Source organism: Thunnus maccoyii, chromosome 7 (assembly GCF_910596095.1).
Source record: "Thunnus maccoyii chromosome 7, fThuMac1.1, whole genome shotgun sequence".
Classification (NCBI taxonomy): domain Eukaryota; kingdom Metazoa; phylum Chordata; class Actinopteri; order Scombriformes; family Scombridae; genus Thunnus; species Thunnus maccoyii.
In genome coordinates this window covers 16287541-16409078 of record NC_056539.1, presented here as the reverse complement: position 1 = coordinate 16409078, position 121538 = coordinate 16287541, and the positions used below count along the sequence as shown (strand labels likewise).

The following is a 121538-nucleotide window of genomic DNA, read 5'->3' as shown; positions in this document are numbered from 1 at the left end:
CGAAGGGAGTGGTCATGCCCGGTGCCATGTCTGTGAGTCAGTGTTTGTTTGCTGGGTGTGAAGGCTTAGTATGGGAAATTGATCAGTGACATTATTGTCAGGTTACATGAATGGTGTGAATATGTGACATGTTTTTGGCAAGCAGGCTAAATTACAGGGTGGCATATAGAGGATGAATGTGGTAATGATGAGAATAAAATGACCTTCAAACTAAATCATTATTGCTTATCCAAGAAAAACATATATACAAAAACAAAGTTGGTGAAATACTTGAAATGTACAGTAGATTCGATTTGTTTAATTAAACATTTTGCCTATAAAATGTCAGAGAATAATAAAATATGTCTATCATAATTTCCCAAAGCCCAATGTAACATATTCAAAGGTCTTATTATATGTGACTAACAGTCCAAAACCCAAAGATGTTCAGTTTACTAACATGTCTGAACAAAGAAAAGCAGAAAAAAAAAAAATTGAGATGCTGCAACCAGCAAATGTTCGGCCTATTTGCTCCAAAAATAACTGAAACAATTCCTTAGTAATCAAAATAGCTGCCTGTTAATTTTCTGTTGACCGACTAATCGACTTATCTTTTTAGCTTTACTTTAGATAAATAATCCACTGCAGAATGAAGAAGAATAATGTAATTTTTTTTTTTTTTTTCAAATCACATCTACAGCCTCAGGACAAGACTAATATTTTGCATTACTGGAAGTTAAGTGTTCAGTTGACATGATTTCCATATATCCATAGCAACTAAACTCCAGTGTTGTTATCATTTGCTTGTGGTTTGGGGAAAGCATATAGTCAGGTGTCCAGCTTGTGTGAGTCCAAATGGACGTAATTTACAGCCTGATGGAACTTGTGATTGTACATGAGGCCGAATGTGTGAACAAGTCACCACATTTAGAAAACGCAAGGTTTGCACTCTGAGCTCAACAAAATGACCTCATTCACGCAGCCTGGAGGAACTGCTTGTCGGGCAAAAGGCTGGAGAAGAGTCAGTGTGGATATAATATTGGATCTAAATTACTTTTAGCACCCTAAAAATGCAAAGAGGCAGCCACAAAATTCACTTGCACAGTATACTATATATAGTTGCAATGCCTCTCCCTGCATTTTCTTCTAGAGGTGACAATTACCACACACCATTTGTTGAAAAGCAGTTTCTCCTGTAACTCTACTCTTGGCAGTTGGCAGTGTTTACACAAGCGATGTTGTGATATATGTGCTGGTGACCGCAGGCATAAAGATTCACATCTGAACCCGGCCGTGTAGCGTTGACGTCACCCTGCATCTCACACGTCTGTGGCACTGTGATTTGTCACCCTGCTCTCACAAAACACAGACAAAGTGTTGAGAGGGAGAAGGAGAAACAAGAGATGGAAAGAAATGTTAGTATGTGAGAATGTGTGCGTGTGAGAAAAGGGAGAGCAATATCCAGCCTAATTGCATTAGGAAAGCGTTGGTTTATGGATGCCATGCTATCATGCTGTTCCGGTCTGTAAAGTGTGCAAAGCTCCTCTGAAATGTGAAGCTCTTTTTGATTCACAACCTTTTGAGGGAACAGTTTGAACACTCGGCAAAGCAGGCTCTAAGGGCGCCACTATGTTTCAATCGGAATGTTTGTTGGGTGATCAAACAACGTCTGCGTCCAATAATCTCTGTAACTTTCCAAAATTGACAATCTGACTTTCACGCCCACTTCACGCAGCAATTGGCCAGGTGTGCCTGGCGTGTCACTCTTTACTCAACTATTTCTGTCACGTCATGTACAAAACTATAAACATCCTACATAGGAGACTATCTAAAAGTGTGTGTAGTATCCCCATATTTAAACGATTATTGCATTTAACCCTTCAGAAAGTGTGTGTAGAATCCCCATATTTAAACGATTATCGCATTTAACCCTTCTAAAAGTGTGTGTAGTATCCCCATATTTAAACGATTATTGCCTTTAACCCTTCTCTACAACGGCCAGCATTTTACTCCACTGTCTGGAACAACTATAAACACTTTTGCTATCACATGTGGTCGGACCACACGAATTCGCCTTCAAGCAATCAGTATGCTTCAAACAAACTACTTGTCAGATCTTCCGGAGGCACCTTGCCGATATTGGAAACAAAAGGGGCTGCGGCCGACAATTTTTGTAACTTTCCGAAACCTACAATCTGACATTTTTGCCAACTTCATTCAGTGTTTGGAAGTGAGAAAGTTGGCAAGGTTTGAGCCTCCTCTCAAGCTCTCTTTTTTTTTATTTGTCACACAGCTGTGTCCACCCTTATTTCTGTGTACAAACGAGTGCAACTTCAGTGTGTGCTGTTTTCCACGTTTTTACTGCCTTTGACTGTGTGGTTGGACGACATATTGTACTGACGTATTCGTTTCAAGCACATCCCCACTATTACACTCAATGATAGTAGAAGAAGTAGCCCATATATATTATATATCCCTCTTTGGAATTTACATGAGACCGACCCTGATCTGAACCAATCACACCTCTGTAGGTAACTAAGGACCCCATGCACATTAAAAAGTCATTTCCAGTGCTTATTGGGCTTCATTATTTAGCTCATTAGATCACTCGGTCTCGATAACGCAGCCCTCACATGTGACTGATGAAGGGAGCAGGCATCAAGCAGCAGCTTTTTCACATATGCCATTAACAATAATCCACTTTGCATAGAGGTAATGCAATTTGGTGGGATTTAATTTCATGCAAAATCAATCATTACCAGCCTTTTCTTAGAAATGTACCAGAACAAGACATTTGAGACTAAACTGATTTGGTTGGTTCAGGAATTTTATATGAAAAAGTACTTGACGCTAAATTATTTGAATGTCCGGTCATCTTTCAGAGGCACTGACTCATCTCTTATAGGAACAATGGAGACATGAAAAAATGATATGGCCCGCTGCTCTGACAGGAACATGATCGATTATAATGTATGAGGGGAAATGGCACAACTGCATTAAAGCCTGGCATAGGCTATCTCTGAATCTGATAGTAGAAGCTATCTCAGCTATTAGCTAATAGCAGTGGCTACGCTGATAACATTCTGACTCTCAGAGAGAACCTGAGAAGAGCTGAGAAAAAGGGAGGTAGCACAGGGTGAATAAAGCTGAGAAAGTGACGCACAAAAGATGGTAAAAACAGGAAAGAGATAAAAAGAGATAAAAGAAACGTGTGAGGGTGTGCTCACATGACGTTGTCGTGAAGGAAATAAACTCAGACACAACAACATTAGACTGCCAGGTTCATCTGAGGACACTGGGATGTATCAGTGCTGCTAGAGCTAACTGCAATAAAGTCCCATACCAGACTCAACTAAACCAACCACTTCTTTATTTGTGGCACACCCAGTACATAGTGTTCCTGCAATTTTAGACACCACCTATAAGAACAAAAGCCTGTGAGGAGTTCTTCTATTATTCCAAAAGTCACATAAAAATTGTAAAGTAAAAGTCTAAATACAGCAGGTGAAATCTGCAGCAGAATCTGTAGATATACTTTTCCAGTTAATTCAGATTAAGGTAAGGAGGTTAATTTAAGGAGGGACAGAAGGAGGTTTGGGAGGGATTCCTGACTGACTATTGAGATACATCCGTCAGCATGGCGTGTGAGAAGGCCAAGAGAGTTGGCGTGTTCGGATTGTGACCTCTGTAACCGGCAGGCTCCCTCCCACTCCAAGCATGCAATCTCTCCACAAACTGAGGCCTGTTTTTCCACCACACATGGCTTCAATTGGAGGCTACTGCTGCTGTGTCTGCAGCTCTGAGAAAAAAAACAAAACAAAACAAAAAAAAACAAAAAAAAAAAAGGGCCAGGCATAGCTCGACAAACCTGATTATGAAATCAGTGACTGGCAAACAGATAGAGCTGGCAGTGTCACTTGTCTTGGATATTTCTGAGGTGTTAACTGGCAGAAGAAAAAATGGCGGTATATTTTTTCAGAATTTTTGGAAAGTCTGTCTATGTCTGCATGCATGTGCGTGTGTGTGGTGTGTTGGTGTGTTTGTATGTGTGTGAACAGGCCTGTATTTAAAGTCTCGCTCCAGCGCCAACAAGGCAAGCTGTTTACTACTTGGTTGGTTGTAAAAAGTAAATATGCATCAGTCGGGGCCTATCAAAGGCTCCTTCATTTGGTTCCTGGCTAAGATAGCCTTGGATGTGTGCTGTGCCTCGGCTCAGACAGAAATTCTCTGTGGTAGACGCATGGCTGGCCTGAAAGAGCTGAGGGAAACCATGCTGTCCTGTACACTTAAACCCTCTGCAGTTGATCTGAGGGGAACCAGCGAACACACAAAGTGCAGGCAAACCATGAGAGAGGGGAAGGCCATGTGGCTGCCACCGACACACACAACAACCTACTGTAGAGTCACACAGGTGCACTCGCAGGGGAACACACACACTCACAGGCATGCACTCATACAGAGACCTGTGCACTCACACTCACAGATGCACATAAACTCTATTGATGACAGCGACATCAGCAGCCGAACCCAAATAACAAACATCTGTTCACTGTTCTTGAGACAACGCCCTTGTCAGCATCTGCCACAGTTAGTGCGTTCACAGTGTTTGGCCTATTCTGAAGTAGACTTTAGATTTATAGCTGCATTCAGTGGTTTTTGACCAGTAGGGGGCAGAAACAGGGGCCAGAACAAACTAACAAAAATACGTTGCTAACATATGTATTAAAGGACCTGAGTGTAAGGTTTACTGGCATCTGGCAATGAGGTTGCACATTGTATCCAAATGAATACCCCTCCTCTCCCCCTCCCCTTTGAAGTGTGTAGGGGGACCTACGGTGGCTGCAAAACTCGCAAAAAATGCGAAAAGCCCTCTCCAGAGCCAATATTTGGTTTGTCTGTTCTGGGCTACTGTTGAAACATGGTGGTGCAACATGGTGGCATCCATGGATCCATGTCTTATGTAGATATGAAGGCCTCATTCTAAGGTAACAAAATCACAATGATTCTTTATTTTTATGGGATTATACGCTAAATAAAACATACTCATGAATATTATATTCCATTTCTGCTAGATGCCACTAAATTCTACGCACTGGTCCTTTAAGAGAGCTGGATATGGTGACGACATTCAGCCTTCCTGCCAATTTTTCCCAGTGACTACTAGCAGTATTGCAGTAAAAAAAAAGTCCTCTGCGGCCCAAAAAAGCATTTCCCCCTTATATAAAAGAAACGTCTGTAAAACTGTTGACACCTCAAACTGCAAATAAGTTTAATTATGACTCTTTGTGTTATGAATTTTTAATGTATGAAGGTTTTATATTTGTAAAACTTTCCTCGAGCCTAGAAAAGCAATTTTAAAATTTGTGACATCCTCCCAATGTAAAGTCAATGGACCGAGTGAGAGAAACATTACTGCACATATTCAGTGGGCCGCACAATGCAGAAGCAAACCTGGAAGCTAGAGGACTTTTTTGGCTTATGTGCCAAGCGAGCAATTTTCATTTGATTGAACAGGCGCCTATAATACATCCATGCATATCAAGTTGTTGTACCTAGCTGTAATGGGTGATAGCAAAAATTTCCCTCTTAACATATCCAGCAGACACAGAACAACATGAGTACCTTGAGTCTTATTGTAAGTCCAAATCTCACTTGGTGGTTATCTCTGGTTTGATTTACTAACCCCCTGAAAAAAAATATCTGGGAAGTTATTTTACTTGATGTTCTTTTTTCACCACTTATTTGTTTTGGCTCTCTGCCATTTCGTGTTTGGCATTTGGCATCATCTTGTCTGAGCTTGCTTGCTGTACAAAGCTGCCTGAGGTTGTATATTGGAGGGTTAGTGAGAGCTGTTAGACATAACCATATACTAAATGATTTGTAAACCAAAACAGTGAGCTAAAAAGGGCTAAAAGTGGCTAAAAGCTGTATAGCTGCACAGTTAGATGTTAATTCTTGGTCTGTTTGGCTAAACTCTTTCACACAACAAAGCTATTTGATTCAATGTTAACATTAAAAATACCATTTAAAGCATGTTCAAGTTGGTGTACAGAATCCTCCTTGTACTGCTTTTATTTTTTATCATTTGCAGCATTTGATATAAACACTGTACATTCAGAAGTATAAAACCTCTCTGAAATCGTTAGCCATGCCCTTGAGTAACATGGCTCGTACACATGGGAACAACTCACTGATTTAGCAGACCCAGATAAAGCCTTGGACCACGCTCAAATATTTGAACTATTTGTCCAAAAATGTTCTTTGCACTTGACTTTAGGGTTAGTTTATCAAATCAAGCTCCTTTTCCAAACACTGGTGAGATTATGGTGTTCTAAAAAAAAAACCCACCCACAGTCATGAGCTTGCTAAGAAAAAGTTTCCTGTTGCTGCAGCCAAAGAGAGACTGGGAACCATGCAGGTGTGCGTATGTGTGTGTGTGCGTGTGACATATCTGTTTTTCTCTTCACAGAGGTCAAAATCAAATATAGGTTTATCCGACTTTTATAAGGCCTTTATTGATTTTGCATTACAAAATACACTATGTTAAATTCTAGAGTGTGAATGAAGATCTAATTTTTCATCCGGCCCTCATAAACAACAGGATTAAACCACCCATGTGAAATATTTTTGATAAGCCAATGGTGGCTGTAAAATCAACTACTTGTTTGTTATACAAACAGATGCACTGTCTTCCCAAGTGCCATCATGAACAGATCAAAGCATGACTATGACAACTGCATAAACTCCATAACATCACACTGATGCTTTGATCAAATCTGTTGTCTTATGTCGTGTTTGTTACAAGTCAGCTGCCAAAAGGGGAGAAAAAAAAGATGAACACATAAGGAGAGGCACATCAGAGCAAAACTAATAAACTTTGGAAATGGAATGCTACACCCATCAGGAGAAAAAGAGTCAAAGGAAAAAAAAAATGTGTGTGAAAAAGCATGTGAGAGTTAGAGAGGGGTGTTTGCCACTCACCATGCCCACAGGTCCGCTTTTGCTACTCGGTGAGTCTGAGTCACCTCAGAGTTCAGATGAGGATATGCACAAAGTGGAAGAGTTGACCCTATGGGAAGGACCCCACTGACCAATTTACTGGCTGACTAACTAACCATCTGACTGGCTAATGACTGCCTGACTGACTAGACAACTGCACGGCTGTCTGACTGTCAGCCTGACTCGCTGACCGTGCCAACTGTGCCATTTCAGATCCAAGAGTGCGATCCTCAGAGCTGAGTTCTCCCACTGAGGTCTTGCTGCCAAAGCTGTCCTGTCCTGTCATGTCCTGCTCTGTCCAGGGCCGGTGCCCAGAGCTCGACAGCCCAACAAGAGCAGAGCCAGTGGAGGGGGGGGGGGGAATAAAAATCTGTCCCCTTGTTCCCACAGCCTGCCAGGAGGAGAGCAGAGGAGAGGAGAGGCTGCTCTGTTCCCATAGAGGTCAGATGTGGAGTTAACACACCCAGCCAGCTGGCTGGTGACTGCTGCCTGCCTGCTACCGGAGTTGTCTCCCCCTCTCTCCCTCTCTCCCCTGTCTCTCCTCCCTGCAAACCTGATAAATCACACTGGAGACACAGCAGAGCACTGACCCACTCAGCCACTCACACACAGCCAGGAGTAACAGTAGAGACAGAGAGAGACTTTCAACCAGTTGTCCCAAGAGATCCACTGTCCATATGAGAGTCTGGAGGCAGAGCTGCCAGTTCTCCTTCTTCCCTCCCTCCTCTCTCTCTCTATCCCTCCCTCCCACCCTCCCTCCTTCCCTGCCTCTCCTCTTTCATTCCCCTCTCTAGTTTTTTTTTACAGCCTCCGCTGAGACACTCTTATTGTGGCAATTGCATTAGCCTTTACCGAGTGAGGAATGGCTCTTAGTGCCTAATGCAATGTTGTGTCTCTCCGTCTTTGTCTCTCTTCCTCCTTATCTCTCTTTCCTCTGTCTGTCTCTCTCCCAAGTGTCTATCAGTTTGACATGTACACGTACACATACACACCTCCTCTCCTTCCTTCTTTGCAGCTTTTCTTCTTCCTCTGTGAGTTATCCCTTAAAGGGACACTGTCGCTCTTTTTTTTTTTGCTTTTTCACAGAGGTGCAGGACTACTTTGAAGGAGTCCAGGTGCGGGATCACATTTCTGAAGGCTGAGAGGCATCGATTGTGTTTCTCTGTTTGCCTTGTGATTGTCTCAAATGTTTACCCGCTATTACGCAACTAATGGTCTACTGTGCCGCTGCAGGAGATATGTAGAATCAATCAAACAACAAAAGGCAGAAAGCACATTTAAGCACTTAGTTTATGGCCATGATAAGATAGCAAGAAGTATATTATCACAATGAATCATGATAGAAATTTGAGTCTGCAACTGGAGCATGTTAGTTCTCAAACAAATATCAGGTTCCTTGGATTAGAGTGTATTCAACTTCACATTTTCATTGCGAAGTGAATTTGAATTGTAAGCCACAGTCCTTTATGCAAATCTCACTCTATGTAGAGTCAATTTAACTTCAGGAAAATATGTTTGATTGAACTCTGTTGATGCAGATGTTCATCTTTCTCATGCTTGATGTGATGTGACCTCATTATCTGCTGTAACTCACTTGAGGTTGGCCACACTGTGAGTTTCTATTGCTAGCCGACTGCTTAGAGCTGAATCTACCAGTACAACAATCTTATTGTAAATCAAATGTAAAACTTTGAATTTTCTGATTTCACTGTTAAGTAAAACTAGGTACTAGAACTTGAGTTTTTACAGCACAATATTGTCAGTATATCTTTTAATCAGCCAGCATAAAAAAGAATCTATTAACTCTCACTCAATCATATAAAATAATAACTTCCCAACTTTTTTTCTATTTATTAACCAAGGTTTCTTTAAAAAATACTGAGGCAAAAGAAATTTAGCTTTCTCCATTGCAACGGTGATAAGTCATTTTCTGTGAGAAAGACATGATATTGGCTCATGTTGACCATTTTTACTTTGTATTTCTTGGTTTCATTTTGCGATCAGAAAAATGACCACTTGCAAATTTACTCTAATAACCTTTTTATGAGTTTTTGTTAATGTGAAACAGTCATGTTAGAAAACTAATAAACATGAAATATAGAATTTTAATGTCTGTATGCCGCAACAAGTATCACTACATATTGTGAAATTATTCATGTACTGCATTTCTTCCTATAATATGTATTATCTTAAATAATAATAATAATATAAATAATATGTATTCTCTTTCTTCTAGTATGGTTTAGTCTACATTCACTGTTTATTGTATTAGATGTAATTTGTGAGTTAATTGTATGTAACTATATTTAAACCTTAAAGTGTTAATCTGGAGACAACAAAAATTACCCAAATAATTTTCTGTACACTTGTGTTGAAATGACCTCAGTTGCAGATTTTGCTGTGTAATCCGTCAGATGTCATTTACCTCACAACAGGGTTAAAAAAACATTTAGCAGCACTTAAAAATACATGGAAAAATAAATGCTAGATGTCAAAAGTCGCATCCATTCTTCACATCCACGTCAATATGTTCAAGCCAGTAAATCACTCTGTCAACAAAGCCAAGGCGGGTGACTGTGTTTCATCAGCAGGCACGATGCAGCAGTTTGGGACTTGGCCTTTAAGTCTGACATTGGAGAGTGACAGGAGGCCCAGTGGAGAAAGCGTCCTGTAAGTAGAAAGTCACGATTTTATCCCCAAAACAGTGTGTCCAAAACAGCTTTCTGTCCTGCTGAAGCATCCTTAAAAACTATGCTTAAACCTTCATCTGCTCATTGCACAAAAAGTCAGCTTGGATAAAAGTGTAATTAAATGTCATTAATGCACAGAAGAATATGTGAACAGCCAGTAAAAAAATACTCAGCAGGGATACCCTAATGATGTCCCTCTGAGGTAGAAACATGGCCGCTGGTGGCTCCGACTGTTCCCTGCTGTAAATCTAAAATGATTAGAGGGCAGCAGCAAAGATGAGACTGTATTTCAAAGAGTATTACATGTTCAGACATAACATTCATTAATTAAACTTTTGTGTTCTCTTTGAGGTTAGATAATATCTTACAAAAGCAGTTTGGAGGACTAGAACTGCAGCCCCTGCAATGTTCTTGGAGCCGTCTGTCCGTCTCATAACTCACAGCGACTTTATCAGTGCGACTGCGATCTATCATTTCACTGCACAAAATTAGACTTCAATGTCTTTTTCCAGGCTTGTTTTTCTCCATTTTTGAGCTAATAGCAAAGAAGGCATCATTCAGTTTCTCCTCAACAAATGACCTGGGTGTGAGTGGTGCACTTGAGGACAAACCAAATTATTTTTTAAAAAAAACAATGTATTTTCTTGGTTACTTGTAATGGAGATGGTTTAGGTTTTAATTGTCCATGTTTTGACATACACATCTCTGAGATTTATGCCACCACCACAATACAATGGAGTTGAGTGGAATATGGTGTGTGATTCTTAAAGCTGCACTAATCAATATTTTTGTACTAACATATGGATAAATAACTATATGCAATGTGACAGGGGGTTGTTCATAGTGACAAACTCACAGGTAATTATCACCCAACTCTGCAGTTTCCCTCAACTCTATGAAGCATTTTAGCTTCTTTCAGCTCATTGTTTTGGTTTTAGTTGGGTTTGGTTCATCCTGCTCTCATTAGAGTCATTTCCAGCAGTGTCAGTCAGCTGTTTTCAATGAAAAAGCTCTGAGACCAAAAGCAGAGCTAAAAGAAGACTGAATATTGTACTTATATTCTCCAAACTACCAGAAACAAAACTGCTAAAACTGCATTAGCAAAAATGCTAATGTTGTGAAAAATGAGAAACTGTTGCTAACACTTTCACCATAAGAACTTTATAAGTTGATTACATTTCAGTGTTGTGTTTACAACTTGTTGCACTGCCCTAAAGTGGCCAAAAACTAATTTATTCACTGGTTATTTCAGCAAGTAAACTTAAAACAACCTGTATAACTGTGGCGGTCTGTCACGCACTTGTCAACATTTTCCTGGCAACTTTTCTGTCACCACGTACTTAATCCCACACACAAAACTCTGAGTGGTTCGACCGTTTTTCCAACCAGGACAACAGCTGTCAGTTTGTGCAACACCAGATTTATTTGAAACATGAACAAAAAAAAAATTGCATCGTGGGCAGTTGCAGGATCTTGAATGAGGATAAAAGAGATGGTCCCTATGAAAACTGTGTGCAGCGTTTTCTGTGAATTTCCAGACTAAAACGGAACACGATTTCTGAAAAGAGATGTAATTTAAGGCTTTGAGCGCCACAATTCCTTTCACCTCCATTGTGTTTGGGTGAAAGCAGAAATCTCAAGGCCAATAAACCTGGCTGCAAAAAAATACAGCTCTCTCTGAAAATTGCTGAAAATTAATCAGTACTTATGAGAGAAACGCTTCATGGGATGAAAACAGACATGGCATGACAGCATTAACCATAGATCATGTAGGTGATGCCGTCTCAGCACAAAACCAGCCATCTTTTAAAGCAGCAATGGGTGCTCATTACTCAAGCCAAGGTGCTGATGTTTGTCTGTGTTTCTCATATTTTCCCTATGGGATTATTTGTTTGTTTAAGTTAGTCTGAAGCATTCAGACTTTCCAGCAGACTCAGCCAGGATAAATCAAAGAGGCAGGGTGACCGACTGCAATCATAACCTCATTTTCAGTGACTAAAACCAAACATCCACCAGAACACAAAGCAGAGTGGTTTCACTGCGTGCACTGAGTTGCACTTACTGTGTTACAGTATATACCAAATGTCACACACAGTTTGTATGATGTGGCCTTGTTTAAAGAATTAAAATGCTTGTATATTAATGTTTTCATCTAAATCAATATTACTGTATATCTAGACACAAACATTCTACCAAGTAGGTTTCTTGTTTCCACTGTGTCTTGAATTAAATGACACCATGAAATAGTGTGTCTACTTTTTAAGAAGGTTGATTTAGGAACATTTCTGAAATGAAAGTGATTTTTTTTTTTGTTCATAATAGCAAAACATGTTTTTGTTTAAAGAAATATGACATTTGCAAGACTCAGAGAATGATTTATTCACTTGTTGGGGTAAACATTATTGCTTCATGTTCCTCCCGTTCTGACCATCTTCGTGATTTGATATTGAAACACACACTGGCAGAGCGGAAAGATCGAGAGGTGATTCTGATGACAGACTGAGGCAGACAGACAGCCTGTCTTGACTTTTCCAGGGTGGGCTGAAGACGGTGCCAACGGGGATGCCATGCATGGTGCTGTGCCGGGAAAAGAGGCCTACGCAAGACATGGGGGAGGGAACACACACACACACACAGACATATTTATGAACTTGTTATGTACAAGTGTTTCACAAAACAGGGGCATGAACAAAAAAATGTGCAAGCGTTTGCATGCACAAACTACACAGACATACAAGCACACAAGGATTTCATTGGACACCCAGCTACAAATCAAACACTTGTACAAATACACACACACACACACATAACCTATGCAAATGAGGTCCAGAAGCTTCATGGCATGTGGCAGATGCCCAGTTCTCCTGCCCACATCCTGTTTCCAGACCAAACCAGAGCTCGCCTCTTCACACAGGGCAGCAGCACGGCCGCAGATGAAAAAGAGAGTTTTTGAATGTTTATCATTTCTGGATTTTTTTTCTCTCAAGACAAAATGTAGATCACTCCCAGTTTCTTGTACTTCATGTACGGGTCTTTACATCTGTGTGTCAGCCTCCTTGTTAATGCGATTGCATACCGACTTCTGGTAAAATATGTTTTTTAATGTTCTTTCTGCTTCTCCCTATCTAGCAGAGGTGAGATTCAGTTTGTTGCTCAAGGGCATCTCAAGCATGGCAGAGGCTTGCTGAGACAGGACTTAAAGTCAGATTATATAGCTGAAGGCTGGTTTCTGCAGCTGTTGAGTTATATCGTACAGTAGGTCCAGATTTTACAGTACTGCACCTCTTTGCAGCATCATAACTTCAGTGACCGTCAGAACACCCTCGGTGCAGCTGCCCTCAATTGTAAGTCAGATATAGTGAGAGAAAGTAACTCAAATACAAGCCAACACACAGAGAGGCGTGCTAGATCAGTTTTTTGAGTGAAAATAGACACATATGTTCCCTAAAGCTCAGGGACTTTTTGCTGTAAGCCGTTAAAGAGAGGGATTGTGTGTGATGCATGCTGCCTGCAGGGTGCTCTGTCAGAGTTCTCCCTCTATTCTTTCTCATACCACTCAAGTATAAGGTCATCTGTAGCTCAGCTTATAACTGTACACTATACAGCTACACACATGTTCATTTTCTACACGCTCACTTCTCCCCTCAGTCTAATGCGATGGATTACGCACCCATCTTTATTTTATGCGGTCATTTTCTGATTCATTCAATCAGTTTTTCCCTCCATGCACATTTTGATTTGTCATAGCAAGAAAGGCACAGGTGTAACTAATAATATTAACGATGGCTCAGTTCCATTTTAGTGTCTTAGTGAAGCCAGGGCTCGGGGCATTATGAATGTTATTAATTACACTTTTCCTGCTATTACATCAGAAAGGTCTAGACCAGCATCATCACAAAACAGTTACAAAACTTAACGTCAAATAAGAGAGCCAGAGGGAAAAATAACACACACACACACACACAACGTGAAGTAAGGCAAATGAACCACAGCTGAGAATCACAGAGATTTTGCTATCCTTAATGCAGTGCAGTAAATTTGTATGTAATAACTATATACAACTGAAGATGTTTGAAATTCAGCAACAGTTAATGATTCAAGTGGACAGAAGCCAAAGGGAGAAGCAGAAGCAGGACAAGCAAAGGGTGAAGGAGGAAGATGAAGGAAGGGGAAGTGAGAGGCACGGAAGAGAGAGTCATATTGCACAAGGAAGAGGAATAATGGACTGATGGAAGAGAAGAGAAGAGTGAGAATGGAGGAGAGGTAGGCAAGGACAGACACACATGCTGTATGTCAGCTGTATGGCTCTCCCCAGCGGCCCTGCCTGTGCGAGGGGCTCAGGGGGAAAATCCCCAGGGACTAACTGAACTCTTCGCTCCTCTGCTGCCACATCTGGATGACACACCACCGCCCAGCATCAAAGGAAGGGACGCATTGGACGGCCAGACAGGTGGCAGGGGAGGACAACTGGGACACACACATACTGTATATACATGTTAAACATACTGTATGTGCAGATGTACAGATAAACACATATATTTAACACCCTTTGCTCCATAGATAAAACTGGCACAAAACTGCTCTAAATGTACCAAAAAAATTATCTTTTTTCATCCTTGTCCCAAAAATTACAATAACTATCCTTAAAGCTATAATCAATATTTTTTATCATAATGTATTTAATGACACTGTGCAATGCGAGGTGCCGCAACTTTAGTGTTTTGGTTCACTCTCAGCACTCTCATAGCGTTATTTTGGCTGCAGCAGGCAGCTGTTTTCAGAGAAAAAGCTCTAAAAAACCCACAGTACACAACCTGCTCAGCAACAAACAGCAAACAGACACAGATAATGACTACCTAGTGAACACTGAGCAGCTAAAGTGCCAGATATTCCCCTCAGGAGTTGGTGGAGACCAAAAACAGAGCTAAAAGCGAGTGAGTACTGGACTTGCATTCATCACCTGCACAGAAACATGACTTCAAATCAATGATGAAGTGGCTTCATAATTGCTGGATGTGTAATTAGGCAACTGTTTTCTAACAAGTTCAACATGTCAACTTAAAAGATGATAATATGTAATAAAAAATTATTGAACATTGATTAAGCTGGCTACTAAATTTTTGCAATGATGTGCTACTACTCTGGACACTGTAGCACCCTTTAAATTGTCCAAAGCCTGTCCTGTTTCAACAAAACCACATCCATGGTTTAATGACCGTATCCGGAGCATTAGAAGGGCATGTAGGCGTACTGAATGGAAATGGAAAGCTTCCAAATTAAGATGTGATTTTAATGCCATGAAAGAGCTTTTAAAGGAGTTTAATAACACTGTAAAGAAAGAAAGATCAAAATACTTCTCTCATCTTATTGCTGCAAATCCTCACAACCCCAAGTTACTTTTCAGGACCATTAACTCCCCTATCCACCGCCCTCCCAGTTCCATAGAAGTCTCTTCAAATGAAATATGTGAGACTTTTTGTTCCTTTTTTGTTGATAAAGTTTCCAACATTAGAGCCCAAATCATGCCATCTGCACTTATTTTACCAGACTCTGAGGCGTATCAGTTTTTTAATTCTTTTTATCCAGTGTCCCAGTCAGATTTACTGAGGATAATTAATGGCATGAAATCTTCCACCTCTCCCTCAGATGTCTTACCCACTAGATTTTTAAAGGAGGTTTCTGCCTTTTTACCCTCAAATATTTTAGCAGTTTTAGCATACCTCCAATTTTTAAATCAGCCGTTGTTCATCCCCTTCTGAAAAAATCAAATCTCGATGCCTCCAATCTAAATAATTTTAGACCTATATCCAAAATACCCTTTCTCACCAAAGTACTGGAGAAAGTGGTTTATTCTCAGCTTATTTCTTTCATGAATGACCACTCTCATCATAGCACAGAAACTGCACTTTTAAAAGTTTAAAAAACAACATTAAAATCAATTCCAATGTCAGCTGCTGTACTGTTCTGGTACTTTTAGACCTCTGTGACAGAACTTTCTCTGTTTCAATTGGAAATGTCTCTTCCAGATACTCAGATATCACCTGCGGTGTTCCTCAAGGGTCTATTTTTGGCCCTTTACTGTTTTCCATTTACATGTTACCACTGGGTCAAGTTATCCGCAACTACAATATTTCCTTCCATGTTTATGCAGACGACACACAAATTTATCTATCCATTAATCCATCAGACCTCACCTCACTCACAGCCTGTCTTGCAGACATTAGATCCTGGATGTCCAATAATTTTTTAATGCTCAACAATGATAAAACTGAAGTGATGGTGTTTGGACCAAAGCACACAGGGACTCTGTAAGTAAGATCTTAGTTTCCCAGAGTTTGCAATGCACTCATGAGGCCAGGAAATGGGTGTAATCGTTCCCCATTTCCCCTATTCTCGCCTCATTGCACTGGTTACCAGTGGTTTTTAAAACTGATTTTAAAATTTTACTGCTTGTTTTTAAATCACTGAACGGCCTTGCCCCATCTTACATCACCAACCTTCTCATCCCTTACACCCCTGTTCGTTCTCTTAGATCTGCAGACCAGCTGTTGCTCCCAGTCCACAGGGCAGGGCTTGAAACAGAGGGTAGTAGGGCATTTGCTGTCAGGACTCCTCAATTTTAGAATAACCTTCCTCTGGAAATCAGAGTTACCTCAGTGTCCTCTTTTCAAATTCTTCTAAAAACTAATTTTTATATAATGGCATCTAATTAGAGGGTTTTTTGTTTGTTTGTTTTATGCTTTCGCTCATTTATTTATTCTTACGATTTTTCATTGTCTGTTACCTTTGTTTCCATTTCTTATTGCATTGTAACTTTTTAATGTTATTGCCTTGTATATTTTCTGTTTTTATGTCTATGAAGCACTTTGTAAACTTGTTTTTGAAAAGTGCTATATAAATAAAGTTTATTATTATTATTATATATTGGTAACCAAGCTGCTCTCCTGCCACTGATCTCTTTTAAAAAAGCCAGAACTCTCACTCCTTACCAGAAACCTCCTCCGACACTTCAAACATCTTTTCTTTTCATCTTGTTAGGTCCAAAGTAAAGTTAGACAAAACACCGACTAAAACTAAATCCTAATCCAGCGGATTGAGTCCTATAAAAAGTAACTCAATGATCCATTTCTTGCAGCCTGGATTCATATTGCACCAGACCTTTCTACTGATGTGATGACATTAATCAATATCCTGTAACTCCTGCCTATTTTCTGTTTTTCCCAGCCTATCACTTCAACACGTGGACATTGCACATGTTGAACTAATCACTGCAGTGCTCTACAGGAAGCTCTCTGAAGCACATGTTGGGCTGAGTACCCAGTGGGGCACTCGGAGCAGAATGCTCCCCAGACGCTTCTGGGCTCTCACCCAGCCCAGCACTGCTCCTCTGCCTGCCGCTGGTGATGGATGACCTGTGAGGAATGATGAATCGACTCCTGTCAGGTCCTCAACACATCCTCATCTGGGATTCAGCCATAAGGAGAGAGGAGCGTCACCATCGCCCTGCGTTGTACTTTAAAATACAACCCATATATCCCATAAGCCAAGATGATTATTAACTATCATGTCGTATTGTGTAGTAATAATGAAGCACAAAATGAATGTTGTGAGATTATCATTGTTGAATGATGTTAGTAGTTTCCGCTTTGATTTGAAACTGAAGGATTGAAAGGCTTTCCTCTTGAAAATATAAAAATGTGAGATCATTTCTAGAGCCATTGAAAACAGAAACACACGCACTAAAATTCACTACAACAAAGCTGAAAACATTTTTTCTTGGAATCTAAAAACTTTATTTAAAACAGAAGGGACTGAAAAAAAGACTCAAGACAAAGAAAACTTAACTGGATACATACATTAGGCTCACTGTGTGGTTTTAAGTGTATATTTTGATATAAGCATTTTGCCATAAGATGCATTTGAAGTAGGTACGACACTTTTAGTGGACAAAAATGTCTAACCTAGTTTACCAAAGTATCCAAATGTTTTAGTTCTGTCAGAACAGCAGGACAAAACCCAAAGACTTTCAGTTTACATCTTGAAACAACTTGAGAATTTTGGCATTTTTTAAATTGAAAATGTTGTTAATTGTTGCAACTTGCACAATATTCAATGCCATTTTATTACATCTAATATGTATCTCATTATTTCGATTTTCTGATATTTTGATTTCTCCTCAGTATTTTAGGATTTGTTGTATTCGTGGAGTTTCCGATACTTAAATTTACAGTACCTACGTGACAGTACAGGTTTGCTCTATTTGACGTCATTCAGTTTTGAGATGAAAAATTTGTCTGGATGAATGTCTAGTGACATTCATTCAATCATTAAATAATTGAACTGAACCTGTGCAGAGCTGTCTTTTCTCCATATTAAAGGATTTTGACCTTATTGCACATCAGCATTTTGTCATAAGAGATCTTCTTAAAAACAGAAGGCATTTACGTGAGAAGCTGTGTTTTTGAATTGATTTCAACAAAACTCATCTGTTACTGTTAGAGTACTGTTACAGTGTACGGCTGAAATAGAAACATTTTCAGTCCTGTCAAAGTACACGTTCATATATTGTAGATATATTGTGACACATGAGCAAACTTTCATCACTTAGAGTCATCAGTCTGCCAGGAACCCCATTCACACGCTGGATCAGCCCTAGTTTTTACTGTTTGAACTTCACACTCTGTGCTTTCCTCACTCATTTCATCACATTTTCTTCATTTCCTGTGTGCAGCAAGCAGATGGATCTGAGTTTGGGCTAAGGCCTGAGTGTTATCTGTGCTGAGCGAGAGAAGGGCTTCCTGCTAGCTTCAAAGCCTGCAGACTTTGAGTTGCTTTAAACCAAAGAGCCTCTCCACTATCTTGAATGCAGTTTCTCACTGAGGTGGTCAGTTGGCTTTATGAGAGTCAGCAGCACAGATGTTTTGTGTTTGTGTGGAGAGATCAGGTTAACGCCCCAACGTATTGTGTAAGCAGCTCGATCGATAAGCTGTGGGTCAGTACTGAGATATGTGCAGAGAGAGATGGAGAAAGAGTGTGAGCCATGTGGTGAGAAAGTCTCATTTCACACAAATCTCAGCGCGAGTGCAAACAGGAGCAGACAGAAACCATTCCCTCTCTCCTGCGTGCCCCAGTCCAGATTACTTCCTGAAGGTTCACTGGAATTTCAATCATGTCCCCCCTCCTCCTTCCTCCCTCACTCTCGTGCATCTGGCAAATGCCGGCCGATATTTATATTCATAACAAACAATGAATCCGCCATGAGGAAAAGAGAGAATGATATAGAATAAGTAAGGCAGTGTGGCTCAGGAGGCAGATACAACACTGTATCAAACATACTGCGATGGGCTGCTGGCAGATATTGGACTTGGGCTGGATGGAAGGCACAAAAGCCTCCAACAGACCACTCAGCCCACAGCATCATCCTTACAGCAGCATGGCCAATTACAAACCAGATGTGGCAAAAGCCCGAGGATCAGGCCTCCTTGATTGGAGCAGATCACCATCTCACGTTTGATTCTTGCTCTTGACTCGAGTTCAGCTGAATGGATCAGAGGCCTGTGGAAGAGAGTAACTCTACAAGTACCACCCTGTCCGAAACACTCATTCGCTTTCTTGACCAGAGATGTGAAGATCAATACCACTCTCATGTCTGTACATTCGATATGAAGCTACAGTCAGCAGCGAGTGAGCTTTGCTTAGCAATAAGCCTGGAAACAGGGGGAAAGAGCTAGCCTGGCTCTGTCAAAAGCTTAAAAATCCACCTACTTGCACCTCTAAAGTTCACAAATGAACATGTTATATCACATTTGTTTACAAACAGAATGTAATGTGCTAAGAAGTGATGTTCAGAATTGCCAGTAGGCAGATTTTGTTACCTTTGGACAAAGCAAGGTGAGCTGTTTTCTCCTATTTTCAGTGTTTATGTGAATGTAAGCTAAATGGCTGCTTGCTGTAGCTTCATATTGAATGTACAAACATGAGAGTGGTATTGATTGTCTCATCTCACTATCAGCAAGAAAGCAAATAAGTGATTTCCAAAAATATCAGACTAATCCTTTAAGTGGCATCGTTACAATGAAAAATATTGTGTAAATGTCAGTATAAGTAAGTTGGTTAAGTAAGTTTTCAGTGTGAAATGCTTTAATTTCTTGTCTAACCCTCTGCTTCCCCTTGAATACTCTCAGTAAGGTAATTCACTTTATTATTATTATTTTATTTGTTTTTTACATTTCTTTCAGCCTGCGTCATCTGGCCTTATTTACTACAGAGCATGATGCCATACATGTCCCAGAATGCCTTTGAAGAGCGTGAATTTCTTGCATTCAGCTGCAGGTTTTATGATCAAGTTGAGACATGGAGACATAGCAAAGTACTTTTTTTTTCCTTTCAGTTGGAGGGAAACTCTTTACTCAGAGAAGCAACAGCCTCCTCCAATAATAATGTTATGACGAGACATTGAGCTCTAAATATGTGAACACATGCGACGCTAAACCCTGTCTTGATTCCTGTTTCTCTCTCACCATCTGAACGACCCAAAACCTGGCTGGCAATCAGTCAGTAATCAGGCCAATCAGACTGGCAAACAACCAAAACAAACAGCAGGAGGGTGAGCGATGGTCGGACAGTGCTCCCGTAGGCCTGGCGTGACCTCAGGACGAGGCGGCCTCATGACTAATTGGTGTTTAAGCCCAATCACAGTCAGCACGCTTCCTACTCCTGTGGGCCTGCTAAATGGCTCTATTCTCTCTGTCAACCCCCCATTTGTGTGTGTCTCTCTCCCTTTCTCTCTCTCCCTCCAGGGTCCCCTAACACCCCCTCTTCAGTCTGTCTGTCTGGGCCAGAGGGAGGCACCGTGGGAGTTTAATTGCCTCGTATTTCCATGAAGCCAAGTTCATTACATTAACAGCTCCGGCCCACGCTGCATACTTCTAACCTGCCGCAATTTGTTTTTGTATTTATTAGGCTGGCAGAAAGGCAGCTTCCCGCTCAGCTGGGGGAGAGAGGGAGAGCTCGCCTGGGTGAGGGAGAAGGTCAGAGGGAGCTCAGCAGGCACAGGCGTCCATTGTGATGCACAAGCCGGGCGGAGCGAAACATGACAGGGAGGTACAGACGAGGAACCCAAGGCCTAATCTGTCCAGGAGAAGTCAGGGTCGCTCTGGAGGGGATGTAAAAGCATTAGGCGGCGAAGGAACGATGAGGGGAAGGTCAGAGGCAGTGTTGACTCAAACTGTAAACATCACATTTGGAGGGATGCAGGAAACTTTTAGAATAAATTGCCAGCAATATACACAAGAGAAAAAAAACTGCTTGTTTAGTATGATGATTATTTGTCCTTCATCATAAACAGTCAGCATGTTATGTTACATGCTATCAGCCACAAAGTCACTTCATTATTTGCTGCCTTTGCATGTTTTATCTAATTATTGGATGACATTGACTTAGAGAAGCAGCAGTTTTCCCAGCTCCAAAGCTGTGTCCATGTATTAATTGTTCAGTTATTTCTTAATATATGCCAAAAATACACACAAAAAACATTTAATCAAAAAACATGTAGTATTTAGACATTTCTACAAAATCCCTGCCTTTCCTTTTCCTATAAAACATTTTCATATGTTTGATATTTCATCTTGAACTTAGGAATGTATACAAAAATGCATCCAATGAAATGTGATTTTGGGCGGCTAGCTAACCACACCTCATATAAAACTGCACTGGACCGCTTGTGTGTTTGGATATCAGTGGGCAAAAACTTTGTTTTCATTTCCAAAAGAATGTTACTGAGGTCTAATTTATTCACTTCTCCCTTGTCATTGTTTCTTTTTTTTTTTTTTGAACAAAGAGTTTATTTATATTTCTGCACATTTGCATAGCTCACATCTGCCTTATCAGAAAATTAAAACCAAAACCAACAAGAAATACACTTTTTTTAAAAAGGGGAACTATTCACAGTTCGGCAAACATACATTAAAATTATAAATCATGACATCTTGTACATCCACATAGAGAGGAGTCACCCAATAAAGATAAAATAAATAAATGAAAGAAAAGTAAACTGCAAGAAACAAATGTTAATCTTTGCCAATTTCATATTTACGTCAGTACAGCTTCTTATCACATTGCTAATCTAAAATAAGCAATTTTTGGAGGCCATCGGTTTTAGAACAGGTCGGCCTTTACATGGAGTTTGGCTGTTATTTTTTCCATTGAGTAAACCATCATAAACCTGTCTTTCCATTGATGCAGGGTGGGTGGCAGTGGTTTGAGCCAAGATAAAGTAATCTTTTTTTTGCCACCAATAGAGGGATATTCAGCAAGTGTGCCTTTCTCTCATTCATAGCTCCATCGGGGATCGCTCCTATAACATAATACAATGGGTCTAATGGTAAATCAATGTTCAAAATGGCAAGTATCTCTGTATGAATCCCCTCCCAGTATGACTTCAATTTTGGGCACGTCATTGTTTCTTGGTCTAACAACACTGGGTTAGGGAGGTCTGTGTCGAGACAAGCAGTCTCTCTCGACAGTTCTGTATTTGCTAAGCCATGCCCGCCTTTTAGTGGTCCAATCAAATCAGAGGGATTTGATTTAAATCCATCTGGTAATTGTACATCGCCCACATATTCTGTTTCATTGGAAAATACGTCACAGGGGCTAAACACACATTTTAAAGCTGCACTCATCAATAGTTTTATGGATCAAATGACTTACCGTAATATAATGGAGTCACTCATAGTGACTCACAGAGGATTATTATGACCTGACTCTGCACTTCTCTTCAAAGCATTTTAGCTTCTTTCTGCTCATTGTTTTGGTTTTATGGCCCACCAACTTAGTGTTCTGATTCACTCCCACTGCTCTCATCAACCTTGTTTCCAGACAGCAGGCAGCCTGTTTTCAACAAAAAAAAGGCTCAGATAAACCTGCTGCACTCTACCTGCCCAACACCAAACAGACAGACAAAGTTAGTGTCTAGTGAGTGAACACAGTGCAGTATTAAGCAGCTCCTTCGTTTCCATCACGAGGTGCCAAAACAGCTAATAGGGGAGTAAATATGGGACTTACATTCATCAGATGACTAGAAAATCGACTGCAAATAAATGCTAATGTTGCTCTGTGCAGGCTGGGTGTGTGAATAGTCAACTGTTTGCTAGCACGTGTGCCATAACAACGTTATAAGTTGTTAATATGTAACGGTTGTGTTTGCAATAGAGTTCTGCACAAACCTAAAGACAATGTCATATGATTGCTTTAGCAAGGCTCACACATAAAAAGTAACTAATCTGACAACGGCAATAGACCAACACAGAATATGGCACAGTGGCCCACCAGCAAAGATATAGCGTTATATCTTCTACTGGTGGCATTAAACATACAGTTTCTACCAGCACACCAACACTATCACATCTCAAAATAATAACTTATCTGTCTAACCAGTTATAGCTTAACTTTGCTTGTTCCTGAATATTGTCCAAATTAATGTGGTTGGTAAACTCCAAATGCCTTTCCCAGCTGAATTTGACAACAGTCCAAACAATTATAATCCAAAGCAGCGATCACGACACTCTTTATAGGACCAGTGTGTAAGATTTAGTGGCATCTGGTGGTGAGGTTGCAACCAGCTGAATATCCCCTCACCTCCCCTTCCAAGCATGTACCTACGGTGGCCATGAAACTTGCCAAAATGTACAAGGCTCTCTCTAGAGCCAGTGTTTGGTTTGTCCATTTTGGGCTACTGTAGAAACATGGCAGTGCAACATGGAAACAACAAACAATATAGCTCAGTGGAAGGGGAGCTGCTCCCATGTAGATATAAAGGGCTCATTGTAACATAATGAAAACACAACAATTCTTATTTAAATGGGATTATACACTAATTAAAACATACTTATGAATATTATATTCCATTTCTGCCAAGTCCGTTCCACTAGATGCCACTAAATTCTACACACTGCACCTTTAAGAGTTGTGGAGGAAGGTTGGAGGTTTTAATCTGCTATCACAACGATTTCAAGTTTCCACAGTGCAACAGCCTTTCCTGAATCATTAGGGATTTTAAGAAGCTTCCCTTAATTTACATTTGAAAATACTACAACCCAAGACCAACCTGAGCCCTAAGCTTTGTGGAAAAAGAAAAAAAAGGGACTGAAAATGGCCCAAGCCCAACCTGACACTCAGCTCGTTGTCAGGACCCATCGGGTTCAGGTCGGACTGCTGAACTCTATATGCAGCTTGTTCTGCTGCCCCCAGGTGGTCAAAAAAGAATCAATTAATGCTGCTTTAATTTGCTGGATATCAAGGTAAAAAAATTAAGATGTGGTGGTAATGGTTCACTGTAAATCATGATCACACATGCCCCTGATGGCCTGGAGTCAAATCCTACCTGCGCACCTCCTCTCCCCTGCTTCATTTTTGTCTTCCTACTATATCACCACAACAGAAAAATACAGCACACATACATAGACATAATTCATAGTAACAAGACTGTGGAGATACTACATATATATTGTATATATATATATATGTCTGACTAAGCAGTGATTGAGCTAAGAAAGCATTAGACAACATCCTCTCCCATCATAGTGCTTTAATTCCCAGCATTGTGATTGCCACATACACCCATGTCTCCATTCATGAATTTCTCTCCCTTCTGCTCACTAAATGTACAGTTCACAGAGTACTGACACGTGCACCTCTTTCACAAGCCTGAAGTTCCCAATTTGCCACAAACGTTGCAGTGACAAACTTGAAAAGCATTTAAGAGAAGTACATAGACTTAAAAATAAGCTTCTAAGAATTCTGAGTTGCAAAAGTGTGAATCTACCGCAAATCCCACAGCATAATAATTCAGAGACAATATGTACCTTTTTGCTCTTGTGCAATGACTGTGATGATACTGCAGGAAAGCCACCAACTAATCTAAAACAGCAATACAAAATGGATGAATTCAAACCCTCCCAGGAAGCCAGAAAGAGCCAGAAAGAAAGAGAGAAGGATAGAGAACAGATGAGAAAAAGAGACACAGGGACATGCAGAGGAAGTCAACAGTAAAACAGGACAATGGAGAGAGTAAAAGAGAGAGAGAGAGAGATAGGCTGAAGCTACTGGCCATAATGAGTGAGCGTCTCTGAAAGTGGATATGAAGGCGGATGAGCCACGCCAACCTCCTCTGACCGCATTAACAAAACCTAATGGAACGGCTGGCTCCAAGAGGCCTCGTCATCTATTATCTGACTGTTGCCCTGCGCAACCAAATAGGCTCACGGTCTCAGTGGCTGCAGCTCAGCTGTCATACACTATGTTCTCCCTTTTTCTTTGTCTTATTTCCACTGGCCTTAATGAAAATGATTGGTAAATCAATTGCCTGGTACGTAACAAAGCCAGGGAAATATTGCCTCCATCGGGCCTGTGGCCACAAATCACTGTAAATCAAGAGGAGAGGAGAAGAAAGGATGACCATATTTTGTATTGAGAAGCAGCCATCATCTCACTACACACACCAGATCCATCATTACCAGTTCATGTCGAGCGAACAAACACAGTTCAAACCCTCAGACTGGATTTTACTGGTTCACTGTGATCAAAGAATTCAGGAAAACGTATTTTTCTTCTTGCATTTTTATTTTATATAATGACAACTCTGCTAAAATAGAAAGGTTTTGGGCTCCGGCATCCTCAGTGTGTGTTGACCAGGTGTGTAATATTAATGATTGTATTTCAGTGCTGAATAACTGAATACATTTGTTCAAGCACTCTACTTAACTTGTCCAGTTTTTAGGTACTTATACTTTACTTCAGTAGTTCCAATTAATGTTTTATCCTTTATACATAATTAAAGTCCACATTTCAGGGGGAAATGTTTTTACTGTTTTATTCCACAACATTTATTTTAAACCTGGAGTTACTAGTTACTTTACTTTTATATACAAAAAAATAAGATGAACATATAGATATGATGTATTACTTTCCATAAAACAACCCAACTGATTATAGAGTATTTAAAAGTAGCTGCACTTCAACTAGCTGCACTTTTTAAAAAAAAAAAAAAAAGCTTACAGATTAATGCATCAATAACAATAATCTGATGATATAATATATTATATCATAATATAATAATATATATAGTATATAATAATATAACACTGATAGGGGCCATTCTTCCTCCATTATAAGTATTTTCTTTTAATGGAGACTTTTTACATTTTAGCAAAATCTGAATACTACTTTTTCTTTTACATATATATATATATATATATATATATATATATATGTTTGCATTTTATGAATAAAACATAAGACCAAATACAGACAAGACAAATACACAAGAACAGTAGGCCAGAGATTACAAACAAAAAGATGTGAATATAATATATTTGCTTAACAGATCATTGCATCATAAATCTTCTTGACTGGAATTCTCTGTTCTTTATGCAAGATTCACGTTTCTATTCATTGTATGCTGACTTAGTCTTCTTCTTCTTCTTCTTCTTCTTCTTCTTCTTCTTCTTCTTCTTCTTCTTCTTCTTCTTCTCCTTCTTCTTCTTCTTCTTCTTCTTCTTCTTCTTCTTCATCATAGCACCATAAAGGGCTTTTAGAGATTTAATATAATAATAATTTTGTTTTGTTTTTGTTATGCAGCCATAAAAATCTTTCAAAATTTTATGTGTAACTGTTTGTTCCAACATAAGGAATTTTGTTATTGTTTGATTCCTATTGGGGGTGAAGGTGACGCTGCCTTGTAATTCAGGAGTGTGGTGTACAGAGCAACATCATTGATTTTTCACAGATTTTGGGGATCCAGAGAACATAATTACTGGATTCTGCAATTTTTTTTGTGTTTGTGTAATAAAGTGACTATATATATAATTTACTGGCTCTGGTTAACCTGCTCTTTACAAACATTAAAATTCAAATGATTCACATCCTCTGACCACTCTGTCAGATCAAGGACCCCCTCCCTTAAAATTCTCAGGTCCATCCATCGAGCAGGATCTTGTTTTTTTCCAGCTCTCTGCTCATTAACAAGGGGATTACAGCGGGTGGTGTGTTAAGGGGTGAAAGACTCAGAAGACCTGCTACATAGGTCTTAGTTAGAAAGACCACCATTGTGTGCTGATAGTAGTGTCTGTGTGGAGAATTGAGCACGGCTCCCAGGCCAGAAAGCACTCCCTCTTACAGTATATCTTTGGTATTTTGTGATTCTGACCTTGTCGTTGAGTGGTTTAAGCACTTCAGTGTGGCCAGTGTTTGAGCAACCTGCCAGTGTGGTGAGAAAATGACAGCATCCTCTGAGAATGTAAAGGGGCAATAAAAAAAAGGGGGGGGGGCGGGGGGGGGTTCTTACATAGGCATGCTACACAGAAATTGCTTACTTACTGCTAGGTAGCTAATCTCTCATTAATCCACGGTACTTACCCCCACACACACTGACTGCACCTTTTGTGTGGTCGCACAGAGAAAGTGTTTTTCTGTGGCCGGGGGTCGGGAGCAAAGGCTGGTGTGATTCAGGACATTCCCAGGAGCGCTGGAAAGAAATGAGGACACTGAACAGCTTATGCATTGTGTCTGTGTGTGTGTGTGTGTGTGTGTGTGTGTGTGTGTTTATTTGAGTACATTTGACTGTTTTTGTGTCACAGTCTTCACTGTAGTGTGCAGACAGTCACATTTGGAAAAAAAAAATGTTCATGTTTTTGGACAAGGCAACATTATGTGAAAAATGTGACCACATGCATGTTTGCTGTGCTGCTGTGTCGGATGATCTTGTGATAACAGGATGTTATGATTTTGAGGAATCAAGTGACACGACTGTCGTGCCACTCACGCACCATCCACACAAGAACATTATTTTCCTCTTGAGACAACTGTTCTTTTCTGCTTCTGTCTTCACATTGAGCGGTGACTGTTGGTTTGACCGGACAGCAGGTCATCTGAGCGGATCTCCAAATGATCATTTCTCAATAATGTGAAATCATTACAGCGAGTTTCAACGTCCACGCCAAATTGGTTTTGTGCTTTGTTTGCTGCTTGCCCTCTCACCAGCCTGGGCATGGATTACTCATACAACAGGAAATAATGACGCCAAGGTCCATTAAGTGGGATGGCAGGACATCATATCAGCATTAATCTCCACTTAGCAGAGCAGCCCCAGGAGAGAGGGAGGGAGGGGAGAGGAGAAAGAGAGAATATGATTTCCAGCTCTTCCCAACTGGACTCAGGCTTTTAATTTTTATTACTATTTCTTTTTATGATATAAAACTTTGGTCAAAAGGTCTGGTGGGAACTAGGATCATAATCAGGCCAAATTTTCCATTCATAAACATACATTTATTATCTCTGCACATTAATGCTCCCAGCAGGAAGATGCTTTAAGACTCTCCTTGGAGACATGTTACCTTTCCTTTCATTTGATCGGATACATTTGTGTATAAGAGCAGGATGAGTCATTAGGAGTACACACACACACACACATATACATACATATATATATATATATATATAGTTAAATATTTTATTTTACAGGAACAGGAAAGAAATTATTTTTTGTATATAAATACTAATTTTTAACATATATTTGACATCTACCAAGAGACAACAGAACAATTTTTTGTACGTGGTTCCTGACAGAAAAAAATTTAATTAAATAAAAAGAAACCTGGGATTTGGTGAATGAATTTTGAATTCGCTGTGACTTTAATGCCACCATCAGGCCAGACTCAGGCTAATGCTACAGACTATTCTGTCAAACAAACTTGAGAAATGTGATATTGATTTTACCTTTTAGATTGTCTGTGCTCAGGACTGTGTGGAAATCAGGTGTGGAAATAGTCTTCCAGGGCAGTGATCATCATCATTAGGCCTTAGGTCTAGGGTAAGACCCTGTGGTGGACAGCTGAACCCTGAACCAAAGAACCCTTTTCTCCATATTTAGTTTACTATCATAGAAGCCTAATAAACCAGAAAATACTCACATTTGATGAGCTTGAATCAGATAATTTGACATTTTTCTCTTAAAAAATGACTGAAAACAATTAATTGATTATCAAAATAGTTGGCGTTTCGTTTTCTATCAATCAACTAATCAACTAACCGTTGCAGCTCTAAATATACAATAAGATTATTAAGTAATTAAATATATGTTACACTTCACCATCAACGTCATTGTTTCAAGGGGCCTGTTGTCCTCACTTCCATGTACAATATTTTTGCAACATTTAAAAAGTTATCTTTTGTTTTTTAGGTAATGATCAAACAGTGAAAGTGTAAGCCTACTCGTTAATTCATTATTGTAACCAAACCAAACAAAAATGCATCTTATCCATAAGGGCTGCATGTAGGACTCATGACATGACATCAGTATTTTTAAAATCCTGGTTATGCACCTGTCTGAGTGCTTTACTGCCATTGCGAAGAGGAAACTTGATTGATTTAATTGGTGAACCTCTGTTGTAGTAAAGTTTAAATGATCAGAGTAACAAAGTCACAATGATAAAGCAGTTTAACTATCTTTTTTGTGACCAATTTTTTTATTGCTTTTTCCCCCTCATGTAATTTGGTATGGGTACAGGGGGCACACAACATGAACTGAATTGTCATGAATATAAACTCCACATGAAGCAAAAACTCATACAAGATGTATCAACATCTCTGTCCAGAGTCTTTACACATATCAAAACATATCAACAAACATACCTTCCCACCCTTTGACTGCAAAGAGTATTTCTAATTCATGGGTGCACTGCGCCACCGAGTGTCATTGAATATTATGGCACAGCCGTCCTTGGATGTCCCTGAAGGACCCCTAATTCAATTCAGTTTGAAATATTTAATCATCTGAGAAATATGTTAAAGAAACAAACACTTAGCATTGTGAATTGATTTGGTTCAGTCTGTTTTCAGAACGGGAAATAAAAATAATAATTTATAAGTCTTCTTCCTGCTTCAGAGTAACTGGCTGTTCCGCTGTTCGCCTGATCAGAAGTATTTCAATAACGGCTGCTGCTGGCTCAAGCTGAACCTGTCCCCCCGGCTGTCAGTGGCTGTGACAGCTGAAAATACCGTTTCACCCTCTATTTGTGCGCTGAATACAGTCTCCACCATGTTTGAGGAGGCCAGTGAAGTGTTCGATAACATGTTTAAATCTTCGTTTCCTCTCACGTTCATCGTGTTTCTGCCCGCAGTGCTGATCCTGGTGTCCCCGCTGCCGGCCGAGGCGGCGCATGAGTTCACGGTGTACCGCATGCAGCAGTACGACCTGCAGGGGCAGCCGTACGGTAAGACAGCTGTTCTTCACACAGGAGTAAATGTCAGCTTTACTGCTTTATATTGGCCTGTAATTAGATATGTGTCGAGTTAACGGGAACGTTACTTGTGAAGAAGCTTTTAATGTAGCATTAGCCAGCTAACTAGCTGCTAATGTAGCTTCGCTTTGCTAGCAGGGAGGATCAAAGTAGCTTATTTCCTTTAAGTAAATCAATATTTTTAAACTTAAATCTGAGCCACATGATAAAGCACATATATCTCCTCCGTAAGCTGCACCCATTTCATGATTTGGATGCGTTATTATCTTAACATCATTGCCAAAATCATCAAACTTGAACTGAACAGGCAGAAAACTGAAGGCTGGCACAATGTGCCCTCCTCCCCGTCTCGCTCCTCTTCCCCACAGTTTTCTGCCTTGATGAACTGATAACATTTTATGTGGGTTGTTGAAATAGTGTACAAGTGTGAGCATGAGTGTGGTGAAGATTCAGCTTTCTATCTCCAATAGGAGAAAACATTTTGACAAAGAGATCATGAATGCTCTGATCCACAGAATGTAGCAGGAGAAATAAATTCCTATTTGGTACAATACTGTGAAAGTACTCAGTCAGTAGTACTATAAATACTCTTTCTGTGTTTTGGATGAAAATGACTGAAAGCTTCCAGACTTGACAAATACATCACCCAAACTAAGGTATCAGCAGATCCTGAAGAGGTCTAGGTTTCCTCCAAAAAAAAAGGTCTTAGAAGGTGTTTAAAAGTCTTAAATTTCATTCAAAAAGGTATTAAATATTTTTTTCTAGACTGCAACAGGCAGTAATATTAGTTATAAAATGATTTTTTATTTGTTTTTAGCAAAAACTGGCTGGAAAGTCCACAGTTATATTGTTGCAGACCTCTAATCTTAAATGAATTAGTTATTTATTAATTGTTTGATCTTTCCATCCATTCATCTATTGTTTTCCTGCTGCTGCTCCACATCTAGGTCATGATTAATAAGTAACTAGTTATATTATTGGGAATGATTATTATACTGCCAGGAAGTAATGACAATTGTGAAATAAATGTCAATAAATTGACATTTATTTCACATTGTTTATTTATCTTTCAAACTTTGACCATGAAACAGGTATTAAATTGCATTTATGTGGTATTAAAATGTCTTAAAAACCCTGCAAACCCAATCCTGCTGTTACAGTCTTTGTCAGGACCCTGACTGTGATTCATCTTATTCTCGTATCAGCATCATTATGTAAATGGAGTCCTAGTGTATATAAATAATGGCAGAAGTTCCTCTAAAGGAGTCGATTCATGATTTCAAACATTGTATCTGGTATCTTCAGGTACCAGGAATGCCATCCTGAACACTGAGGCTCGTACTGTGGAGGCAGAGGTACTAAGTCGTCGCTGTGTCATCATGCGGCTGGCAGACTTCTCTTACGACAAGTATCAGAAAGCCCTGCGTCAGTCTGCGGGGGCTGTGGTCATCATCCTGCCCAAGAACATGTCGGCTATGCCCCAGGACATAGTACAGGTATTTATACACACACGCTGTTGTTACAAATTTTGTGCTGTGCCCTATTTTTTCCCTCTCTACTCTCAACCTTAACATGTTGTGGTACAGAGGAACATGGTGGTGTCACATTGCAAAACTTTGTGAATTGACAAAGAGGTGGAGATCCTTTTCTCTCTACCTCCAAAAGTGATTTATAAGTGATGCTCTGCCTGTGACTGTAACTACAAACCCAACCAACATTGAATTGAGGCCAATACAAACGTCAGTATTTGAGTATCTTGAAACATTGGTGAAATATGATTTTCCCTTTTTTCTTTTTGCATGAACACACCAAAATATCCTTTTTTAAATTAGTATTTCTAGGAGCAAATTTAGAAAAGAATTTAGTTCAAGATATGTAGTGAAGAAGAGCCATGCAATAGAGACACTGTTTCTAAATGACTTCAAATATATCTTTATCATTTCAGTACTGCAATTTCTTATTTATTGGCTGACACATGAACTGTATCTGCAATACACTAAGATCAGTCATTATTTCGGTCTGGCTGACTTATTGTTTTAGCTCTACTTGTGACACATTTGAATAAGTGAAGAGAAAAATGAACAGTAGGTGGTTGTGAAGCAACATTAAAGTCGATGTGATCTACAGATATACAGCACAAGAAGAGGAACAACTATTATTTCAAATTCTTGTTGTTAATCGTTATGCGTTGTTTCTGTTCCGATCTCGGCATCTGATAATGTTTACAAGTCACGAGTAATGTCCTCTATTTTAGTTTTGAGATGACTGAGCAGAATCACACAATCAATTTATTTTGCAAAGCCATCTTTCTGATAGCTATTTTAAGCTTTTCTGCTCAGCTTTTCCAAGTTTAGTGTGGCTCAAAAACAAAGGTTTAGAGTTAGTGTAGTGAACAGTGAAGTCCTGCTAACCCTTCACAGAAATTCAGGATTATCTTGGTGAAGCACACGGCACAAGTTGTGACTAATTAGACTTCCCACCTGCGAAGGGGGATCATTAATCTTTCTGAGAAGCTGAAGAAGTTGGCATTTGATGTGTTACTCATTTTGTTACATAACTAAACTCAATTATTGGTTAATGGCAAAAGCTCTGGAAAGCTTTGTTAATCTGTAAATCAGTTTGTTTCCTGTTTTCCTTTGTCTCTACCTCCTGTCACTTACTGAATCTGAGCAGTTGAAGGAGTTGCATCCGATTCCCTCTTTCAGTTTTAACCCATCAGCATTTCATGACAATAAACGCAGCTTGGTCTCTTATCTTGCTAAACATGCTGTTCCTCCTTGTCCTGTGTAGCAATTCATGGAGCTGGAGCCGGAGATGTTGGCGACTGAGACCATCGTCCCCGTTTACTTTGCCATGGAGGATGATGAACTGCTGTCCATCTACACCCAAACCCTGACCTCCTCCTCCTCCCAGGGCTCCTTATCAGCAGCTGAGGGTAAAGACCAAATGAAAAAACCCCGGGGCTGAAAAATGAAGCCAACATGGAAGTGCCAAAAACTGCAGTTCCTTAAATGGCCACTTGAGGCTGGCCCCAGAAGCGAGTCAATCCCCATAGACCCCCATGATAAATGCCCAACTTTACAGCAGAAATAAACATGTTTACAGCCTGGTACCAAAAAAATGGTTTTGGTCTCTATAGCTAACTTCCCCTTTCATGACAACTGTACGGGGGTGAATTTTTTTATAACTCACCCATTTAAATTTTATTAAGCTGTAAAGTTCTGCATAATTAAGGACGTGGCCACTTTGAGTGACAGATCGCTAGCAGCTAGGTGGCTTGTTTCAGCAACCAGGCTTCATTCGGCCCGCCTCACCTCCACCTCTTTGCCCATTTTGGATTAGCCGAGAGTTAGGCAGAGTCAGGCACTGTCAAGATGGCAACAGCTGGGGCCGTCCACTTTGAGCTTCAAAACTGCCTTTCAGAAACCAATGGGTGACGTCACAATGGCTATGTCCATATTTTATACAGTCTGTGGTTAAGACTGATTGTGCTGCCAGGCTCTGCTCGCAGTTGAGAAAGTAGCTGAACTGATCATGTTTGTTTTGTGTTTTCTTCACCTCTCGTCTTATGTGTCTTTTTCCCTTTCTGTATTGTACACACTCATGAACACTCAGTTTAATCAGTTCAATAATTATGTCTTTAATTTGTGATTGTGTTGTGTTTTCTGTAGTCTTGCTGCATACGGCCACAGCCAATGGCTTCCAGATGGTCACCAGTGGAGCTCAGAGCAAAGCCGTCAATGACTGGGCCATCACCAGTCTAGAGGTGAGACTGAACTATAATCTGAAGACAGCTGTAGCTGAATCAGCTGCTTTAAACAAAAAATGTTAGCATTGTGATATGATTTATTCATGCATTACAGACACAAAAAACAAAATCCAAGGCATAACACGTTAAAGGGAAAACATTTCATTTGACATGTTCCTAAGAAGTTAAAAGACAAAGAAATATTTTATATAAAACTAACAATAAAATCCTGAAATCCAAAAACACATCATCAATGTTTAGATAAAAAATAACGCCCACATTAAAATACAAGGACAATTTGATAGCTAAAGCAAAAATATCATTGGAGATTTTGTTATAAATCTGTGATCTACTCCATAAATAAGTCCTAACCTGACTTCTGTAATTCCCCTTGGCTGTTGCACAACACAGCACCAGTGTAAAAAAAAAAAAAAGGAACTTCTGGCTACATTATTTACTCGAGGAGCTCTAACACACACTGGCTCTGGTATTATGATTATACTGAGTACAGACCTTTATTATCTGTGAACACAAGTAGACATTTGAATCTTTTAATTACTTTATTTGACAGGGATGGTACATATTAATAACATTTCTGAAAATATGCCAGAAAGGCTCATTTTCATCTGTTAGTCCCTGGGCAGGCAAATAGTGGGAAGCACAAATGTTACAAATAAAACCAGTGAAAATATGCAGATATAAACAGAGCCTGCATTACATAGAGACATCATGTCATCATGTGGTAACATTCACTCAGTAGTAAGAATAAATATACTTTCCAAGTTGTTAAATTCAAATTCTGCATGCTGCATACCAGGGCACAAAATTAGCACCAACCACCAGCCAAATGCTGGTAAAATAAGTGGCTGGTAGGTTTACTTCTTCTTCTTTTCTTTTTTTTTACTTAAAAAAGTTAATTTTGCACCCTGTTGCACACTTTCATTTGTATTCTAAGTATATAAGGGTGTCACTTTATCTTTAAAGAGATAAAGCGTCACCCTTCGAAGCAGCAGAAAGTAGGTTGCGGAACAGTGTTACACAACCTGCAGAGGAACAGTGGCTTTGTGGTTTGCACTGTTGATTAAAACCAAGAAGGTCCTGGATTTACATCTCTGAGCAATCAGTGTTCATCTGTGTGGTTTGTGTTAAGCTCTAAAAAAAAAAACATGATCAAATTGCTGCAGCTGTCAACTGTTGTTTTGTGTCTGCAGCCAAGGAAAGTCATATTAATTGGCTGTTTGATAACTAAACCTTTAGGCGTGTTTTGTGGCTATAAGACCAGACAATATACCAACACTTACAAAAAGCTATTCAGAACATTTTGAGTAGACTAAAAAAGATGAGAAACTAGCGAGAAGCAACTGCAGCAATGACACTTTGTGTTATTTTGTTAGGGTAGCATTGTGTTTGCTGCCTGCTGCAGTATTTTAGTGCCGAATCTGTGTTGGTTTTTTTTTTTCTCTGAACATGTGGGTGGGCTTAAATCCCTGAACAAAAACGGTTGAGTGGATTTAAAGCCTGTAAGTCTCAATGGATTTGATCAGAAGGGCTTACTTTGATTTTATTCAGTGTTTGTGATGACTTAAATCGATAGCAGAATAATTGTATACAGTTTAAATTATATGAACAAACACACTGTGTAGCCTGATGGGCCTTAAAATTCTTTTAAGCTTAGATTTATTTCTATTTTACCCTCAAGTTCAACCTTCAATTCTAATTATGTCGACACAAAAGCCTGAACAAGTAGATTATTAATGCACAACGGGAGACCTTTCTGTATGAATGTCATTCACTGTTACTTCTGTCCTTCTCTCATAAGGGTTAATGAAGGGGTTTGGATGCCTTGTTTGAAAGTACTTTTAAACCAAAGAATTTAAGTCAGAAAGGTCACGAAATAAAGCCGGAGAGAAGTGTTAAGACAGGACTTTCTAATCTGAGTTTGTATTAAAACCAGAAGAAAAAAAAAGTGGTTTAGTCACACTGCAGAGGATTAGGAGACAGAGGGGCTTGTGTGACTGTAACCCTACTGCAACGCTGCACAGTCACAGCCTGACAGTTTAAACACACATAGCAACACTGGATTAGCTGAATCCACTGCTATTGATTTACTGTTTCTGCCTTCATTTCCATCTATAACTCGCTAACGGCTTCCTTGTTGTCCACCAGGGTCGTCTTGCTGGAGTCGGAGGAGAGGATCTGCCTACTATTGTGGTGGTGGCTCACTACGACTCCTTTGGTGTCGCTCCAGTACGTTCGCTGCTTCTTTTCTCTTTTTAAATAATTTGATGCCTTCAAAAACATCCAGAGAGTTTAGCAGCTGAAGAAACATTTTGTCTGCAAACAGCTGAAAGATTATCTTACATTTGACAGCTTATTTAGTCTCTAAGTGGAGTCAGACACAGTGTCTCTGAGAATAAAAGATGTAAGAACCATATAATACGTGTTGATGCGGTAATAGTTCAGGAAATAACCCACTAACGCTGTTCAAAGTATTTACTGCCATCTGACTTCCTGTTTGTTGTGTGCAGTGGTTGTCGTACGGAGCAGACTCAAACGGTAGCGGAGTGTCCATGTTATTAGAGCTGGCTCGTCTCTTCTCAAAGCTCTACACGTACAAGAGGACGCACGCTGGGTGATTAATGACACAAAACACTTTCAACATAAAAATTTTCACTTTTTTTTTTTTTTTTTTTTTTTTTGCACATTCATGGTCATGTTTCAACACCACACTGACGCTCCAGGCTGCTCATGTAATGACGTGAGCTTCCTTCGTTTAACTTGTGAAACAGTAAAAGTGTTATTGATTGCTGACTTCAGTCGTTCATCCAAACATCAGTTTAAGTTTATTTATCATGTCTATCACATTTGTTACGGTTAGCATCCTGCTCCGAATGCTTTTTGAGAACTATATTGAACATTATCAGTGCACTTTGCGTGCAACAAGGATCATATCAGATTGTGTTAAACACTCAGAGTGCTCAATAATCTGATGGAGACTCGTTCTTATGTCTAAATGTACTCAACACTAGCTGAGCGGAAGGAGTTATTCCTTTCAGGTGCTGAATAATGGACTTTACTGTTAACACAGATAAAACAGACTCTTCTTTGTAGAATCAAAGTCGTCTCTACTCGCTTGATTGGTCCAACAACTTGTGATTTATTGTCCACATTGGAAATGACTGATATTCTCTAATTAACCTTATCTTGTTCCCATGTTTGTATATCATAGTATCAGACATTCATCAGGTTATTCCTTTGGTGGATTTGACTCATTTATGAATCTTCGTGTGTGTTCAGGTACAACCTGCTGTTCTTTTTATCTGGTGGGGGAAAGTTTAACTACCAGGGCACCAAACGTTGGCTGGAGGACAACCTGGACCACACAGGTACTGTAGAGTTCAGTCGTCTCACAGTTTGCTGGACACTTATAGAAGGAGATGTAGTGATTCATGCAGCTAGATTTGGTTTGATACATAAAACTGGTGCCAGAATACTTGAACCAACATCTGAGTAAAGACAGTTTATAAGCTTTTTAACAATGAAGAGCTGCCTGCGTTAAATACTACCTTGGTGTTGGGGTTATCAGTGCATCATTCTTCTCTGCATAGCATATAAACAGGTTTTGTTTTTATCTTTCAATCATCTTAACTTGTCCTGGGCTCTTTTCTTCCTGTCCTCCGTCTTTCTGTATCTCTTATCTTATTGATGAACTTCCTTCCTTTCTCAACAGACTCCAGCCTGCTGCAGGACAACGTAGCCTTTGTGTTGTGTCTTGACACTTTGGGAAACGGAGACTCGCTGCACCTTCATGTGTCCAAACCTCCCAAAGAGGGAACTCCTCAATATTCTCTGCTCAAAGAGCTGGAGATGGTAAGACGAGTACTCACTATGCCACAGATTCTATATAGTATTATATGATGTATATGGTAAAGCACACTCTTACTTGATGACACGTGAGTCTGTCTATACTAATAATCTCATAACTTGCATAGAAATGTAAATGACTGTGAAAAGTCAGCATGTCCCACTTTAATATCGCAGATATATCTGTAACACAACAGAAGTTTTCTTTCTTTCTCAAGTCACATCATGTGAGTTGTGAATCGGAGCGCCTGTGCTGCTTCACACTGAGTTAACGTCCTCTAACTTGATGTTTTTCTAAATGCAAACCAATAGATTAACATGTTAAGGGTGGAGGACACTACAAAGTTAAACTGTGACAGAGCTGAAAACACATTTCCTGAGGAAGTGTTGCGTGAGCCTTCACACTTAGAGATGATTCACTGGAAGAGGCGAGGCGAGCAGTCCACTGAGAATATGCTGAAACAAAAAATGTGGAAGAATTTAAATTTATTAGATGACTAAAAACTAAAATATTCTGCCTCATATCTCAGTTTACTGGTTCACAGCAGCCTTCATATTTTGTTTTTGTTGCCTGATACAAGTTGTTTGAATTATTAGCTGTACACATTCAGGAAAAACTAAGCTTATAATTTCTGTTTTTCTCTCCCTCTCATCTCCTCCCAGGTGGTCTCTAGTCAGTATCCAGAGGTCAAGTTCTCCATGATCCACAAGAAAATCAACCTGGCCGACGACATGCTGGCCTGGGAACACGAGCGCTTCGGGATCCGCCGGCTGCCGGCCTTCACTCTGTCCCATCTGCCGTCCCACCGCCTGGCACAGCGCTCCAGCATCATGGACGTGCGGTCAGTGTCCCCCTCCTCTCGTTATGGAGCGGGAGAGCCCCCTGCTGGGTGGGTTCATTACTGCAAGTCTCTGAATCATCAACAGAAAAGAGTTTCCGTGTCACTTGCGAGTCTTTTTCATTTGTGTCATTGATGTTGTTGGTAGGGTCCTGTTCCTTTTCACCACTTTCTTTGTCACATCATGTTAAATAACCACATCATCCGTCTTCCTGTCTGTTAGTAAACCAGTTATCCTCAGATAACTTCATATTTTCTCTGTGCTGTTTTTTCTTTTTGTTTTTGTTTTTTCTGGCAAACTTTCTGCATTCCAACCCACCTGTATGGAAACACATCCTCTGCAATCAGTTTCTCTTCTCTCCATTGTTGCCCCGGGTTGTTTTGTTCATCCTCTGATGTGTTTTGAGTATTACATTCTCTTACTGTCTGCAAACTTGTGTTTGTGTCTTACAGGCCTCATGTTGACGTGAAGAAGCTCAGCAGGAACACTAAGGTGGTGGCAGAGGCGCTTGCTAGAGTCATCTACAACCTCACAGAAAAGGTGAAATGCACAGATAAAAAAAAATGTGGTATCAGTTAAATGCTTTTGCCTGTTTCCAGCCTGTGAGGTAACACTTCTGTGTTTCTTGTGCTCTGCTGTACAGGGGGCCCCTGGAGACCTGCAGATCTTCAGCGAACAAATGGTCAGTCACTGAGCACACCTGCTTCCCTTTCACAAATAGTCATGCATCATCTATCATCTAATCAGCAAACTGTTTCTGAGTCATATAGTCACATCAAAATCAACCAGAAACAAACTCAGGAATCTAAGGAAGTTTTTATGAGTTGTGATAGATCTCTAAAAGTAAAATCAGTGCCAACAATCAGCTGTTTTTTGCTGTTATTATGACAAAAATCACAAAAGTCAAAAGTTTAGAATTTTATATTGTAAAGTCTTTTTTTTTAGTTGTAAAATCAGAAAGCAAAAGTTTGAAGTTACTCCAAATACAGTTATTGCTTTACATAGTAAAAATATTCAAACAATACTTTGTCGAGTGCTTTCCATCGCAGATTGACGGTTATTCTTAATGTAGCTCTGCGGCCCTTTAGCGGGTGTCCTCATACTGTATGTGTCTGTTGTGATATGATTCGTGTGACATCAGCAGGTGCAGGAGGAGCAGCTGTCAGCGGTGGTCGACTGGCTCACAGCGCAGCCCCGAGCCGCCCAGCTGGTGGACAAAGACAGCAGCGTGGTTTCCACGCTGGAGTATCACCTGGGACGCTACCTCAAGGATGTCAAGAAACACTACGTCAAAGCCGACAAAAGGTAAGGGCAACGAACAGAAAAGACACTTTTAGATGCTCGAATGCCCAAAATAATGATAATGACTCTTTCCTCTCTACTTCCAGAACTCACAGATCTAATGTTTAAGGTATATCCTGATCAGTTTGTAACTTTCTCTTCCTCAGGGATCCAGAGTTTGTATTTTATGACCAGCTTAAGCAGACGATGAACGCTTACAGGTACAGTTTAATGAGCTGCTCTTCCCCTCTCTGAGATGCTTTGTATGCACCCTCCAGCTCACGGCTGTCTCTGTAAAGTCTTTAGTGTTGTTTCAATCAATCCTCAGTTATCAGACTTTGGTCCATTTCTCTCTTTAATTCTGAATCCCACTCTGTTGATTCTCTCTTTCTCTCAGAGTGAAGCCGGCTATTTTTGACCTGCTGCTGGCTGTCTGCATCGCAGCCTACTTAGGGATGATGTATCTGGCTATCCAGGTAAGGCTCTGCCCTCTTAGATGTGCATCTCATTACTCAATTTTGTATGTCAATATCACGTGTGAATAAACACTTGGGTCACTTTTCTGCAAAAGACACAAACGTCATTATCTCATTATAATAAATGTTAAACTTGACGATAAAACTTTGAAGCTGTTTCATTCAGGCCTTTAATTAAGGTTTGAATGACAATTATGTTTTAAAGATCCATAACAGATGCAGCCTTAAAGATCTGTGACCAAAAAAAACAAACCCTCTTCTTTCTTCACTTCACTTTTCAACTCACCGCTGCTCCAGCAGCGTCAAAGCTTCCTCTGGTGCAGCAGACACCAAGTATTGCTTCAGCATCGTATCGATACCATCATGTTTGAATAAACCTAGAGCTGCAACTAACTAACTAACTAATTTCCTTATAGATTAATCTACTGATTATATTTTTGATGAGTTGTTTGGTCTATTAAAATGTCAAAAAGTAAAGAAAAACTGTCCAGTAATTTCCCAGAGACCAAGATAACGTGTTCAGATACCTTGTTTTGTCCGACTAAATGTCTAAAACCCAAAGATGTTTAGTTTGTAATGACATAAAATAGAGAAAAGCAGAAAGTAGTTGGAAAAAATCACTGACATGATTGTTCAACTATTAAAATAGTTTTTCTTTCAAATAACTAATCAAATAATCAATTCCTTTTTTCAGCTGTAAGCTTTAAAAAAGATGATTAACGGACACTAGTGACAATGTGAGCGTGCAGATGTTTGTGAGTCTTTTCTGAAAACATGAACTGATTGCTGTCTGTTTCTTCTCTTGTCGTCTCTTTACAGAACTTCGGAGTCCTGTACAGTATTGTCCGTAGAATCACCCAACCCAAGACGAAGACCCACTAAGCTCCACAGCACCTTCTTTTTTTTTTTTTTTTTTTTTTTTCTTCTTCCCCCTTTTCCTCACATCCACACACTCTAGCCAGTAAGAACGCAGACGCCGGGCCAAGCTGCAGTTCTCGTGATGGTTTTCAAAACCAGCAGAATCATTTTCATTTCCTTCATCCTGAACCGCAAACTATGATGTCAGATCCTGTCTTGCTGCCAACTTTATCCATCTGGTCTCACGGACCAGATTAATCAGGAATCATTTTCCGCTCTCCCTGTCCTCATGAGTACAGATGTCTCGTCATTCATTTAAAAATAATTCCTCTGCGTTGGAAATATCTATTTGACTCTCCTGATTGATGTAATCTGTTTGTTCACACCTCAGATCCAGATGAGATTAAGTGAGAGGTTGTGATGTCGCTGTACCGCCGATCACTCTTCATTCCTCTTCTCAGTACACTGCACGAGTGATCGTTCCGCCAAACTAACGTCATGTGTGGTCTCAGGCAGCTAGAGGGAGAAACTGACCGCACAGAGTTTAGCCCAGAATTTCTTCTGTCGAGAGATGTGCTCATCACCAATCTTTGTCTTCTTTAAGTCCGTCTCGATACAAAACTCCCTCATGTAGGCTGAAAGAGTTATTATTGGTCGCTGTAATCATTCTTCTCTGTTCTGGCTGTGTAGAGACCTGCTTCTAATGTGAATCCAGTGGAAGAGATGGGACACACGTTTAAGCTAATAAGAGGCTTCAGAAGTCTGAGTTAACCAACCCGAGTGTGTATTTTTGTCAGTCCACCACATCGGTCCAGACTAAAATATCTCAACAACTACAGGATGGAACGCCATGAAAGTTTGTACAGTCTGTCATAAAACCCAGAGGATGAAGACTCATGACTGTGGTGATCCCCTGACTTTTCCTCTAGCGCCACCATGAGGTTGATATTTTTTGGTTTTGAGTAAAATGTCTCCACTAGTGCTGATTATTTTCACTAGTGATTAATCGTTCAAGGTGCTGTCTTCAAATGTTTTTGTCCTGAGCAACATAATAATAACATAATAGGACACTGAAGAAACCAGAAAATATTCATATTCAAGAAGCTTGAACCATTTTTAGTATTATTTTCTTAAGAAATGCCTCAAATCCATTAATCGATTATCAGAGTAGTTGGCGATTAATGGATAAATTGTTGCAGCTTTAGTCCCCACAACTATCAGATGGATTGCCATGAAATTTGGTTCACACACTCATGTCCCTGTTGTTATGATCCTCTAGCACCAACATAAGATCAAAGTTTCCATTTTTATAGTACTTTGATATATTGAAAACTAATGAGGTTAATAATACATGTGCACTTGTTAGCTTGCTTACATTAGCATTTAGCTCAAAGCTCAGCTGTGCCTGAGTAGACTATTGTTTTTTTTTGTTAAGGGGGACTTTCATACCAAGAATATGAGCATATTTTTGGACTAAACCCTTCTTCATCTGTTTAACTCAAACTGCTGAAGCTTCATGTTTGCTTCAGTTCAACTCAAAAATGTGTATTTGCACTGAAAGACACCAATAACTCTTTCAACGTACATGTAGGCGTGTGGGTATCTTAAAAAGACGTGCTTGGAAAAATCTGTGAAAATGACTCCTCTTCAACACAAATATCGTTTACGAAAAAGTCGACCTGTCCAGATGAAATGTGAAGTAGTGTTTTAGATGATCCTGATTCCATTGCCTTGGTAGGAAAAAAAAAAAATCCTTGCCAAACAATTATTGTATGCATGAATCTCCTCATTTCTCCCCATTGAATATAGACGTCTGTAGAAAACTAACCTTGAAATTTTCCTTCTTAATTTTTTCGTGTCACCTTTTTCTAGACTCGAGATTTGTTTCCTGTTGCTGTGACTTCATGTGTCTTATTTTCTACCACTCAGTCCTTTTTTTTTTAAATCCTGTATTGATTAGAAAGTCCTGCTGTTGAATTACACTTTCCTGACAGCAAAAGGTCACATGCTCAGAGCACCTGTGTGTGTTTTTAGCGTGTAAGAGTACAACGCCAACACATCATGACGAGATAAAACTCCCCCTTTACTCCTTTTTTATCAGTAAAACCATGCCGTGTTGAATAGGACCTTTTGCTGACTGTGGCAGAAATGTGATTTCCACTTAATCAGATTTTTTTTTTTTAAAGCTCAAGTCAGCACTGCAGGTTTTATACAATAGATGTCTTAAAATGAGCAAGAACACAAAGGGGGTGCGGTTAAATCGGAAGAGTATCTTAAAACACACAAAATAGAAGATTAGTTTGTGTAAATTCAACAGTTATGCAGTGAAGTCTCGACCTTTCCTCTGCCCTGGTCTTGCTCTGTTGTGGGTGAATGGTGTCTGTTTGCTGTTTTTTGTGTTTTCAGTGTTTTACTGCATGACTTGTGCCCCCCTCCTCCTCCTCCTTCCCAACCCTCCTCCCGTCGCCATGGTAACAATGACGGGACATTTTATTTACCAACACAAGGGAACGACTGTGTGGTACAAATGAATTTTTTTTTTTTTTTTTTTTTTTAATTTATTGAAATCCGTTTTGATTTGTGCACTGAAAGTGAACGCTCCTCTGGTCTGAACTGTTTCACCTCATCCACAACACTTGATCTTTGCGATGAAAATGATATCAGTTGTGATTTAAAAAAAAGACAAAAACAAATAAATGACAAAAATAAAATTGCACGTCTGTTCTCTTTTGTTTACTGACATGTTTTATTTTATGGGGAAAATAAATGAAACGATAACATTGGCTGAATGGTATTAAAATTGTATTACAAAAAGAGCAAGTAGTGTCTTTTATCAAGTGGTCAGATTTAAAAAGTGGTAAAATTTAAACACTTTGGAGGAAAAAAAAAATGGGGCAATTTGTATAGCTTACAGTGTTTATCAATGGTCCAAAAACAAAACAAAACATTTCATTAAAATAGACTTTGAATTAAGAGTTTTAGTCAATGATTCTTCCCAGAAAGTCATAAAAATTCCCAAATTCTCCCTTCCCTTTTCTAATTTTGATCTACGAATGAACAATAAAAATAATACTAATAAATTACAGTGCAACTTTTAAGAAATACCTGCAGTGCTTTCAGCCCACCGTTCTCTACTAACCTTCTACTTAGCTCTCATCTCTGCTCGTCAGCAGCTCCCACAAACACTTGCCTTCATAATTTGGGTGGACATTTTGGCACAATCGATGCATTCATGTAAATAATTTGTGTCATAATGGAGCGAAGCCCGCAAGACAGTTCAGACAGACAGCTCGTATATCATACCTGGTACAAAACAATTCATGCTCTGCGACAAGGTGGTCCTGTCAATGAAGCTGCTGTACTGCTCAAGCAATGCTTAATATTTTACCATCACTCCCTAAATTTCTCTGTACTGAGCTTTGTGTATGCAAGCGGGGAGTGATAAGCTCAGAAACTAGACACCAAATATATCAAACTACTAACTGCAACCTCTGCAATAAGGTGGTCCTGTCAGTGATGCAGCTTTACTGATCAATTCGCAAACATTGCTTCATTTTTTTTTTTATTGTCACTCCCCAATCTTTTCTTTCCTGATCTTGGTATGCAAACAGGGAGTGATGAGGTCAGAGATTAGACACCAAATATTATTCTCTACTCTCTACAACACATAGACTGGAGCCTTTGCAATAAGATGACCTTGTCAATGATGCTGCTTTACTGATCAACTGGCTCCTGTTTACCGTCACTCCCCTATCTTCTCTGTGCTGATCTTGCTGTTAGCAAATAGGTCAAACACTAACCCTGTGTATTCATATGATCTGTTATTGTCTAAGTAAGTTGTCTGACTGAACTGAGCTTCACATACAATTACAAAGCAAGATGAAGTGAAGCCAATGTTCTATTAAATGCTTAAATTAAGTAAGAATCAGCCAAATCACTACAGAAAGACAAAAAAAAGTGTTCTCCCCAATTTCAGGTACTGTAGTTTTGTCAATTCTGGGTAGTATTAGAGGTGGGCGATATGTATAAATATATCTGCAACTTTATATCACCACATAATACACTTGAAAATCAATTGAGTTGAGTGTTATCTAGTGGACACCTACAGTAGTAGACAGGTGCGTAGTAAAATGAAATCATGTGAAGGAAAAAGTTTGAATTCCTTCAAACTGTTGCTTAGTTTAGATACAACTTTTCAGTCATGAACTTTTATCAGGCGTCCGTCAGGACACTTTGTATCTAATTAACTCAGTGCTGATAGGTGTGACAATCCAAACTTTACTTTCACATAGAAAATTATTTGGGAAATTGTTAATGGATTAAATAACCAGACAGAAATGCAAAAGATCTTACAGAAATCTAGCTCATTGATTTCCACCATAAATACACTCAGAGATGTTAAAATGATATCTACAACAGTATAAACAATATGGTTAAATTGATATCGTCTGACAGTATATGTCGTCATATCGCCCACCTCTAGCAGTAGTTACTCGTTCACACATCACAGCACTGTTTGTAGTCTGACGCAGTGGGACTTTCTGCACACAGGACCGTACCAGACTTGAGGGATGAGTCGCACCTAATTCAGATCACAGGTCTTTGTGGGGTTTACTGCAATCTCGATTTACTTGTGTCACCATGTAACCACTGACATACAGTCGATGAATACAACTAAAACATCAGCAAATTATGGATAATGTAGTCTCACAGTTGAGCAGGCAGGACCTCGAGAGATATCACTCTCTGCCAGAACACCATACTAGTAAAACTGGTCTGAACGTTTGATAAATTACACACAGTAACATGTTGATAAACTGTGTTACTTACAGTACTGATGGATAATGACTACAGTAAAAACGAGTGTGAGCCAGCATTCAGATTAAAAGGAAGAGATCTAAGACTAAATCCAGATGTTTTGTAAAGTACGACTCTCCCTGGTCCCTGGATATCTGTTCCAAGCAGACTATCACTGACTCATACACAGCAGGAAAAAAAAAAAAAAATCACAACCAGAATACAAACAGTGCTCTCAGAGAAAAGAAAACAGCAGCAATTCAAAAAAAAAAACAAACAAACAAAAAAAAAACAACAGATGATAACCTGAACTACAGCAATAACATTGAAAGTAAAATTAAAAAGTTAGTTTTAACTCCCCAAGTGCTGACGCGGCGGTGTCGGGGATTGTGGAAGACGAACAGATAAACTAAAGACGGACAGACGACATCTGCGGCCTGCTCCAGCAACACAAGCATGCTGTTCATCCAAACAAGAGCTTGAAGTTGATCGAAAAGGTAAGAAGAGTGGAAGTATCCCTTATTTTTCTACAAGGTGCAGCAGCTGTTTCCACGAACACACCGACGAAGTAGGAAGTTCAAATCTTTAATCTCATTCCTTCCCATCTCTAAATGTGTGTGTGAGACATGAAATGGGAGCTTTTTTTTTTAAATCGCACACTGGTTTGTATGTGTTCATTATGTGTGTGTTCAGTGGTCAGTGCTGCTTTAAAAAAAAAAAAAATAGACGACTTTTAGACAAGACATTATGATTACATAGCTAGAGGATTTTTTTTTCTTCATCGTTTGTTTTGTAAGACACATTCATAGCATATTTCCAAAATCATTCCGATGTCATGCATTCCTGGATACCATAATGTGTGCATACATAATGTTTTTATCATACTGATTTTTTTTAATCTTTACACAAGTTCTGGGCTATTCTTTCTAATTTTCCTGCGATAGCTGTCGCCACCCATGAACCGTTTATAAATGTTATTTGAATACTGTATCGTTTAAACAAATGAAATCATGAGGATGATACTGAAACCCAGTCAATCAATTCCAGCTATTTGCTGTCATTAAACCAGCAATCAGCTTGTATGCCTTCATGTCAGTGCAGCAACAGATGCTTTGCAACAAACACGCACACACACACTCACACACAGAGGAAAGACACAAAAAAAAAGAAAAAAAAAAAGCTTTTTCCATACAGGAATGCAAAGTGAATGTCTGTTGATCATCAGAGACAATATGGTAAATCAAACCGAGAGGTGAAATGTTGTGATTTTGAGTTTGAAAGACTCGGCTACATGCGTACTCTCACACATACCTACACACACATCAATGTGGCTTTTCAGACTCAAACTAATGGGCGTGGGGGGGGGGGGTGGGGGGGGGGGGGGGGGGGGGGGGTGGGGAGCTGTGCGGTCGCCACCACCGACTTGTGCAATGATATGAAAATCAATACATGTGGTGAAAACAGCAGCGGATGAACCGGGGCTCTCCTGCATCGCTGCAGCTATGAGACACAACACTCAGGAACAAACGACGCAGTGTTTTCCATCTGAATCATGTTTTGCAGCCTTTTTCTCTCCTCACGCCTGGAGATTGAAGATGAGGGACGGATGATGAGGAGGGGAGAGGAGGAAAGCAAAAAAAAAAAAAAAAAATTCCAGACAGGGACCTTAGGAAACACTGAAATATTTCACTGATGGCGTATTGCCTGATTATCAAGTCACTGCAGGTCTAGATGTCTACAGACAAATCACTACAGGTCTAATCTTCGTCACTGTCTGGGTGCTGTTAAGGGTGACGGTGATAATTATGACACCCTGCACTACTGTACATGACAACTACAGCCCACCTCGCACGGAAACTGGATTGTTTCTATTGAATCTATCAAATGCAAAGTTAGCAACAATAAGACAAAAATGTCACTTGAAATAACATTCACAGTGCTCTAATAAAAACAAAAATGACAGTGATGAAATGAAATGGTCTAAAACAAATTGAAAAGAATAAAAACGTGTCGCGCCCTAACTAGGTTTTTTCCTTCCTTTTTCTTTTTTATGACGCTCTTCCCTTCAGCCACGTTTTTTTTTTTTTGTTGGGTTTTTTTTTTTCTTTTTGGAGCGTGAGCTATCCGAGGAGGGCGTCTCGTCTTTGCTTGTACTCGTAGCCTAGTGCCAGGTGGTGGCGACAGAGAGCCTGTTATAGATGCTTCTCCTTGGAGATCCCGTTCTGCACGTGCTTCCTGCAACCAGAGAGAGAGAGAGAGAGAGAGAGAGACAACAGAGAGTCAAGGAACTGAGAGCAAAGCAGTCTCGGGGTGAGAAGCAGAATAAGCTTGTCAGGTGATCAGCAGATGTGAGGTATTAGCAGGCCGAGAGGATATCAGCAGTGTTCAAGGCCGGGCAGATAAGGAGTGCCACATAATCACATCTCCATATGGTCTGAGGCTCTTTGATCCGATCTACCTACGAGGGTCGCTGGTTACACAAGCTCCATGGGAGATCTCCTCTTTGTGCATCTATACCTGCCTTCAGGAGAGGAGGAGGAGGAGGAGGAGAAAGAGCCAACAGACTCTTAACCTGTTTGAGTTAATAAAGCTCCAGCAGCGTCAGACTAAACCAATAGAGGAGACTGTGTGATATAGACTATCTATAGATAGACTATATATATCTGCAGTTTCAGGTTCTTTGGAGTTGTGGTGGTCAAAGGCTACCATGATAACCCTCAGAAGATGATACAAGTACACATGACAGTCAGACACGAGGCTCCTCAGATAAAGAGTGATGAATCCTCAACTTCAGATAAAGGTACAAACAGATAGACTCGGATTTAGTCACGTTAGCGTTTTCTAGTTTAAAGCTCACTACTGAGTGCTGAATTATCACTGTGTTACGTAATACACCGGCTTCTTTGGAACAACACAGTGTAAGCTGGTAATACTATTAGTGAATGAGACCATGATTAAGAAGTATCAAACTCAAATACAGCTGCAATGATCAGTAGATTAATCAAAAAATGAATCGGCAACTATTTTGATTTCGATTTCTGTCATTTTTTTGAGCAAAAATGTCAAACAATGCCGACAGTTAATTGAATATCGTAACAATGACTGTTAGTAAGACCAAACAAGTATATTGAAGACATCACTGTGATCTCTGAGAAATAGTGGATGCCATTTTTTTCACTATTTTTTAACATTTCCTTGACTAAACGATTAATCCATAATGACAATAACTGTCAGTTGCAGCTCTAAACTTGAGCCAGTGGCACTGAGAGTCTGACTTAATACCAATGCCATAATTCCACATAAAAGCTGCAGTTTCCTGTGACATCAAGGAAGAACTAAATCCCATCTGACTCAATTAGTGTTGTAGGTTAGACAGAAAAGAATTAGGTTGAGAAAAGCACTGAATCTGTTTCAGTGTGGTTTTACTTTGGGCTCTGAGTTTGACCGCCGTCTCTGTAGGAAAGTGTTTAATATATACAGCAAATTTCATTTGTATGCAGTCTGTGTTTGTTATTCAGATCTACTGTACGAGTATGCATGAGTCTATATTGATAAGTTTAATTATGTCATTAGATCATTTTTTGGAATATTTAGACTATGCAATATGCCTGGTTTTGTTTTTTGATGTATTTTACATAGAAACTTTAAAAAGTGTCCTTTATAGACTATTTAATGAGTGTAAACTTCTCTGACTTGTATCATTTAGTCAACATAGCGCAGGCTCTGTTCTAGGAGTACTTACACTGGTGTGAAAGCTGCAACAGCTTTCTTCACAGTAGTTCATGTCTCCATATATTAACGACCTCTCTTAAAACTAATGATTTATTGATGTGGAAATTCTACAAATAGCACTTTAAACGGCTGGTTTGGTTTCCTGCCAAACCGCCTGTGAGAACAAACAAACTGTAGTAGTTTTCCACCCTGAGCTGTGGTCATCTCTCCGTCACATTAAACACATCACAGGGTCTGAAGGTGCTGCTCACCCCTGGGCAGAGATGTGATGTCCAGCATCATCATCATCGTTGTTCACAGCCTGAGGCTTTCTGAGCAGGCCCGCTGCTGCCTTGCTGCCGTCTTCGTCCTCGTACTCCCTGACGTCGTTCACCTCCTTCAACTTTAGCACCTTCACTACGAACACCACGATGAACTGCGCAGAGCGGGAAACACAAACAGATCAGACTGTGTTTATGTCATGAAACCAGTATGTATAAAGAAGCCTTTCTGTATTCCTGCGTCCTCACCAAGAACCAGTAGATGTTCATGACGAGCAGAGCGAGGAGAAGGGTGTTGAAGAAGAAGTAGAAGGGGATGGTGGGGACAGACTTAAGACTGGACACACATGTGGCGTACAGCACTTTTAGAGGGAACCAGTAGAGACGGAACCAGAACCTGAGAGAGACACAAATGGCATTAGAAATAAAAATATTCTACATATCTATGTATTTTCATGAGTGAATAAGAGACTGTGTGTGTGTGTGTGTGTGTTTGTGTGCTGAGACACACCAAGTGATGCTGAAGCTGACAGAGCCCATGTTGGACAGCACGTCATTGAGCAGGTAATAGCCTCCTCCTCTGGACTTCAGGTAGACGTTGAGCTTGGTGAACTCCAGCTGAATGTCATTGATGTCATGGAGGAACAACACCAGAATCCCTACGTTGTGGTATCTGAAGGGCAGAGACATACAGTATGTGTATTATCTTCTACTGTTGTACACAAGGGGACAGATCACCAAGGTGCTTGATGTGTCAGTGTGCACAGCTAATGACTTATTTCTAACACACAGTGGTATCCTATAAAAGACGACATCTGTGAAAGATCAAACCAGCAAACTTTCTAAAGCCGCTATAGTAAATCTGTAGTTGTAAACGGAATATTTTACAGATAAAAACAGAAAGTAATTACAGCAGTGATGCACTTTTGAAAGCACGGCTATGCCTCAATTCCCAAGTGTAAAAATCCATTTTCCTTCAGTTGCATTTTATCTATATTTAATTACAGGAAAGAGACCAACTCGAGCATTTCTGATTTTTGGCTTTATCACTTCACCTGTTCCTGTTGCAGTTTTTGCTGAGCTGTGACAACTGTAGTTCCTATATTCTGTTTTCTGTATCGTCATTTTATTTTGTCACTTTAATTGCAGGCAGAAAGCTGAAAGCCTGACGTGCTTATAATGATCTGTATTCTATTGTTTTTTCAGTGTTAAAATTTATGCTGTTCAACCAGAAAAATGAACAACCAACCAAGTAAATTTGTACTTTCTGAACTTTTTTGTTTATGTGATGAACAGTTTTATACCGTTTTATGATCTTTTGTTGTCTTAAGTGGACCAAAAAAAACATACCTGAAAGCGTAGGAGAAGATGATGAGCGCCAGTGTGATGATGTGGTGCACCACCATGACAGCAGAGTCCTTCCTCCATGCGTCCATGTAGACTGTAGCATAGATGGAGTGGCCGTAGAAGCTGCCCTGGATCAGGTAGGCTATGGCGATGTCTAGAGGCACTGACATACCGCTCTTCCAGTCTGGACAAACACGTGGGAGACATGTGGCGACGTTAAGGTCTGATACACACTGGAGGCACATATGAGGTATCTCAGCTTTTACTTAAAAATCAACTGATGGGGAGAAAGAATGTGATCCCGTACAAGAGTTGTTTTATCCTGTTTGCATAGAAAGAGTTAAAGACTGTAGTTAGGTCAATAAATAAACCAGGCCAATTTATCAGCTGATATTAGCTTATTACAAAATATATTGATCTCTGCGCCTATAACTTACAATAAATTGTAGAATACAGAGGTCAAACTTGGTTGAGGTAATTTAAAAAGCATCTCCATTACATAGTTTGTCCACTGACGAGTTTAATTTTACACTGTAAAATACTGCGCTCAGTTTGTATCGTCTCAATTTAAAAAAAAGAATCCAAGGGATCTGTATCAAGATTGTTTGTTTATATTGTATGTTTATGGTAAAAAAAAATGTCCAGTGAGGCTATACTACAGAAAAATATATCTGTGCAGGTAATGTGTTTCAAATTAGTTTTTTAATCAACTCTTCTTCAACTTTTTGGATGAAGTTTTTGAGAGAAAATGTCACCAAAGTTGGTTTGAAATAGGGTTAGGGTTAGGGTTATACTATATGCTGTAGCCATGGTCTATTTCACATAATAACCATAAATAAAATGGAGGCATATTGTCTGTAGGTGGCACTGCAGCGACATGATCAATTTAAACAGACATAACTCAGTGGTCTTACAGTAAGTCCCACTCTCTTAAAACTGTGTACAAATCTTCTATATATGCAGCTCAATGTTCCCAGTCCCCATCTGATCACCATAATTCACTGTCAATATGTGTATTTTGATGCAAATATAGATCCAGGCTGTCAATAAGTGCATTTTGATGCAAATCCGGATCTAGATGCAGATTCAAAATTCCTAAAAATGTTGTATTATCAATATAAAGAGAATTGTGCGACGTTTTGCAGGTTCTAGTATGTATTATATTGGACTATCTTTCTCCTTGTTCTCTGTTTTCTTGTTGTTTCTAGTTGGGGATCTCACACTGTTAATCACACTATAAACCGCAGCATCAGAACATAAAACAGCAATTGTGTCATAACTTCACAGAGTTGGGAACAAGTATGCCAACAGGCCTGTTTACTTCGAGCTCACTGCATGAGCAGCACGCTCTAGCGGTGGATGCAGTTGTCTGTCTTTGCCAGAATGTAGTTCACAGTGTGTTCACCTCTTTTCCAGTTAAAAATCAGACTATAGCTCACAACATCAGTCTGTGCAACGAGACTGAAATCTGAAAAAACGTCTTAGAATTGACGGAGTCTGAACAGATAAACTATACAGCAACTCTCAATGTTTGTTTCATTGTTTCATCAACAAACTTTGGTAATTTCCCAAGTACAGTAAAGACTATTGGACAACTGGAGTAAGACAGAATTGTATACTGTATATAAATATATATTTTTCTCCTCTTTATCTTTTTCTCTGTCTTTACTTTGTAGTATCCTTTTCATCCCTCTTTATTTTATTTATGTGGTCAATGTAATTGTTTTTATCTTGACTTGATTTGTATATCTTTGTATAAGCGTTTAGGTTCCCACCTCTGCTGAACAAGCATTTAATTACTCTAAACACGTGTATAGCTGAGTTATGTTGATGAAAGTGTATTTTTATATATGTGAATGTATGATCAAATCCTTAAATCTTTTATAAAAATGGTATTTTTTTAATGTGCAAACCAATAAAAATTTTAAAAACGGTCAAACGTTGAGATTAAAACCAGGAGGTTTAGATATTTAGTTAAGCATGTTTCAGCAACTAGATGACCTATTTCTAATAAAGGCTAGAGCGTGTAAATTTTTCAGTGGTTCATTATACAGTTTATAATGTGAATACATTTGCGATCAAAACCCTATTTAAGTAATTGAATGATTAAACGTTAAATGTGCCAACTATTTGCTTCATTATTCAGTGTTTTAATCATGACTCAATGAATACTTAAGTGGATTTGTGAAAGGATTTTAAATCTGCACTTCTTGATAATCGATTTACTATAATGCCTCCTTATCATATTCCATTTTATCAATAATTTGTCTCTTTTTGCTATTTACATTTTTAGTTTTGTCCACATCTTAATATAAATGTGTCTATCTTTAATTAAAAGACATGCAACTAAGTAACAAGTAATAGAGAAACCATGATGAATATGCTGTATATATATATAGCAGGAATATTGTCATACACACATACACTCATTTAGAAACTAATACTGTATAACCAATATCTCCAAATACTGAGCTATATACAGTGACTTCCTGTAGGGATACCAGATGTGACGGGTCATTTGGGGTAGTAAGTATGGGAGGAGGCTGGAGGGATCAGGTTTAACCTCTAGAGAATTACAGAGGGTTTTTTAAGTACCACTGGCAAAACAGGCCACATGTACATTAAGGCTCCTGGGCTAGTTCGTGTCTCTGAAACCTATCCGATGGTGGACGGAAACTTTCTCCTCTGCAGTTTGAGTAAGGGTTGTCTCTGGTGGGATGGGGTTACTCTTGGGGCTTGTGTAATGTTTATTGATTGGACCTTCCGTCATTAAACATTAAGAAGAAGGCTGCCTGATGGATCACAAATGAAGGGCTGCCAAGTGGGTAGCATGGGAACTGGAGCCCTTATTTTTCCCTCCTGAAGACTATAACGCTTTTTTCTACTCTCTTCGAGATACTTTGAATTTCCCTAAATTTCCAAATTCTTACCTCCTCTTTGTGGCTTCACATCTTCACCCTCTTTCTCTCTCCCTCTCTCTCTCTAACAGTCCAGCCGCATTACCCTGCTTCTGTACACATCTCAGACTGACAGCTATTAGAGGTGACGCAGCTATTAAAGATGAACCTGGCACTGTCAACCGGCCTTTGCTGGCTCCACTCAGAACGGCCGAGATGGACCGGAGCCCTGACACTTCCGTGTTTGATGGAAGAGGCCAAGAGCCTATAAAAGACATTGCTGGATTATAAGTGGAATACCCACTGCGCATCTATCTTTCATTAGCACTGCAGTGACAGTCTTCACACAAGCTCCCAATCGTGACTCTATTAGGTGCAATTATGCATCTAATTCTTTGTTTAAATGTTGGAGCAGAACTTTGCTCTCAGTTGGCTCGTTGTTGCATCATTTCTGTGTCTTTTGTTCACAATAAAAAGAAGATAGTTTTCTGTTGAGCCATAACTTTAACGCTGAGTCAGTGGAAATAGATAACATCACTGATCGTACAAGAACCAACCAAGAAAGTGATCAATTCAAAGTTCAGAATACAGCCTGCGTAACTTGTATGCACTGCTATATATATATATATATATGTATATATACACATACATATATATACATACATACATACACACATACACACACACATATATATGTGTGTATATATAAATATATATACACACACATATACATATATATATATATTTTTTTTTTTTCACTCCCCCAGAGAGTCTGTGTAGGATTAAGCCATGTCGCCTGCTGTTTCATTAGATTAAAACTTCAGCTCCTTATCTACCCTCAGAGGTGAGGTAAGAGACTGGCTCACTATTAAATGTGCGTTTTCTGAGGGCAACATTATCTAATATGGACCAGCTTCTGAAAAGGAATGAAAAGAATTCACTAATTCAATTTAAATTAAACTTTTTGAGAGATTTTAACTATGAAAGAGGTATTTTACTTGAATGTGATGCGGAGCAGAGTCAAGCGATTCAATTAACAGATCCAAAAGAGGAATAGTGCATGGAATGCTAAATAAAATAAACAAAACATTTCAGTCTAGGTTCACACCACACTTGTACAAAGATTTGTATCTTACTGTAGAAGACAGAGGGTGGGTCGTGGAAAAAGGGGTAGGAAGTGAAGAAGAGCAGGTAGGTGCTGTAGCACCACGACATGGTGTAGAAGACCAGCTTCCACGCGCTCTCCGGCATCTTGGCAGCATCTTTGGGCAGCAGCCTGCACCACCGTGCAAGAGGCTGCAAGGGCAGAGCAGAGGAAAACGACAGTCAGTCAGAGGAAGTCACACAAAGTATGTATTTAACTCTTTCTTCAGGCATGTGGCTGGGAGGCCTTTAGACACAATAACTGATTAATATAAATTGTGTTCTTTTATAGCATTATAACTTTAATACAAGGCGCTCAATTGAGTATGAGTGGTGAAACAAACATTTTGGTCACAGTCTGTTTATGCAATGTTCTGGCTTTTGAGCTGAGATGACATCATTTGGTTGTTTTTGCTATTTTATAAACTACTTCAGTTTTGTGTCATATTGAAAAGGCTGAGAGAAAAAATGGTTTCATGCTAAAGTCTTAAATATTGTTGCTTTTTAATCTTTTGACAGGGAGATATGAACTGAGACATTTAGGGATAAATCTTGGGTAGGATTTTGGCCAGTTGACCACAGATATTTTTGGAGTGTTGCAACAACTTGACACTCGACACTTTACATTTTACTGAACTGATAAACACTGATTGCAGAAAACAAATGAGCTTAAGGGAGAGAGTCTACATTTTCTTCATATAAACACATGAAATACCAGAACATTCACAAAGACACAATGTAAAAAAAGTTGACATTGCAGTATTTAAGAAAAATGTGAGACTGCTATGCACAATAAATACTTTTAAAAAAATGACAACATCCTCTACACAGAGGGAATAAACATCAGATGACTGTTTGTTCATTCATATAGTAGTTTACATTGAGATGTCAATAAACTGTAAGATGATCCACTGTTGGCCTACAGCCAGAGCTACTGGCTGTGTACGGATGTTATTTAGATGACTAAAGATACTGTAGTTGTAGCATTTAGGTAAATGTTAATAAACTAACTCATATACGTGATCACATGCACTTCCTCCTCTGACACACATGTACGCATGCACCACCGCCATTCAGCTACTTCACAACCATGTGACTTTCTGCCCACAGAAATGTGTCTTTCACAAGTCTGCGTAGGGTTTGCTATGCAAGCAGAAATAGAGGAAGTCAGAGAGAGAAGGCTCCTGACATACTGATGTAGCCTGATAACGCCGCCCCACAAATGTGTGGGTGGGGTGGCGTTATCGTCCTCCTTCTCCTCCCTAATCTTACTGTCTCCTCCGTCCCACCTTTTGCCCCCTTCTTTCATTCTTGAGTTGTTAAAGAAGACTTGAAATCTTTCTGTTTGAACAAATTTGCAGAAAAAAGAAAAATGTCCAAGAAATCAAACAAAATGAAATGTTCAGGAATTGACGCTGATAATTAATTTCCAATGCAAGCAAATCTGTAAAAACACACAGATTGACATAAGCGTGCAGGCAGATAGACAGGTAAGATTGGTAAGACAAGGTACATCAGCTAAGCTAGCGGTGAGACAGGCAGGTGTTCAGTGTTTCATAGCTGTGCCAAGACAGGAAACCAAACCCAGCGTGCCGCCTCATAAACAAAATGCCATACACACGTATAGTACACACAAGACCACTTTGGAGAGCAATGAAACTGTGTAACCGGAGGCAGGAAAGTGAAAGATGCCTGTGTCAGTGATACAGTACATCTCGGTCAGTTGCTACCAAGACACCAGTCTACATGACATGAGCCGACAAGGCTCTGATTACATGACAAATTAATGGAGGAAGTGTCGCCACAGCTAAACGTAAACCATGTGCTCTTAGAAAGTCACTTTCACAGGAATTCACAAAACTGTTCCTGCTTGATATTTTTTTCTGCCCGTGTGAGGAAACATGAAACCAATACTGCAGTCTGTGTTTTATCTCTCGTCTCTCACCAAACTTTCATTCTCCCTCCCTCCCACTCTTTCTTTTTTCTCTTTCTCTCTTTTTTCGTTGCTTCTTTCCGCCGTTTTCTTGAATTGATGGAGCCCCTGCGTCACATGCGAGAGTAAAAACAAGACAGGGAAGGAAGCTGACAGGGCAACACTGATGTGAGATAACAAGTAACAGCAACAGACTTTGTGGTCCTCAGTCGTGACACATTTGGGAAAAAAAAAAAAAAAAAAAAAAAAAAGGGCAGCGAGCGGTGGGGGCACATGATCCCGCTCGGGGCTGCTGATTGGTTGAGACTGTGGGGACATGTGGTGTGTGTTCAGTAAGTCATGACCGGAGCGCAAGACACTCGCCACATTCTGTTAAGTTTCTCAGTTCATCTGTATCAGTCCGTTTCTATCAGCCCTCCCATCCTCTGTTTCATCCCTCCATCCCCCGCTCACCCCACCCCCCCACATCTTCCCTCTTTCTCTTGCTCTTCCTGGCTCCTTCGTTCGTGCTCTCTCTCCACCCCTGTGTCTCCCCCCTGCCTGCGACATTTATTTATAGAAGCCAGCTGTCAGCACACAGCATACCCCCCCCCCCCCACCCCACCCCTCACCACCACATCACACCCCCCCACTACCACTCCCTGCACACACAAAAACATAGGCCTACACACGCTCACAAAGGCTGAAACACACTAGTGGCTGATACAAGTTACTGCAATCACCAGACCTACCTCTGCAGCTCATATCTTATATCTTATCTTGTTAATCACCATTACTGCTCTTACATCTCTTACTAATGCTCCAATATCAACATGTTATCTGTTCTCCTTACCTTTGTATGCAACACATCCTGATAATTAAACATAAGTAAATAAAATTCACCCTGCAAAAAAACGACCTATAGTTACCTTTATGACATCTAGCTGCTAGTAATGCACTCCAGAATGACCCATTGAACTGTCATGGGCTGCTTTCCAAAAATGTTACAAATCACTGAAAAAATATTGTTTTACGGTGTGACGACGCTGCGGTTAAGGACTGGGTAAGTTTAGGGAAACAGTTTTGGGTTAAAATGATCACTCGAAACATGGTTTAACTTCCTTAAAGTTACACAACTTTCGTCATCAATGCAACAGTAAACTCCATGATGTTTCGTTTTTTTTAAAAATGTCCTGACTCAGTCGGAAACAGGAAGTGAACAGTGGTCTTCTGCAGCAAAGTCCCTTTTCTATCTAGCCATCCACCCAACTCACCTGCCTCCTCCTAATTGGACAACATTATCTTATCAAGTCACCTTATGTTGATGTCATCTGAACTGCGTCACTTCCCCGGGTCATACTACAGCCGTTAAATGGTGTGAATGTAACTATAGGTCGTTTCTGCCAGCCTGAACTTTAGTCCTATACTATCAATTTTCTTGTGAGGACGAGCTGTTGTATGCAATACCCGCTGTCTCTTCAATGCCATCTCCTCTGTGTCATCTATCTCGAGTAGCTCTGATGATGTTCACACATATGACAAAGAGTAAAAACCACAATTAGCAACTAAAGCGTTGATGTGAAAAGTTCTGCAGTTGGTAACATCATTTGTATGTTTAATATGAGCATATGTCTGTGTGTCATTCTTTACATTTGGTAAATGTTGAAAAGTAGTGACACAAAATTGCTTTTTTGGGAGAGTAGAAAACAAAAAGATAAATTTGAAGGCTTTTATTACACTGATAAAAGCTAAGAAACTATTCACAAAGGGAGCCAAAAAGAAATATCAAACAATGTCAAAATGAAACTAAAACACTAAACTCAGATTACAGCACAGGAGCATTGTCACCATTTTTGATCTGTGCTACATGTTGCTATGGTAACAGCCATTAATCATAGCTATTGAGAGGTTAGCTGAAGGAACGGACTGTTTACCTGTTCACATAAACTGTTTGAAAAACACAGCCCCCTCATTCATTTCAATGGGACCACCGCATTGACACAGTGTGGGTGCCAACACACAAGGTTTCCAGCAAAAAACACTGCACTGGTATGGTATGGTAGGTATGAGCACACATTCCTTTGTGCTCATGCCAGATTTTGGCATGATAAGCTTTCAAACTCACCGATTTATTACTCAATCTGAACCTGTACCAACGCATCAACACCAAAGTTAATCCCTTTTATTACTTGGGCTATATTCACAAAAGATCCCAAAGATAAAAGTAGCTCCTAACTGGCCGTGTTAGGAGAAACTCTTAAGAATAAGGGGCGCCAGTCCTAATTTTAAGACTGCTACTTTTTTGGTCTAACAGCAATTCACAGAGCATTTTAGTGCTAAAACTAAGTCTGTGAGAAGTTAGAGGTAGTCCAGAGTAAAATTACCCCATTACCCCAAGATTTATTTGATCAACTGAAAAAAAACAGTATTTACGGCCCCAGGTCTCTAAAGCTGCGTTCAGACTGACATTAGCCCTGCATAAAAAACGCAGGGTCATCTGGCAATCGCATGTGACGGCATCACATTCATGCAAGCGTACATTCCTGGTGGATTACTTTGTAACATGAATGCTGTATTTTTACTGTTTACCTCACAATTGTCATGATGGCAGATAAAACTGTTGCTGCCGTAATACATTTCCAGAGTTGTAAAATCCTTTCTCTGAGTATTATAAGCCAAAGTGTAGTGTTTTAGTATCTCCGATGCCTTCAAATTCATGGATCTGTTACTGAAACTGGACTTCCTGGATCATAGTTCATGTCACGCTGGCACCTGAAGCGCCGTGCCCTCATAGCACACTGTATTGATTTAAGGATTTAGTGGTATCTACCTCCCTTCACCCTCCCCTTCCAAGCATGTAGGTGAACTTACAGTGGTTACAAAACACGCAAAAAACACAAAAGGCCCTCTCTAGAGCCAGTGTTTGATTTGTCTGTTCTGGGCTACTGTAGAAACATGGTGGTGCAACATGGTGGACTCGTGGAAGGGGATCCACTCCCTCTGTAGATATAAAGGGCTCATTCTAAGGTAACAAAAACACAACGATTCTTATTTTCATGGGATTATACAATAATTAAATTATACTTATGAATATTATTTTCCATCTCTGCCAAGTCTATTCCACTAGATGTTTCTGGCATGAATGCTCACTGAGATCCAATCACCCCTGATTACATTCAGTTTTGATATTTGAACCCTTGCAACAGCTGCTTTTCAAGAGCATATAAACCCCAGACCCAAATCTTTGGGATCTTCTATTGGAAGAGGTTCAGTTACTCAAGGTGTTTGTTGGGGAAATGGGATGTTTTTGCCTTCTGACTAGATTTGGAGAGTGGTGGTCTCTCTATATTCTGGTCCCAGCCTTACTGCGACCAAAACCACACAGCGGGGATAAAATCTTTGTTTCAAATGCAGATTCTGAAAGATTATATAACATCCCGCCAATGGTTCCATTCTTGTCTCTGTGTGCCACTCAGCCCACCATCTCACTAGGTCCCATCCACCCACTCTATCCATCTACCCTTTAGTTTTCTGTGCCAGCCTACAGTGGGGGTATAGTGGGTCAAGGACACTGAGATAATCCACTCGTTCTCTGCCGGATAAATGACAGGGCCTTGAATTACACTCAGCTGGGACCTACGACCATTCAGACCCCCCTCCCTCTCTTCCTCGCTCTCTCTCTGACAGACAGACTCTGGCTGAACTCTTTCTCTAGCTCAGGGCCTGGCTGGCTTTCATTTCACTGTCTGCCTCTGCCTCGATCGCCCTGGTAAAGAGGAAGAAGCAGCCTGAAAAAAGAAACAGAGGAGGAAACGGAAGATAAACTGAGAAATTACATAGCTAGACTATGTATGAAAAGACAAGAGTCAGTATGAAAGACACTTGACAAGTGGTTCCCTTAGCAACCATGCAGGGATGCTGGCAAAGCCCTATAGAGTGGCTAAAAACTCTCTCCACCTCTCTTCAACTCAAGTCCTTTCTTGTCCTTCCTTTTCCTTTCTTTCCCTGCTGATCTACAGCTGCACCCTATTTCTCTCACTTTCACCCTCCACTCTCTAAAAGTTTTCAGTCCCCCCCTGCCCTTCCTGGAAGCAAGTGATGAGAGAGGAGAGAGGGTGAATGGACTCTGCTGGCCTGTTGCATAAGAAGATAAACTGGGCCAGTGAGTCAGGATGCTGGCTCATGTGTGGATCTGTTCAATATGGCTCGCTCTCTCACTCACTCTTTCATTCCTTTAGCACTGTCTATCTTGTATCTCTCATTGAGTCTGACGTCACTCTGACATCTATGTGTCACCTTTTAACCCAATTATTTCAAGGATTCCCCCTGTTCTCTTTCCATCTTCTTCCAGAATGGGGGCAAATAGGATTTGCAGAGGCTAATCCAATGGATGGCTAGAGTATTAGACTACACTGTATATACCTATGCAAGTAAATAAAGCCTATTTATGTGAATAGCAATATAAACAACACAATTTGAGGCGTCTTCTAGACCTTTCTGGTGCTTTAAAGGTTCAATGTGTAAGAATTGGCCACCTGATCCAAACAAATAGGGGGCAAACGCATCACCCAAGATATCAAAATGCTATGGAAAATTTACAAAGAGGTAAATTACAAAAGAACTGCACAGATCAGAGAGCAGTTGCACCACAGAGGTAAGTTACAACATAACTCTGAGTAACAACCAAATAGTTACATACACGCCCTTAGGGAAGGTGTAAATCATAAAAGGTCACAGAATTCACTGATGGTAAAACAGCAGTTTTTCTGCCACACAGCATCATTTTTCATTAACTGCTGCCATTTTGCAACCCAGTAATCCAGTAGAGACCTAATTTATTGATATGATATTTCAATATCGATCTAGCTTATGTGCTACAATGCCAAATGGCCAGCTTTCACATAGCTTGTGCAACCCAGTGCAGTTCATCGGATCAGCTGACATGAACAGCTGATGTCTCCCCAGCCAGAATCTGCAGCAGCAGCCAGCTGCTCCAACGTCGTTTGTTTAGCTTTCCAAATAGACGTTATTTGGATAAACTGACCACATATTAGGAATTTACAGTTCTTGGAAAATTACTGGGATAAACTTCCGGGCACTCCTAGTGGTTTTCACTATTTACACATGTGGCTACATTCGGGAACATTTCCGTCTTGCGCCTTTTCACACATAACATGGCAATGCTGGAATAGATGGGGCAAGATGGCTGTAATGCAACACTTATGGATGCCAACCACCATAAAACTCAATAGAAGAAAAGGGTGAAACTCAAGAAACTCAGATTGAACTGTCAAACTAGGCAGCCCTGATCTAATATGAATCAAGATTATGTTACTTCATTGCCTATTTCTCTCCTCAACTGTTTCCAGGAACATATTTTTGGGTACTGTTTAGCCAAAATAAGAGAAAGTTTGTGATGCTGCCACCATGTTGACAACAGACAAGCCAAAACCAAGCACCACCCAACTTGCAGTACGTCACCCACACATCAAGTCTTGTAATCGGTTTGTTCACTCCATGTGAAAGTATCTTTCGTCAGATGGACGTAATCCTTTACATGCTTGTCCCTGCAATTTTGCTGTTTTCATTCACAACACAGCCGTACCAGCATTTTCTCTGAAACGTTACTAGGTCTTGAGGTGGGAAGTTGGTGGTACAGATTTCCCTGAATATCGATCCCTGCTCCCATTAACACATGACCCCATGCAGGAAATGTTCCTGAACATTTCAGGGATAGACTGTATGTGTGAAAGGAGCTAACATGGTTACTCTCTCAATTGAAAAAATATTAAAACTTAATAAAGTGACATATTTACATTCCTACAGCGAAGATTTCAACATTCAGCCTGGGTCTGCCATTACTGCCAGTGGCTCTGGGCAGCACAACTTCTTCTTCCTCTCATTATTAGACTGAGGGCAGACTGGATGCTACAGTGACTCACTATCACCCCTGTGGTACAAAGTGGTATTACAAGACAATACAGGTCAGACAGGGCCAGGGCTAGCTGGCTAGCATGCTAACTTCAGTAGATATCTCTGCATCACAACACATATAGGTCTTTGATATAATGTCAAAACCTTTATTTTTCAAATTCTGTTGATAATTTTAGTTAATTTTGGAATCTTTTAAACTAAAATTCTGGCCAAGTCTTACACATTGACCCTTTAAGTAGGTTACAATCCACTGTTTTCACTTTAGTCTGCCTTTTTCCTCTCCCCTTGCATATCTATTCTACCTGAACCCAAACTGAATATCTGCCTCTATTTAATACTGAATTTCCATATGACTGGGTTTTTGCATATTCAACATTTTGTTCATTTTAATCCTAACCCTAACCAATCAGTGGAGAGTAACGGATCTGTCCCACGGGTCTTTCAGTTGACAGGAAGCAGTTAAAAAAATGTTTTTTTTACATTCATCAAATAATCATGTTGATTTAAGACGTGTTATTTCTGTATGTGGACTTAACTTGTACAGCTGTGTTGACCTCATCCATGCTTGTCAGTTTTTTGTTGCTATTTTTCATGAATGTGGTGAGGTAGCTAGCTATGTAGGAAAATGTTGTACCCATTCTTGCCGACCAAGCTCTGAATGATCAAATACTTCTCCAAAAAACACCAGAAAAAACACCAGTCAAAATCGATGAACAAATCTAAGATGTCTGTGGTGATTAACTGGTCTGGAAGCGGGCTACATTATTAGCAGTTTCTCATCACAAGCCTTCTAGTTGTCAGTTCACCAGTGGAACACTTTTAATGTGAAGCAGCCGCAAGGAAGCCTTTTCATTATCAGCAGCTTAACACGGCAACAGGTTTTGTTACAGTGCCAACAGCCCAACAATTGAGAGCAGGTCAGACAACCGTAAGGCTACTATCTGTATGATAAAATTAACAGTAATGTGGGAGTGGCGTTATACTCCAAACCACAGAGAGATCTACATTATGCAGCTACAAACTACTGACGGGAGAAAGTAGTCAGCCTTTTGAAAATCTTGTTTTCTCTCTTGGCACTTGCTTGTATGTACACATTGAGCCAATGAGGTGACAGTGACTCTGTGATAGTATGGTGACCTGTCCAACATGTCTTTTGCCCCAATGTGTGCTGGGACTGGTATTAGGCCTTCAAAACCTTGCACAGGATAAGCAGTTACGAGAATGATGGATGGACCATGACAGTAGGGCTAAGGTGATGGCAGAGCCTGTTGTGTATTGGCTCTGTTCCCATGCAGTTCAATAATATTGCAGGTCAGCGTGGCTACCCCCTGGCTATGAGGGCGCAGTGGCCATGGAGATGATCACAACACATCAAGTGTGATGGTCACATCAGGAAGTGTTAAAGTGCGGGCATCGCACATCCAGTAGCCTAATAATTAAGGCACATACCACAATACCACGTCATTACACCAGTTACAGCCAAGGACCTTTATTGCATGTTTTACCTCCCACTCTTTCCCCTCACACTTCCTGTCTATCTCTACACTGTTAACTACCAAATAAGGGCATTGTATATGGCTGGATCGTGTATGGTCACTGTGTGAAATTGTGGCCAATATGTTACAGGGATAGTCAGTGGTAGTGTCTATAATGTGAATTCCTGGTTATTAATCTTTATTGGCAATTACTGTTGTTAAAGTGTACTGAAGTAGCAACGTCTGAATAAAAAAGGGTATAAATGCAGTTGCAAAAACAATATTTTCCACTAATGTCTTGGGATGTTTGATTTAAAAGAAAACTTATTTTAATTTTAATTATAACTATTCTAATTATCTGTGAACTCCCCCTGGTCTTTCATCCATTTCCATCTGCGGATGTCGTAAACATATGGTCTCATCCATATGTTTATGTAGGGTTAGCATGTTAGGCTAACAGTCCATCAGCTGTGTGACTTTATATCTACACCGTGACACCTTTCATAGCACACAAATACTGTAAACACACCTGTCACCTGCCCAGCACGGTGCTGTTAACCTGGAAACACTGTAGCTACACCTTATTTTTATACAGTCAGTGGGCTACACACAGCACGGCATAGCTATGCTAACGATACTAGCTATGCTAACTAGCTGTTAGCCACTGTGCAGGCTGGTAAAATGGATCCATTGCATCTCTTTGTATCTGCGGATTGATGCTCCTGTCAGTGTCGGAGCCTCCGTGTGAGACGCTTCAGTCGGTAAACGTCCTTTTTGAAAACTTATTTCGGGTCTGTGAGCTGTGCTATAAACGCCCCCTGAAGATGTAATTGAAACTGTTTGCGCTAACTCATTTTGAAAGAGAAACAGCCAATGGGGAAACTCCAACACTGGGCCCGCCAACCAATGGTGTAACTAACATCATTCAGTGAGTCAGTCAATCAGTAACGGACAGACATTCGGGGTTATCAGGCTGGTCCGTGGCCAGTCCAGCCAAAAATGACACAAAAACTAAAAAAAAAGAATTGTAGTGTGTACATACTGGAACAAACTAGTTCTCCTGCCCTAGTCTCCCTCTCTCTTCCACACACACTGACACACACTCCTAAACTCTCCAGGTCACTGGATATGGATGTTGGATAATCCATATCCTGCCTACTCACTGGAAGCAGCTGAGGCTGACGGCAGACTGTTGTGATGCATGCTGGGAGATGAGCCAGCTGCTAATTTGTATGCAACTCAGTGAAAAGAAATGGACTAGAGATGAAAGACATTCTGTGATCAATCACCTCACCGTGACCAAAGGGGAATGTGAGTGACTTGGTGGAGAAACGCATGGCTAACATAATCACACTGAGAAAGGGACAACACACACACACACACACACACACACACACACACAGTTTACACCTGGGGGCAACAAATGTTCAACTGTTACATGTGGTTACATTTTATGCACAATTCAGTCAGTCTGTCTGTCATTATCTGCTTGGTGAAATGCACTTGAAAGCTGAAAATGTGCTGTAGTGAAGTTTGCAAGGACAGACACATAGAGTTCCTTTTGAGAAATGAGCTCAATCATGTGGAAGTTGAGGGATAAAAGTTCTTTCCTTCCAGACAAAAAGAACAGGGCCACGAGGTCTACTGAATATATCGAGCACATCTGGATGAAGCTAGCCTAACACAGGATCAAATAGCATGTCATGGCTTTTATCTTTCTATATCGATATTGCTGGTCCGATGCTGGAAAATTCACATTACTCCAAATGGCCAGTATGACACAATACTGATGCTGAACCAAGACTGTGGCTGAACTACATTTGAACCCGATTTTATTAAAAAAACATGATTAGGTGAGGCACTGTTGCCACTGAGCAAACTAATTTGCACGCAGGTACGTGACTGGACGAGCAGTAATGACCCATCTACTGTAGTAGCCATTAGGCATGGAAAAAAAACACCTTCTGAAACATTTGACTTTGCTGACTTTGCTGCACTGTGGCCACCTGACCATCAAAGATTAAGCAAATTTTTTAAGAACGCTGATGAAAAATCTGCAGGTCTTGAAAAAAGTGAATGAATTTGGTTATTTGAACAATGTCCTCAGAAGTTCAATATTATGTAATGCAGCTTTTTAGTCTGTAAATTCTTTAAAAAGCCTGTTGTCTAGTAAAGCAAATACCACTAATGTGCACAATTCACTGCATCTGGCAACCTATTTTAAGTGAGAATTAAAGGTGCAGTGGTTTCAGTTCCTGCTGTAGGAACACATGAAATATATTCAAATAAGAAATGGCTTTGAAGCTTTTATATTTTGTGTGTGGTGGCGGGCATATCATTTTCCAGTACATATGTGAAAGAAATTGCGTGTGTATTTGTGTGTGTGTTTGTGTGTGTGTGTGTTTGAGAGAGAGAGAGCTGGTGCACCTGTCAGGAGGAGGTCTAGCCTATTAGTCAATCCCAGTGGAGGAATTAACCTCTAGACTTGGTGCTCAAATTAACTCCTGATGCATCAAAGTAAAATGAACATGCGTTCACAGCAGAAGATTTTCACAGGATTAAACTAAAACATACTATACACTCATCTGTACTACTACTATTACATATTTGTGAAGCAGCATCTGTTGCAGCAGGTGCGAATCTTTCTTAATAACATCACAGATTAGCAACTTTGTTCACCCTGTCATAGCTTTGGAAGAGGCTTATTCTGTCTAAATTTATGAAGATGACAGTAAAAATGGTGTTTCAAAATATAGTGTTTGGCACTGAGTAAAGTCAGCACATCGTTTACACAGCTGCACATTTTTACACTCGCCTAAGAATAACACAGAAAAACCTGTGAGGTGACAACACTGATCCTCATACACAATACTCTCTAGTGATGTGAGATGTAGCTTATTTTGGTTTTCATTATTACATTTATTCATCACAGTCAGGGACAAAACATTATTTTCCTACATCGCTTAACGTGACTTTGACACACAGCAGAAACACCTCAGTGTGTCTATTCTACCTCAGCACAGACACACTGTAGGAAATAAGTGGCATACAGTAAGCTCTTTATTTAATGCTGTTGTATATTTTGCTATGAGGAGGGAACACCAAGCTTGTGATGTGTGATCATATGGTTTTTATTTGTCTGATGACACCATACTGACGAGTACAGTATATAATCGTTATAGTGGTTTCTCTGTCTTTATTTCTAATTATGTCTGCGGTTATGAATGTTGCAGAAGAAACAAAACTTTCATGTTAATACGATGATCTTTCAAATTCTACGCAACAGAAAGAGAGTGCAGGAATATGAGACATAAAGGTACAGTCTGCACTAAGTGTTCAACTATTCACTCAAGCTGCTTCCTGTACAAACCGACAGCTAGAAGACATATGGCTATCATTCATAATGCAGCGTCTATCCCGTTGGCAATACAGAGAGAATGAGGACTAATTGTGTGTGTGTGTGTGTGTGTGTGTGTGTAAATGCATTGTCTTCAACAGGCCAGTCTACAGTGTGTAATGCATCAACAGGCGGTGGTTCATGAGCTCACCATAATCCATAATAATCTAAAGCTATCTGAAAACACACACACAACTCAAAGTGGCATAATGACTCCTTTTTCAATATAAGGCAGCAAATGTATGTTTAATATATTATTTCACTCACCCACAACCTGAAAAATAATTTTAATGCAGTAACTTTCAAGTTAATCATTAATGTTAAACATGTAAATGTAAATGACCAAAATACAGTGTTTCATGCATGTAATGTTTGTATTCATAAATGTATTTGTGATATTGCTTTTATTTTATTTACTGTGAATACAAGAGCTTTATTTAGACACTAGATACATGTAACATGTGGAAATTGACAGTAAGTTACACTGGTGATGGCGCACAGATCCTCTTTTTTCATGTAAATGTCACACAACAGTCTCTTTCGGTAGATAATCATGGCACTATCCACTCTTCATAGACGGCTAGCAGCTGAGATGACCAGCTGGCACCCAGCCAGTGGCTCCTTACATCTCTGAAAACAGCAAAGCAGATGTCCAAATAGTTGTTATTTGGATAAACTGACCCCATATTGGGAATGTAAATGGTTACTTTCTCGACTGAAAAAATATTAAAAATTAATAAAGTGACATTTACAGTGACAACTTGATCTCCGCCATTGCTGTTGGTTGGTGTAAAATGCATTCTGGGATACTTAGCTTCGGTGGCCTTTGGCCAGCTTTGGTCTGTGAGGTCCAGCCAAAAAGAGGAAACATTGAATGATATCTACTTGATTTCACTAATTTGGACGGCTGAAGCCCCGTCACTTACATTGTAAGTGCATTATGAAGGAACCCTCTAATAGTCAGTATGAACAAGAAAAACCTGTTTCAGTGTTCATTTGGCCACCTGACTGTTGTTTTAAGACAGATTTGAAAGATTATGAGCGCATCTTTTAATACAAAGGCAAAGACGCAATTTCAAGCAGCAACTGGCTGTGATTAATAAAAGTTCTGGTGCTTTTTTGGATTTGAGCCAATTCAGAGTTTAACAGATTAGAAACAACACAAGGACATATCTGGATCAATACCACATGGAGCTGAACAATAAAAAATATATATATATAATAAAAAAAACTGCCTATAAGGTTTATTCTAGTCTTTAAAAACTCTAATTAATGTCCTACATATTATGGAATAAAATTGACACACTTATAAATCATAAAAATCAACAAAATCAAAACTCATTTTCATGGTATTGATTATCGCTGACAGTATTGATCAACAATTCTACACAATCAGTCCAAAAAAAGGAAAAAGAAATCAGAAAAATTGATACTGAATCATAACATCACAGAAAGGCAATTCATATCAAATTATCACCGTAAGAATCAATGCTGTATGATATTGAGAGATCCTTACCCTAGTGATCGCTAATACTATTAACACTGCTCACAAAGCCACATGACATTGCAGGTAATAACGTGTGTGTGTACATGTGTTTCTCGAACAGGATCTTCTACAAGCTGGAGGAGCTTGGCTCAGAGTGATGGTAACAGCTCCAACATTGCACATAGGCCTCATTACACTAACAGACTAATGGAGTTAAATAAAGATCGGATGGCTGGATTAAGGTTAGGTTATTGGTTCAGGTATGGATTATAGCAAGAATACGACAGACACACAGTGCTGGGGTCTGTGGTATGGAAACACAATGTCATCCCAGATCTATTTTAGCTTTTATTCACATTGATGAACACAGAATTAAAATCTAGTCTAATTTTTATGACAAGGTTATAACAAGCTAAGAACTCCAATATATTAAGATGACTTGTGCATGGCTTTAGATTTAGGTTTATTTATTTTCACTTGTCTTTCCCACACTTTTAAAGACTCTATATATGCTGTGGCCGATGACTGCCTCTTAAAAACAGATCTACAAACCAAACTTTGAAGACATAATCATCTCCACTGGAAGATATTTGTCATTCTTCACCAAAACATGGCAGTCTTTCAGGGTGTTCTTGAAAGTGTGACAAGACAGTGTGGTCTGTCTGACTCACACTTTGGTCAGAGCCGTGTTAGAACAACCTCTGTAATCGCTGCCAGATGCTGGTGAATTCTCCTAAGGGTCTGAACTAACCAGTTATATGATCATTCTAACCAAATACCACATGGCGGGGTAGGGGGGCGAGACAGAGAGATATGCATGCAGAGGACAAGAAAAGAAAAATACAGAAGAAATAGGAAAGAGAAAAAGACAAAAATGAAAACCTAGGCAACTATTCTGGTCACATTTAGCAACAGAAAAATGCAATTTTTCTGACTGTGAGTCCATGTGGATGTACTGGTCTCTTCCACTGCAATGTGTGTGTGAGTAAGTGAGAGAGAGAGAGAGAGTAAGAGAGAGACTGGGATGCATAAACTGATCTAATTGCATCCCGAGAATGCTTTTGAAATACTATCCATAACCAAAGTAAAGAGAGGCGAGCAATTCATTATCAACACCCCGTGGACTTCGACGAAACACAGAAACAAACACACAATTTTCTGCTTTCTCGTCTCGCATCTGTGGACCTTTGGTTGTAGACCATCTGCTGCCTGTAGCTGCAGACCACGTGGTCCAGCCTGACGCCCGCCACTACTACTGTTATTATTAGTCATATTTCTATTGTTATTGTTGTTGTTATTGTTGTTACTGTGCTTCTCTGTCTCTCTCTCTCCCCTCTCCCCCTCCCTCTTTCTCTGCTCCAGGTTTCTTCCCGTTAAAGTGGAGTTTTTTTCTCGCTGCTGTCGCCGAGTGCTTGCTCAGGGGGAATGTTGGGTCTCCGTACATTAAAGAGTACAGTCTATATCTCCTCTATGTGAAAAATGCCCTGAGATAATTTATTTTATGATGTAGTGCTAAATAAATAAAGCTGACCTGACTTGACACATGCACACAAACACAAACACAAACACAAACACAAACGCACACAAACATGCATAGGATGTGCATACTTTGGTTTCGTCTGACCACTGCGCTCTCACACACATTTATAGAGTGGCCTTGTTAGAAGTGAGACAGCTGCCAAGTGACTGTGTGTTCTTGTCTAATGAAAGCCTGTCCACTGTGTCTGTCGGGAGGAAAATAAGGGCAACAGAAAGAGAGAGGAAGAGGAAAAAGATAGAGAGGCTGGCAGCACAGCAGCTCTGTAGAGGTCAACGCCCCACAGCACATTCCAGTTGACCAGAAGAGAGAGTCTGACTGTCACAGTCAGCAAACCGATGATTCATGATCCTGCATTGTAGCTAGTGGTATATATGGCTGCTTTTAGCTATGATTCACCATGTAAGAGTGCCGACCACTCCCCCTGGTTCTTCCTCTTGTAGAATCACTGATAGACTTGCTGTCTTTCAATTGTCTTAGGGTTAAACCAACTCCAGGCTTGTACTTAATTATGGCATATGAAAATATAATATTGAGTATATCAAAACTGGAGAAATTACGAACAAACCTGAAGGCTGCATTCCTTCCTGTTCTGCTGATGAAGAAATGAGAGTCTACATGCATCTGAAGTGAGCGCTAAACTACAAGACACTGAGAGGAAGATGTGTGGAAACAGTTACAGTGAGCATTTTCTGTTTCTGTTAGGGCTGCAATTAACAATCTATGTGGTTTTTGTGACCATTAACCACATAGATACTAAACAGGGTGTTTTATTTTTGTATGATGTAATGAAATGTGCTTCTGGTTTTGTACGATGCAATGTTTATTTACAGTACCCCTGTATTAACTGTAACATTTTTTATTAATTCTTCTGTAAATTTGTCTGCCCAGAGACTGCTGATGAAATTTAGCTATCTAGCTAACTCTGGGACAGTCAATGACTGCCCATTGTCCCTGTTAAATAAACAAGTTTTAAAAAATATGTTTTCATTATTGAAAATCTGCAGATTAATTTCTATTGTTGTCTGTACAATGTTAAAAAGTAGTGAAAAATGTCCATTATAATTTCCCAGAGTCAAAGGTTATGTCTTTGTAGCAACAACAGTTCAAATCCCAAAGTTAATAAGTTTACAAAGAAAAGTATTAAATCATCACATTTGAGAAGATGAAACCAGCTAAATGTAACCACATACATTGTGACAGAATGTAACAAAATGCCTCAATAATTAACAGACTGCAGAAGGTCTAAATGCGTCAAAAGGGCATGTGAATGGAAATCAGCAACTTGACAAACAAGCTGCCAAAGGCATCAATAGGAATTGAAACTGGCCAGCTTGATGCTGAGTGCATTACAGGCTGGAGCAACCCTGCGGGCAGCCAATCCTACAAGTGCACGAGGACAAAAAGCCATCAGCACACAAGGTTAGGAACATGCTGTGGCACTGGCATTACTGTAGGCGTTTTATAATCTAAACATACACAAAAAAAATTACATGTATAATATTAATATAGACGTTAACAAATATGATGGGATATAATTAGGCTTTGCTGATTTCTACAGCTACGTCTACTGCAGTGACAGATTATGACTGATTACAGCAGAACCCCCTGTGCACAGTGGGACTGACAGCTTTGAGAACTGTTAAGTGCTTTGTATTTATAATATATGACACAATGAAGCATGTAAAGCAATAGATCACATGTCAGGTGATAGTGAAAGTGCTGCTCATCTAAATGCCATATGCTGATGGATTAGATAGCTGCGTCACAAGAGGAAAGGGGAAGAGAGATCACAGCATGTGCCTAATAATAACCAAATGTCAGAACAATTGTTACCAATCAGTGTCAAAATTACAAGAAAGTTTCACCTGAGTGGGCACTTTTGGCTGAATGGGTAGCACTTCCCCTTACCGCAAAGCCAGTATCAGGTTTCTGTCTGCATCTCAAATGCACAACAATGAGCAGGGACTTAGTGGAAGGTGATCTGGGATCTGTGGTCGGGGACCTTGTCAAACCTCAGGCTGCATTCACATTTAGCACAACAGCAGGGTATGAGGTACTACTCAGCTATATGCAGGGAGATAAGCTCTGAAACAAGGCTGGAGATGGCAAGCACACTGCTGCAATAGCTGCACTCCTCTGCGTGACTACTTCAGTGTGAGTGTGTGTGTGTGTGTGTGTGTGTGTGTGAGGGGCTATGGGAGGCATTTATGAGAGCGGTTATAAACTGCTGCTGCTGAGAGGGTTGGACCACTGCCTGCCTTGTTTATCTGCACTGTTTGTGTGTTAGGTATGTGCTGCCTATCCCTTGATGCTGCTTGATATGACAGTTGGGTAGTGGACAAAAGTTGTATGTTTTCTATGAGAGAGCATATGTCTTTTTACCAACTTATGAGCGTGATTATGGGAATGTGTGCAATTGTGTTAATAATTGGCTGCTGCATGCTGAGTCAGCAGGCTTGGCCCCTCAGCCCACTTCTCTCCTCCATTCCTTCCTTCCTCTACTCTGTCTTCCTTCTCTTTTCATTCATCCCCTTAGATCACTCCATGTCTTCTTTTTCTACCTTTCCTCTCTCACTCCAGAAATATCACTTTGTCCTCTCCTCTAAACACTAATTTACAACCATCTTCTCCACTCACACTCACATCCACCCGGGGGATTAAGAATGTGTGTGATGTAGTAAGTAACCTCTTGCACTTACATACTTATGACTCACAAAACATATGCAAACAAGAACACGCTGCATGTATCTGAAACCTCTAACTCATAAATGCAGGCAGACACATGCATATACTGTAAATCAAATGCATACAACTAACTAACTAACAGGTGAACAGCCTTTTAAATGAACATAAGCATATAAAGAAATAAGCCTGCACATGCTCTGACAAACATGTTTGTGCAGAGTGAGGACAAAGAAAATGAGGAAGGAAAACTTTTGGTAACCAGGGTAACCCTGGTTTTCTGAAAACAAAGTGAAGTGTCTCACTATGGGAAGCACCTTCTTGCGTGACCAATCATGGAAGCTACAATACCACCACGTCTGTCACGAGACAGACCATTCATCTTAAGTTGCACTGGCCAGCAGGGCAGTGTTGTGAGATACCTCACTCAGTTTTCAGAGAACCGTGGTTACCCTGGTAACCAAAGGTGCACTTTCAAACCTTGCTCGGTATCTCACTATGGGAGATATGGCCTACTCTCACTCCTGAAGCCCATAACACCTTGACCCAGAAGAAGTTGAGACCAAAAGCCCTCCCCATAAGCCTGCACACAGTTAACATGAACCCACACTAAGGACTGAGTGCGCCAGTGAAGACATCGTCACGTCCAGGTGGTAAAACCAAATAAACGTGTGTGGGGATGCGCAACTAGCAGCAGCACAGATGTCATTCACAGAAATGCCCCTCGTCGTCAGGGCCCATGAGGTGGCTCTACCCCTGGTGGAATGAGCCTGCAGGCTCTCAGGGTGCTCCAGTCCATGACTCTCATAAGCCAGAATTACAGCCTTCACCGCCCAGTGTGACAGGCACTGGTGAGTCAGAGCCTTCTCTCTGTGAGAAGGGGCCCAAAATGCGAAAAGCTGGTCACTCTTCCTAGATCCCTTACTCCTGTCCAAATAGACGTGTAAGGGTCTTACAGGACAAAGTGAATTAAGCCGCCTCTCACTTTCCTCTGCAAAATGTGGTGGGTGATAAGCAAGCACCTCCAGTATCATGCAGCTATAAGAAGACTCGCTAACCGTAGGCTCAAAAGCCAGGTTAGGGCACAACATCACCTTATCATAGTCGGGTGAAAACAAGCAAGCAGGATGCATGCACAGACAACGCATGTAATTCACTTATCCGTTTGGCTGATGTCGGTTCCAGCAACAGGATTTTGAAACAGAGCAACTTTAAGTAAGTACAACCCAAAAGGCTTGAACGGCAACCCTGAGAGTGCCTCCAAAACAGTTGGCAAGTCCCATGAAGGAACTAAAGGTTTACACGCAGGCCGCAGTCAGCGGGTTCCCCTCATAAACCTCCTTATCAGAGAAAGCTGTCCAAAGCTGCCCAAAACCCACATGGCAGGCTGAAATCAAGGCCAAATAAACTTTAATGGTGGAAAAAGCTTTAAATTCCAGTAAATCCTGCAGGAAGTGTAATATATCCGGAACAGAACTCTGAAACAAATGGCTCCAGCTTCACACCATCTCTCAAATACCACTTACCATTATACAATGAATGCGTAGATGGCGCCCTTGTGCTTTAGATAGTCTCAATCACCCTCAACAGAAGACCCAACTCATTTAAATTTACCCTCTTACATGCCAAGCCCAAAGAGCCAGTCATTCAAGGTGTGGGTGAAAAATCTGTCTGTGCATCTGTGACACCAAGTCTTGAATAACGGCAGCGGCCATAGCTGGATGTGAAAGACCCGCGCTAGCTCCGCCATCCACGGTCTGCTGGGCCAATATGGGGCTATAAAAATCAAAGATAGCCACTGCTCTCTCACTCTGATCAGTATCGGAGCAATGAGGCTGAGCGGGGGGAATGCGTACAGCAGCACGTTCAGCCATAGATGAGCCAGTGCGTCCACTCCTACTGGTGCATCTCTGTTTCTTAACGAAAAGAACAGAGGACACTGAGCACTAATGTGAACGATAATGTTTTACTCAAGTTGACAACAACTACACTCATTATTGTAAGTAAAACAAAACCTTCACAAGTAGAAAGCCAATACGCACTTTATCAAATCACCTGTTTAACAAGCATAATTATGTAGAAAATTAAATTAAATTAATTTTTAAAATGCTTTGCCCACACTACCACCGCCGGTAAGTTTCACACAACCACAGCACATCACAATGAAAACTGTCTGTATGTAGCCTAACTGTTTATCTGAGTTTGCCACATATCCTAACATTTGACAAATTCTCGTAAACTTAGTTACTGGCTGACACAAACCAGCCTCTCATTATCAGCAGTACCTGCAGGAAGTGAATCACATCAGCAGCAGAGGACAGGATGAAAGACTGCCTGAGCAGAGAGCAGCTGCGCACACACACTGTACAGTGCCAGAAACACGTTGTGATAACGAAAAGGGAAAACTATGAAATCAGGAGATAAATGTTCGCTGCTTCTCTCTTCTCTGCTCTTCCTCAGCACAGTCAGGGCTGCGCCCTCCGTTTGTGTGCAGCGCAGCAGAGGAGAGACAGACAGCGGTGGAGAGTTGGAGAGCTGATGACAACTAAACTCGTTATGTTACTGTAAGTGCAATAAAAGCTTTGTGAGTAAAAAGCCAAGACAAGAAATTTATCAATGTAATCCGTGCAAAAGATGGGTAGACTCCAAATGATGAAAAATACTGCCGTAAAGAGTGTGATTTGCGTAACGAAATAAACGATAGAACATAATATGACACGTTAGATGTTTTTCTCTTGTCACACGATATATATCGTCATACTGCACAGCCCTAGTTGTGACACTGGATTTCACACATTGTATCTCTGTTACTGGCATGTATCCAAGTCTATATAGCTAATGCTGTAGTAAGTGGACAGGTTACGCTATAATATTACTACCATTCCGACACATCGCCAGTGCGCTGGTTGCCATGGTAATGGATTACATCCAACTATTAACCATAACCCATTCTCTGTTTGAAAAAGAACATTAACTGTTAAACTGGAAGTAACACAGGCTAGAGTGGGGCTTTAAAGTGAAGGGGGTTAGCCCCGAGGTTAGCGACAATGGGTTAGCCTAACCTCATTTTAGTGAGAATGAAATGTCAGAAATGTTTGGCTGCTGAGACTCTCCCGAGTTTTGCTCAGTACCCCCCCACATACCTCACTCCACAGCAGTAAACCTAGGGGAAACACTGAACCTGATATGAAACGTGATGAGAAACACTCATTCAACCACACAGCACTGTGTACAGGGGCCATCCCCACCCCCACCACTCCCTCCTGACCTCACCCAACGGTATGTTCACTGACACGTGAAATTATGGTACCATGTGGAACCTAGTTTCCTTGCTTTGGTTAACATAAACAGAAAGACACAGAATCCTCCAAATACTGGACAAAGGATGATCTAAGTTAGCAATCTTGACATTTATTTCCCTGCTCTTTCCCTGCTCTTGTTTGTGGACCAGGTTTATTCCCCGCAACCAAAAGTGTCCAAACACTGAATCCTTGATGGCTTTAAATGTGATTGGATTCATCAGCTGTATTTCTGTATATATAAATCTTCCCAATTGAGAGTAATGAATCTGTTGCAGAGGCTCTGACAGAGAGGCTTTTGGCAGTGGGTGAATTCCACCAGAAGACATGAGTCTCACTTTAACGAGGTTTGGCTGCTGTCACTGTGCTACCACTCACTGAGTACAGCAGGCCATACAGAACAGACAAAGGAGCTAGTATCACTTGGACTGCTTTCATAATTGGAATCTGTACAGTGGAAAATGCAGACCAGAGTAAATGGAGATTTGAAGTGGGTCAACTGTCATTCTTCAAACATGACTGGGAGTGCTGTAAGTAACAAAACAGAAAGCTAATTATTTTTATCCATCAGCTCTTGTGGCAGATGGATTCTTAAAATTTACCAGCAACCTCTGCATGAGAAAGTCCCCTGAATTACATAATGAAGAATGTAATTTGACAAATGAAATTCCCAGTCAACAGTCCCTGTTGATGCAAACATAACTTCCATTGTGCACCATTCTTTCATTCAGTGTTTTCAAAAGGTTGTCAGAGGTACCAACACTCCTCTTCACATGTCAGATCACATCACAACAGGATAAGCTTGCACAGTGAATATTCATTCATTTGGCTCTGCTTTGTCCTCTGATGTCTAAGCTAACATTTAATGTACATACAGTCTTGTGAATTCTGAACCCAATAAAGTATGTGTACTCATGATTGTCTGTGCTGTCATTTACTATGCTCATATGACAGCTCACCCACTTTACTGCAATTGTGTACTAATCAACTGTGAAAACCCACATATTCAATCATTACTCACAAGTTATTAAATGCACTATGGTGTAACGTCCAACTTAACAAGTGAGAAAGCATCCTGTTTTGTTCTAGTCAGCGGTATACGCTGTACTCAATTAAGACTTCAAATAATGTGGTTGTACCCATCTGACAGCCCACCTCAGCTTTTGTGATGTATAACAGCAATATTCATATTGCATTAGTTCAGCACGGCTAACCTAACACTGAACCAATCCTCTTCATCCCTAATGTAAGCACTATAAAGGCAGTATTATACATGCACTAAATAACAGAGGGCACAGAGACTGATTCGTAATTCACCCTATATAAAAAATCTCACCTTATCTTTTAGAAAAATTACAATATGGGGGCCTCAAATGGGGTCCATCCCATACTGTTCCATAGGGGTCTGTGAGTCACACGCTGAGAAACACACATACATAATGTGAAAGGCAAAACAGGCCTCATTCTTTGCATTCTCAGGCCACATCTGGCTTCACACATGGGGCCCTGAGCTACAGTATACCGCTGCAGCATCATCATCGTAGCATCCACCACGTGTAGACACTCCACCCCCACCCACGATGATGGCAGCCGGAGGCCACATCCAGGCAGTCTGCTGAGAAAGGCCTCTCCCCAGATAAACCAACAGGGTGGAGGTACTCAGGACATGGAAATGTAAGAGACTCAGGCATAAGGCCCGTTTGTCAGCATAGAGATTCTGGCCTGTAAGTGATGTGCTGTAGCAAGAAACAATGTTGTGATGTGAGGCTTTTTGCAGTTTTGCAAGTGCATATTCTCAGGTACCTAACCAACACCATAATTTTCTATTCAACAGTAGCAGCACCAATCTGATGTTTCACAGTCTGTTGGTCTCATTTCCGAATAGAGCAGATACAATAGTTCACATTTGAAATATCAGTGGGCAATATGATGATATCGACACCGTGGGACGCTATAAATTTATCTACTATTCAAATCGAAGTGGCCATTTCTTTAATTAATATCTCTGGCTGTATAAGGCCAGTGTGGGCAATGTTGTAAATCAATGGGCAAGACTGATGGCAATATATTGATTATTACATGTGTACGAATTTTGCATCAATGTGATATAACGCTTTGATTTGTCAGGTATCTGATTTACTGGAGTTGAGACATTCCTGTTTGTCTATTTATTTTTCTATTAACAGCTTCTTAATTGATTTCCCATAAAATGTATACTTCTAATATTGATATCCCAATATAAAGCTACATGTAGATTACATTTGATCAACATTATTCATACCTAATTTGGAATATTTTAAACTGACTGACTGATTTAGGCATGGTGTGTGTGGGGATGTCTCTGTACAGACTTTGCTGCCTTTCCCCAAAAAGTACCTAAAAGCCCCGACTCTAAATCTAAAAGCTTCAGGATTATATTGACTCAAATGCAAATTACAAATGCATTAAACAGAAGATTATAAGTGGGCTGCATTCAGCGAGCAAACATTATGTAAAAGATGAAAATGCAAGATGAAGATTAAACCTATGAGCTGTTTCACTCTTAGTGAGACCCAATTTGGCCTCTGAACTATAAAATACATACTTCAATAATGTTCATACCTTCCTTTATATGAGACTGAAGCTTGCAGATCAATTGAATGTACAAAAAATGCAAATCTACTAGACACTACACACCTCAAACACAGGAACCATTGAGAACCTTGTGTGAAAACTGTGTGTACATGCGTGTGTGTGTGTGTGTGTGTGTGTGTGTGTATAAGATTTATCTCCCAGCTGTGTTTTTGGCAGGCTGTGGGTCAGGTTAATGTTTTCTGACAGTGGTTGAGCTATCTGAGCAGAGGTGAATGTTGTCAGTTTCTCCTGGTTTGTTTCTTTATCTTAAACCTACAACTGGATCCAATGTTTGTTGACATCTGTTAAACTGATTCTCACCTGCTTATACACACACACACTGACCCTCATTTCTTCTGTTTGCCTTGCTCCATAGCATGTGCCTTCAGTAACAACTCCTGAGAGACTGGGGGCCACATTTCTGCAGTGCAGGAGCTCTAATTAGACGAATGAGCTACTAAGCCCATTAATTAAGGATGTAAATAAATTAACCTTGCGCAGCTGAGGGATCAGTATGTGTTGTGATCGTGTGTCACCCACCTTGAACAGACTTTCTGTCAATCCCCGCCTGATCTGCGTCCACAAAAAGGCGCAAAAGAAGAACAGGAATATTTCCTTCCAGGTAATGTACGCGTTATCCAGGAGAGTCCGTTTGGTGAGCTCCAGACCGCAAGAACTACAGTCTCTCCATGCTTCCAGCATGGCAGTGGAGGCTCTGATGAAGAGGTCCCAGTATCCCGGCATTGGATCCACTTCTACCGGCCCGGTGTCCCCGGTGTGACCGCCCATTGTAGTGCGGCGCAGAAAGAGCAGAAACCGGGGGGAAATCACTCCGATTGCGGGACACAGGGATTCCTGGGAGCTGTACAGTCCAGACTGTGTGACTAATCCGTCAACAAGCTTGCTAGCTCACCTAAAACACAAAATCAATCTTATCTAACCAGCTTACCCTCCTCAGTAGCCTAATTCTTTGTTTTCCAAATTAAGGCATGGGCCCATTCTTCGCATTCAGGATAGTTTTATGAATTATAGCTAGGGCCCACCAGGTCTGACCACACACACACAGTGGCTATGCGCCTGTATTTATTAATCAAACAAACCAATTATTTAATAGTGTTTTGACCGTTAATCGGAGCCATCCGCGACTGTCTGGAGGTTTCTTCGGCTCATCATTCCGCTACGCACACGGGCTCATCAGCGGCAGCGCGTCCTGATTAGCCGCCTAGCTAAGTTAAATCAAACGCACACAATAGTGAATGGGCCAGCATTGGCAGCGGCTTCCAAGCTAGCTATCAGCTGTAATAAATTAATCAAAAACGTGATGGAAAACACACACACATCGACAAATTCAATTTTTGTCCATGAGGTCTTACGTCTCTGTCGCCTCTCAGCGTCGAAACCAGCCAGCACATGCGATTATTGTGCCGCTATGCTGTAACGTACGGTCTCATCTCTGTCCGTTACTCGCCTTATATAACGTCTCTTTTCCGCTACAAAGATAGACTCATGGCGAACCGGCGTGTCTCACACGAAGAAGAGGAGTTATTCCAGCGAAGACGAAAGGATAAATAAGAAAAATAATTATCCTATTGAAGAGACCCGCCGCCTCCCTCTTAGACGCCTCGTCTTCTTCTTCTTCTTCGTCTTCTCCTCCTCTGCCGCCGCTCTGCACTGGTCAACGTGTCCAACGCTGCGTTTTTTGACAAGCCGCGCTGCTCCGCTTTCAATAGGATTCAACTGCTACGTTGAAAAGGCGACAGCGTACGTTTATGAGAAACGGAGGAGAGAAAAAAAAAAGCCGAGGGGGGCGTGACGTAATTACCGCTATCTTTCTTTTTGAACTCTTCGCTTGAACCGCTGAGGATTAAAAAAAAAGGATGATTTAAAGAGACAGTACAGCCAAATGAGAACAAAATTACATACAAGACATCACCATTTCCCCCTCATATAAACATATGCAAAAGCACAAAAATTCACACCTCATTTCCTGCTGACTTAATTTTATGGTGTCCGTCTGTAGAGCCCCCCCACACATACACACAAAACCACACATCAATCCACAATGGTAATAAACATTTATTATCTTTTCAAAGGAATGCATTCATTACACAAATGTGTTGATTTCCATTGGAGAAATTTATTTAGAATGGATACTAAGGTGGTTTCTGTTCTGTTTTCTCTGTTCTGGTTTTAATAACACAGACAACAGTTTCATTTAAACATTTTTTTTTCTTACAGGTCAAAAATATCAAAACAAATACAGGTATGCAAGTTAGAGAGAGAGAGCGAGAGAAAGAGAGTGTTATCGTCATGGCGCTGAAATGAAGTCCATTGTTGAGCTGTCTCAACAAAAGCAGATGTTTTATGCTGTAGCGGTGGGGGTGTACTGCATCTCTAGTCTGTCAAATTCATTCTCCTGCAGGAAAACAAAGAGCAGAGGAAACAGTTAGACACCAGGAAAAAAAAATCTGACCAAGGGAACAGCTGTGCATCACATGGTTTATTTGGCAATGGTATAACCCAGTTTGTGTTTATGTACATCTGCGCTCTTGTGTAATTACTACACAATGTGTGACAAAGGCTGGAGACTCAAAGTTTAAAGCTCTCATTGGCTTTGCTCCAGGGACACCTGCTGCCCTCCCATCAAAACAACCAAGCCAGGTAATTAAATTATAACAGTAAAGGTTATAAAGGCCAGTCAACAACATTGAGTGGATCTGAACCTGAATAGCCCCAGCCCCCTCGAATACATCCCAGATTTTATCGTCGTGTTTGTTTTTTGACTTCTGGAAAATCTGGCTCGAGCAGTAATGAGTAATGGATCAATGCTTAAAACGTAGCATCTAGACAAATTCCCCATCATCTGAACACGAGGGAGAACAGAGAACAACAGATCCTGATATTAGCGGGTTACCTTGGAGAAATAGTCTTTGAGGAATGGATGGGCTTTGTGAGCATCTTTCAGCTGAGAGAGGTACCGATTAGTTACCTGAGGACACATGTAAACAAATTATACAAATGTTAGAAAATAAATATGACAAAGTAAACCAGAAAAGCCTCCTAAACAGCTTCTCATCATGAACGACTGGATCCTACATGAGGACACATTTTTCTTCTAAATTTAGAACATTTTTTTCCACGTTCAAAAGGTTACAATCTCCTACCATACCTGAGGATTACATTTGTTGGCAAAAATTGTCCACGTAATTCCAGTTAACCTTGTGTAAGACGAGGTAATCAGCGGTTATCACAGTTGGAAACTTTTTAATGATGGCTTTGAGTCAATGGTCAGCATTCTATTGCATTACTATCAAGTCCTTCAAACGTAAGTAAGATAATTGAGTCTTTATCTTATGAACTCTGGAGTTTCAGAGTGTGTAACTCACACAGCACTAAACCAGCAGATATGCTTAGATGACACTTTTCATGATAGAACACAAATGCAATCAAGGAATTGCTTGCTTGAATGCATTTGCCTGGTTTAATCAAAGCAAACACACATAAAATTGCTGAGAGGTGCATTTTGCACTCAAAGCAACAGAAGAAAGATTTCTAAAGTCCTCTTAGACCAAGGTTGAGTCTGTCTAAAGGAAACTGCAAAACTGATAGCTGTTAAAGCAGTGTCTCGTTAACAGCTTTGGGTCCAAAGTCTCACCTCGGGAGCTTTGCCCAGGTGCTGAGTCAGCACTATGAGGTTGATCAAGGTCTCAGGGTGGCTGCTGTCCTGAAAGGGAAGGAGGGGGGAGAAAAGTGAGACACAGTGAGAGACAATAGATCAACAGAAATGGAAAAGTGAAGACAAGACAGTAAAAGCAAAAATGACCTTCCATTCAGCATGTTTTATGTTGCTTACTGAGATCAATAACTAAATGAAATGACTAATTTCCTCCATCACATTCATAATGTGCAGCAGACAACGCATGGCTGCAGACAGCTTTTGTGCAGTGTTCCAGTCTGCTGCTAACATCTGCCATAAGGGATTAATGAGTATTGTTCCCAAAGTGCATCAACGTGTACATGTAAAACACTACAACATCTGTTTATCTAGTCAGTTTATTTACTCCGTTTATCATCATAGAAACAGTTTATCTGTTTTTCCACTGGAGAACATGAGGATTGAGATCATTAATGTAAAGTCACATTGCATTTTGGGTTATGTTGTGTTTCTGTGTCTGTTTAGTGAGACATAACATCAATGGATAACCATCACTCTGTAATAATTTTACCAACATCATGGTATGTCACCCAGTCAAGGCAACATATTTTTTGAAGCAGGATTACAGTTTTTCCAATAACTGACAGGTTACAGGTGGGTATTTAGGAAAAAAGGAGAAAGGCCTCATTTAAATCAACCTGAACAGTTGATTTAGTTGTTAGTTATTCCACATAGACATCTCAGATCTAACATAATCTCAGAGCTCAGATGGTCTGGTTAACCCAGGTCTGGTTTCAACAGTCAACAGAACTGCTTATAAAAAAACAGACATGAGATGTAAATCATTCGTTGTGCCCTCATTCTCAATAAAGCAATATTCACAACCACAGAGCAGCACATATGCAACATATAATAACAATGAAAATTCATAAAAGACAAAAACCCCTTCACGTAATGAATATTTAGTTGTATATGTATATTAGTGTACACTAGTCAACCCCTATCCTGATAACGTAGACTTACTGTGGCCTGCAAAACAGTATTTGGTGCCATCTACTGGTACAAAGCAGGAAGCTGAATTTTTTCAAATTGCACTAGATTCAGCCTAATTTCTGAGACTGATGTTATTGCTATTAAAAATGATAGGCTTTAGCATCTCATACATTTTTGCAGGCGCTGAGTAACAAAAACAAAAGAGCATGAGAGTACCCACACACTGCTAAATTATTCCCAAATTTCATTTAATTGTTCTTTTCCCTGCTTGTCTTGTCCGTATCTCGACCGTAACTCTCAAACAAAAAGCAAAATGCTAAAAAAAAATAATCTTTCAAAAAAATAATAAGGCCCTAATTACTAAGTGTGACATATTGGTGATATTTTCTCACTAAAGGTTATCCAGTTTCACTAGAATGCATTTGGTTTCACACATTTCTCAAATGAAACAGACTGTTTGGGGTACATTAAAAAACAGTTTGCATAATTAACAATTACACTTATTGGTAGCCAGAAGCTCAGAGTCCCTGAACATCCCCTATCTAAAGACCATATGTATCAGTACACAAACCTGATAAAAACCCAAATTAGAAACATTCAATACTGAATATCATTATTTTTTCAAGCTGTGACACTAAGGAGTAGTTCAGATTGGCTTTTTCAAATAGTGCTTCTGCGGCACATTAAAAAAACAAAAAACAAAAGAGACTATTCTTGTTTTCCATTACACCCCCTCTTTAATCTTTGCTTCCTCTCATATAATTATCAGTGTATCTTGTCTTGTCTTAACCCTATATCCACTCTACATAGCACTTCTGCCACATTAATTCAGGATTAGTGTGAATCTAATACCAGTCTCAGAAACAAACCATTGAGAGGTTCAACTGAATAAACAACTGTTCTAGTATGTGCGACACAATATGCTCAGTATGTCAGTTGATGTGTGAGGGAGGAAGAGACGAACAACAGAGACAAAAACAAAGAACTACTGTCCTCTAACCTTGTCAAGTGCCTCCTGCAGCACTCCCTCAGCCTCTTCCCACTTGTTCTGAGCCATGTAACAGGCCGCCTGCCCATTGAGAAGCAGCAGCGTAGATGAGTACTTGTCTGACATCTCCTGGAAAATATAGTAGGCATCCTGCAGCTTCTCTCCACCCTGGAACGACAAGCAAACCGCAATAAAATGTAGGCAAGAAGAAATATAATCTGAGTGTTCAGCAGTGTTCATGCTGAAAAGCCACTAATGAGTGCACGAACCCTGCAGTTTGTTTTTGTTTCATCTTTTTTAATTGTGTCTGGCTGCCTGCTGCTCTTCAAGAATTCAGAGCTCTAGAGTGAAATATGAGCAATTTAAACAAAACATAATCCAGCTAATACCTGCTGAGCTTTCACATGGTTTAAAAACAGCTATATACAAATTGCCTTCTACAGCTTCATTCAATCACAATATAACACAGATGCTGATAATGTGATGAATAGGAATTTAATTTCCTCAGTGTACACAGAGAGGCATTAGGCTTCTGATGTCGGCTACATTGTGCACAGAGCGTTTAGAAATTATTCATTATAGAGCATTTATTTATAAATTAACTATGTATCTCGGTAATGTTACACAGATGTAACTATATGCTGGTCTCCTCACCACAGCGATATTAACCCAGGCTGTGGCTAACTGGGTTAGAGTAGCATCTTCATCCTGCTCCTGCATCTTCTTCAGCTCTTTCCTGTCAAAGCAAAGAGAATCTTGTCGTCACGATCAGTGGACACAGACAATTTAAACAGTGTGCATGCGTTCGTGTATGCAAAGTCTCTTTCTATTATGTAATTCCAGACTTGGCAAATGCATACTGTAAGGTTTATGAGAATTTACATAATGAATATGACCACTGTCAAATGAAATTTCTGAATGCATACTAAAAAATGCCTGAATGTTTTCCATGAGGCTTCCAGTAACAAGGCTGACCTTTCAATGCAATGCAAATCATCTACTATTCATGTTTTTGCATGAGGCCTTTAAAGTACTCCATACCTTGCAAGGTCAACACGATCCAGACTCAGCAGTACCTGGATAGTCATGGCCATGCTGAAAAGTAAATAAATGATTAGGTCAGTTATGTTGGTTTCATGCCAGTGTCTTCTAACTAAAACAGAGTGATGTGGAGTAGATGTGGGTCAGAGATTCAGGTGTGTTATGCTAGCAGTGACTAATGTAGCCTCAAGCAGAGATGAGGAGAGGGCTTCACAGGTGGTAACCTCACTCCTTTCTGATCCTCAGATTTTTCTCATTTTTAAACTTGGAGCTCAGCCCCCGACCAACGTTGCCTCAAATTACATCACTTTACCAGACTTTGCCCAGCTCTCTCTGGAGCCACAAAAGACTTTACAAACCTTTTTTACATATGCAGTAGTAGTAAAATTGGTGCGCTTCCTCTTTAATTTGTGGAGGCTACTTCTTCCTTCCTTCCTAACAACCTTTCCCTTTATGATGTTGAATTTTCCTGTCACATGACTCTAGTACCTATTGCAAATGTAATTAATCTCTCTCTCTCTTACAAAAACACACAATATCAGCTTTGTAGGCATCTGTACTTATTTAGCTATATTAGATGGCAGTAGCTTGACATGACGTCATGATTAATATCAGGACACACCTTTTTCTTTAACGATGATAATGACAATAAGTTTAGTTAATCACTTTTGCAATTCTTATATGTTCACATTTTAATGCAAGGAATAAGAATGAAACAAATTTGCTCTGTCGTCTTTGTTGTAGTCTGAATGTAGTTTGCCGAAAGTAACAGATTTAATTTTCTTTGCTGGTATATTGACTTGAAATCAGTTAGGGTCAAATCTTGCTGAGACCTTTTAAAGTAAAATCCTGATCCCTTCTTACCACTCCAGGCTTTCTCCTTGGTGCAGAGTCCTGAGAGCAGCGTCAGTGTTCATCTCATGGTAATAGATGGAGGCAGCCATGAGGAGGAAGGTGGTGTTGGCAGCATCCACACTCTTCGCCATCTTCTTGTCTAGATCAGCGACAATAGCATCCCTGCACAGAAAACAACAGCAGGAAAACAGTTTAACAAATATATTTACAATATATAGTATATTCTAAAATATTCTGTTACATACAAATGTATATTGATTGTAATTCACTTTTTAAGACAATGGTTGCCTTTCAGTAAGAAATAAAACTTGGACACAGACACTGTTTGGTTCAGAGCAAAACACCTTACTTTGCAAATTGAGGAAGACAACCACAAAAATTGGCAGCACAACTTACTGTACATGTTTCATCACCTCAAACAGCATCTCTGATATGAAACTGTGAAGGTCATCGTTCTCATCTTGCACTGTCATGAAAACTCTCCCGTAGAGACCTAGCTGTATTATTTTACCAAAGTGTGCAGTATGCCAAACACAGCAGAAGATTGGAAGAAATAACCGCTGCTGTCATGTAGCACATAATCAAAGACATTAATCACTATTGTATAGAAACTGGGCTCAGGCGGCTGAATAAGATCCATCAATTCACATATTATTTACCAAGCTTTTTATCTTTCCTTCACTGTGTAGATGTATATTTTTTTAATTGTTAACTGTACATATCCTCACTGGCCACTTTACTAGGCACACCTGTTCAATCTAATGCAATCCAACACAACAGCTCTGCCATAAATTCTACTTTTACGAAGCTTATACATTTCCAGTTTTTGTTGACATTGTCAGAAAGGTGATAATTCTACTTTATGTTTATTATTAGGTCATAGTAGGTGGTGCTGTACTGGAGTGAATTATATTAAAAAGTGTTAATATATATCATATTTTGTCCACTCCATTAACATATGCAAAATATTAGGAACACTTTTAATATAAAACTGAAAATGTATAAGCTTTAAAAATGTAGAATTTATGGCAGAGCTGTTGTGTTGGATTGCATTAGATTGCACAGGTGTATCTAATAAAGTGGCTGGAGAGTGTATCCTGTTGATACACACACACAGTTCATTTACACTCAAATATATATTTATATCTACATTGGTATTCATACTTCTATTTATATTCTGCTCTTTTGCACACACATAGTTTTTATCATGTCAATATGCGAGCACATAGTACACCCTCACTGTGTAAATTACTGTTATGTTTGTGTTCATGTTTATTGTTTAATGTTCCTGTTTATTACTTTTCCTGTTGACATCTGGACCACACAGAATTCCGTGTACTTGGCAAATAAATCTGATAATTCAGGAAGCACACTCAAAACTTTCAGTATGATTGCATTTCTGCTTGTATTTAATGTAGATTAAAACATTATTGTGGTTAAAAATCCTTTTGCTAAGACTTACAGTATATTTGTACTTCTATGTTGAACTCGGGCCAAATAAAGGCTCTTACCTTTTGCCTTCATTTGAGAGATACTCAGCAAACATCCTGACAGCCTGAAGCTCAGGTGATGAGTTGCTCTTTATGTCATCCAGGACTACAGCATACTTCCTCTGCAACACAGAACACAACATGTCTGAGTGATCACGCTTTTAATCTGTTACTGTTTTTACTTTATTGTACTGTGACAGTGATAAATAATACAGTACATTCATGATAATAAAATTTCTACTAGAGAAAATGGCACTTGGATTTACCTGGGCAATGTAAGCTCTGTACAAAAACATGTCCCGCTCAGTCTCCTTCTCTGGTGTTGACGGCTTTTAAATACAAGACAAAAGCAGCAGTTATAAATCTACGCTAATTCAACTCAGTGAAAGAAATATTAGCTAAAATATTTAGCATTGTTGCTCGCAAACCGCAGCGCTGTCTGCTGTTAGCCAGAGAGCTACAGAGTGGACACAACAATATACTTTATGACGTTCAAATGTTACCTACCTTCACCTTCTGAGCCTCGTTGATACATTGTTGATAACTGCCGATATAATATGCATTTTTCACATCGAAGAGCTCATCAACATCACCCTGCTGTGCCGCCATGTTGACTACAGAACTTCCTGACACGTAGCACAAATACGTCACCTTCTTGCGTTGTACCGAGGATTGTGGGAAGTGGAGTTCAACAACAACAACAACAACAAAAAAATCTTCTTTTTTTTTTTTTGGCGGGGGAACCAGTATCTGCCCCCTTGAACAAACAAACACAGTAAAATAAAAAAAAAACATCCTGTGGGATGTTTGCTGGCTCAGAGCTCATTATAGGGTACATTAATAATACAGATGGATCAAATATACGCTTTTATTACGCTATTACGTTGTATTGTTTTGTCCAGAAAGGCAACACTCACATAGTTACAGGTACACTATTATGTTTATGTTTACTTTGTCACTGACGATGAATTTCCATTAGCATCAGCCTATTGAGGCCTATGATGGGTTTATTGGGCTTCCAATGACATTTAATCCCACGCATATGAAAATGATAATGCACAAAGGGTAGGCGCCAGTATTAGCCTATTTATTCACAGACTAGAAGTAGTATAATTAGACCTGAAACAATAAGTTAATCAATTAGTAGATTACCAGAAAATAATTTGCAAAATTGTGATAACTGATTGAAAAGTAATTAGTATTTTTGCTGCTTTTCTGTGATAGAGAACTGGATAGCTTTGAGTTTAGGACTGCTGGTTAACCAAAACAAGAAACTTGGAAGCATCATCTTAGATTCTGGGAAATTTTCACTATTTTCTGACATTTTATAGGTCAAACAATTTATCGAGTAATGTCAAATTACTTGATAATGAAAATAATCATTGGCTGTAACATAATGCAGCCAAATCACTGAAAATTGCGTATCACATGAAAAAAATCAAATTATGAAATGAGAATAGTTCTTGAAAAAACAAAAATAAATTACAGACAACAATCTTGTAAAAAAAAAAAGTGCATTATACATTATACAAATTATACATGATTGTTTTGATGTTATTTGTGTATCTGACAAAACTGAAATCTACAGTATATTTCTGTAGCTGTTGTTATGTGATTGATAAAGGCACCCACTAGAGGGCGAGCTAGATTGATTTCATCACTACAGGTGTCTGTTTTATTATGAGACCTGCTGCAATACAGTACTTAGACATACAATCCAATTGATATTAACATTAATGCCCAATTTATAGGATAGTATCACAATTTCTTAAGTAACACCTGGGTATGATCCCCTATAGAGCTAAAACGGACACGCAGGTGGCTGAAACACGTAAAACGTGCGTCTATAAAATGAACTCAGTGTTAAACTAACAATGCAATAAGGTTATTTTGACCTCGGGAGTTCCTGTGTCCTCATTAGACAGATGAGGAAAAACTTCCCCTGTCTTAAAAACATCCGCTGATAAAATTTCAGACCTCTCTCTCTCCCTCTCTCTCTCACACACACACACAAAGAGAGAGAGAGAGAGAGAGAGAGAGAGAGAGAGAGAGAGAGAGAGAGAGAGAGAGAGAGAGTTGTGTTTCCATCACTTCAGAGGACATTGCATTGACTTACATTCATTTCCTGCAGATTTACCCCAAGCGTAACCACAATCACCACATTACTAACCATAACATTAACCCTAACCTTAACATAACCTTAACTTTAAACTAAGTCTTCACCATAAAATCAATGACTTACATTAAGGGAACTTTAACCATAAGGGAGGCGAGTCCCCACAACATGAGAAATACCTAGTACACACACACACACACACACACACACACACACACACACACACACACACACACACACACTAATATTAGTCTACGTGTCTGTTCCCATAACTACCTATATACACTTGTTTGTTTGACTCGTTACAACTGAAAATGCAAAAACATCAAGTGTACTTCATTAATGTGTAACTTAACAAGCCACTATATCATTTTGTCCATGACAGTAAAACTGCTCCCCACAGTTCCTGCTCATTGTTCCCTTAACACCGTTTCCTCTGGGAAATGTTCAGCCTTGGGACTGGGACTGGACGAGGATAATTACTGGAAACCCTAATGGGGGCAGGGGAATGTGCTGGCTGTAAATGCTCCTTTCTTTTGGCCTGATTGGGCTGGTCTACTGCCCTTGTTGCTCCTTCATTGGCTCAAGCCAACATCAATCTGTTCATTTCCAGGTCCCCCTCAAGTTTGAAACTTTTTTTTTTACGAGTAGGAATCGGGTTACAACAAACTCTTGTAACCGATCTCACAGCAGCCGAGAGAAGAGAAAAAAACACTCTTTCAATAATTTACACATCTGTGCTTGATACACGGTAACAGAACAAAAAAGAGGCGTCGAGCCGAGGACGTGTTTTTAACGCACAAACAACCGGAGACGCAACAAAAAACAAGCCAGAGAAACAAAAACATGCTGTAAAACAACTTTCGCTGCGTTGCCAGGATGAAGACTTGAGGAGGTTTTGACTGGAGAGATTAACTTGTCATCTTGTTGGCTGACCACTCCTGTGTCCCACTGAGCTCAGAGAAAAAAGGTGAGTTAACGGTTGGCCAGTTTCTAATGTAACGTCTCATCAACAAACAGTAACAGTTAAAAGCAACGGTCAACGTTTATGACGTTATCAGCGGCCTGTGGTTAAATCACTCTCGACTTAATTAGGCCGATAAAACTTAACTGCAGTCATGCTCGACTGACAAAAACGAACTTATTAAGACTTAATTTTGTTTGCTAGCGAGGTCACTTGGCTTTCTTTGACTTGCTGTATTTTTTAAAATAGGAAGTTGTTGAAAGTAACGGTCAGTTTCTTTTTTTCTAGCTTATCAGTTAGGACGTGACTCATATAGCATTTTGACATTATAGCTAGCTAGCAGCAACAACTGGCAGCAAAAATGATTTTCAGCTCATTATGAGTCATATGATATTAGTTTGGTGAGTATTTCTAATAATAAGATTGATTCATGTTTAGAGTTATTGATTTAATGTGATAGATATTGACAGGATGAGCTCAGAGTGTGTAGCAACTATCATGCGTTATATTAACACTAGAAGACTAAGAAAAGGGAGAAACAGTGTCATAGAGTGAGTTTTTGGATTTTAAAACGCATTAGCTTAGTTATTGATGACTAATGAGAAACTTTTCAGAATGGACTGCCTGCCATATTTGGTTTTACTGTATGTGAAACCAATGAATGGAAAATTGGATGGCTTGCCTGATGGCACGCCCTTGCATCAGTGTTATCCAAATATTACTAATTTAGTATTTATAGAACCAGATGCTCCAAATTTACCCACTCATGAACATTTTAGAACAACAGATAAGTCAGACTGTTTGGAGGACACCATCGAGAGAATATCCATATGTGGCCATGTAAGGCAATATTTCACAAAGACCTTATGTTTTGCACAAAAAAAACCTCCCATTCTGTATCATGTCACAGGAAATTAAGCAAACATAGAAGAAAAAGATCTCTTAAGGTTTATCCCAGCACCTTATATGCCTCCTTATAGTTCCACTGCGTGTCCTCACTAAGGGTACAGACATATGTTTTGCAAACATTGATATGTTTTGTAACACATCACCGTGTTTACATTGTAAAGCGTCTCTCCAGAACATGGCTTTGAGTGTGGATGAATAGCTTCACTGTGCAGCCAAGGCTCTGGCAGGTAGCAGCGCACATTATCATGCACAGCCTCAACAGACATGTCAAATGAATTATGGCCTTGGATTAGGACTTGGAGTTGCCGCTCCTCTTGCATTAGCTGTGTCAGTAGTGAAATGATTTGGCGTTCTTCTACCAACTGTGTTTCAGTTGCCTGGGCTTCCTTTGTGTCTTTGTTGTTGGCAGCAACAGCTGACAAGCAGTGAGCTGAGGCAGGGCCAAAATGAATATTGCAGAATAACCATAAGGCTTCATTTCAACATCTACTGTGCATATTGGCCAACATATGTAAAGATACAGGCTAAATAGCCTGTAACCTTGTCGATTTACCAATTAGTAGAGAATCACAACGTTAATCAGCAGCGATTTTGGTGATTGATTAGGCTAAGTAATTTTTCAAGCAAAAATGCCAGACATTACCTGCAGTAGTTCCAGCAGCTCAACTGTTAGTATTTGCTGCTTTTTGTTTATATAATTTTAATTTGCATACGTTTGGATTTTTGACTGTGATGGATACTTGGTAATTTGAAGGTGCCTCCTTGGGCTCTTTTGAAATTGATTGCCATTTTTTTATTTATTTTTTTTCTCTCCTGTAAATTGTGGTGGGCATTTATCCACACTGTTTTCTGATATTTTGTGGGCCAAATCAGTGGTTCCTAACCGTTTTGGTCCTCTCAAAGAGGAGCAATGTCTTCATTGTAAATTTAATATCTTTTGGTTTTGAACTATTCGTTGGACAAAACAAGCAAGCTGAAGGTGCCACTTTGAGATTTAAGAAATAGTTCTGGCCATTTTTTTTGTATTTTCTGAGATTTTGTAATATAAAAAGATTCAATTGTTAATCTGTATCGTAATTGATGTGAATCAATGAATAATCAAATTGGTGTCCACTTCCTTGAACTGCATGGAAATATATTGAAAGTGGAACACAATACAATACAAGTACAATTATAGTCCATTTATTTTAGATTTCATCCATGACTGATTTTAATGAGTATTTGCTTTTCATCATTAATCATAGCTTTGTGCTTCACAACAACTTCATCATTGTTTTGGGACAATATGAATGTGAGAGACAATAAATAATAATATACAATAATTAGCCAGCAGGTCTAGGCAGAAGCTGGTGAGCCTCATTCATGTGTATTTCAGCGTAACTGTACCTGTGAAGATCCCCTCCTCCGTGTGTCTTTTAGAACAAGACAATATAATGGCGTTGCCAGACATTCTCCATGCAGTGTTATTAAGGGCAGAGCTTGAAATTGCAGCAGTAATGCTAGAGACACTGTTGTTCCTGCTGAGGAGAATCCATGGTAACTCATTGACGAGACAAGAGAGGTGTTTGACCTGCTTTTACTAGGCTGCAAAGTTCATCCGAGCACGCAGGTGGCCTCCAGTTTCCCTGGAAACCTGAAACACTTCGAGCATGCGGCCTTGTCTGAAAGAGCGGAGCTGCATGACCTGCAAATATTATGGCATTGTTTGAAACAGAGACAGAGTGAGAGATGGCGGTATCTTGCCAGTAGACAGAGTAGACTGGATTCATTTGAGATCCCTCTCAAGTCATCTATTAGTCACAGTCATGTCTTCTCATATTGGTCCCTCTCTGTTCTCGCTGATCTCCATCCCCGCTGTTCTTACAGCCAAGCACACTGGTATTTGCCACTCCATTAACATACAAAGTTAACAAATTACACTCTCTGGGCTTGAGGTGAGGAAAATTAGTCATAATGTGCCCTGCTCTTATGGTGGCCTTAATTAAAATGTCATTGGCCCAGACATCAGTCATAGCTCAAGCACCCGTTAGCACCTTGATTATATCTTGAATTATTCGCAGTGCTGTTAAGATACTAATTATATTGTAAATAATATGTTATTAAAACTTGCACACGGCAGTCAAAGTTCAGTCACGTGAGAGTGGACTGGTGTTTTTTAATCTCTATTATTCTTATGTGTAAAGCCAAATCTACTCAGTTGTAACAAACAACTACCCACTTATGAATTTTAATGCGAGAACAAATGTTGTCAGTGAGTGTTGTGTTGGCCCTCGGGCAGCGCAGCAGTGATGTAGCTGCTGTATTCCCAGCCTTATTATACATGCGCAACACTGACTGATGTTCCTAAATTAAGGCCATCATCTCGCCGCCACTGTCTTTTACTGTACGTGCTTGTAGTCCGCTCTGAGCGAAAGGCACTGATTGCCTCCTTTCTCAGCAGATCTGCACAAGCCTTCACAGATGATGACTGTGTGGGAAGATGAGAAGGCGACAGCACATTACCATCATACATACTGCATTCAAAGCAAAGCATGCATGTAGTGTCCCCCCCACCCGCTGTATATTACTTGCTTGCATTTGCTTTGGGCACGATTTATGAATCTCATGTCAGAGCCACCGTACCAGATGACTATGTGAACATTGAAACCATCACATAATCACACGTCTGCCATATACAATTGTTCCCAGCGCAGGCTCTCTTATTAGCAGTCAGCACCTCCTCTGTTATGCAACATCTCAAGAGAAGGAGTGAGACAAACACTACAAAAGTTGATGAAAGATGAAATCGCAGCGTTGACTTGAAATCCTGCTGTTGATTTCCCTTACAGCGGAGTGGCTCCAGTCGTACAGCTCATTGGAGTGGTTACTTGTCCTCTCTGAACACAAAGCACGGATGTACCTTATATAACTGCCAGGATTGTCTATTGTTTCTCAAAGTGGAGACGGATTATATCACACAGCTGGGGAGAATTTGTGGAGAAAGAAGTTTTCTTATTCAAGATTTCCTGATTAGACGGCATTTTAACGACATCCGTAATGCTTCTGGTTATGATCAAGAAGCTTGCTCTCAGGGGTCCATAGTTCTCTTGTCTTTTTATGGCTGCAACTAAAGATTATTTTCTCAATTTAATTGATTGATTACTTGTCAGAAAAAGTGATAAGCCGTGTGTGACGTCTTGACATAGCTTGTTTTGTCCAACCAACAGCCCCAAATCCAAATTTATTCAGTTTACATACACATAAGATCAAAAAAAGCAGGAAACCCCCATAACTGAGTGTCTGGAAATGGAGAATATTCTGCAATTACACATGAAAAATTATTGATTATCAAAATAGTTGCTGATAAACTTTCTGTCAATGGACTAATAGATTATATCTAGTAATTGTTTCCGTTCTAAAATTTTCTCTAGCGACTATTCAGTGTACAGAGACTTTAGTTCTATCTTCATCTAATGTTGCATGGCCTTGGAAAAGGTAGAATAGTAATCCAGTAGACTCCCCCTGTTCACATGGTGGCTGTTTTTTATTTACATTTTGCTCGTGGGAGTTCTACCAAAAGGCAGCAAAGCAAATACAATATGTACAGAGAGTGAACACAGTGCAGCAACATCCCATCCAGGTCTACAGTTCTGCAATAAATTATACTTTTATGATGCTTATTATGTGTAGTTTTTGTTGGCACTGTGTCACAGAGGTGTTGATTCAACACTGTATGTTATTGCTCAACTGTATTGAGAAGTGTTTATAGTATTTTGCCTCCCACATAAGTGGTGGATTATTATGCAGCCCATCACAATATGGCTACAACTCCTGGTATAAAAGTTATCATCATCTTGAATAGCACAGAAACAATTGTTAAACAATAGAAACATAATCAACAACTACAGCATTGTGATAATTTACTCATCTTGTAAGTCGTTTTTAAAGCACAAATAACAAACAGTGTCTGGTTCCAGCTTCACGTTGTGAGGATTTTCTACTTTCCTTTGTCTTTTGTGATCGTATACTGAATATCTTTCGGGTTTGGAGTCCTGCTCCAATAATACAAGCTATTTAAAGATATCCCCCTGGGCTCTGGGAAATTGTGATGACATTTTGAGATCAAACGATTAATGAAGAAAAAACTTGAATCAACAATAGTCTGACAGTGTCGCACAAAATGGAACATTATAAGCTTCACAGTGGCAGTTTTTATTGTACAGCTCTTGTGCAGGGTTGCATGAAAGGCTGCAGATGTTGCTGCGTCTGTATTGGTCCGTCTCTTTCAGGCACTTTTCAAAATGTGCATTTAATTGATTTAGAGCTTAAACGATAAATTGATTAATGCCAAAAAAGTTGGCAACAGTTTCTTACTTTGATGTGAATATACAGGTACTAAACTGAATATCTTCAGGTTTTTTCGACTGTTTGTCAGACAAAACAAACTGTGCTGGACATTCCTCACTATTTTTTGACTTTTAATAGACCAAACAATCAATTAATTTAGAAAACAATCAACATTAAAATATTAAGTGCAGCCCTAAATTCTGTTTGTACTACTTGTATCTGTTTGCGTTTTGACCTGTTTGAAGCTTTTAAGAGTTTCTATTTATGATATTTTGTGTTAATTGGACAGTTGAAAGCAGCAGGAAACAGCAGGCGAGAGGAGAACGAGTGGAGGGAACATATGGTAAAGGTCATTGGCCAGACTCAAACCGGGCACGTTTCAGATCGATGTTATGAGTCTTACACCACTGGGTCACCAAGATACTTAAATGTTTATGCTTTAGAAAAAATGCAGGATTAAGAACACCAAGAAAGAACCTTTTTGTTTTTGCTAAAACCGGAAAAAATGATTTAAACTTCTGTATCTCACAGCAATGAAAAAATGAAAAGCAGAAAAAGGTTACTGTCAAATATCAGAGACATTTTTTGCAATGATCCATCAAATATGCACAATACTTTCATGAAATAGATATGTAATGGAGGCAGGATGTTTTACAGTTTAACAATAAACTTTTATTGTCCAAAATGACATCAGTCCACTGAAACAGTAAACTTCACATGGAATTTAATCATTAGAAATAACTATAAATAAAAAAAACACAAATAGAAATATATATATATATATATATATATATATATATATATATATATATATATATATATATATATATATATATATATATATATATATATATATATTCAACGTGAATTAAGAAAAAGGATCAAATATACATAAAATGCTGTTTAAATATTGGCGAATATCGGATAACATATATGCCAGTACCAATATATCTGGGATAGGCCAATTTCGGCCAAAAGTATCTCCAGCTCTAATCTTGTATGAATGTCTATTCAGAGAGTTAAAGCAGTAAATCCCTACAAACACAGAGCTCTTCTCAGTAATCACTTCTATCCCATAGCAGTGAAGATTTTCTCTGCTGATGGAGTCATCTCTTTCAGGGTCACAGTGCCCCCGTCCATGTGACTAGTGATCCCTGAAGAGCATGAAAGTCGTGACATTTTCTGCTGCCATCAACCAATCACTTGTGCGATGAAGTGTCATGGAAAGTTCTACAGTGTCTGCCAAAGCTTTTTTAGCAACTTGTGGTGGCCAAGTACTATAAAGAAACATTCTTTATTGGTTTTCTCTTTATTATGACTGTTACCAGTATCCACCAAGACGTCTAGATCGGCAGCAGCTATTAGAGTGATGATATTTTGGATGTTGCAGCCTCCTCTTCCTCATGAGGCGTGACATCATGGGTTGGAGGGGGTGGAAGCTACAGGTGTATCCAATTTCTGGCCCTGTCTCACCTGTAACACCTCACCTTTGGTTTAACTGACGATTGAGTACAGTCAATACAGAGGATGTATGTTAGATTCTGCTTAATAAAAGCAATGCTGCGCTCACGTTGTGTTAGATTTACATTAAATATGAGCAGCAAAAAAGCAAAAAATGTTCATGTGAAGTAGCATGTGTGGAATTTTCTTTGTGGTCTCCAGTAAATATCTCCCTTTTGGCCAGTGTTATCGTCCTTTTTGGCTTTTTTGGCCACTGTTACACAATGTATGTATTAGCAAGTAGGTCATCATGTGACAAATGCTGCAGCGAGGCCACCAATGAAACAATTCAATCAATCGACATCAAAGTAAGCATCAAGGAATTGTTTAAGCTATTTATCAAATGGAAAAACCCAAACAGTCACTGTTTCCAGCTTCTCAAATATGATTTTTTTTTTTTTTATCTTTTCTTTGTTTAATTTTATTGTCTTTAAGTTTTAGACTGTAGGTTGGAGGAAAAAAAGCTATTTGAAGACATCTCCTTAATCACAGTTTACAGTCTTAGTTTGAACACGAATTGCAAAAAGTTCAACCCAAGAGTGACTTTTCCTTTTCAGACAGTTTTTTTAAAGGAGTTACGATTAAATAATCAAGTATTTCCCAAGAAAAAAATAGATTTTGTTTCTTTCTTTTCCCTTTAATTATTTGGTGACCCCTCAAAGGCACTCCATCCACAGGTTTGGAACCACTGGGGTAAACTATTAGGTATTAGGGCTGCGACTAACAGATACTTTCATTATTGATTAATCTGCCGATTGTTTTTGTCATCAGTTGATCAATGGTAAATAAAATGTCGAAATAGTGAAAAATGGCCATCACAGTTTCCCTTAAGTTGGAGGTGACTTCTTCAAATGTCCTGTTTTGTCCCACAAATACTTCAAAACACACACAAACACAGTTTATTATCACACACAATGAGAGAAAAGCAGCAAATCCTCACAGTCGAGAAGCTGGAACCGGAGAATATTTAATGAAAAAGAAAGACTAGGACAGCACTCTAAAATGAGTTTTTAATTGCTACAGTTGTGGCAATTAAAAAGTTTTTAATTGCTACAATTGTGGCAATTAAAAAGTCAATTGGAGTACTGTCCTAGTCTTTCTTTTTCATCATCAACTATTTTAAGGATCCAGCACCCATTTTTCATGGTATTATTGTTAATTGAGTGTGTTGTATCTTATTTAGAGAATATTTACCATTTTTGCTACAAAAATAATGCAAAATGATTGATTGTCAACATAGTTGCAATAGTTGATTATTAATTGAGTTGCCTCTAAGTTGTAGCAACAAGATGTACAAATTTTCACCTTTATTCACTGTAAGTCTCAAAGGGCTTCACAACAGCCACATTATGGCAGCGCTAAATGAAAACCACAGCCGGTAGTTGTCATCCCACTCTTTTCCCAAATGAACTGGGAAAAGCTTTTGGCCCAAGTGTCACCAATGCAGTTTTACTTGTCTGGAAACTCAAAGAGGCAGAGCACATTAAACCCAGATAATAAAGGGCCTATCCAGCTTCATCCGACCCAACTTTAATAATGAGGACTAGAGAGGACAGTAAGGTTATATCTTCATCATCACGGCCTCTTTTTACCTCGATCCCTCAGCCAGGCTGTCACACCGCCGTGATGGGGCTGTCTACACCTGCAGGAGGGTGAGTCTCTGAGCACATTACCCAGGCTCCCTCACTGTCATGAGACATCCATCCACCGCTGGGTAGGGTCGGGTTTCATTTCCATGAGTCATGTTTGCTGAGCTTTTCAACTACACGTCTTTGTGAGTGAATGTGCTTGTTCTGAGCGAGCTGATGATTTTGTGGCTTGTTTAACTGTCATAATTACGCTGAGGAGCTGTTGGCTGCCGCAATCCGTCTTTGTTTTTCATTTCATTTTTCATCCGCTCAGCAAGCCAGACCTGTCAGTAATGTGTATATGTGTGTGTGTGCGAGTGTGCAGATGTTTGTTTGCGTGCAACGATGACTCTGGCTTGTATATTTTGCTGTAACACTCTGCAACGTTGTTGCTGTCATGTCTCGTTCTGCCTTAAATCCGTGAAAATTTTTTGCCTCTATAAATTCTGTGGAGACGCTGTGTCAGGGTTGGCCAGGCTGTCCCTGGGCACCGGACTTCACAGGCCATTTAGATTTGGCAGTAGCCACTCTCATGCTGCAAAGTCACCAGAAAAAAAGGAATCCTTGATCGAGAACCTTTTCATCATACTGAGCACTTGTCCCATGAGGACTGTTTTTTTTTTTTTTCATGAAACCTTTAGTTTTCTCGCCATGGGGGAAAGAGAGGGGGAAGCGAGAGCCACAGTGAGAATCTTCCTCCATCCGTAAGATGAGAGTGCCACGGGTCTGTTATGTGACTCTTCAGCTTTGAGTGAAAGCTCACAGAGACAGTCCTATGCTCCATCTCATTTTGAAGTGTTTGTATGTATGGGTATAAAAAGACAAAACACTCCTCTCTCTCTCATTCTTTTTCCTCTTTTGCTTTTTTTCTGTTCATCGATAGGCTACGCAGAGTTGACAGCTGTGATGGCTCCAGTGCCCGATGAGAGTGGAATTTAATGAGCACTGTGAAGTCACCCTTCAATCTCAGAGAGAGGCTGTTTTTCCTAATGTGCCCATTATCCGTTTGCAATTTTCCAAAGTCTTATACATCCGTTCAACAAGGGGCACGGAGAGGAAGAGAGGGAGGTGAATGCAGACTTACTCTAAGTGTTGCGATGAGTGATTCTCCTCTTGAGGCTTGACCGTTTTGATTAGAGGGTGACAGTAGGACTAAGTGTTTTCAGCAGGCCGCTCTCATAAACATAAAGATCTCAAGCTCTGTTGTTTTTTTTTTTCTCAGTCTGATCATTAGTAGCTGTGTCAATGTGTTTTTATGCACATTTTGAAGTATCACATTAGTAAAGGTTGAAGGAAACGGCAAAATTTGAAAAAATGTCCTCAATTTTGCAAAAAGGTTTTGACGCTTGCTTGAGCCTTTTTTCGAAAAAACAGTTAATGTGGCAAGTATGATGGCAACACTTTTGTTGAATGAGTTCTGACGCCTTGAACATTTAACTCAAATCAGCTATTTCAGCTGTCGGCGTCTTCCCAGACATTCCCAGAACGCGTGAAAACATGACTGGTAGTAGCAACTAAACAACCAGTACTAGCTGACATGAAAGAACAATTACAACTTGCCCAAATGAAATTAATTCCTGAAGACCTCGATCCGTTTTTCTCTCGTAGATGGCCAAGGCGATTGTTTTGTTTTTGTTTTGTTTTTTTCTGGTTCGCAACCAGAAAAAAAACATTTCTTCTACCGTATTTATTACAGTCATGCGTAACGTAGCCTATACCGCCATCTTCTAATTAAAGTTTTTTTTAGTTTTTTTTACGACATTTAAAAAGTTCGCTTAAAATTTGCTTGACAGATAGATGGAAACACAGCTACTGTCTCTCCTTGTTATCTGTTTCACACACATTGCATCAGAGCAGGATTTTCTGTAACAAGTGCAGCTGGGCAAATTTAGAGTTACGATCACGATGGTGAAACGGTCGATGGGGATCTGCCATTGATCCTTGATCAGCACAGCGAGAGGCCTGATTAAACGTCCAGCACCTGCAAAGAGAGAGAGAGAGAGAGAGTGAACTAGATTCAGCATGAGACAATATATAAATGACCTCTCATTCAACACCTACGTTTCCCAAATGTTTGAGGATTGATATGTAACACCAACGGCCCTTTTGTCTCTATCTCTCTGCGTCTGTCTTTGCTCTCGCTCTCTCTTCATGTGTCTCCTCCCTGGGAAGCATCCTGCTGACACTCTCTCTAAGGAGTCTTATTGATATTCTTGGAGAGGCATTGCAGTGAGAGAGAGAGAGGAATGAAAGTCACACTGTAGCAGCAGTCGCACTGCCTTCTAGTACCAACAACGGTAAAAAAAAAAATCACAAGTCACCCAGCAGGGATGTGTCACCGTTCATTTTGTCTGCTGCTCTAATAGCACCTCTCTTGGATTTGTATTATTCTCCAGCACGTTGAACAGGCAACTTGCCAATCACACAGATTTTCAGGCTATTGTATAAAGATGAATCCCCTGTTGTGATGTGAATAGGACACTTTGCTTAAATATAATTGTTTTGTTTTCATTGCGGCTGTCACCTATTAGGCTACATTTAGCATATCAGAGACAGTGAGATGTATCAAGGAAATAAGATCTGACTGTTACGCCTGTTTCTTATGTATTTTCTTTCCCTGAGGTGCAGAAGTGTTTCACTTATTTGCTTGATTCTGAGACATCTTCGCAGTGACGCTGGGTTTTGTTTTTCAACACTAGTGCTGATTTAATTCTTGACATTATTCGATACCTTACTTTGAAAGATGTAACCATGTTTTCTTTGGAATGAATCTGTAACTATTTCAATTTTTGTCATTTCACAAGCAAAAAAACCTTCATCTGAAGATGTGCTGCTTTTCTCTGTTTTATTGTTAACTGAATATCTTTGTGTTTTGGACTGTTGTTCAGACAGAATCAGACATTTTAAGATGTCACCTTGGTCTCTGGGAAATAATATCACACATTTTTTGCAAATTTTTGATATTTTGTAAATGAAACACAAAAAAACCCCCAAAAATCAGAAAAAATAATCTGCAGGTTAATCTGAAATTAGCTAGAAATATCTTGTAAAGTGTGAGGTTTTTGATGTTTTTCTCTGTTTTGTATTATTGTGGATCTTTGGTTCTGGGCCTTATAATCAGTATTAATTAAAATAATGGGTCATTGCAGCCCTATTTCAGGATTCCTAAAATGAAGTTAAGGGAGGTTCAAAATATAACAAAAACATTTTTTGTAAGAATAAATGTTTGAAAATTGTTGCCATCTCTTGTCAAAGTTAAACTTGTAATACAGTTGCTCCCTCCTTCACCCTTATTCATTCTTCTTGCGCTGGAATAGGAACGCACTTGTGGAAACCAACTTTTTCTTTGCCCGTTAACTCTCGTGTACTTGATGTTATCCTTGGAGAAATGTGAATCTCAGAGAGGGAGTGCACAGGAAAATAGATTGGTTTTATTTTTTTCGAAAACAGGATATACAAACCTGAAGAAGTGACCCGCATTGAGACGCGGGCGCTGAAATGATGTGGCGTGCTGTGGACCTGCCTCATTTGATTGGGGAGATGGGAGGGAATGTGGAAGCTGGCAGCCTCACTGACCCCCACTATTTATGAGTCTCTGTCATAGACGCAACCCTTCACTGAGTCACCGTGCTTCGACACACAATCCATCCACACACACAAACACACAGCAGCAGCGTCATACATAAATCAAGCAACACGTGTGCAGTGAATGAGTTGGCACTCTCGCTTTAACACACACATACACACCTTGTTCTTGAAATGCACTCAACAGATGAGACGTCCAGATTACATTGTCTGCTTTGCTTGGTCGTGCTGTAGCCGACTTCACTCCTACATGGATAATGAAACGTTCTTCTCTATGTGGTAGGATACGAGCCGCAGGGTTGCTGCGACTAATTTGACAGCTGCCACTGCTCATTATGTGATAAAGGGGACAGTTCTTGGCCCTGCAGTTTAAACAGTATTAGTGTAGATGTTATTTTCAATAACCTCACACAGTGCAGGCTGTCAGTGCAACATGAGAAAGTCTAAGCTGATATCTAAGGACGAGTTCTTGTCTGTTCATTTCTGTGTGTATATTAGTTTTAGAAACCAAACATGTTTTCAATCGTTATGTTATGAAAAACCATCTAACTAAACTGTTTTCTTTTCTTTGCTCTTTTTTTCTCCGCATCTGTTTTTTTTTTCCTAGACTCGACTATGGACTCCTTCAGCACTAAGAGCTTAGCCCTGCAGGCGCAGAAGAAGCTGATGAGCAAGATGGCCACCAAGAGCATGGCCAACCTCTTCATTGACGACACCAGCAGCGAAGTGCTGGACGAGCTGTACCGCGTCACTAAGGAGTACACCCGCAACCGCAAAGAGTCGCAGAAGATCATCAAGAACCTGATCAAGATGGTGGTGAAGCTGGGAGTGCTCTACAGGAACAACCAGTTCAGCAGTGAGGAGCTGATCCTGGTGGAGACCTTCAGGTGGGCAGAAAGAATCATTAAAGGACATTTTGGGCTGCAACAATTAGTTGATGAATTGATTAGTCGAGCATCAGAATATTAATTGGCAATAATTTTGATAACTGGTTCATTGTTTTTAATCACTTTTTAGGAAAAAAATGTAAATACTCTGCTTAGTCTTGTTACATTTCTGTTTGTGTGCAGATTAAATGAGCGCTACTTTGTGATTCAGAGGTTTTGGAAGGTGGATTTTTTTAACTTCCTGCCTCCTGGCTCTTGCTCAGGAATTTTATCAATCTTCTCATCTAACTCTCAGAGGGAAGCCTAATAAATTGTTTTTTTACTTTATTTATTTTTAAGGGGTTTAAATGAAAAGGTTTTCAGACATTCATTTAAAATATATTAAATTGTATGTCAGAAGGTGACAAACTTTGAGAAGCAACAGTCAGTGAATCCTGATTGAAAGCTTCACGTAGGAGGAACTGCAGCTCAAGTACATTTCTGTGTGCTGATGGAGGCAAATTAAGGAAATTGAGTTTTACATAAGTTTATTTTCCACTAAAATAGTAAAACTCTGCTTGGAGGCATGTGAAACTGACATAAGTGCACAGTGTGGAGAATGGTGATTATATTAGCATGGAGATGTATCGCTGCGAAGGACCATACTATAACAGATACAGGGACGGTGGGGGGGGGGAGCAGTGAAACTTCTCCAGAAAAAAAAAAATCACAAGACAGCAGTTTCTATTTTTACCCAACAGATTTCACTTTGCTTCTGCTGCTGCAGTCAGAATTAGAAACTGACAGCCTCTCCTTTCATTCTGTCTCACAGGAAGAAAGTCCACACTCTGGCCATGACGGCGGTCAGCTTCCACCAGATCGAGTTCACCTTTGACCGCCGGGTCATGAGCGCCATTTTGAACGAGTGCCGCGAACTGCTGCACCAGGCCATCAAACGCCACCTGACAGCCAAAAGCCACTCGCGCGTCAACCACGTCTTCAATCACTTCGCCGACTGTGACTTCCTGGCGGCTCTCTACGGGCCCTCGGAAGTTTATCGTGCTCACCTGCAGAGGATCTGTAACGGCGTCAACAAGATGCTCGACGAGGGGAACCTCTGACCTCTGTTGGCCTCGTCAACAGGGACCTTTACCTCCAGTCACCCCTCATGTATCATCTTGCAGAATATCTTTTTTTTTTTTTATAGGTGACAATCATGAACATTTCTTTTCATTTGTTGGTTTGTGTTTGTGTGTGCTGTTCAAACATTACTGTAACACTGAAATTCTCTTGGCTAGTTAGTCCAAAGTCTGTTTCCTCTCAAATTTTTTTTTTTTTCTTATTTCACAGAAAACAAAACCCAGCAGATGTTTTTTAAATGAATGTAAAACTTCATGCTCTTATCAGTATATTCAGAGGTAGGAGCCTTGACAACTGTGCCTTGAAAAAAAAACACATTTTTATCTTCATTCCAAGGGCACAATGCTCGCTCTCTCACTTAGTCATAAAGACATGAATCCAGGCACAGGCCTTCAGTTATATCTCTGTGAGGTGCCTCTAATGGACGAAAATGGTTTTGGGAGTAACAGGAGAGGAAAGAAAGTGAATTTCTGACTCTTTTTAATACCCAAGGACATAAAGAAGTGATTTTTTTTGTTTGTTTCTTTTCTAAAAGTGGTATTGCACTCAATCCTGAACAAGCGCTGTACTGTACTTTCCTGCAATAGTGAAACCATGTGAAGCACAACAGTAATCCTGCTTAGCTAGCATTTACAGATCTCACCATCATGCACTGAACTCCACTTTGTAGAGAGGCCAGGCTTTTGTTTAAGGAAACTATAAACCCAGTTCTGCTTTTAATAGTGTGGTTTATAGCCACCACAACAAAGATAAAGTATTTGGGTCACAGGGGGACCATAAACATGCAGGAATTTGATTGTGCTGTGCATTGTCTCTGCACTGACTCAAATGTCTCACTGGCTGCAAGCTCGTGTGCTTTTAAAAGCGCTCGTAGAAAAACTTCAACTTTCTGTCTATAAATGTCATAATCACAGCATGGGAGCGGTACAGTGTAGCACCAGGTGCAAAGGTTGCTCTGGCATTTTATCAGAGGGGAATAAAGCCAGAGAAGCGGGCAAACTAGTAGTCATAATAGATGTTGGGAGTTCAGTGTCAGCTGTGTTACAGATTTAGCGGTGGTGCCTCCAGTCTATCCAAAAAGCACTAAAACTCCAGTTTGAATTCTGACAGATCTGAACTAAAAAGACTCCCCTTGAGCAGCCAGATGAAAGGCTGGACGAAAAGCTGCAGCCCCATGTCTATGAAAAAGGCCAGGCAGGGTGTAGAGATTAGAGCAGAGACAAACACAGTACCTGATTGTACTCTCCCACTGCAATTATAGCTCCCAGCTCTGGGGTGGTATAATGGCCCAAAGCCTGCCTCCATCGAGCAGCTACTCCATTTCACCGCACAGCAGCCTCATGCAATGTGATGGAGATAACCATCTCCGTTTGCGGGATTCAAGTCCTTTTTAATGGAGTGAAAGATGTTCTGTTTCTTCCTTATAAAGGAGCGTATGAATAGTTACTACTATCCTCACATAATAGCCATCTTTCTTTTTTTTTTTTGTCTGTGTTTTTGTATCACTGAGCCTGTCTGGGAGATTGTTTTGTGCTGCGGCCTCATTTTGTATTCTGTGTGAGTGAGTGAGTGAGTGTGTGTGCGCGCGTGTGTGTGTTTGTGTTTGTGTGCGTATCTGTGAGAGAATTGGAAATTGAGCCGTATAATAAGCGCTGTGCTTTTCCAGATAGGATTGCTGAAACTTTAACTTCATCCACAGCAGCTCTGCCAAAGACAAGAAGTCTGATGTTACTCAAAATGCAGCCTTTTTTCCCAGAGAAACATTTCAGAAAACCGTATGCACTTGATAACTAATAAATAACCCTGATAATGATGAAGACAAAGGTGGTGGCTGTTGTGGGTTCAGTCCTTTTTCTTTTTTTCTTTTTTTTTTTTTATTAATTCACCTGAGTATATTCTCGTTTGTTAGACCCATTTTGTTCTGACTTGGGAGGCTATAAAAGCGAATCCTTTTATAGCCTGAGCAGTTGACTTTAATTATCTTTAGATGCCTTTTTCTCCACTCCCCTCACATCTCAGGGTTCTCCCTCAGTTTAAAATCCATGTAAGATAGAAAGATTAGGAACCTTTGCAACAGCCCCGCTTATTTTACTAAAGCTCTCAATGACGCATTCTTCTCTTGTTGCCTTTTCACTCTTGTGAATTGTGAAATGTTTTTATTTTCACTTGTGTACATATGATTATTTTTGTGTCTCTGTATTGTATCCAGGCACAATGTAATACAATTTACTTTTTTAAAAGAATACATACTTCTTGTCTTTTTTTTTTCCTCCTCCCCAAACAAGTGTCTTCCCATCAGTATGTTGGAATTTTTCCTGCCAGATCAGGGGGGTTAATCTGACCAAGTCTGACCTGGATTTAGTCGGCCAAATCCCTTCCTCCTGCTCCCAGCATTGTTGGGAATCCACGAAAGTAAACACAAGCTCATCTGACTCACAAACAACTCACGTTTGGGTCATCTTTTTCCACTTCCTACAGGCCCACGTGACAGTCAAAGGTAGAACAGGAAATTCATTACACAGAGAGACTTCTGTTTTTTGAAACTTAAAGCAACACTCGCTGTATGAATTCAGTTAATCTGTTATTGACTGGGATGATAATAGCACGTCTGCAGATCCTCCCTGCAGCACACTTGAAAGGCTACTGCAGTATCAAGTGCCCAATTATCCTCTAATGGTCATTATCTCAGCAATCTCCTTTTTTTTTTGTGAATTTACCTTCAAGTTCAGGTGACCATATTCTGACTAAACTGAGATGTGAGTACAACTCGGTCGCATCTTATTGTCTCTCTGTGTACTTCCTTTTTTTTTGTTTGACTTGACTGTGATGTCAAATAAAGCGGAAAAATATCCTCACATCAACTTTTATGATTCATCTTTGCCTGCTCTAATTTTTCGGGTAGTCGTGTAAGAGCTGAAAGTCAAGAGGGGAGGGAAAGTTTTTTTTTTTTTCTTTCTTTCTTGCCAGTGTGTGCCTCACTCAAACGCTTTACTGAAAATTTAAATTTCAAAACGACAGTCAGGACTTGATTATCAGTGGATGTGACTGAGGGCTCTAATACATTTTGGTGAAGCGAGCTTCCACTGGGGCATAATTATCATTTTGACATAATGAAGTGACTACAAAGGTGCTGTCCTGCATCCTAAGAAGTAGGCAGCTGGAAGGATGAAACGTGCACCCATTACTCTTTCCACTCATGTTCGAGCACAGATTATCGAGTTATGATTCGTGAGCCAGACTCCTAACCTGAACTAAACAAAGTTGAACAGAGCTATTGTAGCATCACACTTTCCTCTAGGATCAAAAACGACACCCTGAAATCCTCGCTTGGCTGTATGCACGCACGGCGATGCTACAGGAGGAAGGACAAACCGAGCAGGATTTTCACGCTCCATCCCTGCAAGGGTACAGGCAGTTGGTTTTGGCATAACACAGTAAAGTCTGGCTGGCTGTCAATACGGTCACAAACGCTGTAATGTTTGAGTTCTGGGTGGTGCTGCAAAACAAACCACAGGGCATTGTGTTCAAACAGCAGGCAATGCTCTGCACTTGTGCAAAATCACAGATTTGCTTTTATCATCAAAGCCAATGAACATGCCTTTTAGGCCTAATGAGTGAAAAGGAATAAGATTGCAGTCAAGAGAAGAGAGGCACTAAAGAAGAAACTGTAAAATGATTCAGCTACCTCTATGATGATAGCTTTTTTGTTGTACAAATTCAAACAAAATCAGCTGAGGAATACGTATTGATTTATGCTGCAGCGTAGCAGCAGATAGTGAGGTTACATACAGTAACACACATCTTGATTTTGTCACCACATTGTCTGTTTTTGTTCCTCATTTCTATGGAAATCTACTTGTTGAGACCAACATCCCAATCTGACGGTTGCATACATACTTCCGAAATCTTATTTCAGTGTGTGCTGAGCCACACTAGGCCAAATTTTTTTTTCTCAACACCAATCTCATGTAGGTTAGCTGCCTGAGCAGAGCAGAGCGAGCACTGCTTATTATGTATTACTTTGCTTTTGTAGTCCCTCCACATTGTTACTCATCCAGTATGCTTAAAGGTGCTCTCCCCTCTGGCAAGCACAGCTATGACAGTCGGCTTGGAAGTTAGAAGTCTTTCAAAACTCTTTTCCCCCTGTCTTCCTCCCCCATCTCTGTCTCTTTTACTCTTTCTTGGTGTCCTCGCATCTCTCTTTTCCTCTCTCTCTCTCTGTCTCTCCCTCTTCCTCACTTGCTGTAGTCCTCAGAGAGCACCTGACTGACGTGTTGTTCAAGGATGAAAAGCGCGGCGGAGGGGAATCCAAAAGCAAACAACACAAAAATATACATGAGAGGACAGAAACGACATTGCTGTACACACACACACATACAGAATTCAGTGCCGAAGCCCTGAGGATTATCACCAGCGCGACACTGGACACTTCGGGGAAGACAGCATCTGCTCACTTCCATATTTAATACCGCAAAAAAGAACATTGTGTTCAGAAAAATTCTCATTCTCACTTTGTGTAAAAACAGAGTCAAATACAGGCATTTCAACCCTTATAATCCTTTCCAAACGATACATTTCTGCTGTCCAGGTGACTATAGAAATTTCTCAGGCGCCCAGAGGCATTCACACTGTGACTAAAAGCCATTTTGCACAGGAACTTCTGACAGACATTAGGCCTTTGCCTTTCAAAGCATTTTCTTTGACATCTATCTTTTCCACTAACTTACGTAAGGCATTCAGTAATATGCTCTCTCTCTCTCTCTCTCTCTCTCTCTCTCTCTCTCTCTCTCTCTCTCTCTCTCTCTCTCTCTCTGTTGCTCTCTCTCTATTTCTCTCTCTCTCTCCGTTACTGCCTGTTTCTCTCTGTCTCTCTGCCTGTTTCTGCTCGAAGAAACTCAATCAGGAAACTGTATCTGCAGTGGCAGTAAAGTTCAGCAAACACACACACGCGCGTGCGGCTGAAGTCTCCCAGCACACACGCTCTGCTGCTTCTCGATGGGCAGGCGCCCTGTTACAGGACTCAAAACAAGTGAGGGAGCGCTACAGGAGGTGGTGGACAAGGTTACAAGGAGGCCATATGCTCCCAACTGTTCCACCGATATTGAAAACTACATCATAGTGACAAAAAAAGGCCTCCTGTAGAAAAAAAAGGGTGAAAAGGAGAGTTTGCAGGGAAAGAGAACATGTAAGAAACACTGCAGCAGAACTGAGGAGGTGAAATTTCCCTTCTTTAGACCTCTTTCAGTCTGTTTTTGTCCTTCAATCACTTACACACATATTCAGCGCATTATATAATGGATGGAGTAAAGGCAACTGGACTCGAGAGGCTGCTCAGCCAGCATTAAATGGACATCAACTGTGACAGCTACTTAATTATGCCACATTGACTTCAAAATGAGCAATGATTTTGTGTTTCACTGCCATGTTATTTATGGACCTCACAAAGGGTGGCTGATTGGAGGAAAACGGAGACTTTTAAGTGACATGAATTCAAGGTCTTACCACACACACAAACTTCAGTACTATCTGCAGTCAGGTAGGTGGTGTAGCTATGTAGCTATCTGAGAGAGAAATAGCCATGTGTCTCCCCAAAATCAGACCCAACAAAGCCCCCGGGCCTGATGGTCTAAGAAGAAAGGTGCTTAAAGTGCTCTCAGCAGCTTAAAGGGGTCATCACTCGGTTGGTTTAGACTCTGTGTAACGGTTGTATTTTACCAAACTCATGGGAAAAAAATCCACAATAAGACCTGTGCTTAAAGTCTGTGGAGCAACATCTTTTAAAGATTTTAGACCAGTTGCACTCACTCCACTTTTAGCTACGTGTTTAGAGAGAGAAGTCAGCACCCTCCTACGTGAATGGTGGTCTCATTCATTGGATTAGAAGCTTTCTAACTGACCGCCCTCAGAGACTTTTGATGAACGTGGGTCTACTCAGACCAGCTTGTTTTAAACACTGGGGCACCACAAGGCTATGTGCTGTCACCACTGCTGTTTTCCATTTACACAAATGAAATGACTGCTCACAGCAGTAATGTCAGGCTATTCAAATACGCTGATGATATTGTCCTTGTTGGTCTTCTCATAAAAGACAATGGCATACATGAGGAAGCTTACTTACAGCCAGGTCACTGTACTGCAGGACTGGTGTCAGGCAAGTAAACTGGAAATGAATGTGGCCAAAACAAAAGAACATATAATACAAACAAAACCAAGTGGAACCAGTAACATCCTCCCTGTCATAATTAATAACCAGCCTGTAGAAGAAGTAGAACATTTGAAGTATTTGGGCACAATCATTGATCAGACCTTAACTTTTAATGAGAACTCAGAGAGCATTTTTAAGAGAGCCAATCAGAGATTGTTTTTAATCAGGAAGCTGAGGAGCTTTGGCGAATACGTACTTGAAATGGCTTACAGGAACCTGGCTGAAAGCATTTTTATCATTTAATGTAACAGCTTGGTACACCAACTTGAGTGTAAAGAGCAAAAACAGGCTCTCCAAAATTGTTAACATTGCAGGGAAGGTGATTGGCAGGTCACAAAAACAACTTTGAAATATATTTGACAGTGCTGAACACAGAAAGGCTAAACATATAACTGCAGATACTTCACACCCACTACACTCAGTTTGAGCTTCTGCCGTCTGGCCGTTGATTCAGAGTCCAAAGGGCCAGCCAGAACATAAAGAAGTCTTTTATTCCCGTGCCATACAGGCATTGAACACAGAATGACTGCATCAGAGAACACTTGTTATTTTTTAAGATTTGCTCTCAGGTATTATTTATATAACCTCTCAGGCTGCTACCTGCCCATTTGCACTATTGTATGCTGTATATTTTGTTGTGTGTTGTGTTTTTAATGATGTGTTGTGCTATGCATTGTTTATGTACTGTGGACAGTAGAATCAATCAATCGATCAAACAGAGAGGTTCAGGGAAGGTTATTTTGTCTAAATGTAATTGACCATTTTAAATGCCTCAATATTGTTATTACTAATAATCTTTAACATCAGGTTTATACCAACATAATAAAGATATAATGCAGTCACACATTTTTAGTTCAGCTTTAATTTATGTTTGTATATGTGTGTTTCTGATCTAATTTTAATTTTATAAAGCACTTTGAATTACTTTTGTATGAGACTGAGCGCCACACATGAACTTGAATGACTAATCATTGTTTCAAAATGAAATTCTGTTTGAAATTCTCATTATGTAAAACCTTTCAAACATGAATATGCAGACACATTCACACACACACCAACATGCATTCACAGTTACATTTTTAAACACAAACTCATCATCACATAGAGACAGACCTTGGTTGTTCACACATTCGTGCATTCACCAGTATGTCCTGCAGAAAAAGAAGCTCTGAAGGATTAACACTGGCTGCTCTATTACTTCCACTCTTTATCGTTTTTTTATCCAGACTTGCGGTCATTACCGGCTGACAGCAGTCTGTCGACATGTAGGCAGGAATCTTCTTAGCCTGCAGATTACACATAGCCTGGGTCTATTTTCTCTTCCCCCCACGTACCTGTATAGTAGAATATGTCACTGAATGAAGTCATATTTTAACAGGGCACTACCAGAGGAATAGATTGCTATGCTGACTAACAGAATGACAGATGCTTTGAGGGTCTCGCTGCTGAGTGACAGCCAACTGTCAGGGCTTTTGTGTGGCTCTGCTGCTGTCTTTTCATTTTGGATGCTGCCAGAGAGGGAGGGACCCATCCAGCCGCAGCTGACTGAAAAGGCACCTAGGAGGCATCTTTGGGCTTGTCAGACACAAGAAATCTAATCCAGACTGCCAGGAATTGGAATTTGAATGAGAGACCCGAAAATAGCAGCTGTCTCTGCATAATTGGAACAAATGGAAGTTGGATATACTGCAGAAAATAAAACAGGAAAACAACTGGGATGTAACGTGACACGATTTGCTGACAGTTACAATAAGCTGGGGAGAGCCGTGCCACAGGCAGGCTGTTGTTTGCAGCTGGACAGCTTATAGTTTCTGTCAAACTGCTGATCTCTGATCTAGTAGGTCGCAATTATGTGCCCCCCTACTATTCCTCCTCCATCCCTTCCTGCTGCCATCCTCCTTTAAACCCACTCTGGTATCCTAAGCAGCATTTAATTGTGGAGGGTTGAGCTGGGGAGGGAGTAATCAGATGAGAATGGAGGCAGGGGGAATCACGTGGATATACATTGGCTAACGGGGGATTAATAACACTGGCTTGATTGAAGTTCAGCTGCTCTCCCTCCTGGGTTTGGGTAGGGGTGGGGGGAGAGAAAGAGAGTGACAGAGAGGGGAGGAAAAGAGAGGAGAGTAAGACAGAGTTGCAATGACAGAGGATGATAAGGGGTTTCTCAGATGTGATCGGAGAGTAACAGAGAGAAGAGACAGAGATGGGGAGAGAAGAGGGAAATAGAGAAAGGGAGTTAGAGCAGTGAGAGGGAGTGGGAGGAAGAAAGAGCGAGGATAGGAGGCAGCGCAGCGCAGTGCGGGGGGGAGAGAGAGACAGGAAGAGAGAGAGAGAGAGAGATGTAGAGACAGGAAGCCTCCACTGCTACCGAGCCAGTGAGACGCAGGCAGGCAGAGAGAGAAGACGGAGAGAGAGAGAGAGGCCCTCAGCATCTCTGAGGCCAGCCCAACGAGGGGGTGAGGGGCTCAAGAGCACTACAACGTCGAGAGAGTAGTGGGAGGAGAAGCGGGCACGGAGGGGAAAGAAGAGGGTAAAAAAGCAGGGCGATAAAATCAGAAACAGGCTTCCAACAGCAAAAGGGGAGTGGGTGGGTGGGATCTGAGCCGAAGAGGGGAAAAAGCAGATAAAAGTTTTGGAAACAGAGTAGGAGAGGGAGAGGGAAGGGGAAAAATAACGAAAAGATAGAGCAGATACAGTCCATGTTAATGGCAAAGGTAGGAGGAGATTCATGGAAGAAAAGGAGGAAGCTCTCTGTGTCTCAGGAGTCCTCCTGTTCCTCTTCTGCTTCTTCTTCTTTCTGTGAGGCTGCAAGACATCATCCATCACCATGTTCTCTGACAGCAGGGCTCCAGCGCCTGGGGAGCAGAAAGGCTTCAAGCCTCACGCCCCTCACTTCATCCCGTGGCTGCGCAATAGTCTGAAGCCCCACCACAGCAGTGACCTGGGGCTCAACGGACCATACAAATCCAACTCTGAGGCCCGCAGCAACCTGACCCCGCTGGAGAGAGCCAAAGGGATTGGGTTCTTCTCCATTCAGGGGAAGGACAGAGCAAAGAAGGGTGAGCTTCGGTGTAATGGCGTGGGGATGGCGAGGATGCTGCCAGTGATGCTGAGGGGGCACCACATCCTGCCAGGGAGTCTGGGGAAGCAAAGGGAGGACAGTCCTGCCAGGTGGAACCAGTCTCCAGAGCTGGAACCAGACCCCAACACACAGATCAGCCCAGGGGACGGGCCGCAGGGTCTGGGCAACAGCTCCACTTCTGCCCAGAACAACCACACCTTTGTTAGCAGCCACCTGAGCCTCCTTCATGCGCAGAATGACGCGACTAGCACCACAGTCAGGAAATATGGGCCACTGATGGGACCCCCTCCGGTTTCTGTTCCTGCACTACTGGCTGAGGAGCCAAACTGTAAGGTGCCTGTTGTGGCGTGCATGGAGGACAGGAGGGGGAAGGTGTGGGACTACGCCAGCCACACTATTCGTCAGAGAGACCTCCATTCATCCAGCTGGCTGAGCTCAGACACTCAGGGATTAATCGAGAGGCAGCACGGGTTCAGTTCCAGCTTCAGCTACATCAGCAGGAACTCCCAGAGCCAGAAAGACCTGACAGCGCTGAGGGATCCACCTGTGGAGGGTTTCAATGGCCCCCTCAACGGAGTCACCTTCTCCACAGAGGTTCCACAGAGAGGCCTGGGCTGTACCGCGACTCTACGAGGCCCCAGGAAACCCAGACCGAGCTCAGAGCGCATTGCGGTCCTGGGCCAGAACCAGACATGGGTCCAGCACAAACAAGCAAACAGAGAAGGGGAGTCACAGAGGAAGGAAGCAGGCTGTAACAGAAAAGTGGTCCGAAACCAGATTAAACGAGTGGTGGACAACCTGGAACAGGTTCTTGCAGCGCTGAGGGATGTTCACCAGGAAATGAAAGAGGTAAAAATACAGATTTTTATTGATTTTTGATTTACTCATAAAAAATAATTAGTAAGAAACAATAAGACAAAAGCTGTTTAGTGTCTGATTCATGTTTGGTCTTCACCTATTAATCATCACATTTCTATCTACGTCTAAAAAGACAAATCAGTTCAGAATAGGTACAGAGAAGTTACTGCATCCTCTCACAGTGATTTTTCCTCATGCAGGAAATGTTTGTGCTTGTGCTAAAAACCCTCAAGGGCTTCTACACTTACATTTTAATATGCATTTAAAAAGTCAGCAGCAGGGTTGCATGAATCCACCACAGTCTGCAAACTGTCTCTCCAACTCTCCACCGTCATCTGTCTCTAAGCCTTCTGTATACAGCGCTCGTTCTGAATTCATGGCTACATTTTCACAGAGGTGAATGACACAATAGTTATGCCTCATTTGCCTGATGCTTTCAGAGGTTGCTGAGAAGATGCTGTGTGACTTTAGGCAAAGCAGTCGCTTTCCTCTCTGCATCTTTTTCTGTCTTCCCTCCTCTCTGTTCTCTCATCTCTTCCTCCACTCTCCCTCCTCATGGACAGATGCTGCTCCAGGCACTGCTGGATAGCGTCCGACGCTTTTCATAATCCATTTATGTCTTCAGTACCTCTGCCTCGTATTCCTCATCCAGTAAAAGTGACACGTAAATCTCGCCTCTTGGCATTTGATCTGCGTCTACGTGGTCAAAGCTAAAACCGAGGTAGTAACCTCATGTTCCTGGCTGGGTAGGGGGTGGAGGGTGGGTGGATGGGGGGGGGGGGGTCGGCTGTGCAAGGTTTTGTGTGACAGTGTTAATATAACACTGATGAAAGAGCATACAAGCTACACAAAAAGAGGGGAAGGAGGAGGGGAGCAGACAAGACACTGTGATAGAAAAATCCCGAATTTTAACAACAGAGACGACAGATCAAAGGAAGATAAGGCACCCGAGAAGACTTTGGTCGCATATTTATTTCAAAGCCCTGTTTTATCATTCTGTTGCATGAGCAGCAAACCCTCGGTTTTATCTAACAATCAGTCACTGTTATAAAACAGAATTGGAGTGATCCTTTAAAACGTTTTAGACAGACAATACAGATATTACAGCAACATTTAAGACCTTCTCTCTCTTATAACAGGAGAAAAAAAGCATCTCACACTTGAATATGATAGAGATCTTTCTAACAGATCAAAAACTGTACAAGACTCAGAACTTACAGCATGAAACTGAAAGAGTTAAAGGAAATGTCTGAGCTCTAACACTCATCAGCACTACATGAAGACCTGAGGGGTCAAAAAACATTGTTTTTAATAAACACTCTGGGGAACAGCAGCAGAAAACCAGGGTCCCATGCTCTTTTATCTCCTCTGATTCCTGACATTAACAAGCAGCATCTGCCCAGAGTCACTTGATGTGCATATACACGTTGTACTTCAAAGTAATATGAAATGCCTTGCCCAAAAAGCTACAGCAAAAAAAAACAACAAAACAAAACAAAACAAAACAACCAAAAAAAAAAAACAGGTAATCTTTTGACATCAGCAAGGATGTTGTTGAACACAGAGAACAAAGTAATAATTCATCTGTTCCAGCAGGGGCAGAGGATTTATCTGTGCACATAGAGCAGGTGGAGAGATAGGTCAAACATTTTCCCCGGTGTAATTTTCTCCAATCTTTCCAGCCTCCATCATTGTACACGTGTGTATGTGTGTGTGTGTGTGTGTGTGTGTGTGTGTGTGTGTCCACCAACCTGACTGTGTCTTTGTGCTGAGCATTTGTGTGTTGTGCATACACTCACATGTTACATGCACTGCACTCATTTCAACATGTGTACGCCTGTGTATGATTTATTATATAGTGTCTATTAGAAGGGAAATCCACTTAAATGTAGTTTACACATTGCCTATAATAGTAATCTCATTCTTTCTGGGCTGAGGTAAACATTTTTGCACTAAGTAGCAGCACGTGTGACATACTTACATTTACAGATTAGAGCTATACATCTGGTGAGAGGCCATTTCAAAAATGACCCAAATTATAAATGAATACTTGAGAAAACAATAATCAAACTATAATTTAAGATCTTCATCACTATATCAAGGCTACAGTGTTTCTTTATGTTTTCAATTATTCTGTTTTTTTTTTTTAACAAGGCTACAGTTTTGTGTTTTCAATTATTCTGTTTGAGTTTTTCACAATGATGTCTCCACTTGGAAGAAAACTCTTTAAATTAATAATAAACTGTCACAATCAAGTTCATAATTTAAGTAGTCTATCACACAAAAATGTCAAACATTCTCTGGTTCTAGCTTCTCAAATTTTAAGGGTTGTTGGTTTTATCTGTTTTACATAATTGGAAATTGAATATCTTTGGGTTTTGGACTGTTGGTTGGAAAACAACAACCTGAAGTCGTCACCTTGGGCTCTTGGACATTGTAACCGACATTTTTCACCACCCTCTGACAAACAGTTTATTGCAAAAGAATTAGCAGATTAATCAATAAAGAAAATAATCGAAAGTTTCAGTTTCACATTAAAGGAGTACTGCAGTGATTCAGTATTGCACTTTAAATTGGGGGATTCACAAGAGACAGATACAAAAAAAATCAAAATTGAAGCAGCAGACTTTTTGTCCCTAGTAAAAAACACTGTAAAAAAGCACTGGTTTAAACTGGTTATATTTCCCATGATGCAACTCGTTAGCGTCTTTTGTTGAAGGTTTGGCCACCTGCACCAAACAAATAAAGGGGGGCATATCACCAGAAGGCACAATCCCCCCCACACAAACAACACAAACAGAGCTGCAGGGAGTACTGTGGTGTTCAGGTTTATTTTCACGTGAATTAAATGAAGATTGCCCTGACAGAGAGATGAGATTTCTATGTTGCCAGATCTCACGAGAGTGCATTGCAGAGACAGAGACAGATCTTGAACAAAGTTAATTTTCTCCTGATTTGTCTGTCTGAAAAATGTCATTTTAGTGTCAGAATGTTTGGAAGATATGTGACTCGTGAAAAATATGTCCAATATTTACTTTGATGACAATTGGGCGAAAGTATCGGTAATAATCTGTGCTCACGTTCACTTCTCCCATTGGAGTAAATAGACTCAGGACCTGCCATTAGTCTCCTAAAGGGGCAGGGCAGTGGCGAAACCCAGGTGACACAGATACAGGAAATGACGCTGTCTCCTTTCTGAACCGTCTCTGGCTCAACTCAGCGTTACTTCTTCTTCCTCTCATGTTGGGCTGAAAGCAGACTGGACGCTTTAGTGACTCACTATTGCCTCTAGAGGTACAAAGTGGTATTACAAGATAGGACAGGCTGGGGCTAGCTGGTTAGCATTCTAACTTCAGTAGATATCTCTGCAACACAATACATAAATGTCTTTGACGTAATGTGAAAACTGTTATTTCTTCACATTCTGTTGATAATTTTAGTAAATTTTTCAATGTTTTAAATAAAAATTTCTGGTCAAATCTTACATAGTGCACCTTTAAACACCCATATCTTTCAAACTTCACAACTCCAGTTTGTTTGACATCATAGTGATGTCATCAGGGTAATTTTCTCAGACGAGAAAGCTTCAGAGTCACAGAGAACAATATAAAATTGTCTCTAAATACTGAGTAGTGCTACTTGTGACATGTTGAGTGACCCTCATGTAAAATCAGTGGAGTTCCCTTTTTCATGTGATCACATCTTTTTATTCATCACCATATTGTGTGTATTTTCTAGGTTGTGCAGCAGATCGACCATCTAACCTCGTCCATTGATCTGAATGAGGAGGAGCAGCAGCAGCACACTAGCAGAGGAGACAGAAGCCCCAGTTCAGGTTCCAGCTCCAGCGAGGTGTTGGTGGGCAGCACTCAACAGAGGCCCTCAGAGCCTGAAGACCAGCCAGGAACCACACACTCATCTGGCACCCTCAGGAGAAATCATCGCACCAGGAGCCAATCTCCACCAAATGTGCAGATGTGCCCAGTAAACTCTGGATTTTCATCAGAGAAGACTCGAACTCATTGGCTCACCAGTAGTCTCCCTTCGGCAGTTTCCTCAGTTAAGATCAGCAACCCACCTCAACTCCAAAACCTCACCTCTCATGACCTTACTTTGTCTCCCCAAAGAACCCTCCTGGTTCGGCCTCCCACTCCTGGTCTCTCCCCTCTAACAGTAAACCTCCATCACTCCAGCAGCCCTGGTTCTCAGCCTCATTCCCCTGGTCACTGCTCCTCTATCGGGGTCAGCCCTGTCTCCCCTCCCTCCCCTCTGTCTCCAAAGTCTCATCCACCCCCTGCCCTTAGCCCTTCTGTCATCATAGAGACCAAAGTCGGATCTTACCAGACCCCACAAAGCGACCACCCATCTGCTGGTCCGCTCTGTCCATCACTGACCCAGCCTCCGTCTGCCAGCTGCCCACCCACTGACTCAGAAACTCAAACTGTGTCCAACACCGACAGAGAGAGGGGAGCATCCTCAGCAGGGCCCGTTCAGTTGTGCACCACCCCCGCGGCCACAACTAAACCAACTGCAGCACAGGGCCGCAGAGGTCGCAAGCCTCCACCGTACCCACACCACAAACTCTCTGAACAGACAAAGAAAGTCAAGGAGCCCCGCAAAGCTCCTCCATACCCCGAGAAAAGAAGACTGCTCTCGACCACAGTGTGAGACAAATGCAGCAGGAGGGGGAGGCTGATCGAACAGAGCCATATTCACAGCACCAGCCACGAGTCTGCAAGAGCGGAGAGTGATTTAAGGCTCGCCAAGTTGAGCTGAGACCAAGTTTCCAAGGTGACAGGACTTTAGACGCAACTTGGGGTGAGTATGCTAGGAGAAACAACTTGGCTTAGCTCTCCTTCTCTTCAAATCTCTTGAGGACATATGCTGAACATACACAGGGCATCATAACATCTGTCTGGGTTAATGTGATGGTAACAAGAGCCCCTGTACAGATGCTCACTTTGCACCCCACCTCTCACACTCCCACAGATTGCACAGTTAAAAAGGGCAAAGGAAGAGACCTAATTAGTCAGAAATATGAAGGAAAGTGCAATTATTGCAAGATGACAGGAAAAAGTAAGACCTTATTACTTTAGAGCACTTCAATCTATGAAGCCAGACACATTCACTCTCATGTATCAGCATTGTTTGGGTTAGATAATTGCTTTCAGGAGTCGTGATGGTATAACAAGAACTCATGCGGGGGAAGCGACGCCAGAGATCTGTGGAGATTTGGAGACAAAAAAGGTCTCATAATATGAGAAACTTAGCGAGGCCAGATAAGAAGTGAGCAGGCCGAGTGGCCTCGAGCTGACTAGGTCAACATCCCGGCACCTGGGTGCACGTCAGGGGAGACAAGAGGCAGCTGGCCATTCGTTGTACCCTTCACTGGGCCCCTGGTGTTACAAAAATCCCATCTCCTTTGCTGCCTCTGGCTTGACCGACCCGGCCACAATCTCCATCTGTTCCCCTCCAAACGTCAGGAGATGCAAAGAGAGAGAAATAGGGGGCAGGTGTGTGAGAGAGGAAAGAGAAAAAAAAGAGACACTGGAATGCCAGACGGAGTAAATCAATGGCTCATTCATTCATGTTGTCCTCTCTGAAATGTGACTGTAGTTCATTTCAATGCCTTCATGCCTTCTTAAAGGATAAAGCTGGTGTTATTCCATATTTTTCTTGTCAACAAATCAAGTGAAAAGATCAAAACCAACAGTGTGTTAATCCGTCTCTCAATACTTTATGACTTTCCTACCTGTCTGTGACACTCAGACTTAAGCCCAATTGATCCTCC

The 121538-nt window shown here is 40.4% G+C and overlaps 5 protein-coding genes across 12 annotated transcripts; 3 read left to right on the top strand and 2 right to left on the bottom strand.

The window, feature by feature from the left end:
* The first annotated feature begins 29650 nt into the window (after positions 1-29650).
* ncln (nicalin) lies at positions 29651-44648 on the top strand. 4 transcript variants are annotated; one of them, XM_042415911.1, is made up of 15 exons: positions 29651-29935; positions 31268-31458; positions 32753-32897; positions 33634-33728; positions 35877-35957; positions 36239-36342; positions 37008-37096; positions 37441-37580; positions 38238-38416; positions 38867-38954; positions 39058-39096; positions 39559-39719; positions 39863-39916; positions 40093-40171; positions 40991-44648. In XM_042415911.1, the coding sequence occupies exons 1-15, from the start codon at positions 29761-29763 to the stop codon at positions 41051-41053; spliced, it is 1683 nt and encodes a 560-aa protein (XP_042271845.1). In that variant the 5' UTR covers positions 29651-29760; the 3' UTR covers positions 41054-44648. The 4 variants fall into 4 exon arrangements, with proteins under 4 accessions (XP_042271845.1, XP_042271844.1, XP_042271843.1 ...); XM_042415910.1 differs by having other exon boundaries at positions 39556-39719; XM_042415909.1 differs by having other exon boundaries at positions 38238-38464.
* Positions 44649-47208: 2560 nt separating this feature from the next.
* Positions 47209-81343, bottom strand: cers1 (ceramide synthase 1). 4 transcript variants are annotated; one of them, XM_042415905.1, is made up of 8 exons: positions 80493-81343; positions 80084-80405; positions 55199-55358; positions 51169-51349; positions 50330-50491; positions 50068-50215; positions 49810-49973; positions 47209-48061 (listed from the first exon to the last, which is right to left on the bottom strand). In XM_042415905.1, the coding sequence occupies exons 2-8, from the start codon at positions 80330-80332 to the stop codon at positions 48019-48021; spliced, it is 1107 nt and encodes a 368-aa protein (XP_042271839.1). In that variant the 5' UTR covers positions 80333-80405; positions 80493-81343; the 3' UTR covers positions 47209-48018. The 4 variants fall into 4 exon arrangements, with proteins under 4 accessions (XP_042271839.1, XP_042271840.1, XP_042271841.1 ...); XM_042415906.1 differs by having other exon boundaries at positions 80084-80456; positions 80917-81343; XM_042415907.1 differs by having other exon boundaries at positions 80917-81343.
* Positions 81344-81601: 258 nt separating this feature from the next.
* cope (COPI coat complex subunit epsilon) lies at positions 81602-89211 on the bottom strand. The gene is made up of 10 exons (XM_042415548.1): positions 89073-89211; positions 88832-88894; positions 88587-88687; positions 87085-87237; positions 86221-86274; positions 85834-85915; positions 85192-85347; positions 83199-83267; positions 82458-82532; positions 81602-81959 (listed from the first exon to the last, which is right to left on the bottom strand). The coding sequence occupies exons 1-10, from the start codon at positions 89172-89174 to the stop codon at positions 81906-81908; spliced, it is 909 nt and encodes a 302-aa protein (XP_042271482.1). The 5' UTR covers positions 89175-89211; the 3' UTR covers positions 81602-81905.
* A 1768-nt stretch (positions 89212-90979) lies between these two features.
* Positions 90980-107844, top strand: tnfaip8l1 (tumor necrosis factor, alpha-induced protein 8-like 1). 2 transcript variants are annotated; one of them, XM_042417777.1, is made up of 3 exons: positions 90980-91651; positions 104201-104480; positions 105292-107844. In XM_042417777.1, exons 2-3 carry the CDS (start codon positions 104209-104211, stop codon positions 105578-105580), a joined length of 561 nt encoding a protein of 186 aa, XP_042273711.1. In that variant the 5' UTR covers positions 90980-91651; positions 104201-104208; the 3' UTR covers positions 105581-107844. The 2 variants fall into 2 exon arrangements, with proteins under 2 accessions (XP_042273711.1, XP_042273712.1); XM_042417778.1 differs by lacking the exon at positions 90980-91651 and adding an exon at positions 91740-92046.
* A 6581-nt stretch (positions 107845-114425) lies between these two features.
* On the top strand, positions 114426-121251 carry LOC121900801. Its single transcript, XM_042417335.1, has 2 exons — positions 114426-115738; positions 119486-121251. Exons 1-2 carry the CDS (start codon positions 114635-114637, stop codon positions 120413-120415), a joined length of 2034 nt encoding a protein of 677 aa, XP_042273269.1. The 5' UTR covers positions 114426-114634; the 3' UTR covers positions 120416-121251.
* The last annotated feature ends 287 nt before the right edge of the window (positions 121252-121538 follow it).

Coding starts and splice junctions, on each gene's coding strand:
- ncln (XM_042415908.1), top strand. CDS start 29,761: ATGTTTGAGGAGGCCAGTGAAGTGTTCGATAACATGTTTAAATCTTCG. Junction 32,898..33,633: donor CTCCTTATCAGCAGCTGAGG/GTAAAGACCAAA, acceptor TGTTTTCTGTAG/TCTTGCTGCATACGGCCACA. Junction 33,729..35,876: donor GGGCCATCACCAGTCTAGAG/GTGAGACTGAAC, acceptor GTTGTCCACCAG/GGTCGTCTTGCTGGAGTCGG.
- cers1 (XM_042415904.1), bottom strand. CDS start 80,332: ATGGGCGGTCACACCGGGGACACCGGGCCGGTAGAAGTGGATCCAATG. Junction 50,492..51,168: donor ATCTTCTCCTACGCTTTCAG/GTATGTTTTTTT, acceptor TCTGCCCTTCAG/ATACCACAACGTAGGGATTC. Junction 49,974..50,067: donor TGAACATCTACTGGTTCTTG/GTGAGGACGCAG, acceptor CGCTCTGCGCAG/TTCATCGTGGTGTTCGTAGT.
- cope (XM_042415548.1), bottom strand. CDS start 89,174: ATGGCGGCACAGCAGGGTGATGTTGATGAGCTCTTCGATGTGAAAAAT. Junction 88,895..89,072: donor ACGAGGCTCAGAAGGTGAAG/GTAGGTAACATT, acceptor TGTATTTAAAAG/CCGTCAACACCAGAGAAGGA. Junction 87,238..88,586: donor CTCTCAAATGAAGGCAAAAG/GTAAGAGCCTTT, acceptor TTTTCTGTGCAG/GGATGCTATTGTCGCTGATC.
- tnfaip8l1 (XM_042417777.1), top strand. CDS start 104,209: ATGGACTCCTTCAGCACTAAGAGCTTAGCCCTGCAGGCGCAGAAGAAG. Junction 104,481..105,291: donor ATCCTGGTGGAGACCTTCAG/GTGGGCAGAAAG, acceptor TCTGTCTCACAG/GAAGAAAGTCCACACTCTGG.
- LOC121900801 (XM_042417335.1), top strand. CDS start 114,635: ATGTTCTCTGACAGCAGGGCTCCAGCGCCTGGGGAGCAGAAAGGCTTC. Junction 115,739..119,485: donor TTCACCAGGAAATGAAAGAG/GTAAAAATACAG, acceptor TGTATTTTCTAG/GTTGTGCAGCAGATCGACCA.